The sequence below is a fragment of the Tachypleus tridentatus genome, chromosome 6, assembly GCF_004210375.1.
Source record: "Tachypleus tridentatus isolate NWPU-2018 chromosome 6, ASM421037v1, whole genome shotgun sequence".
Classification (NCBI taxonomy): Eukaryota; Metazoa; Arthropoda; class Merostomata; order Xiphosura; family Limulidae; genus Tachypleus; species Tachypleus tridentatus.
In genome coordinates, this window is record NC_134830.1 from 43,293,261 (window position 1) to 43,425,330 (window position 132,070).

At 35.0% G+C, this 132,070-nt stretch overlaps 1 protein-coding gene and 2 long non-coding RNA genes across 4 annotated transcripts; 1 reads left to right on the forward strand and 2 right to left on the reverse strand.

Moving 5' to 3' along the window:
- Positions 1-22,381: 22,381 nt before the first annotated feature.
- LOC143252347 (uncharacterized) lies at positions 22,382-72,542 on the reverse strand. Of its 2 annotated transcripts, none has more exons than XR_013028947.1 (3): positions 71,538-72,542; positions 24,143-25,268; positions 22,382-22,559 (listed from the first exon to the last, which is right to left on the reverse strand). It is a non-coding gene; the product is annotated as an uncharacterized LOC143252347 (long non-coding RNA). The 2 variants fall into 2 exon arrangements; XR_013028946.1 differs by having other exon boundaries at positions 24,143-25,271.
- On the forward strand, positions 33,809-77,448 carry LOC143252344 (homeobox protein six1-like). The gene is made up of 2 exons (XM_076504330.1): positions 33,809-37,642; positions 76,072-77,448. Exons 1-2 carry the CDS (start codon positions 36,966-36,968, stop codon positions 76,490-76,492), a joined length of 1,098 nt encoding a protein of 365 aa, XP_076360445.1. The 5' UTR covers positions 33,809-36,965; the 3' UTR covers positions 76,493-77,448.
- Positions 77,449-79,808: 2,360 nt separating this feature from the next.
- On the reverse strand, positions 79,809-92,557 carry LOC143252348 (uncharacterized). Its single transcript, XR_013028948.1, has 3 exons — positions 92,493-92,557; positions 90,794-90,877; positions 79,809-80,102 (listed from the first exon to the last, which is right to left on the reverse strand). It is a non-coding gene; the product is annotated as an uncharacterized LOC143252348 (long non-coding RNA).
- Between the last annotated feature and the right edge of the window lie 39,513 nt (positions 92,558-132,070).

The window sequence follows — 132,070 nt, forward strand, 5'->3', positions numbered from 1 at the left end:
CGATACCTATAATGAGTACAGCACAGATAGTTGTGCGTAACTACAAACAAAGATATTTGTTCTCTGAGAACGACAAACGATATTTTCTCGCAATACGTTACTCGGATATTAGACTATAATTACGCAACTCTCAGCATTTTGAACAGTGTGTATGTGACATATACATGTGCATTTGAAATTGTAATGTATCACTGCTTATTAAGTCTTGTTGAGATTGAACTGTAACCAATACATGTGATACAGATCTTAAGTGAACACACAGCTTTGTTCAGAAGGAAAACATTAGCTCTCTCTAATTTTGAAATGATAAACAAATGGGGATAGAGCTAGTTATATAATGCCTATCGCCAACTTGCGATCTATTCTAATCTAATAGTTGGGTTTTGACGGTCAATCTGATGACGCATGAACGGCTCCAGTGATCGGAGAGTGAATTTCCCTCTTGAACTATAGACCCTCGCATCCACAGTCCGGCACACTACAAATCGGGCCACGCTCGATTTCAAGAGAAAATGAAAGACTAGCTGAAATTTAAAGAATGGTTTGAAAACAGTAACATATCATTTAAGTTTAGGAAAAGGATACTAAAGCTAACCCTGTGTTAATTTCAACAGTAACATATTAAGTTGTATCATACATTTAAAGGACATTTCCATGCTGCATTTGTTGTGGGAATAGAGTAGACTAGTAACTTGTGCTTTGGACTTGTAGTTAAAAGGTTGCGAATTCAAGGTTTGCTAGCAAAATGTTGAGTCCTTCCTTGAACAATATACTTTGCTCCACTTGTTTAAGTCTACCCAGGTATATAGTGGGTACCAGAGAGTGGTTAGCGGTTATCCTGCGATGAACTGGCGTCACGTCCGGTAGGATATGTCACCATTAGTATTCACTTCGTGCCAGTGAAACCGAAACTCAGCTAATATAATATAATAATAATAATAAGGAAAACAATGATTTATAAAAATAATGAAGTGGTTTGTGTAATACGCATCTTACTTAATGATTCAACAGAAAGAGAAATGTTTTGGTACAAAGACGAATTTCCTTCAGTAAACAACATTATCTGAATGCCAAGAGGACGTCTAATTATTATAAAATTAAAAGCCAAAAAATCTTTATTGGACTTCAGAAGTAAAAATAAAAGCATTCTGCATTACTGTAAAATAACTGTTTCCTAAACGTAGCTTTCGCTTCTTAGGAAATGAAAACGTACGTACGTTGTTATGTATACTTATAAACATAAAAAAACAACAAAAAACTACAGTCCAAACTTCAAATCAGAACTTCTATAGAAACCTGTTTATATAAATTTATTAAGATGGTTGTGGTGTCTTTCAAGGGGTGAAAAGTGGATCCAGAATGGAAATATGATTAAACTGTTAAAGGTGGGTATATAGTAAGTTGTGCTTTTAATGACAAAGATTACGTAATTTCACATTAATCTGTTGTATTGTGTCTGGATAATTAATATTAAAAATAACTGGAGACTTAAATTAATTAGCATGTGGAACGACTAGAATGATATAAATCTTAATTGAATATCGGATGTAATAGACATGTAGTATTATAACAAGTGTGATTTCTTAAAACATTTATTGGAATATTTGTCTTTGTGTCTTGAGTTAACAAAACAAACATACAGATCAATACAAAGTATTGGTGAATTTTCTTTTATCTAAGTTTTCTGGATTAATTTCCGATGGTCATGCTGTGTTTAACTGGATTATATTATAACTGAATGTATATCAAGTGAATGCTCGCTTATGATTTCATAAACGTTAAAGAAATATGTCACACCGCCCTGAGTTCTTTCCAACGCAACAAAAGAGGGCGCAGCATAACAATAACAGGCAATTTCAGATATTGAAAAGAATAAACATATGTATCTATATATATTTATTATACTAAAAGTTTCTAAAATGAGTTAATCATATAAGAAATAATTTACAATTGAACCAGAAATTTAAAAAAATTATACTTGTATTTAAATAATTTGCATACTCACTTGTCATCACCGTTGGTAGTACAATAGACAAAATTTTCATTGTTTAGTTTTATACACAGTGAAGGATATTCATGCTTTATAAATTTCACATAGTTATCTGATTAGTTTCGTTCATTGCTCAGAACTTTCTGAATGTAATTCACATGTGTATTCGTACATAGTCTTTAAGAAAATGCTGTTGTTTCTCTAACCTCTTCCTTTATTGCATGGTCGAAAGAACTCGTAGGAATATAAGTATTTCAACTGTCCTATAATTTATTATTCTAGATAGAACAGAAGGAATGTGAATGAGAAACACCAGTCTTCACCACCATAAACCAGTCCTATGTACTGATTTGTTGGCAGCTCGTCACGGCGGTTACCCACCTGGCGCCTTGTCTCGTAACTAGACTGGTATCATGTCTCCAAGTTACATTTAAAAAGGTGGTACTTCACGTCTCAGTCAACAAGAAGTATTCAAACAATACAAGACACTCGACACCATTATTATAATTCCATGGAGATTTGTCTTTATATTTTTCAACTAGAGAAGAATTCAGAGGGCGCTTTTATAGATCCTGTCACGTTAAACACACATGTTCACAAGTATCAATTATTTAACAGCCAGAGATAGTAACACTTAAAATAAAATTGCATTATCTTTCAACGATACATTTTTTTTATCGGACCTGATATTATTTCTGAATTAATGTTATTTGAAACGTGTAATTTAGTTTTAAGAGTATTATCTTATATATATATATGTGTGTGTGTGTGCGTGCGTATACATAACTCAAGCGATAATAGTAGTCAAACAAACGTTTGAAAGTTGTTTTTTTTTCCAACGTTTTCTGATCAGTATTATAGAAACGTTTATCTTATCAACTCTTAGTTCAACATCAGTTGAGGTTGTTAGATGTAGTGTCGTATCATAAGAAATATATTAATCAAACTGTGAACCACTGATAATCTCTATTGGGCTTAACATAAATTATTTTTCTACTTTAAAAGTACGTTATTGTGCTGGTGCCAAAAAACCTCGAAGAGATGGTGCCTTTCGACTAGATGGAAAATAAGGAAAGAAATTCATATATTTTTCATGTGTATTTCTTTTGCTTCTAGAACAAAGACTGCTCATTTTACTTTAAATACTTAAGCCTAAGTAACTTTAATAATAATTTATTGCTCTTACTTGAAGCATTTCTATTAATTGTTGTTATTTAGAATATATGTCAAAATCTTTCCTTACACACGATTACTTGGTATCTTGTGTAAAGTTTTCTTTTTATTAAATCAGTATATAAAATAATGTGCATTTGGTGAGTTTTAAATTAACTAACCGCATCACTGAAAAAATCTCCGTCGCACCAAACATGCTTGCCCTTTCAGTCGTGTGGGCTTTATAATGTTACGGTCAATCCCACTATTCGGTAGTAAAAGAGTAGCCCAAGAGTTGGCGGTGGGTGGTGATGACTAGCTGCCTTCTCTCTAGTCTTACACTGCAAAATTAGGAAGGGCTAGCGCAGATAGTTCTCGTGTAGCTTTGCGCGAAATTCCAAAAACCAAACAAATAAACACTGAAAAAAAACCAAAGAAATTGTTCCAAGTAAAACCCGATACGTTGCGCCTCTCAGTGCTTGAATTGCAATTGAAATTTGTTAAGAAAAGTTAAATTGTGACTAGAATTATTCTATTTTATAGCACAGTTTATTCAGGAATCCAATTATCGTTATATTATAACACGTCTATCTGCGAATCAGTTTACGCTATTTTAAAACGCGTTTCAATTGCAAATTTGCTTACGCTACTTTAAAATGCAGTTTAACCATGAGTCAATTTACCACTTTCTTATAGATTAACTTTACATTACTGGATTTGTTTGATACACTTATTTAAAAAGTTAGTAGAACAGTAGAGAGTTTCTTGGTTACCGCATATTATAATTAAACTTGGAGCTTTCGGCCGAAAATATTGCTAACAGCGAGGGTGTCCAATTGATGAAGCGTTAGAAAGTATTTTTGACAAGCTATACTCATTACCGGGCTGCTCTGCAGTTCCGATCTAAGTAGGTAACGTAATACACTTCCGCAGAGGGCGGTGGAACCGTAAGGTAATTGGTCGATGTAAATAGTTTATTAAATGTGATTGCATAAGATATTTTAACTGTGAGTGTACTGATATGTTAATAAATAATCATAGCTCCAACGTAACTAGTTCAAGGATAGAAACTGCGTTGAATTTGAACATACAATTACTAACTTTCACACTGGTTTAGGAATAGAAACTAGTTTGTATTTGAACACACTAAGTTTTACTTAAGATAAGCAAGAAAAAAAAGGGGGTGGTGGGAAGTTATGTCATAAACTTATCCTCACGTTAAACGATGATTTATTTGTATTCCATTTCTCAAACCAAGTTCACAATTATTTCGTAGCATAAAACATCTCTGTTTTGTCTGTTGCCCATTCAGAACATGTAAGAAAACATGTACGATGTGTTGTCGATTAGTAGACACGTAAATTCCTAACAGTTCTTAAAACAAGAATTTTCTAAACAAAATATGAAATAAAATTTGTGAGTACAGGGTTTGTTGAAATCATTTTCTGTAGTTTGCCCAACTGTGCCAAGCCAATAGTAATTCACACGAACACAAAAACTGCACAGCTACAGCAATTGTTATAGTGTGAGCAAGGTTTACGGATCTGTTCGATGGATTATGTGATAGAATTGTAGAAGCTCGCGCCGCTTGTACACGTGCAATTTCAAGTGTTCGTTATAGAACCACAGATAACAAAACTATCCTTTGTAGTGTAGTTTTTTGTAAGCTTATTTCACAGAAATCTCTTAATGCTTCTTTGCCAAATTGAGAAATAGAAAAAAGCAAACATATGGATAGACAGTCAAGTATTGACAGACATATAATTTTTTTTTTTTAACTGACAGCCATGAACTTGGGCTGTATCCCACAACAGATTTAAAATATTAGTATATATTTTCAACCAATGTTTAAATTAATAAACAAACAATTCAATAATTTATCCAAGAAGGGCTTTAAAAAAGGACGAGACTTGTCAGTTAAACAACGTAAGAGTAAAGACTAAAACAAATCGTTGTTTAAAACAATATGGAAGTGAGGAGCTGCAGCTCTTACATTAATACTATATTTCCTTCAGTAATATCGGTAAAGTGGCTTAGATCACATATAACATTGATTTACATTTTGATCACACTGTAAAAGAACCGCAGTATTTACTCTCATTTAGCATAAAAAGTAAAATTATAATAATTCTGGAATTTGGAGACACTGAATATTGTTTTGTTGTGTTTCAAGACATAGCGACGTGATTCATAAACGATAGATAGACAAAAGTCTGAATTTTCAATGGACAATGTTATATTACATTAAACCTTTCAATTCACGATAAATACGCTCTAAAGGGTCCGTATAAATACAATGTTGAACAGAGATACCTATAAAGATACCAAACAAATCAAATCACTCATAATTCTAAGAATTTATTAGTAAAAGGAACGTTACCCTAATAACATCAAGGCCTTTCACCTAATATCAGGGTTCTTCAGTATGGCTGGAATTTAACAGACAGAGAAGTAGTCTGGGTGTTGTTTATATCGTGAACTTAGAAAAGGAGAGTTAATTATACTCTAACGCAATATCAAGTTATTAAAAATAAGTATAAAACATGTGACTGTATTTCATTGGTTTATTAATAAAAGCATAAGAAAATTATGTATATTCATTCAGAATTTCATAGAACCAACGGTCTGTAAATGCTATAATTTTAGTATTAATTTTAACATTTCTTTGTCATTAAAGCAGCCCACACTGAAGGCTAAGATTAAAAATTAAAAATAAGAATAAAACCAAAACTAAAACTATTTAGTGAAGAATGCCAACGAAGTAATTTTAGAATTTGTTTCGGTTTTAATGAAGTGTGTCACGTATTGTGATTTCAAAAACCCGGAAGTTTTAATTTGAATTTATAAGTTAATTGATTGTCGATGTGTCAAAGTTATGATGTGTTCCAACAAGATTGATACACACAATTTTCTTTCTTAACACAATTATATTTTAATATATACAAAAACAATACAATTTATAACAACTGTTATTACAAATAATGATTTATATACAAAGGTTCTACAAACACTATTGAATCTTCTATCTAGTATGGGGTTGAATATTTTATCGACGGTTAACGATTAGCAAATGAGTTCCGAGCTAATATCGGGTAGCTATCTAGCTCTCTATTTTTGACTGATCTCACGCCGTTTACAAGTTGACCTAACTCCGACGAAGATATCTAACACCCTCGTAGAAATACTAACATCCGGAGCTAATTTACTGAAGTTAAACGGTTTGTAATGTTCGAAATCTATAAACGTTCCTGGTCAAATTTTGTAGCTTCCTGATTAATAATCTTTAATTACAGTTATAGCTTCCGAGGTTTATATTATACTAACTGTGACAAACTAATATAATATATACATTGGCTTCTAGTGCGTCGATTTATAAACGTTAAGACGAGGCTCTAGATATTCTAGTTGGCAACAATACGCTAGTGCTTTCTTATACTCGAGAATCTTCTACAAATTTAGACAATAAACGGGAATTTTGCAATACATATTTAACACTATAAGTTACATGCATTTCGGAATATATATTCAACCAAAACTAGCATCGACATCAAAATAAATTCAAGTTAATAAATCCATTATACGTACAATTGGGATATCTACTATATTATACATTAAACTAAAACTGGTAGTTTAGGACTGTGAATAGGTATAACAGATTATTCCTGCAATCATAAGCCTGTTAAATATATACATTACAATTCGTCAACTATAAAACATCAGGTCATCCCATAAGTAATGTCCGAAAATTTAATGCAGAAAGTGCATTATCATTTCTGTCTTTGTAGAAGGCTTTAATGACTAAAATATGTAGTAGGACGCGCATAAAAATGTTTAGACAAATAAACGAAACTAACCCAACTTCACTTTTCCAGATCATTTATGAAATGAATCTTTATGAATATGGATGTGTCTGAGGACCACATTAGGTATATATTGCTTTATGAGTTTAAAAAAGGCAATAGTGCAACAGAAACTACACGAAACATTCAAAGTGTTTATGGTGCGGAGTTTCTCAATGAAAGAAAATGTCGAAGGTGGTTTCAGAAGTTCAGATCAGATGACTAGAGCTTAAGTGATGCGCCACGTTCAGGTCGTCCTGTTGAATTTAATGATGGTTTGTTGCTGGCTGCACTTGATGAAGATTGTGCTGTAACAGTTGAAGAACTAGCACAGGAGCTTAATTCAACCCATTCAACAGTTCAACGTCATCTGCAGCAGCTTGGAAAGGTGTCAAAATTTGAAAAATGGGTCCCCCATGATTTGACAGAAGCAAAGCTCAGAGCAAGAGTGGACATTTACATTTCTCTGCACTCTCGTGAACGTAACTCACCTTTTCTGGACACGTTAGTGACTAGAGATGAAAAATGGATATATTATAAAAAGGTTAAGCGTCGCAGACAATGGTTCAGTGCAGGTAAACTGGCTAAAGCACAGCCCAAAATAGACTACTACTCTAGGAAAGTATTGTTAAGCGTTTGGTGGGATATTGTTGATGTGATTCGCTTTGAGTTGCTGCCACTCAATGTAACGATGACATCAAACTTCTATTGTCAACAGATAGAGCGCTTCAATGTTGCACTGAAAAAAAGACGCTTGCTTTAATAAGTCGTAAAGGTGTTGTGTTACACTAGTCCACAGCCCCATACAGCAAGGATCACAGTTGCAAAGATTGAAGATCTGTACTGGGAAAACTTCCATATCCTCCTTATTCTTCAGACCTTACCCCATCTGATTATCATCTATTCTGAAGTGTGCAGAACTATCTTGATGGAAAAGAGTTTAGAACACATGAAGATGTCAAAACTACCCTCTCTACGTTCTTTTCGTCCAAACCCCAAGAATTTTGTAGAAGTGGCATTCAGAAGCTTGTAGATCGTTAGCAGAAAGAAATTAATAATAATGAACATACATTATTGATTAAATGACATTAAAAGGGTTTGAAATTATTCCTCTTCTTTCTGAACCTAAAATCGGACGTTACTTAAGGGATGACCTGATATATTTCCAAGTTTGAGTATGTTATTTTGTGGCGTCGTTAAGTTCTTATTTTCATTTAGATATGAATTGCTACAGTACATCAAGAAACAACAGGTAAATGTAAAAGTGGGCATATATTCTTTTCTTGCAGAATAGCTGATTAATAGCTACAAAAATGAAATATTAATAGACCGGAAAAAGTTTGAAATGAAAACAATAGTATCTGCGCATTTACAATGGAACTTTATAGTTTTGAAGCAAAACCTCGAGAAACTGGATGAGTTATGAGCCCGAAACACACATAACAAAAACCCAACAAAACATATCGGGGAAATTAAACATTAGTCATTAGTTTCCAATTTTTATGAGAGTACACAAAATATATATTCTTCAGTCAAACCTCTTACGAAAACAAATTTTTTAAAACTTAACTTTATAAGTTATATTTTTTATTTGTTTTGAATTTCGCGCAAGGTTACGCGAGGGATATTTGCGGCAGCTGTCCCTAATTTAGCAGTGTAAGACTAGAGGGAAGGTAGGTAGTCATGACCACCCACCGCCAGCTCTTGGGCTATTCTTTTAGTGGGATAGTGGGATTGACCATCACATTATAACGCCCCCTCGGCTGAAAGGGCGAGCATGTTTGGCGCGACGGGATGCGAACCTGCGACCCTAAGATTACGAGTCGCACGCCTTAACGCGCTTGGCCATGCAGGGCCTAGTTCCAGTGAAGGGAAATCTTAATGCTGCAGCAAGCACTGACATTCTAGAGAATTGTGTGCTTCCAACTTTGTGGCAACAATTTGGGGAGGCCCTTTTTTGTTTTCAGCATGACAATGCCGGCGTCAACAAAGCGAGGTCCATAAAGACATGGTTTGCTGAGGTTGGTGTGGAAGAACTTGACTGGCCTGCACAGAGTCCTGACCTCAACCCCATCGAACACTTTTGGGATGAATTGGAACGCCGACTGCGAGCCAGGCCTTCTCGACCAACTTCAGTGCCCGACCTCACTAATGCTCTTGTAGCTGAATAGGAGCGAATTTCCGCAGCCATGTTTCAAGATCTAGTGAAAAGCCTTCCCAGAAGAGTGGAGGCTGTTGTAACAACAAAGGGGGACCAATCTCGTATTAATGCCCATGGTTTTGGAATAAGATATTCAACAAGCACATATGGGTGTGATGATCAGGTGTTTTCATACTTTTGATCATGTAGTGTATGTATGTATACTAGCTGGAGTCCCCATTAGCTGGACGGAAGTTATGTAAATTTGTGATTAATGAAAAGTTATTTTAGAACAGGAAATGTTGCTTCCCTTATATGCAATTAAAGAAAAACACCCATAAAAACTGTGAAACCACAAGTTTGCATGTATCTACCAAAACTTCATGCAAAATGTGCTGAAGATCCATCAATAGGAGCGAATTAGTTGGTAAAAAAAACTCCCATAAAAAAAATCGCAAAATTGGAATTTTGTGTGTATTTCTCCATGGACCCAGTGGACCTTCATACCAACTTAGGTGAAGATTCATCCATACTTCGAAGTGGTTTCATGGACAGTTAACGGACAGTACTATTACACACACACACATATATATATATACTAGGTTTTTAATGTTTCATATTTGTGGACTGAAATTGTGTATCAATTTGAAAAAATAAAATATTTTGAAGTGAATAACTCATTTCATTTATTTTTGACTTCATTTGAATCGGGAATAACAACGAAACGTTGTTTAAACGTAAGAAAAACAAATTAATTAAACTGTAGTTGAAGATGGTAGAGTATAAGGAAATGTTAATCATTTCAAATAAACAAATCAGTCGTTTAGAAATTGGAGTAGAATTAGTTCGATTTATTTTCTAAAATGTTTTTTACTTCAATATAAACCTTGTCAATGTTAATTTAGTTCTATTCTGTAATAGAATGCCACCAATCTGAATTCGGGAACATCTTAAGAGTTCTAAAATAATTCAAACTTCTAGATGTACTGAATAAACATCTTAAGAAATGCGTGCATGAATTTAGTTTATATTAAATATGTTTAATGGTCCTTTCATATTAAAGTTAAGGGTTTTATATTTCTCTGCATTTAACTCTCTTTATTTTATTTTTAGTTTTTCATATGGACATAAAACGAAGAACTATAGATGCACACTGTTCCAGGAATCTGCCTCTAGAGGGCATGACCATTTGGATGCGTGCCAAGAAGCTGAGTTTGCACACGTGCCGCTGTTTAATGTCGTCACAGAAAATTCCTTTTTATATTTTTTCGGCACTGTAAAGGTTTTTTTTTTTAATTTCGCACAAAGCTACTCGAGGGCTATCTGTGCTAGCCGTCCCTAATTTAGCAGTGTAAGACTAGAGGGAAGGCAGCTAGTCATCACCACCCACCGCCAACTCTTGGGCCACTCAGCACTGTAAAAGACAGCTTTCAAATATCTTACTTCTGCGTAAAAGAAACTGCAGTTTTAGTAGATCATATGCAATTACGATGGTCTTTTCATGTTTTATAATTAAAATTTTTGGACCCCATTCACAGACATATGTAGTTAGCCGTTGTCGTGAAAATCAGTTGAACGTAAATTGTGAGGTATTTATTTACATTGCCTGAAGCTACGATTCATATAGAGCAGTGTTCTAACTTATTCTGAGAGACGGTGTGGAAGAAATTTCTGATCAGTTTCGGGTAGTATCGAAACGGCACAATTAAAATTTAAGTGATTTTTCTTCGTGTTTACAAATGTCTCTCTTTTGTCTGCCTGGCGTGGCCTAGCGCGTTAAGGCGTAATCTGAGGGGCGCGGGTTCGCGCCCGAGTCGCGCCAAACATGCTCGCCCTCCCAGCCGTGGGGGCGTTATAATGTTACGATCAATCCCACTTTTCGTTGGTAAAAGAGTAGCCCAAGAGTTGGCGGTGGGTGGTGATGACTAGCTGCCTTCCCTCTAGTCTTACACTGCTAAATTAGGGACGGCTAGCACAGATAGCCCTCGAGTAGCTTTGTGCGAAATTCCAAAACAAACTCTCTTTTGTTTTAACGACCCACGTCTCGTTACGTATTTTCGTCTACGTAAGCTTTTCTTCGTTGTCTCAAGTTCGAGATGGAAAAGAAACGAATGTCGAAATTGGGTGGGATATTGACGACATATGTTATGGTCGTTGTTCATAATCCTATACCCTTTGAAGTCGGAAATAGCGTGTATCTGTGTCTGATGAGGAAAAATTTTCTCTGTAATTATGTTATCATTAGTATACAAATATAATGATGTTTTGTGAAATTTGGAATAAGTTGGTTGGTAATTACGATAAAGCTTATGCATACCACATGTCGTCGTGTGGTGTGATAATCATTCACCTACTCAACTTTCCACTAAGTTACATAAACAGGTAAACAATACAAAGTTTTCAATCACGTTTCAAATTATTTAACATTTGCTTGACAACTGCATGGGAAAACCCTGGAACTAAATGTCCTACAAGTTATAAGATGTATAAAAATAATAATACGGTTTAATACTTTTTTTCGTAAGCTCCCGTACTTTCGTAAGCTTCTCTGACAATACTGCTTTAAAAAGATAATTAACGTGCTGACACGGTCTTTGTCCTGTACTATTGCTTCGCGGGCCCGGCATGGCTAGGTGGTTAAGACGCTTGACTCGTAATCTGAGGGTCTCAGGTTCGAATCTCCGTCACACGAAACATTCTCGCTCTTTCAGCCGTGGGGGCGTTATAATGTTATGGTCAATACCACCCTTCGTTGGTAAAATAGTAGCCCAAGAGTTGGCAGTGGGTGGTGATGACTAGCTGCCTTCCCTCTAGCCTTAAGTTGCTAAATTAGGGACGGCTAGCGCAGATAGCCCTAGTGTAGCATTGCGCGAAATTCAAAACAAACCAAACCGAACTATTGCTTCGCAAGTTTTAAAGTTTTATAAGATTAGAAAGAAACAGAACATAAGGAACTAGCTTCCCCGTTACCTTGGAGAAAGGGTTACGTATAGTTGAATATCACGTGTTTTAACTAGTAGTGTTTCAAACTCCTTTCTCAAGTTATTTTAACTCTTTCTCCTGAGCCAATACAGCCTCACCGATGTGATGATTTGTGAGCTCTCTTGAATTTTAATCTTTCAAAACTTAACACTGGCTAGCTGTTGTTAAATACAAAGCTGCATAATGGCATAATGGCTTATCTGTGGTCTACTCACTACGTATATCGAAACCCGATTTTTTAATGTCGTCAGCCTCCAGACTTACCGTAGAGCCATTCTGTTACAAAATCTTAAGATACTTCATTGTACTTACATCTTCATATATTCCTCTCTATTTTTTCACATTTTCTTATACACGTGATCGGTATAGTTTAAATACTTACACCATTATATATTTCTCTTACATTTTTAAGTTTTTTAACACATAAACGGTATACTTTTAAAAAATTATGCTATTATATGTTATAAGAAAATATAAAAATGCAAATGCAATTTTTCATTTATAATTGTTTTTGTCGTGTTAGTCTATGAATAACTGCTGTGGTTGTTGGAGTGTGGAGAGAATGTGACTTTTCTTAATGAAAACAGAAATATTTTTAAAATAACAATGTTAATTAGATCAAGGTCCTAGTGTGGTATCTCACAATCTAAATTTCTCAAACCGTTAATCTTTCTCGTTGTACTTTCAAGTGGAGGTTATTACCTAGCTCATACCAACCAGTACAAACGTTTGTACCACCCTTTCGCTTAGGTGTAATCTGTACCCCAGATGAATTTACCTAAGTGAGTGCAAGCTCTCATGAACGTTTGTCTGTCTAATTTTAGCACCAACCTACTCCACTGATCTTCCATAACGTAGAAGTTACAGACAAGAAAGAAGGTAGCTAGCTGGTTAATGTCAGTTGAAGGTAACTTTTCCGCTACTGTTTTCTAGCGAAAAGTGACTATCACGTTATAATGCACTAAAGGATGAGCATGTTTTATGACAGATTTCGATCCTGGGACTCGTAGAATACGAGTAGAGCCTCCTAATCACCAAGTCATGCTCTCATAAATGACTTCTGTGATATGTAACTTTGGACTCACACAATGTGATTGAAAATTCATAACTACCGACATGTTGTTTACAAGGAATTCAAGTGAAGATTTAAAAAAAAAATCTAAATATACCAGAGTAATAAAGATACACTTTTTACAGTTATTTTGGAAATATAAAGTAAAACAATTTTATGCTGCTAAGGTGGAAATTTTAAAGTATAGTAGGAGGGATATGTACAATAAAAAGATTTAAAGGATAATGTGGTGTCGTTCAAAGAATTTCAACATCAAGTTGTTTTAAACCATCTACAGAAGTACAGAAAACCAGTGGAATTACATTTAATCGAATGGTATATCTGTTCAAAGGCGTTTACAAGAAAAAGCAGTCTACATGCAAAAATATTAAGAAAAAATACAACCAAAAAGCTTACTATATAAACTTGGCAAACCATCAGGTAAAGAAATGAAAGGACAATGTGCTAATGGATTGACGATCTTAAAGCCTCAGTTTTTTTTTTGAAACTCTAGGAGACTTTTTTTGTGCTGACATGACCATGAAGAAGTGCATAACACTAAAGCATAGATATGAATCTACGATGTATAATGATGTGATGATATTTCTCTGCTGTAGGAGTAAGAAATAGCTTCAGTACTGATGGTGTTATGGAGATGGAACAGATAGCTTCAGTACTGATGGTGTTATGGAGATGGAACAGTATCACGTCATTTTGTGTGATCTTTAATTGGGTCCAGTTTTAGTTTAAGTAGAAAAATGTTCCAAAACTTAGTGATCTGCTGAATAGGGTATGTTTAAGAGAAAGGGAAATAGCTGTTGATGTAAAAATAATAATCAGTTTACTATCCTAATGCCAATCCAATTACATTTCGGTGAAACCAGTTGAAATATAATGTTGCGAATGATAGGAGATTCTAGATCAAAATTAGAGGAAACATAATTGTTGTACAAAAAAGAAAGAAAGAGAGAGAAACCAACCAAAATAAAACAAAACACAACAGTTAGTATCCACGCTAATAGATGTCGTTATATGTAGGAAAAGCCAGAGAATAGTTTTTTGAATTTCGCGCAAAGCTACTCGAGGACTATCTGCGCTAGCCGTCCCTAATTTAGCAGTGTAAGACTAGAGTGTAGGCAATTAGTCATCACCATCCACCCCCAACTCTTGGGCTACTCTTTTATCAACGAACAGTGGGATTGACCGTCACATTATAACGCCCCCTACGGCTGAAAGGGGCGAGCATGGTTGGTGCGAACGGGATTCGAATCTGCGACCCTCGGATTACGCGTCGAACGCCTTAACACACTTGGCCTTGCCGGGCCTTCCAGAGAATAGTATACTAAACATTTATTATTCAGTTTCTTATCTTATACAGTGTAATCATTACGTCTAACATCTTAACACATTTTGGTTGCATGTAAGTAAGCACAAAGCTACACAATGGGTAATCTGTGGTTTGTAAACCAGGGGTATCGAAACCTGGTTTCTGTCGTTGTAAGTTCGGAAACACACCGCTGTGCCATTATTATAATTGAAAATATAGCATGAAACATGTAGTGCACATATTAGCACTTCATGTCGTTTCAATAAAACAAAAAATCGGATTTAAAAATCTCTATTTATCTCTCTATCTGTCATGGATGGCTTATATGTAGAACGTGCATGCCTCGCTGACGGATGGAAGAGTCGAAGATATTTGTTGATTGGACAAACTTGTCCTTCCGGAGAAACTCTTCAGCGTTTCCATGTCAACGTGGGTTGTAGAAATGAACCATATGGTCTGAGTAAGTAATGCCGCTTATTCGAAATGACAGCAAACTTGGAACTTACCAACAGCGCCGCGCTCTTGTGAAGCCTATCTCTTGAACTATAATTATTATGTTGACGAAAGCGAGAAAGACTGAAAAAAGGGAGGCAAAACTACATCACGACGAAAGACTGAAAAAAAGAAGCAAAAACAGAAGTAATCGAGTTGGTCAAATTAGTTGTTTTCATAAATAACTTGCGACTAGATATGCCAGAGACAGATGAACGGCGAATTCGTGAAAAAAAAAAAAGCTGATTTAACGTACATTCTACATAAATGTCCCACACAAATGAGTAGGAAAGATGTAACTAAACCAGCTGGTCGTTTAAATAACATGTCTTGTAACAGAAAGGTTAGCAAAAACTATGACTTTATAGCAGTTAGTTTGATACATAGTTTGAAAACGCTAAAACATTTTTAAAATTTGGAGTACCATCGAAAGTATCACTTATGCATCAATCTGTTTTAGTCACCGTAAGTTTTTTTTTTTTTACGTTTTACTTCCTCCTAATTAAAACGGTATATTAAATTATCCACATTAATTACTTGGTTAAATTTTAGTTCTGATTTATGTAGGTAGCTTGTTTTGATCATAAGGTAATGATAATTTATCTAATCGAGAAATTTCTGAGATCTAAAATGCAGAGTGAGAGTTTTTATGAATGATCTATTCTGCTTCAGTGAAGGGGGGTTACTGTGATTTTTAATAGATCGTGACGTTGTTTAGTAATAAATGCGGTGCTGTTAAGGCAGCTTATATTTAGAAAAAAATATTCTAAAGATAATAACACGAATTTAATTTGGTGTATACAAGATAAAGGAATGACAACTGGGACGAGGCCTGTTAATATCTGTCTACTTTTAGCAGGACAAACACATTTTGACCTATCAGCTTATACTTGTTTTTGAATTTCGCAGAAAGTTACACGAGGGCTATCTGCGCTATCGGTTCCTGATTTAGCAGTGTAAGACTAGAGGGAAGATATATAGTCATCACCACACACCGCCAACTCTTCGGCTACTCTTTTACCATCGAAAAGTAGGATTGATCGTGACATACAACGCTCCCACGAGGGCTATCTGCGCTATCTGTTCCTAATTTAGCAGTGTAAGACTAGAGGAAAGATAGATAGTCATCACCACACACCGCCAACTCTTCGGCTACTCTTTTACCATCGAAGAGTAGGATTGACCGTGATTTACAACGTTACCACGGCTGAAAGGGCGAGCATGTTTGGGGTAATAGGGATTCGAATCCGCGGTCCTTAGATTATGAGTAGAGCGCCCTAACCGCTTGACCATGCCGAGCCTATTAAGTTATAAGTTAACAAACAAGAACTCGATTGTTTTGGTAATAGTTAAATAAATACTATTTCTGTGAGGGAAGTAATGTTAACTTTTTAGCTGCCAGTGACAATATATCATGTGCCCAGAGATTTTGCATTAGGTTATATCAAGGCTCTATTTTTACAGTTGCAGTCCGTTGTGTTAGAACAAATTATTTTATCGGCAAATTACACTCCTGTGACTTAGAACAATCACGAGTGATATAATATAAATATTGTTGACCATATGCATCTGTTTGTTTGACGTCTTGGTACCGGAAGGGTTAAGTTGTAAAGCTCTCACTCCAAAATATGTAAAGGCGAGTGTCGAATGATCATATTTGCACTCGTCTGGTTATTACGTGATTCTAATATCTATTCTACCTTTCTACATCATTAATTTTGTACTGTTGAAACTTGATTTGAAATTGCAGATGCCCTTATAAAAACTGTTACTGACCACTTCTGGGAAGCATCTTAACAGTATCGCGCATGGAAACTGAAATTATTAAGCCACCCACTCGGCATTCTCATGGAAATATGGTTGCTTAGAAATAAGTACAGAATGTACGTTTGTGTCTCATTTTTATTTTCCTTGTTAAATTTAATATTTCACAATTAATACCACTTCGTTCTTTTTCGTTTACCAATTTCTCGCTCACTTGCAGAAGTCAAGTTCGCTTCTTGGTGCTTGAGATTGGTTATGATGATGTAACTGTGCGCCTTCCTCCGCTGTCCACCAATATTAAAAACTCGATCCTTGTTGCGATTAAACAGAACACAACTGTAAATGGTGACCAGAAGTGAAGAATGCCGTGCAACGCACGTGACAGAGATTAAATTCGCGGCAAATTTCAAACTAAAAAGCGACTTTTAGGAATTCTGACAAGCGTCCTTTCATTGCGTAAAGAACTGTTTGTCTAATGTTAAGCGCAGTCCAATTTTTAATGTTATGAGATCTCATTCTTGCGAATCAGCCACAAGAGGGATTAAGTAAAAGACTTCTTATTTTACACCAAATGTAATCCAGAAATTTTGTTCGTGTTTTTATGTAACTCTTGTGAGTTTGTTTGGTCTATTTCAGCGAAAAGTTACCGCATAAAATAAATAGTGTAAGCAAATGGCGGAAGTATGAATGCAGTGTTTTTGTGACTGAAATACTGTAATTTATATAGTTGAATAACTTTAACTAAAGTAAATTATATATTTTTTCTGTATGCTTAGCGTATTTTAATTAATACAAGTCTTTTATGCTCTGAAGTTAAAAAAAAGGCTAACAATAAATGGTAAATCTCAAGATTCTATGTTTTTCGATCACTGTTTTATATAAATTCCTTAATAAGATATAAAGATATTACAAGCATATCTGCAGTTCTATCAAATTGAAGTAATATTTGTGTCTCCACAGACAGACAAACTGTTTTTCTACCGTTTCCTTCTGATTCTTTTTATTCTTTCAAACCCTTTTTAATTGGCCTCACGCCAATGTTTGGTCAATTACTCGGCCGTGTTTTGACCAGATTACATTGGATTTAAATACAAATATACTTTTACACAGTTCCCACACATTAATAAACAATAAATGTTGCAGATGCTTATTTCTCGTAATTATAGGGGTGAAAATACCAAGAAAGTTTAATTTTAGGGTATTTTGACAATCAATTCACATTATAATTATTATTTCGGCCAATTTACATGTGATGTAGTACAAATATTCTTGTTTACACATCTTAAACAGATACGTAGACAACTTTGGAATTTTTGCTTTTTGCTTATTTTTTCTGTGAGGAATCCCCCTGTTGTGAGTTTTCGTGAACTATTCACGTGAGGTCAACCAACGTATGTTGGGTTTGGTGCAAAAATGCTTTCTTGCCAGCCCGAAGCATTGATATAAACAGCAGATCCGCCATGGCCATGTGGTTAGGGCGCTCGCCTCGTAATCTGGGGGTCGAGGGTTCGAATCCCTGTCACACCAAAAATGCTCACCCTTTCAGCCATGGGGACGTTATTATGTAACGATCAATTCTACTATTCATTGATAAGAGAATTGTCCAAGAGTTGGCGGTGGGTGGTGATGACTAGTTGCTTTCCCTCTAGTCTTACACTGCTAAATTAGGGACGGCTAGCGTAGATATCTCTGGTATAGCTTTGCGCGAAATTCCAAGAAACAAGCAAATGAAATAGACAGTTTTAGATATACTCGGTATCAATATTGGACATGTTGAGATTACATGATGGAGACAGGTTGCATTCGTCCAAGAATGTTGGCCTTTTTAATTATATATATGTATATATTCTACTGTAATAGCTTATAAACCAAAAACTTTGAGTTGGCAAAATAGAATGAAATGAGGGCTATCACAAAAGCAATCAATGGTCATCTATCTGTTTAAGTTGTAATAGAAACAGAAACACATCTTTCTACTTGTGTGTTTGATTATTTGTAGTCTAAATGGCCAATGACCTTTTTAGTACTTTACATTGTTTACATGCATGTTAAGAAATATTTTAGTTCGTTTATTTCAAAATACTGCTTTATAAATAACATGCAGTATTATATACCCAGCAGTACGGTCAGGTGGTTACCGCGCATGACTTGCAACCTGAGTTGTGCAGGTTCAAATTTCTTCCCCACAAAACATGCATGTCTTTTTAGTTGTCGGGGTGAATCAGACTATTTATTGGTAAAAAGAAGCCCAAGAGTTGGTGATAGCTGGTTTCTTTTCCTCTAGTCTTCTATTGCCAAATTAGGGACGGCTACCGAGTACCTGTGGAGTAGATTTGTGCGAAATTCAAAAAAAATAAAGCAGTATGCCTGAAGAGGAATTTTACAAATAAAAATTAAGAAATTAAGACACGTTGGTTTTCTGTTGTTGTCAATAATCTGAGTTTCGATGTGTTATCTAGAAGTTGGCAAGTTTTAAGTAAAGAAACAGTGATGAGTTTTAAAGTTCACATGACAGGAAATATTTAATTAGAAATAAAACATGTTGAACTTAAGGTCGAAAGGATAAAACATTTCTTCTATATCTCTGTATCAATTTATATACGAGACAATTAAAAAACAGTGTATGCAGCTAGCATTTTATGATAAATGGGGGGACTTCTTTTCGAAAACAAACACCTTGCAGAAAGTATGTGAACTAGTTTTATAAGAAATATATGTTTGGTGTTTTGTCTAGAACGGGAACCAAACCCCAAATTTTAGTTTTGAAAGTTTGAAAAATTTATTACTGAAATGGTGTTGAAGTTTGTGTCTGAATTTCGCACAAAGCTACACGAGGGCTATCTGTGCTAGCCGTCCCTAATTTAGCAGTGTAAGACTAGAGGGAAGGCAGCTAGTCATCACCACTCACCGCCATCTCTTGGGCTACTCTTTTAACAACAAATAGGGGGATTGATAGTTACACAATAACGTCCTCTGCGGCTGAAAGGGCGAACATGTTTATTGTGACGTGGACTTGAATCCGCGACCCTCGGATTATGAATCGAGTGCCTTAACCACTTGGCTATGCCGGGCCTCCAGCGCGTGGAAGTTAACTCAAGAAACAAAAAGTGAGAGAAGACTTTATAATGGAGATGTATTAAAACTGAATCTTTTGTCGACTTAGATATAATAGAAGTGTCTTAAAAGTGGATCTCGTTTCTTATTTTTCTAAACCTGTTTTAACTTGTTGTTGCTTTTTTCCGCAAAATAGGATTGTTGTGCAAATATTTTATGCAAATAAAATTAGAATAATAAATATACCTTTTGCATATGCGAAAACAAATATTAGACATGCGATAGTTTAAAACATTAATGTTAAACCATAAAATTACACTTATAGCATGATTTAATAAATAAATGAGCCAAAATAGTGTTAAAAACAAGAACATTGAAAATATACGTGATTTTTACATGTATGTCCTCGATTGTGAAAGTTTGTAAAACATATCGCTTTGACCCTTCATCATATGATGGATATTCTTAGTTTGTTTAATATGCCTGCTACATCTTGAAATACCATCAGTGTAGTATATGGTATAACTTGTGGTAGTGGTATGTTATGACGCCTCTGATTGCGTTTGTGCTAGTACGGATCATCCAACGAGTGTGGTAGTTATTCTTGTACCTAAAAAAATAAAAAAAATAAAAAAAAAGTTGAATGGGTCAATTCAAGTGTAATTTGGACCCAGTGAATGTCAGTGTCTCAATCAGAAACTTGTGAACGTGTAACTCTTATTAAGTTATATGCGTTCGTGTAGTGTTGTATGAGGTTCAAAGATTAACCGCACTGGTATGAACTCGTTACCCGTATAGCTTTCGATATTTATGTTGCGTACAGTAACACCCAACGAAGTTTCTCCCGCGAGGCGACACTTTGCATGTGTATACACGTGTCGCCATTCGTCCTAATGAAACTCATCCTTCGCGTGCACGTACTTCAAGTAGTATGTGACAACTTTCGCAGACAAGAACGTGATATCCTCACGTTTTAAAAAATCAGGAACTCACTCCATTAATACCTTGTACAGCTTCACCAAATTATGTAACATACAGTTTATATAATATAAACATTTATATTTATATAATAATATCAAACCTCTGGCTTTTACCTCAAGACATCATCTACTCGTTTTAACTTCCATTGGTCTTTTCTAGAGTAAGATAGTATACGTGATGTCGTGGTTTGCAAAAAAAAACACAACAAAAAACAGTTTGAGGAAATGCGTGTGTGAACGTAGATGTAAAGTCCAAAGTCCTTTTTGAAATTTCAGTAAACACTTTAGAATATAATTTTTTTTCTAATATAATTAGATTTAGGAGCGAAATGTGAACACAACTGTTGTAGTTTAAATGAAGAAGCAAAACGTTCAGTCAGAACCAAAAGTAACAATATAATCACACTGATTTGTATCTGCCCTGACTGTTTGACAAGGCCTCACCTTTACTGTACTTCTTGTTAATGAGTGTGGCAGCCATAATTTCGAAGCGAACCGATTAAAAGTGAAGTTATGAAAGTTTTTCTTTGAGAGTAGCTTCAGACAGCGTGGTCGACATTTTGAAAAGGTTTCAGTGGACCCTTCCTCCTTGTACTTGTTGAACAAAGTTTAGATTTCCATGCTGGGCCTTTCTACAATCACGAAAGTTACTTCGGAACATAGCTCCTTAAGAGCTAGAATCATGCATTGAAAATAATTTTCCTATAGTTGTCGTTTAGACATGATACCATGAGAATATTTATGTATTTTCAATGAATATTATCGCTGTGCGAGTAAAGTGAACGTCAGCTTTTTGAACTTGCTGTGAGGTTGTTTTATCACTCGAGTACAATTGAGTCGTAATGTACTCTTTTTCGAACGGTTTAGATAACAATCTACTAACAGCTAACACTAGGGAATGCGAACAGTTAACTTACTTCGAATACAGAGAGGTTTTGTTAAAATTCAGAATTCCTGAGAAATCCCAGACTACTAACATTTTTAAGATATGAATATAGATATGTTAAATGTATTAAACCATGATGTTTACGGTTTGTACGACTCAACATTTTCGAAACAAAATATCAGTAGTGTAGTGGAACAGCTGAATTCTATCGAGTCAAGGGGCGTGGTTTTTTAAACAAACAACGAGGCCCAGCTGTTCTATTACTTATACATCTGTAATGCAGTACCTTGAATTTTTTCGTTTGTTAATTTTAATTTGTTCAAAACTATGAAAATATAAAATGTCGAAATATATCACGGAATGGTAATTGGCAAAACATACCGTTACTCTACGTATTAGCTCAACTATTAGAAGAGGCGGGAAGTTTTAGTGTAACTTATTTCGGACTAATGTAATCTTGCAGATCTTTCGAACTGTTATAATATTATAGCAAGCGTCCTAGTTAGTATAATAAGATAGTATAAAGCTCACGTTTCTCTTATTTTTAATTTCCGTAGTTTCCCTTATGTTATTCACGTACATGGTACTGTTCCATCTAGGATTTATCACGTGACATTATACTACTTTGTCCCAACGCAGTGATCTCTCCAAGAATTTACGTAAATACAGAGACTAACGAATGTGAAAACTAAATATTTGGAATGAGTAGACAAACATATAAAAATAAGATATGTTATATTTCTCACATGAAATATGTGTTATACAAGAAAATATCTTTTTAACTACTGTTTTAATAGTTCATCAGGTGGGTCAGCGGTAGGCTCACGGACTTAGAACGTTAGATATCCAAGTTCGGGTCCCGCAGTGGACAAATTGCAGACAGCTCGTTGTGTAGCTCTTTCCTGTAATAATAACAGTAATAATTTTGATACTAATGACCATGTGGATGGAAGACACACATGTGCAAAGTGCATACAGAAACGTATGCAAGTTTTATGTATAAAAAATGAAAAATTAATAATATTAATTTGTTTTTAATTTTGCGCAAAACTACACGAGGGCTATCTGCGCTAGCCGTCCCTAATTTAGCAGTGTAAGACTAGAGGGAAGGCAATTAGTCATCACCATCCACCGCCAACTCTTGGGCTACTCTTTTACCAGAGATTGGGATTTACCGCCACGTTATAACGCCTCCACGGCTGAAAGAGCGAGCATGTTTGGTGTGACGGGGATTCGAACCCACGGCCCTCGGATTACGAGTCGAGTGGCTTAACCATCTGGCCATGGCGAGCCTCTGTCGGTAAGACGCGTGATCAATACGTTTACAAAATGCTATTGTGACGATAGTAACCTATACAATTTATAACTTTTTCTACAATATTGTATACTTTTAGTAGATATTTGCCTGTTAAATATTAAGCGTTAAGATAAAGATTTGATAGATGACACGTTTACTTGTTTTTAATTCATGAACGTTACATGCTTAAAATATTATTATAGTATGCAGTGTTAAGAGTCAGAAAGGGCCTCATTATCTACGAACTAAATAATAGCAACATTGCCCGCTTCGAACGAGTTAACCCTTCGTGTACTTTGATTTCTCTGTGTGCTAGAACTGAAAGAAAGCACCGACGCTCAGCTGACATTATTGCTAAAGGCTATTTTCAGCCAATGCGTAAACCTTAGACGCGATATTGTTGAATATAATTTTTTATTAACATTATTTCTACTGTGCGTTGAAACTATTCGTTAACAATATAATTCATCCCTATTGTAGGGTTTAAAAGTTTTATTCTGAATGTATTTACTGGTGTGAAGTGTTAAGCGAATGTTCAAAACAAAAGGGGGTGGTGATTAATTACAAACTTTCACTCTTTCCAAAAGTAAACAGATTTTGATGCCGAACGATAAAGTGGGAGTGGTTGAAAATATAGGAGAATAAATAACAAATAAAAGTATTCGACATTTATACAGTTGTGGGAGAAAAGATGGTGGTAAAAAAAAAATCTTGCCCCAGGGGTCTTTCAGGCCCATGCTACGTCATTGACCACTAACTGACCGAGAAGTTTTCATTATATCAGTAATACTTAATATACTAGTTTTAACCCGAACATTATTTCATAGAATAGGTGAGATAAACGGCCAAGAACTCCAAAGGTTTCAAATTTTGAACTACTAGCCAGTATCGGGCATTGACTGAAAACTACCCGCCACTAATAAAAGCTTGTTTTCACTTTTCTGAAGCAAGAAAAGGACTGAGCACCACTTTTATAACGCACCTGTGCTACCGAAAGCATGGAGCGGATTCAGTGAAATTGTCTTGTGCCTTGGACTCTTGGATTTCAAATCCGGATACGATAATTACTACATAACGCCCCCTCATACCTGGATAGACCAACAGAACTTACTAATAAATCAATATTATTTACACACTTTCACTAAAATTTTTCTTAGAAATACACAGTTATAGAAACTAGAAATTTACTTGAACAACTACTGTTTATGTTTTGTGGCAACACAAACTGGATTGATATTATCATCGAAATGCGATTCCACGTTTCTCACTCGTGGTTGTCCTAGTGGCATGCGCATGGTTTGGTTTGTTTTGAATTTTGCGCAAAGTTACTCGAGGGCCATCTGCACTAGCCATCCATAATTTAGCAGTGTAAGACTATAGGTAAGGCAGCTAGTCATCACCACCCACCGCCAACTCTTGGGCTACTCTTTTACTAACGAATAGTGGAATTGATCGTCACCTTATAACGCCCCCACGGCTGAAAGGGCGAGCATGTTTGGTGTGACGGGGATTCGAACCCGCGACCCTCAGATTACGAGTCGAGTGCTTTATTCACCTGGCCATGCCGAGCCAGTTCAAAGGCCACAGGTTTTTTTGGGTATACTTATAATTTATATTACGATCACGCCTTTACTTTCTTTTTCTCGTATAAGTATAATACAGTTGATAGACAGGAAATTGTTTTAAAATTTTGAATTAAGCTCCAAGCTGCACAATGGGCTATCAATCATCTCCCCACCACGGGTATCGAAAGCCGGTTTCTAGTGGTGTGATTCCACAGACAGTGCAACTGGAGGATAGACAGGACAATAATAAGATTTTAGCCTATTTGTTTAATAAATAAGTTAATGCGAAAGGAACGTATGGATGGTGCGACTGAACTAAAAGTCAGAAAGAAAGAACGAAAAAACAACAACACACACACACTAAAATTCTACACCCCGTCCAGAAATCTGATACTCTCAGAGCTCAGAAGACAGCTGTCCAAGGGGGATGACAGAAGGTTATGATAGAGTAAGATGATGCCGTTAAGTCAGTAGTTTACGTGGGTTATGCATGAACGCTGGGAAAAGACATGGACGACAGACAGACGGAAATAGAGTGAAGCCTTATGGGCCCCGTCTTCCTTTTCTACCACACCCCCGCTTCTTTCTCAAATTTCTCCACAGTGATTGCACCGTTAGTGTACCCCGACTCAGCCTGGTACTAAATTCTTGAGAGAAAGTCAGTGACACGTAATCCCACGTCTCTCGTGCTTAGCTGTTCTACGTGTAGATGTCTCTCCTGGGGGGATACACGTGTTTACATCAATCATCTACTGAAAAATAAAAAAATAAAAAAATGAGTAAAATAATGTGTTTTTCTGTTTTCCATACCTTCAATTAGTTTACATGCACACTCAAACGTCTTCTTCACATACACGCACACACACACATGTATATATATATGTGTGAACTTTTAATCACTTTAAGCAGTTTTTATTATTAGATTTGCTTGGTTTGATTTGTTTTGAACTTCGCGCAAAGCTACTCGAGAGCTATTTGCACTAGCCGTCCCTAATTTAGCAGTGTAAGACTAGACGGAAGACGGCTAGTCATCACCACCCACCGCCAACTCTTGGGCTACTCTTTTACCAACGAATAGTGGGATTGACCGAAACATTATAACATCCCCACGACTGAAAAGGCGAGCATGTTTGGTGTGGCATGGATTCGAACCTGCGACCTTTGGACTACGAGTCGAGTGCCTTAACCACCTGGCCATGTCGGGCGACATTTGTTTGTTTAAACTATATTCATTGCGGGAATAGAGTCTCGCATTTTAGTGTTGTAAGCCCTCAATCTTACGGCCACCTCACCAATTTTTAAAAACCTTCTAGTCTATTTGTATTGTTAAAACTGTATTAAGTATTTGATGTGTGATGATGCTTCTGCTATTAATGAACACCTATAATTTTTCTCACTTTATATGTTTTCTTCCCTTGGCATTTAATTCTCACATCTCAAATCGAGTTTTACAATTCGATTACAATGTTTGCTTTATTATACACCATCAGAATGTAACAAGCACTGGAACACACTTTGAGTACAACATGGCCCACCAAACGAACCGTGCACCTTTATAATTATTGAGATGCATCACTAAATGGGAGGATTGGTTGTTTTTAAATAAACACAATTTTAATTGTTTGGAAAACGATTACTGGTTGGTGAGAACAAAGAAAACAAATTCATTAAACGGTCACAACACTTGATCGTACTAACTGAATTTCAAGTCAACCGTATCGGGTAGTTGTAAAGTATATAAAACAATTTCAGATAGCTGTGTTCCTGGAGCTTGAAAAAGTTAACTTATAAGCGTTGCTAAACAAATGGCAAAGGTCATTTCGGTAATACATCAGTTGGAGTTTTACTACACACAACGTGACTACAAGTGACTATATCCAATCAATGAAGTCTATTCAGTGTTCTCTTCATGATTGATGACATTTTGGAAGATCTGGGATATACAAATCATACATAATCCTTCAAGGTTGGGAAATAAGATGGAACGACAGACATCTACTACTATTAGCAATATTCATTCTTCAATGAAACTTTAATAATGCTGATTTATTAATTTGTTAATGCTCCCTGATGCTCGCTCCTGATGAAGTAGTTAAGTCTGATCTCTACAACGTTTTCTATATTACAGTCTTTAGCTATAGCATTATTTAGCTGAGTGGATGGGTTTTTTTTCTTTGTATGAGAACTTTGTTTCTTTTGTTTAACAAATTAATTTATCGTGCCTTTATTTTATTTATAATTTTCTTCATGTCAGGCTCTTGACATAAAACTGCCATTTGTAACAGCAGCATCATTTTGGTGTATATGAGAGATATCGTTAACCTCACAGTAGTCTTTTGTATCGTTAACCTCACAGTAGTCTTTTGTATCGTTAACCTCACAGTAGTCTTTGTATCGTTAACCTCACAGTCGTCTTTCCATCAGTGCAACTGGCAGACGTTTCACAAGATTTATGACTTCATCAATGAACTAACAGTGAAAGTATTCAGGCTCTCCAGTCACAGGAATGTTATACATTCAGTTAGCAAAAACTGGGTGGTTGTGTTCGGTGGATGCTGAACAAGCATCTGTAAGTGTTTAATTTAGTAGACTTCATAAGACCAGCATCTGAGACTCCAGTGCTTCAGATTGGATATATTTAAAATCCCAAGTGTGTCTCTTGCCTTATAGCTCCGAGGACTTCTATGCGTCATATACTGGCTACCACATGCTAATGATACAGTATACTATCCAGCACTTGTAACTGACTATTCAAGAACCAGGAGTTCGACACATCAGAAGAATATTTGTCCGTTTGTGTTGGTCATGTTTCACCTTGCTGTATGAAAAAAGAAAAGAATAAAAAGATCCAAACTACATAAAAATCCTACAGCTGCTCTTTCCTATGCCTTTTACTGGTGATTAGTAGTATCTACCCACAATCCGAGTTGCCATTATTTATATGGTTCATTTTAATTACATGTTCTCTTATCTAGAGATTAATTGGATAAAGATGCGCTTCCACCTGATAAAGTAATCTTTCAATGTTTCAGTGGTGTTGTCTTTGATAGTACAATGAAGTCCTACTCTTGTAGTCATTATACAATATACAATCATGTCATACATATTTCTGATACTTAGCAGCTACTTTAGTAATGTAAGACCTACATAAATGGTATATCATCGACACCTGAACCAGCTGGAACGCTTCTACTAAATGTGCCTCCTGAGTATCTTGAAGATCAAATGGTAGGAATATAGAACCAACCCCAGCGTTCTCGAAGAAGCCAAGATCAGCAGCATTGAAACCACCATTATCAAGAGCCGGCTCCGATGGACAGGCTACATGATCCGAATGGATGACAGCCGACTTCCAAAACAATGTATGGTCAACTGAAAAATGGAAATGAATGAGAAGAGGACAGAAGAAGCGGTTAAAGAATGCCTGCCACATTGATGTTAACAACTGGGAACCTCTCGCTCACGACCGAATCACCTGGAAATCCCTTATCCATCAGGGAGCAGAATTCTTTGAGTAATCAAGAAGACAACGTTTTGAAGAGAAGAGAAAGAAGATGAAACAACTCCAGCTACTACTGAAACCTCTCCTTTCTTCTGAACTGACCTGTCCTTACTGCCAGAAGACCTGTGCAACAAGGATTGGCTTCATTAGCCATCTCCAGACACATGCATGAACTTGGAGGACCATCATCATCGACCTCGAGGGATCGCCACGACGGCCACGACAGAAATGATAAACCCCACATCATACAATTAGTAAGAAGACCCGAAAAGCGTCAGTGCATACCACAGCGTTACCTAGTTGGAGTCCACAGACAATCTTATCGTTCTTTATTTATTTCTTAGAAACATCATTTGTGATAACGAAGTTATTTTGCAACAACGTCTTGATGTTTCTGATTATGACTACTGTCTGACCTCACAGTTTCCTAAGCAATTTATTGAGTAAAAGTCTTTCTTCTAAATTCAGATTGTTAGTAGAATCATTAACTAAACACTTCAAGTGCCTGAAAAGCAATATATTAATTTTAAATGGCTCTCACTTGGCTTGTTTGAATCTGTTTACGTCATCTTATTCAGCTCTCAGGTTGAATTGTTATAAAGCAACTTACAGACCAGCACAGCTATCACTTCATCAGGAAGATGTTTATGTAAATACAGTTTGTTTGTTTTTGAATTTTGCGCAAAACTACACAAGGGCTATCTGTGCTAGATGTCCCTAATTTAGCAGTGTAAAACTAGGGGGAAGGCAACTAGCCAACACCACCCACCGCCAACTCTTGAGCTACCCTTTTACCAACGAATAGTGGGATTGACATTACATTATAACGTCCCCACGGCTGCAAGAGCGAACATATTTGATGTGACGGGAATTCAAACCCTCGACTTTCAGGTTACTAGTCGGGCGCCTTTGCCACCTGGTCATGCTAGGCAGGCTTTACAGCAAAAGAAGGATGTGTATTTTGTTCCTTGATCCTATCTTATCAGCGGATGACAAAAATACACTTGGCTGTATCGATTGCACAATTGAATAAATCATTACCCCTTTCCCATTTAATGTGCAGAGAATTCACTTTTATCGGACCCAGTGAAGGTTTGCAATGGATAGTTTATCGATAAAACGTCATATAGTATAATTTCTTCAGTACATACCAAAAAGTTTGTACTAAGTAGTCACAATAGTAGGTTTACTATAGGTGCTTGATACACAAGCCAAGCTAGTTCCTAAATGTTCAATATTCACTAGAACATTAATCCTACGTCCATATATTAAAAGCACGTACCATCTGATACCATGTTAATGATTATTAAATCAACTACTATAACAGTGGGTGCAAGATGACTGCAGCATCCATTTCTGCTTGTGGTCATACTCTCTGCTTGTGGGAGAAGGATATACTCATTTAAGATTGGCAGAGTAGCTGTAGCTATAATTTGCTATTGACTCCTCTGAATCATCCAATTATTAGCAAAAGCACAGTTAAAGCGGAAAATTCTTCGTTCATGATAATTAAAATTATAGGAAGTCATGGTGACTGCGCCACTTGACACTCTTCAGCACTTTGCTAAAGAAGATAAGATGGTGAATGATTCAGTCAAGGAAACGTTAATGTTGGACCATGGAGGTTATCGTTATTTCAGAGCAGCGTTTGCATATGCAGTCACAACTGATGCAGGCTCCCTCTACTTTAGTGTATTGTTCAGTATGACCGTTTTGAGCTGCACTATCAGAGATGAAACTTTTCTGTGACCAATGTGGTGCTTTATGGGCTTACGTTTCAGGTAAAGATAAACGTCTTGATGAGTATATTTTAATGTGATTGGTGAAAATGTTTTCCTAAGCAATCTCCTTTTACAATCTCAAACGTTGTTGTGTTTTCATGGGGCTCTAATCTTCGAGATTTTATTTTGGCTCTATGAATCACTTGCTTTTCCATATGGCTCAGTATAAGGTGCAACCCCATGACATATATATCCAAGTCGTGAAGCTGCTTCTCAAACATTATAAGGTATCAGACGCAAGGTGTCAGACAGTATATCATCTATCAAGCACTAGATACCATACATTGTATCATATACTCCATTATTTCGAGGAGAAAACATGCTTAAGTATTCGAATTAAATGTCAAAGTCCTCCTATGCTTTTTTTAATTGGAAAAGGTTATTCCATCTCACCTCAACACCATTGTGAAACAGTGATACAGAGAGGTATCTGCTGTCAGAAAACTACTATTTTGTAATTGCCATCAATTTGAGGAAGATCCTCATCCTGATAAATGTGATGATCACCAGAAAAATCAGGAGCAGAATAGTAAGAAGCGTTATGATACATAATCTTATCTAGTTCTTCAGCAACGTCAACATTGATAAGGTATCAAAGCATTGTCATAGTGCCTTGCAAGGCTGGAAAGCTCCTGAATACTCTAAACATACTCAGAATGACAGAGAGACTATTTATTACTATGTACGATAGTATTACAGCTCTTTATGGTCGTTGGTGACTGATCCTCCTGCCTGGGCTGTTAACAAACACCCAGAAGTTCCATAGTGATAAAGACAATCCAAATTAAATTTGGATTATCTGATCTGATTTTAACTACCATATTCATCTTTACTGTCCTGTGCGCCTGAATTTGTAAGATAACTACAAGTGGTAAAGATGCAGTTGGTAAGATCTGTCATATACATTTGTCAATTATCAATTTATCTTTGCAGGTATAACTTACAAGAGGTCTTAGTCCTTATAACACTATTAAGTCATTTCCTCATCTCGTCCGTAGTTTTCAATCCCTGCTAACATAAGTTATATGTGTTCTCAAAATATGTACTTACATTTGATTAGAATCCACAAATATCTCAGTAGCAAGATAATTAAAATAAAACAAAGAATTATCATCAAAATAGACTCAATAAATCACTCTAGTATAAATTGCCAGACCCAAAAGAAGTGATTCACGGTTCTAATAACTTCCTCAAAACTGCATTTCTTGATTATAAACTTTATCCATCATGATATAAATTCAGCACACTATGTTCGATTTTCACCCATTCCTCAAATAATATTGTCTTTAAGATTTTGGGAACTGAAAGCAAATGAATTTCACGGATCCTCAAATAAGTTGAGATCTGAGGGTTGCGGTGGTCAAGAAGATGGTAAAATACCTTGTCATGTTCTTCAAATTAACCATAATCATAATGATGAATAATGCGATTATCATCTCAATACCTGTCATTTTAAGAATAAAATAGAACATCAAAGGTTGGACTTGGTCTGATAGAATGTCCAAACATTCTTGATATGTAGTTTGACAATTCCAAGTGGACTCAGCAGATAACCCGATGTGGCTTTGCTAACTTGGTTATTGGTTTGGTTATTGGAATTTCGCACAAAGCTACTCGAATGCTATCTGTGCTAGCCGTCCCTAATTTAGCAGTGTAAGACTAGAGGAAGGCAGCTAGTCATCACCACCCACCGCAAACTCTTGGGCTACTCTTTTACCAACAAATAGTGGGATTGACCGTTCCATTATGACACCCCCACGGCTGAAAGGGCGAGCATGTTTGATGTGACCGGGCCCTTAAAATCAAATATAACCAACTGTGTGTGTTTTCAGATAGCAAAGTGGGCCTGGCATGGCCTAGCGCGTTAAGGCGTGCGCTTCGTAATCTGAGGGTCGCGGGTTCGCGCCCGAGTCGCGCCAAACATGCTCTCCCTCCCAGCCGTGGGGGCGTTATAATGTGACGGTCAATCCCACTATTCGTTGGTAAAAGAGTAGCCCAAGAGTTGGCGGTGGGTGGTGATGACTAGCTGCCTTCCCTCTAGTCTTACACTGCTAAATTAGGGACGGCTAGCACAGATAGCCCTCGAGTAGCTTTGTGCGAAATTCAAAAACAAACAATTCCATTTGATCCAATTCATAACAGATAAACATACCCCATGTGATTCATCAACGTATAGCAAGTAGCTAGTACAGAGGAAACAACACACAAGAGTTTTTAAATACATCGACTCTTTTATCCGTGTAAAACCATGTGTATTGTAGTTCTTTTGAACGTATGGAACATTCCCTCTGATCATCACCCCAATCCCACTAGATCTTACATATCATAGGTGCACCATTCTATTGGTAGCTGAGAATGAGGGTTTGCGCATGGAATAATAGCTTCTTGTCCATTATTCTTCATGAAACGGATGGATCCTAGTCCAGGGTTGATGTAATCTGCCTTGATAAATCCCACCAACCCCTGTCTCAGAGCAGTTTCTTTCTAGTACAAGTTGTCTTGCTTGGATGTTATTGTTCATCCTTCTGCATGCTGCATATACTTCTGGGATGGTCTCCGTCCAATATTCGTTTATTTGTTTGTTTGAATTTCGCGCAAAGAGGGCTATCTGCGCTAGCTGTCCCTAATTTAGCAGTGTAAGACTAGAGGGAAGGCAACTAGTCATCACCACCCACTCTTGGGCTACTCTTTTACCAACGAATAGAGGGATTGACCGTCACATTATAACGCCCCCACAGCTGAAAGGGCGAGCATGTTTGGTGCGACGGGGATTCGAACCCGCTACCCTCAGATTACGAGTCGAACGCCTTAACCCACCTGGCCATGCCAGGCCTTCAATATTCGAGTCACCTACTTTGTTTTTTCTGTGCTATCACCTAATTAGTTCAAACAGTAATGTGGTTTTTCTAACTGGTTCAAACAACAATGTGGTATCACCATATTGATTGATATCTCCTTCGAAGCTGGTCGCCTCTTTAACTTTCTCCATCTTAATAAAGACGGAGAAAAACAGAAACCAACTTATTTTATGCATGCTGTGCAGTAGTCAAGTGTAACATGTTCCGTTTCCTGTTTGCCAATCAAATATTGTGAGGGTCCCTAAAAGCATTTAAATAATAGGCTTGCTAATTTCTTGGCTGGATTGTGTATATACGAATCACGCCTGTTTCATTGTAATGTAATAACCTAGTGGTTTCTATAACATTTATTTACACACTAGCGATGCTTGTTTCTACAATAACAAGTGTTTTAAAAAATGTGTTAAAAGTATTCCATAATAAGAACGTCAGAAAACGTTTCAGCTTCACTATTGTATTTCACATCGTAACAAATTAAGAATATTTTATGAATTATTTTGCTGTTTCCAGAAGACGCTTGAAATTGTAGGTGATAGCCTGGTTGTTTTACTTTTACAAATGCCAATAAAAAAGTTTATCTTGATTTTTTACCATATATTTACAAGAAGGTTTGTGTTTGAATATCCCTCATGAGATCATCAAGGTTTTTGTGTCGTTTTTCATTTTCTAATTGAATTAATCTCTTCCTATTATTCTGCTATATGGCCATTCATCAGTTCATCGTCTTGTATCCTTGTTCATACGCTACGTCTTTATATTCGTAACGTATTATTTCATATCGCATTGGGTAACGTTTTACTGCATATTGCAAAATTTTGTGATTTTTTTTTTCTAGGCTGGTTACAGTGTGTTTTGGATGGCTTATAAGGTATGGTTATATAACGTTTAGTAGGTTTAGGTTAACCCTATATACAGCCTTAAGTGAGTTATCGCTGTAAATTCTCTTTAATAATATATCTTTTTTTCATTTCTTACTTCACCATTATAGTTTCTATCAGATCATAGGCAGGGCGTAGTCTAGTGGTTAGTGTGCGATACAATGAACCTGAAACTCCACTACGCATGTTCTGTTACCGAAGGAACGTGCTCCACACTTTGGGGCCATTGCTATTTTATGAAAGTGACGGGCAGATCCCACAATTCGATTGGAGTAACTTTATCGTTAGAGTTTACGTTGTTCACTACTGCCATTCCCTCTAGTGTATCAGGTGAAAATTAATAACAGCTGGACCAAATAACTCGTGCAACTTTGCTCAAATTTCCAAAGCAAGCAAACCGCCAGATAATGTTATTTTACAGACTAAACTATTTAAAAAATTTTGCCCTACGCTCGACGATATTAACCGTTTTTTGAGTTTTACAACATGAATATTTCAGGTAACCATCCTAAGCTTTATTCAACGATTGTTTATAGTACATTTGAGTTTAACATAAATGTATTAACTTTGTGTTACTACATATCTATTTTGTCTTACTTGATTCATTAGGCTAACTTCAATACGCTATAAGTTACCCTATGACCTTTGAATATGAACTTAACGCCTTGATTCATTATCCTGTGTTGTATCGTTTTCAATTTTGACATTCTACTGCAGTTTCTTAAATGTGAGTTCCAACCTAAAAGACGTTATCTTGCACCTAAAATGCATTGCGTTTATTTTTTTTTTTTTTTTTATCGGTAGGTAATCTTTCTCTTGATGTGTATTGAAAACGTGTGTAACACCTGGTATATATTCACCCAGTTGCAACTAGTCATGCACCACTTGTACTAATTCCATAAAGCTTCTACCTGTAATACGGAAAGTGAACACTTGCTACATGCTACATTTGAAGCGAACACTTTAAGGTTTAAACGCCAGTCGATACCACTGTTGTGCATAAACAACCTCCAAAATTCACGTTTGAGTTTTTAAAACTGGTTAAACAAATTGAAATTTCGTTTTAAGTAAGAAACTAATTACGACTTTGATATTGTACTTCAAGTGGTCATAACGAAACGTATATTCAAGGAAGTTTTGCTTTTATTTACTTTAAAAATGATTTTACATGTTCTGGTAGTTTACGTCAATAAAAAACTTGTTTGTTTTTTAATTTCGCTCAAAGCTACTCGAGGGCTATCTGCGCTAGCCGCCCCCTCATTTAGCAGTGTGAGACTAGAGGGAAGGCGGCTAGTCATCACCTCCCACCGCCAATTCTTGGGCTACTCTTTTACCAAGGAATAGTGGGATTCATCGTCACATTATAACGCCCCCATGGCTGAAAAGTCGAGCATGTTTGGTGCAATGGGGATGCAAACCCGCAACCGTCAGATTAGGAGTCACACGCCTCAACCGACCTGGCCATGCCGGACCTTAAAAAAACTTCACAGAACTTCTTAGGAACTTATATGGATCACAGACAGACATATTTGCGTGACTTAAAAATTATATTTTCAATTCATTATGGTTTGTGTATAAATAAGTCTCGTGCTGTTTTTGTGAACAGTGTTTTCGAATGAAAATTTGTTCTTTGTTTCAGAACTGGCGATGATAGATAAAGTATTTTCACAAATCACACAGTATGAAACGTTTGCATCTTTCTTTACGACAACGAGGCCCGGCATGGCTAAGTGGTTTAGGAAATCGACTCGTAATCTGAGGGTCGCGGGTTTGCATCCCCGTCGCGCCAAACATGCTCGCCCTTATAGCTGTGGGGGCGTTATAATGTGATGGTCAATCCCACTATTCGTTGGTAAAAGAGTAGCCCAAGAGTTGGCGGTTGGTGGTGATGACTAGCTGCCTTCTCTCTAGTCTTACACTGCTAAATTAGGGATGGCTAGCGCAGATAGCCCTCGGAGTAGCTTTGCGCGAAATTCAAAACAAATATACGACAACGATGACGTTTCTTTATGAAACCAGTGTTAACTGGTTCTATTCTTTGTTAAAAGTGACATAAAGCTTTACTAAGTATTGTTGTCGTTCTGAAATAGGTATTATGCTAAAGAAAAGCGTTTAATTGTGGTAAGATTTAGTAAAGAATTTGGTTGGAATATATACCAACCACGTCTCTGCAAAACGCAGTCATTTTATAATAAGAAATTCTAAGATTAAGGTATAAGTTTTAGTTAGTACAAGAGTTAAAGATGTTACAACTTCTGTGTATATCGAGGCCGTATGAAAACCTGAAATGTGATATAATTTGAACTACAGATAAATTGTACCTCACGAAAGTTTTTCTTATATTCCTAATACTCCCTGGAGTCTCAGCGGTAAGTTTGAGAACTTATTACACTACGAATCTGCGACGAGCAGAGCATAGATAGGCCATTGTGTAAATTTGTACTTTAAACAAATATTTCGTTTTCGACTTTTAAAATAGAACTTTTTTTTCAAATCTTTTGTGCTTTACAAAGTGATATTGCACGTAGTATATCCTGAGTTGATATTGTGTGATTTTATTAAATAATTTACTCATGAAGTTTTCATCTATTAGGTATCTGATTTTTACTTATTGCACTCAGAGAAGTATCACCAAACGCCAAACTTCTTTTACACAGACTAAATTAAATCCGGACACTATTAATGAATGCGCAAGTAATTTAAACAGATACGTCAGCTTTAAAATAGACGCAACTTAACATGCCTTCGCAACACGTGTGTGCATATTTCAACTACACAATAATGATACCGCAAATACTTTTCCAATGACCTCACAAAATAATAAAGAATAGCCCAAAGATCTCATTATTTTTTATTTTATGCAATATGCAAATACAATAATTATTTACAATTTTCTCGCTCTCTCATCGCTGATGAACAATTTGTGAATTATAATCAACAAATTATAAAGCAGTCTCATGTGTGTATGTGTGTCGTGAGGAGTTAAAAGATTACCTAGATAACCCACTATGCGTCCAGCTTGAGCACGTTAAAAGGCGTGTTTATTGCTCTGATGTCATCATTAAGGCGGGATGTATCGGAAATGACTGACATGTTTAAGAATATAGTCGTTCCTGATTGGTTAGGATTCGACAGAACTTGAATACGAGCTCCAGTCCTCCGAGGTAGCGAGTATAGTCGGCCTACTTTGTATTATCATAGCCTACCTTGTAGTTCTGTGTGTGTGTGGGCTGATCATCCTCAGCGAGCTGGATAGTAAATGCGAGATAAAGAAATTCGTATAAAGAACGAGTGAGTTAAATAAGTTTAATTCTTAAGCCTTCACGTCTGTAACCAATTTAATGTTAAATCTTATCATCTGTCCATACTGATTACTTAAAAAATGAGTGTGGTCATGTGTTAGTGTGTGTTTGTGTGTGGTTAATCGATGATTCTGGGACTTATGAACGACGGGATATCTCCACTGCAGCCTGCTGCCCTCTCCATAAACGGCGGTGGGGTTTCACCTCACGCGAGCTGTCCCAATGCCAGTCCGGCGTCTCCAGCTCCCGTTATACCATCGTTTGGCTTCACACAGGAACAGGTTGCTTGTGTCTGTGAAGTCCTGCAGCAGTCGGGGAACATAGACCGTTTGGGTCGTTTCCTCTGGTCACTCCCTGCTTGTGAACATCTCCAGAAGAATGAGAGTGTATTGAAAGCAAGAGCTCTCGTGGCCTTTCATCGAAATAACTTCAAGGAATTGTATCGTATTTTAGAGAGCCATAACTTTACGCCAGCTTCCCACCCTAAGTTACAAGCTCTGTGGCTTAAGGCGCATTACATCGAAGCTGAGCGGATCCGCGGCCGGCCACTGGGAGCAGTCGGGAAATATCGCATTCGTAGGAAATTTCCCCTTCCGCGAACCATCTGGGATGGAGAAGAAACCAGTTACTGCTTTAAGGAGAAGTCCCGAAACATACTTCGAGAGTGGTACGCGCATAATCCTTACCCCTCCCCTCGAGAGAAACGGGAGCTCGCTGAAGCTACAGGACTTACAACCACGCAAGTCAGTAACTGGTTCAAAAACCGCCGACAGAGGGATAGGGCAGCGGAAGCAAAAGACAGGTTAGTACATTTATTTACCACTGTATAGAGAGCTAATAATATTCAAGGTTTTCGGTAAATAATTGTTTTTGTATCTCCTTTATCTAATTGTATCACTTATCCATCAAGTATTTCGAACACGATATTGTAGTTTCTTACGGAAGCTGGCTATTATCACAAGAGCAGAGGTTTTACAAATCTTGTACTATATACATGCTAATATAAGAAAATACTTTTATCTTTTATTCAGAATTACTCTTTGCATTCTATGGTATTATTTGAATAAAATACAACAGTGGTCCTTATGTTTATGTGTTTCAAAATCTATCATTCACAGAATCCAGTTTTACGTAACTTTGAAATTATTAGGTACCATATAAAGCGAGCTAACCTTTGTGATCACCTTAGATATTATGACGTTCTTAACTGACAGTGGCTCAGGTTATGACAGTTTTCCAAAACACTGTTGAAAATTGTAGTACTTGTCAGTTATCTCCATTAAAAAATAGTTCGAAATATCAGAGTGTATAGTTAATTTGATATATAGTTATTTATTACAAATTAATCAAGTGCCGGTACAGTGATCTCATACAATAAACGAAATCCCGATTGGATTCAGCGATTTGATTGCTTTTTGTAACGGAGGGTGGGGCATAACTTGCAAAACTAGTTTATCTTGATAATGCTATTTTTATAAATGTATAAAAAAATGAAAACTATATTGTTTTGTTTTATTGTGCTAGTTCAACTTTATCATCCAGTTAGTTATTGTCGTTGTCATTTTTTAAGCGCGTGTTTGAAGCCTAATTAGTATCTTCGTTAATGAGCAGACTTAATGACACTTCAGAGTTACCTAAACCGTTTTTTTTTTCTTTTGTTTTTGTCTTCGTTCTGGAACTTTACATTCCGCACGTTTCAACCAATTGCTTGCACACATTTGAGCGGTTTGCCGGTTTGATTTTTTCTACACTGAACGATAAATCAACCATAACAGTCTTGGTTGCATTTCGGCTCCGCATCTATACTGGCGTTTTCAACATGCAGAGGACAGTCAAGTTATGGGTTATGTTAATACCGAGAGAGGTACAATACGATACAGAAATATAAAATAGTGAATTTTGACTGGGAGAGTATTATGCATTTAAGTAAAGGCTTTGTTGGTGGCGTATCGTGCTGTAACTTCTGTATAATACCATGAAATGAGCAGAGAATGTCACAAAATATATTGTTTTAGTGAACACTTCTTCCAGAAGTCGAGGATTGGTAATCCTGTATACATGTCTCTGTGTGCTAAATAACTTGAATATGTGAAATTCCTAAAAAACAAACAATAGTAAAATTGGTAGCGCCAATAAACGAAACGTAACTTTACAATTTTACCTCGTAAATTTACCTATTAAATTGTTTTTAACCTGCATGTTAAAAAAACACGTTACATTGTTGTTCTTTTGAATTAAGTACAAAGCTACACGATGGGCTATCTGTGCTCTGCCCACCAGAGGTATCGAAACCCGATTTTTAGCATTGTAAGTCCGCAGACATACCGCTGAGCCTCAAAGCCACATCGAGCTATCTGCTGAACCCACCGACGGGAATCGAACCCCTGATTTTAGCGATGTAATTCAGTACACATACCGCTGTACTAGTGGGAGGTGAAACGTTACATATGTGTAAAAGAGATTGAAGATAGCACTTTTTCAAATAATTTTCCTTTCGTAGTTGAACTTACAGACTTTAGACTTTGTGGGCACAAAAACAAACAAACAAGAAACAAAAACCTCATAACCAAAACGGAATTCAGACCACTCGCAAAATGCATCAAATATTGAAATACGATAACAAACAGAAGTACTGGAAAGCAACGAAAAATAATTTAGGCTTTATGATTGACAAAACATTGCGGTCGAGAGTTACAAAAATTATCATTCTAAAACTAAACAGTGAAGGCGAAATTCAGCGACTGTAGTCGCTGTAACTTGAAAATGTAACGTTACGCAGATCGCCTACGTCCGTTGTATGCGTATAGTACAGAATTTCGTAAAAAAATATTTTAAATGCACAAGAAGTAAGACGTACACTACAAGACGGGATACTTGGTGGTATTTCAATTTTGTCTTGAAGCGTGGGATACTATAATGCATTTGTTTAAGAAAGAGTTCTTATAGAAATGTATCTTGGTTTAAAACTCGACAAAACTCACAAAGGCAACACGAAACTTTGTTATTTTAATTTGTATAGTCAAACACACTTTAAAGGTACGTCCAGCATTTAAGTCCAACTACAGCGCTTGATAAAGCAACTTTAGAGTAGAGAGCAACCACATAACCTATAATAATAATTCTGATAACATTCACCTCTGGCGGATTCACAAGGAAATGGTCGGTCCACGGGTTCTCTGCGGAGGACCCGGGGGAAGGCAAATGTGTGTTAACAGACATCTGTTGATAAAAAGGTTTTTACTGGGAAAACAAGCAAACTGTGGTGAGTTTAAATTAAATTATGTGTGGAATTATATGTGGAATTATATGTGTTCTTTCATGGAATACCAATAATTTCGGTCGCAATTTAACATTTTTGTTTGCCTATTTTTGTGAGACTGTGAAAGCCCTAGCTTTCAAAATTCTAAAACCTCCCCTTTGCGCATTTACAACATTAATGTCAAAAATGCCCACATTTAAGAAACCCTCTTACTGCTCAAAGTATTCAAATACGCTCAAAGAACAACATGCAAAAACAAACAGAAATTCGTGGTTCTAACTGGAGATGCTATTACTTACAGGTATATTTTTGAGAAAGAGACAGACAGGCAGAGGGTTTTTTTCTTATTTTATAATAAACTTTGGTTTGTTTTTTTTTTAAATTTCGCGCAAAGCTACACAAGTGCTGTCTGCACTAGCAGTCCATAATTTGGTAGTCATCACTACTCAACGTCAACTCTTGGGCTACTCTTTACCAACTAATAGTGGGATTGATCGTACATTATAACGCCCCCACGGCAGAATGGGCGGGATTGTTTGGTGGGACGAGAATTCGAACCCCGACCCAACCACCTCACCATATGAGGCCACGAACGAGTCAGGTGATTACAATAAAAACTGTAGTGGTCATCTCGTTTTGTGGGTACAATATGTGTAGAAATCTGACGTTCTCAAAATTGACTGTTTCCATCAGGTTTTTATAGATTTTAAACAGTTTAAGGTTTCTGTTGAATTAATTTTCACGTACCTATGAACGCTATTTAATAGTAATGTTTATTTAGATCTGTGTAGGGATCAAACCTCTGAAACGTCAGTGTCAAACTTATAATCAATTTATAGAGCCAGGCGTGACATAATCGAGGATTCATGACTTGTGTCCCGCCGTCACTAAGCTGCCCTGCGTTTTCTTGCCGCGAGTGCGATATAAGAGTAATCATCAAAACCCACTTTATTAAGGTAGCGTAAAAGCAAGATGGGTTTCGTTTGCAAGCTGCCTTCCATCCATAATATCAGTTGAATATTCCGGATGGATATGCGTAAATGGCCCTTGCGTAACTTTGGACTAGAATTTTAAATCAAACTTACGACCACTTTCTGAGTATGAGACCTAGCTAACTTGAAATGACAGCTTTAACCAAACAGATCATATATTGGTTTTATGCGTGTAGTGTAAAAGATTAATACAATACTTCATACATAAGAGGCGGTCTCATTGAATGAGCGGTTAAGATCATGTTACACCAGACGCCCTTCTTGTGTATACTGCTATAATACAAAGAAAATTGTTGACGTTTTGCCAGGAAGGTTTACACAGATGTTTGTACATGTAGTGTGCCTACAAGTATGCTGAACACGTGCGTTATATTCACAACTAATGCATAAAAGTTCTACAGTACAATAAAATAGAAATGTAGTATAGCTACGTAGTTTATTGTTAGATTAATAATAAATTTCGTGACTACTAACGTTCCTACAAAAGAACGACTATTATATGTCGTATAATTTCATGACTGCTGTGTGTCGTACACTTGCGAATTTGTATAGTGTCTAACACCAATAAATGCAGTTTTACAAATGTTAACATATTTAACTTTTTTTTTTTTTTGCTATCTGTTCGTTCGTATGACAAGAAATGTGCGCATGTGTGTCTTTTATTATAGCAAAGACACATCGTGGTATATGCTGTGTCCACAGAGAGGAATCGAACCCTTAATTTTTGCGTTGAAAATCTGAAGACTTACCCGCTATCCCAGGGGGGAACGACAAGAAATAACATATTTTACAAAACACGAATGATAATTTGCAAATAAACTTGTATGACTGATATAACAACCGTGAAACGTGAAGTCGTTTTATTGTATACTTAACTTTAAGGCTGATGTTAAACGGGAAAAATAATAATGGGTTATTAATCTTAGTTAATTGGGATAAATCGTTCGTAAACATTACATGCTTTTGTTTTTATCTCTATTGCTTCTACATTGTTATACCACAGAGACGATAAATAAATGTAAACACCTATTTCAAAACTATAAGTGTTTTGATCATATTATCTTGTGTTAATGTGAGTGTTGATTTGGTTACTTTAATGTGTGATTGCTTCTGTTATGGCATATTGTGGACATGTATTACTCCATTGAGTTTGAGTATTTATGTTTAAATTTGGTTCAGTAAAGAAACATCGGTATAATTTATTTGTAATAGATATTACTATACTGAGAATGATTATGTCGTTAGATATGTGAAATGATTTACCACGTGTTAGTTAATAATTAATGTAAACGACTGCCAAAGGGAATAACACAGGTATCGGCTGACCTTTTTAATTATATCGAATGGTACCATCATTTTCCATTGTGCTACTCTGGATCAGGCATATATGAATCCCAAAAAAATTCTCTTATTAAATCAAATCATTTGTTAAAAGTTTCCCAGTGGGGCAGTGGTAAGTTTACGGACTTCGTCGCTACAATTCAATGTTCGATTCCCTACAGTGAACACAAGAGATAGCTCCATATGGTTTTGCTGTATGACAAATCATTCGTTAATAATTAAGTTCTTCACTTGTTTCACTGATAGTGGCAGAAGGCTGTGGTAACGAATGTAACATTCAAGTTAATGCCAGGTATGTTTCAAATGATTTAGTTTCGGTAACTGTGTTAGTCAAGAAAAGCAACTGAAGTCACTCTCACGAACACACGGCAGGTATTCAAACGTGGTTTTACTCTAAAATAAATCAGCTTGAAATAATTTCGGATAATAGAAGAACGAAACTAACAGTGTTATCGTCTTGGGAAAGCTCTCATCCATGAGGATGGACATACAACTGTGTAGATAAATCATGACCAATGCCAAGGTTGAGGTGCATACAGCAGGTTGTTAGCTTTTTTTTTTTAAGCAGTTAAAAGACTATACCTACTGGCACGTTTCTCACATGATTGTACTATCTTTGACTGTTTGCTCTTTCGTAACAACATCGACTGGGTTAATTAATCCATATGATTTTATCCATAAGTTTATTCCATCAGTTAGTACAGAAAATGATGAAAACATTCACTGGTGAAACGCGAATCATCTGACCAGTTTGTCCTCTGAGAAATACTAAACCTAAACTTCCCAGCTTGTTTACTATATAAACAGTTTTCGGATGATTTTATATGAAAGAGTTGCCCACTGATGAAACAGTTTCACGTCTATTGCATTCCACACTTTATCCAATTGTCTTTTCCTCAGTCTGTTAGCAGCGAGGTGCGGTCATAATATTTCCAAGTGGCAGATGTATTATTACTTTTTGATTGTTACTTTTAATATACTTCGATGGTATAGTTTTGAAAAAGTCAAACTATCTTGTCAGACAGATGTTCATCCATTTTCATTACTCCTTGAAAGAGGAGAGAAACCCTTGCGTATACCAGTTTCATTGAAGATTTATGGCTATTTTACTACAGTTCGGAATTTTAGGTCACCTCCTACCACACCACGAAATCGGTTTAATTTTGTATGTAGAAATAAAGATGTTATTCTAGAAATGTTTGTGTGACTGCCTGAAGTTGAATAGGGGCCACTTTTAGTGCACATATTGATTTGTGACCTGTATTCTCAAACTTTCTTTGTGAACCTGAAGATGACCTAAGCAGGTCGAAACGTTGTTGTGTACTATATTTTAATTAAACTTTTAATATCCATACCAGCCTTCTTGAGGATGCATTTTTACTTCAAGTGGGTTTCTCGTCGTCACGAATGATTTGTAACTTTTAGCTTTTCCCTAAAACAGGTCACATTACTATGATTGATTATATTAACAATACAATTCAGAGATCTTATTTCTAAATATTGTATTGTTTAACAGGTCAATTGTCAATGTGAGTAAATATGAATAATCCTTAAACTGTTGACGACCTAACTCTACGAATAAACTCTAGGTCCTGTCTGTAATTCTATAGTAAAGTAATAAAAGGCAACAAGTAATGAAGTTTACGATATGTTTTGTTTTCCTATTAGTACTGGCCAAACTTAATGACCAGCTATTCAAATATATATCACACTTTAATAATTACAGCGTATAAAATGACAACGAGTTTAGGAAAGAAAACAACAACTGTCTTTAGCAAATAGCTATGAACACTAGCAGACGATGTGCATGTTGTTAAAATAATACAGAGACAAAAATATTCTTACTTAAGATTTATTTTCATATGAAATTTATATGGACCAGCAACTGGATTATTAAAGTTTAAAATACTGGAGTAATTTCTGGATAGTAGTCCATCTATTTCATCTCCTTTTAAATGGTGAAATATTATTGGGATTACAACCGTAGACAACACCAGTAGTGTGGTTACGTCATAAGCATTACGTACAAGTCAGAACAGTATATTAAATTAACTATATTAATTACAGAGTTTTTCTGCTTCTGTTCGATATCGGTTGCTTATTTTAATCAGAATATAATATTAACATGTTAAACAGCTTATAGCATGTTGCTGTTTGATATAATTTGTACTTAAATTGTAAACTTTATACCTTTTATATATAAAGCATAAAGTTATACCACGATGATTTATAATGGTAAGAAAACAGTCATTGGTCAAGTTTCCAGCCATATTCCTCCAAGCAGTTCATGACAATAGCAAAATCTGATTGTTATTGTTGGTTCTAAGCGCAGATCTCCACAATCGGCTATCTGCGTTCTGTCCACAGCGGAGAATCGAATCTCAGATTTCTGTATTGTAACTTGGGAAATTTATCTTGGTGATCTACCAGGGTTCGGTAGAATCGGTTCATAAATTATGTTTCTAAATAAATTTCTTCACATTAGTTACGGACAAAGTTGAAAAATAATTTCCAAATGATTGAGTAATGTGTTTTGAATGGTTTACCGTTTTCGAAATGTAATTCAAAGTAATTACTTTTAATCCGTCATTTTAAACTGCCATTTCACTGTTCTTCAAATGGAATGTCGTAGTGAAAAGGTCTGTCACACGCACAACAGAAATACTTTAAAGACAGAGACAAAAGCTTCTTATTTAAGATATATTTTTATATGAAGTATATGTGGAGTGACGTTGGATCAGTAACTGGACAAATAAAGTTTAAAATACGTGAGCACTTTCTAAATAGCAATCCACCCATTTCACTTCATTTTAACAGGGTGGAATTTGTTTGGGGTTGCTGCACAAACCATAATCATAGGCATTACGTGTAAGTAAGAACAATATATTAATTACATTCATTACTGCTTCTGAATACATTTTCAAAATTTATTAGAAAACTCTTGTCACGTCTTCACACCATCTTACCGATTCACATAAACATGAAACGTAATAATACATGTACATCTTCATGACGAACACATTGGTTTGTTTCGAATTTCGCGGTAAAAGAGTAGCCCAAGAAATGGCGGTGGGTGGTTTTGACTAGCTGCCTTTCCTCTAGTCTTACACTGCTAAATTATAGACGGCTGGCGCAGATAGCCCTTGTGTAGCATTACACGAAATTACAAAAAGTCAAAAGCCATTGGCATTTTCTACCTGAAAGGTACACTAAGCGACAGCTGTGCTGAACAGCAAATAAATCCCCTAAACAGTCAGTCTCTAATTTAGAAACGTTGACCATAAGGAATATAACAAGTCATCAGTATGCGATGCGTGTGTGGCTACTGGTAACCAAATAACGGGGTTACCTGTCACAGTTATAACGCCTCTGCAACTCAAAGCATAGTCGTGTTTGGTGCCGTGTCACAGCTGTGCTTTTGAAGTTCCTTCCAAGTCGAACCAGCCGCATTAATCACCTGTCTTTTCCGACTCTATCTGTTTTGGAGTAAATATTAGGAAGCAAAATTATAGCCCTATATTTCATATCGAAATACCGAAAAGAGTTATTTCGGGATCTCTTTCCTGTGCAAGGTATATGTATATATAGAAAAGTTTGTCTCTTGACTGCAGTTTAGAGAAAATAATACTACCTAAACACAAAAACTAGAGTTCTGTCACTGGAGTCACTATGAAGTTTTTTCGGTTATTTCTTGTTAAGCACGAAGCTACAGTTAGGCTACATGTGCTGTGCCCACAACGGGCATCAAATTCCAGTTATTTTTAGCGTTATAAGCCTTCAGACTTATCGTTGAACCACTGAGGGGGCCTCACTATAAGTAGTCAAATATAAGTTCTACAATAAAACACAAGGAACTAGAAATAAGCCCCGAAGATTGTTTTCACCTTTCTCCAAAACATGGGAATTTTATCTGTAGTCTTTGATGCGTGCTTATACGTTTGATAGCCTTACTTTTATGTAATCTCTTTGTTGTGACTAATGTTTCACAATTTAGTGTGTGTAAGTTTGTTTTCTATCAGCTAAAATCTTATGTCACGTGACTAGCCTTCCGGTGTGTAATCTTGTAAATTGCTTGTTTGTTTATTAGTGTGCTTGTTCATGACGTATGTCTTGATATTCTACAGGCTTATTCATTCGAGACGTTGTATATATTTTCTTGTAATGTAATATCTTTTTGTTTATTTAATATGGTAACTCCTTATCTCTTATAGACTTAAGTCTTACGATGTCAGTTACTGTGCGCCTGGCGAGAAAGCATTCATATAAATGTACACGTGTTGGTTGCTATGTCTAGTAAGAAATCATCACTATAATAGGCCCGGCATAGCTAGGTGGGTTAAGGCGTTCGACACGTAATCTGAGGGTTCGAATCCCGGTCGCAATAAATGCCCGCCCTTTCAGTCGTGGGGACGTTATAAAGTGACGGTCAATCCCACTATTCGTTGACAAAAGAGTAGTTCAAGAGTTGACGGTGGGTAGTGATGACTAGCTACCTTCCCTCTAGTCTTACACTGCTAAATGAGGGACGGCTAGCGCAGATAGCCCTCGAGTAGCTTTGTGCGAAATTTACAAACAAACATCAATATAAATATGCCTGTGTTGTTTGTTATGTCAAATATGTATGAATAAATTATCTTCAGTTATTTCATCAGCTATTATTTAAACTGTGCCGTTTGTATTTGGTCTTGATTTATTTTATAGCAAAATATACATAAGTTATGATGATATCCAAGTAGTTCACACTGTGTGATGTTTCTTTGTCTCATAGGCTTGGTTATACTATCAGCTATGTATTTTAGAGTCCTTTGTAAATAGAGTTCTGCATTTGTCATGTAACTTTTAATCCTGGTGATTGTTTTAGATACCGTAAATAGTTGGATGGTCGACATATCTGATTTATATATTGGGGATTACGTTGTGCGTTGGAGCGTGCCATTTATGGTACCTTAAGTGTCACTTATAACATTACTTGTGTCAGTTAGAATAAATATGTAAGCTTAGTTAGGGTTATTTATATGTTATGGGTCTAGTTTTTATGTCACTTGTTATGGCTTGTGGACGTAGGAGTGTTGTCCGTTATAGCAGTTGAGATGTTCTGTGGGATTGATTGCCTAATTGATTAAATCATTAGTGACATCTTTGTGGCTTAGTTATTATACGTTTGGTTGTAGGGTTTGAGATGTGTTTATATATGTTGTTATTTATTATGTTTGTGATGTGTTATGAGGTTGGACATGGGGTTGGATATGACATTTTGATGTTTTTTGTTATTTTTTAAAATTTAGCTGTTCTATTGTTTACGATATTTATGTTAGCTTTGTTTGTTAAGTTGCAATTCGGCTGTGATACTTATAACATTTTGTGAGTTTAGTTAGGTCTTTGATATCTTAGGGGTTTATTTATGTCACTTGTAATGTCTTCAGCTTGAATTTAGTCGTTTGGTAAGATTTGGTGTGGTTTTGAATTTTGTGCAAAGCTACACGAGGCTATCTGCGCTAGCCATCCCTAATTTAGCAGTGAAACACTAGAGAGAAGGCAGCTAATCATCACTACCCACCGTCAACTCTTGGTTCCTCCCCAATTCCCCCTCAATTAGGACACTGGCGAGGAACCTCTCTCCTCATCTTAACAGAGAGAGAGAAAACAGTATGAAATACCTGACTGTGAGAACGTGCATCTGTGAGTAGATTTAGGCGTTTTGAAATCAACAAAGTCTTAGATGAACAAACATAATTTAATTACTTCATAAAATCTTTCGTTTCAGTTAATAATTTGACATTAGTGACAATTAGTCAAGTGAAACATACAGAAACAACAAATTATATTGTTGACTGCTTTTTTATTCACTGTAATACCCCAGTGGGACTGCGGTACGTCTGTGGGATCCGATGGTATCAGGAAACACGCACTTATTTACTGCAACAAATGTGAGAAAATATCTTTGTTACAAGAACTTCTTAAAGAAACCTTTACAGAAAAAACAGTATACGGGCATTAATTCTTATATTTACTTAATGTGTATTCCTCTAATTTAACTACTAAAATATGTATGTACGATTCTTCACTGTAAGTTGTTCAGAAGAATAATATATTTCTAACCTCGACTGCATATGCTGACTGGTGTTGAAACTTCTGATTGTGTCAGACTTTAAAGGGCACAATTTTTTATTTATAGAATCAGAAGTTTAAATGTTCTTGGTGTAAACCTTAACTTCCGGTTCAAGTCTGTCTCGCTCGCTATTTGTTTTGTCAGCTTTTATTTATCTCACAACATTCGATGGCTGACAAAATATGTTTAAATATTTATAATTGTCACTTTAGTTAAGCACAGGGATTATCTGTTTATTTTTAAGGTTTAATGAAGAGTTTCGTATTAATTGATTTACAGAGTAAAGTATACATTATTTAAGTAAATGTGTTATTTAGACTTTTGGTCAATGATACATACAGTGAAGAACAACATGAAGTAACTGATTTTATGTTCCGTCTCTATACTTGGATAGCAATGTTTTTATGTTCCGTCTCTATGCTTCGATAGCAATGTTTTTATGTTCCGTCTCTATACTTGGATAGCAATGTTTTTATGTTCCGCCTCTATACTTGGATAGCAAAGGACACAAGTAGACAAATAACATATAATCTCAGCATTAATTACCAACTGACGTTTGGTTTTACGAAGTAGCGCTTTTTTAATTTGGGTTTTGAAACCTACTTTAACGGTTTCGTATAGAAAATCACAAGCAACATTTACTACAATGTAAAACCTGAAAGGTATCCGTCACTAAAGCAGACTTTGAAATAGACAGAGCCGTCAAAGATTAATGGGGTAAATATTAGTTGTTAAGCTTATTTAGTTCAACCTTTTTATCATATGTGTAATTTTATATTCTTTTGTTGTTGTTTTTTTCTTAGTGCTTAAGCTAGGCTATTTACACTCTGTCCACTGCGAGGAATCGAACCCAGGATTTTATGTCATATCTTGTTCGTAAACATACCGCTGACCCACAGGGGAACTACTTGGTATGTTTATTAATACAACGAAATAATTGAAAACTATGTTTTGAATAAAGTAAGTTTGTGTTTGTTTTTTCGGAAATTTTTATTCAAAGCTATGTAAAGTTTCTGCTCATATCCATTCTCAATATCCTCAAGTGGGATAGCGGTAAGTCTTCGGACTTACAAAGCTGAAAAAAGGGACTCAATTTCTCTCGGTGGACGCAACAGATAGCCAGATGTGGTTTTACTAAGAGAAGACAAACACTCACTATTATTAAAATTGAATTGCAAGACGCGAGGGCTAGCAGCTAGTCAAAGACACCTACCGCGAATTTGTGAGATACTCATGTCTGATCGAATATTGGGATTTGATATTCACTTTTATGGTGCACTCTCCGAATTCTGGTCAGTCATTCACGTGGTGCACTATCGGGTTATAAAGTGTGAAACACGTTTTGTGGCAACGGGACGCGAACCGTTCTGATTCTCACTCCATGCACTCTGACCAAAAGTTCACGGCTGGCTCTAAAAAACACCGGTGTATGAAATGATTTAGTAACTTATGAAATACAAGTTTCAAGGAACGCTCCCTATTTAATGGACCATTTTAAAAGGTAAGTAATTTAGTAACTTATGAAGGACCATACAAGTTCCAAGGAACACCCCTATTTCATTGACTATTTTAAAAGGTAAGTAATTTAGTAACTTATGAAGGACCATACAAGTTCCAAGGAACGCCCCTATTTCATGGACTATTTTCCAAAGGTGCGTAATTCTAGGAACTTATGAGTGACAATGAAGGGTACGTAATAATATATTAACGAAACTAAATCTGTAGTAACTGATAATTTCTGTTCTTTGTGTACAGATCAACAAGTTAAAATTAATCTCTGCCATTATTTTATCTGGTTAATAAAAGTGAAAAACATTGTACATGATATCAATGAAACTTGTGTATTTTGATAAAGTACTAAAGTAATTCGTTATTTAAGAGTGTGTGTATTTTATAGTAAAGCTACATCAAAATATCTGCTGTATCTACTAAGGGGAATCGACCTCCTGATTTTAGCGTTGTAAATTCAAAGAAATGCCACAGGGTGGGGTGGACCAACAACGTGATGGGCTCGTTCGCGTTGTTTAAGATTCAAAACATATAGAAAGAGACCAAATAATGTTATTTTTCAGCGTTTTGGTGAACTAAGTAATAGTTCACTGTTAATACCTGCCTTTATAATACAACTCCTTGATTTATTCTTAGGTTACAGTGAGAATTGTTATGTTTGTAAAGTGTTTGTGTTTAATTTGTCATTATTTTTCACATTGCACCATGTATGCTCGCCCTTTCAGCCGTGGGGCGTTATAATGTGACGTGACGATCAACCCCACTATTCGGTGGTAAAAGAGTAACCCAAGATTTGGCGGTGGGTGATGATGACTAGCTGCCTTCCATATAGTCTTACGCTGCTAAATTATGGATGGCTAGCGCAGATGGCCCTTGTATAGATTTGCGCGAAATTCAAAAAACAAACAAACGAATATTGAACGGGGACCATCCCAGAAGTATATGCAGCATGTAGAAGGGAGGAAGGAATATGTGTTGGATTGTATTCACAACACTTGTCCTTTAGTCGGTTTATTGATATACCATCCCTTTCCTGACCACCATGCTCTTCTATTTCCAAACACAAGAATCGTTTGTAATATATTCAGTTCTTAGATGGAGTTTTTATTTAGTGCCATTATGTATGCGTTTGTTGTTTATATGCGAACATCGGTACCTTGTAGTCTGTGTTTTGCATCTTTCATAAGAGTTTTTGTTATATTTAAATTCTCGTATCACATTACTTTAATCCAAGGTACAAAAATTATTTTCTGCAAACACAACTATGTTTTTTATCACGTCTAATGATATTTCATCTTTCCTTCTCGAAGACTAAAATGGCAATCACAGCATTTTGACCTTTATGAGATTACACCAAGAAGTTTATAAATCTATTTCAGCAAAATTTCCCATAAGCATGAAACTGTCAGTTCAGCAGTGCCAAAAGTAATAAGTACAAGCTTCCACAGTACACGGTTTCCATGATGTTATAGCGACGTTAGTTTTTGACCTTATTTGGAAGTTGTTATTAAACTGAAATGTAAGAGGGTCTAATCATCACCTCTAAGTTGCTGCATAACCACATATCTACTTTTGAATATTTTTAAGCGAGTTTTGGACACAGCTTATAGTTTTCTGAAGCTTGCTGGTAGAAATATCAATATTTTTATACCAATCATTTTTAACTTGTTCGAGTCTTTGTTCATGTTTTTTCTGCTAACCATAACGTACATAGATGTTATAATTCATGTCGTTTTATCTCCTTGTTTATGTGTTTCTTTAGTCTAAAAATAATTTTCTTAACACACTTTAGATTAAGTATTAGTTATTGGTACTGACATTGGAACATGATATCATTGGACAGCCTTATTTCTCAATGAACAACACAAACAACCTTGGCTTTTATGGACAAGCATCTAATGAATAGAGCTACATACAGAACATTGTTTTGTATGATACTGCACTTGTGAGAGTTATTCGAGCTTCAATCAGCAGTGTGCTAACTGGCTATAAAGAATAAAGTTTAGTGTTCTTGTAACTTTTGTAACACGGCTCAAAACTTTGGAAGACTTTCATATGTTTACAAAAATTTATAATTATTATCTTCAAAGAAATGTTGTTGCTGTTGTTAATTAAGCAAAAGCTACACACTGGGCTATCTGTGCTTTGCCCACCACGGGTATCGAAACCCGGTTTTTAGCGTTGTAAGTCCGCAGACATACCGCTGAGCCACTAGGCGGCAAGAAATGATGTAATTAACTTATAAACATTTTATGTAACTTACCAATACGAGAAATTCTTGACTGACGTATAAAATAAACATTGGACAGTATAAGATATTAAAAGCTGAAATCTTCGTCGTAGTTTAACACACAAGATCGTTTAATATTCTTTGATTTACTCATGTTTTTGATATAAATTGAAAACACTGACGTTTATAACACAAGAAGCAAACATTACCTTAGGACTATGTTCTAGAAATAAAAGGCTTTGTAATAATATATTATGTTGATAACGAAAAACTTCGCTCTTACGAATGTCCTGAAACAGGGTACTCATTACATTACTGGTATAAAAGCTTGCCAAAATAACGGGAAACGAAATCCTGCTAAATCTGAACCCAAATTTTGTCGCCCATAAATAGACGAAAGAAAACGGACCTTCCAGATTTAGGAAACCAAAACCAACCATGAGCAATATCTCATTTACCTAAAGAGTGTTTCTTCCCAGCATCAATATTTGTCTGAGCATTAATTGATTAGAGTTAATTAATTTTATTATCAATTATATTAGTACAATAGTTCTAAAATCATATTTCTCGATTATCGTTCGATAACACTATGTAACACAAATTTTGATCCTGGATAGTATGTGTTATTTCTTAATTGTTTGTGTTGTAAAAGTACAGAAAATGGCCATTATTCCCTTCAAACTTTACTTCTGTGACCTGAATAATGAAATTTATAAATTAATCTATTTTCTATGTAAAAACGGGCAAATTTGCACATTTTCATTTACGTAAGGTCTGAATAAAACAACATATGAATCAAGATTTACATGTATTTATACTAAAGTTATACAAAAATGTTTAGAAGTGAGTAGTTTTTCTATATTTGCGACTGCAATGTAAATCACTTTCACGTATCAGCCCCCAAATATAGTCTCCCATCATGTTTCGTTATACGCTCCCAGGTCACTAAAGCAAAGTTTGAAGAGAAAAATATATCTTTTCCATTTACTTTAGGCATAAGCAGTTGGTAAATAACACTTTCTGTCTAGGAACAAGAAAAAGTAAAAAATTTGTTACATAGTGTAATTTCTCTTCACAACAAACGACAAATTAATTCCAATCGATGTTAAATAAACCCTTGGTATAAAAACACAGCAGAAAACATTCCGACATTTAGGAGTTACTTAGGTCTATGTTTATGATTGAATTTAACTAAAATGGGAAGGGGCAATCAAAGGAAGAAGTATCGTAAGAGGTAAAGTGTAATTGGGTTCGTGTAACTACAACATTCGGACCAATCGAGCATGACCGACCAACCGATAGACAATTAGCTTTTATGGTTATAATATTCTTTAATTGCGTTTTGTAACCATGAAACAGTTAATTTTAAGTGAATTTGTTGACTACATGGCCATAATGTCGGTTTTGAACACACTTATCCTTAAAACAGCAATAGATGTCTTGAATGTTATTTTATTTCTGTATTTAAGTAACTTACAAAAATTAGGATATTTTAGCTTCCATGAAATAATCAATATAGTGATATATTTACAAATTATTGTTCAAATGAGGTAACTATATGAATCATATATATAAGAGTTCAAGTAATATGTAGTCAAACAATGGCATATAAAACTCAAGGCACTAAGTAACTTTCTCAGAGAAAATCACGTATAACAGTACTATTGTTTGTTTGTTAAAAAAGCTGTTATTATTGCGGAGAAAAAGTCGCACAGATGATTGTTTGTTTTGTTTGTTTTTTTTAATTTCGCGCAAAGCTACACAAGGGCTATTTGCGCTAGCCGTCCCAAATTTAGCAGTGTAAGACTAGAGGAAAGAAAGCTAGTTATCACCACCCACCGCCAACTCTTGGGCTACACTTTTACCAACAAATAGTGGGACTTACCGTCACATTATAATGCTCCGACGGCTGAAAGGGCAAGCTTGTGTGGTGCGACGGGGATTCGAACCCACGACCCACAGATTACGAGTCGAAAGCGCAAATGAAAATGTGATTTTATGTTATTGGCATATAAATAAGTATAACATACATAAAACAGTTAACATTCTTCTGTTCATGATATACAAATATGTTGTAACATACATACAACTGTTAACGTTCTTCTGTTGATAACATATATAAATATGTTATAATATACATAAGTCCCCCGCTAGTACAGCGGTAAGTCTACGGATTTGTAACGCTAAATTCAGGGGCTCGATTCCCCTTGCTGGACTCAATAGATAGCTTAATGTGGCTTTGTTAACACACTGTATTAACATTTTCCTTTTGTTTTACTGCTTCCTATTCTGTTATTTAATTGTACAGGCTTCCTTGATGTGTTATTTTAAACATTTCAGTACTTGTCCTATTTAAACAGTTATATCACATTTCGAATGAAGTTTTACAAAAGAATTATAACAATTTGTTTATAATGATAACTGGTTACTTGGGATACGATATTTTTTTTAAAGGTATGTGCAATTGTTCACTGAAACATAATGAATAACACACACACGTTGCACTATCACATACACTCAAATCCAAATCCAAAACATTAATTGACGATCTTAAGATTGTGTATTAGATACAGTCGTAGTCTGTATATTTAATAGACTCGTGTATTATGCAGGATTATAAGATGACGTTGTATACAGATAGGTGTCGATGGGACACGATGAATGATAGTATATTTATTATTGTGAATAATGAAATGTAGTAACCTGTGTATTTGCGTAATGTATCATAACACACTTAGAAAGAAACATAAACATTTAAAACCTATGTGAGAAAATGTTACTAATGCATATAGTAATTAATTATAAATATTCTTAAAAGTTCTAAACGTGATTGATCCAACAGTAAAGTTGCTATGTAATCGTAATCCTTCGAACTAGAAACATTGTTTTATACAGCAAGACGTGTTCTGATTTTGAGAGAGCTTTTCACACTACATCACATACAATAGATCACGTATGAAACATTTCTAAGGTCTAGGTATGAATATCTTGTAATGTGGGGAAAAAACAAAAACTTTATATTACTCTTTGGGCTACTTGGGCTACTCTTTTACCAACGTATAGTGGGATTGACCGTCACATTATAACGCCCCCACGGCTGAAAGGGCGAGCATGTTTGGGACAACGGAGATGCGAACCTGCGAACCTGCGACCCTCAGATTATGAGTCGCACGCCTTAACACGCTTGGCCATGCCGGGCCCAAAATAGTACAGTTTTGTATTACAGTAAATACAATCAAGGGGGCGCTCGGGATTGAACCGACAATCTCTCAATCTGTAGTCGAATGGTCTACCACTGAGCTATAGCCCCTTTACGTCCCTGTACAAAGACTTATTTAACATTGTTGTTAATCGTAACGTTGATTCTGATTTGCTTGTGACTCATGCAAAACTTATTAAATTAAACTACACGAGCTTATTCTAGTTCACACCATAATAGTTTTCGTTTGTACAGTTTTGATAATATTAATAGCATATCAACCACTACTGTTTTTGTTGTATCCAGCTAGTTTGAATGGTTCTGGTAGTGAGCGAAAGTCCTTGTAGGCGTTGGAAGTAGCAGTTGTGGTGTGATTGATGTATTCTTGAAAATTCTTTTTTTTTATTGCATTCTTAAGTTCTCAGAATTATCAAGCGCATAGATTTACAGGTAATATTTTATGTAAAGTATTTTATGTTCAAAATAAGTTAGATGTGTAAAGTTCAGTTGTGATGTAAAACAGATTTAAACGTTTTTTCCTCACAAGTATATATGCATATAAATTTGTGAATTGAATCTGAAAAACACCTGAAACTCTAGGAATATTTCTTACGTATGGAACTGTGATGCTTTAATTGATATTTGCTTCTATCCACCTTGGCCATAATACTTTACTGAGGTATTAATAATACCAGAATATTTCTGTGTTGCATTTCTACAATATCCAAACTGACAAACATAACATTATTTTCTTGAAGTGCACAATACTGTGTGTGTGTGTTTTTTATAGCAAAGCCATATTGGGAAATCTGCTGAGTCCACCGAGAGGAATCGAACCCCTGATTTTAGCGTTGTAAATCCGTACCCCTACCACTGTATCAGCGGGGGGCGTGCACAGTGTTAGAAAACATTATTGTGTAAAAGATGAAATGCATTCACTCTTCATGTCTTATAAAGTGAATAGCTAAAATTCAACCAATCAAGAAGTATCAAGGAAGAGTAAAGCATTTGAAGATACAAATGATTTTACTATGCTCAGCAGTAGTGGTGTGATTTCAGTTTAAAATTTCCTGAACCGAATTATCGAATGATAATGGTGTTGAAATCAAGATTCTGCAAAAGATACATGAAACTGGCAATGTAATTAGTAGAAGTGGTTGAGGTAGAAACTTAAAATTTCTAAAAGTGATGATTAGTACCCCAGGATAGGTTTTATGAGAAAGACGACGGTGGAGGACGTATCTTCCGAAAGATTTTGCTCTAAATACAGGTCGGAATGTTACCTCGATAAAAGAAGGACATGCGTCGGTGCAATTAGATGTGTAACTATTCGAAAGTTGTTGCTCAAAAGCAGAAATAAAATCTAAGGTTGAAATGGGAAAAGTACTACAAAGAGTAAAATTTACAAGGCCGGAGACATCTGGTTTTTATAGAAGAAAGTGTAAAATTGTCAATATTTAACATTTACAGTAAAACACAGTGAGGGATAAGTAAAACTTTGAGTCTACATGTATCTCAGCCAGTGGTGTTCAGCGTATTGTAAATCTGTATGCTATCCTATCTGCAACACAACTCATGAGTTGGGGTCTCACTTAGCAGCAAGACTAAGCATATAGAAAATATGGTGAAACAGTATTTTTGACACTATAAAGGCTGAATGAACGCTCACATTTATGACCACAAAAGGTTCCGATAGTGTGACATCTAATAACATACCAGAAGACATCTTATGCAATTGCAAGACATTCGTTGAGTAGATGATTTTTAATTAGTTTAAACATTTCATGTACAAATTGCGATGGGAACATTGCATTAACAGTCATCTCGAAGATTTTCAGGCAATTTCAGATCTGATGATTGTCTTGTTTGAGCAAGATAACTGACCTTACTGTAATGCACTTTGAATCTATTTTGGAAATACAAGAATGATGGATTGTTGCTAGTTGTCTTGAAGGGCAATTAAATGTTGAAGATGGTCATAAATGGTTACGACGTGCTTGTATAGGTTACATGTTATTCACCTTTCTCTAGGTATCAAAGAAGTGTACTCCTTCCACACGGACTTTGCTACACTATAACACGTTTTTCCACAGTTTGTTCTGTAAACAAATAAACAAACAAGGATGGTTGAGTGCCATACGTAGTGTTCTTCGTGTTTTTACTCTAGCATATATAAGTGGAAAAAAGGATAAAAAAATCTATCTTAACAGATCATTTCATTCACTTTAACTTTTCATTGTTTACCCTATGCATTGTTGAAGTCGTAGTTTTATATTTGAGATTAAAATCAGTAGTTTTCGGGTTGGGAGTTAACTGGTACACAATATGTGTAACGTCGTTTCAATAACGTAGTTGGACGTATCTTACATCTAATGAGCTAGTTTAATAATTTCCCCTCTGGTTTATCATCGTGGGTCAGGAGTCATAGGACTCTAGAAATAGATTAGAGGGATTTGTTTGGAATTTCGGGATTGACTGCTACTTTATATACACCCTCATGATTGAAGATAGACTAAATATGTAGCCTTTACGTATATTTCTTTTATTTTGTTATAAGTCCTGCACACTCCTATGTGTATGTGTACCTTTTAGTACCAGTATATATATATATATATAGTTTATATATTTTATAACTCTTTGGATGGACGATCCGACTTTATGAACAGTCGGCGTGGCAATACTGAGTTCACTGTAAAACAGCAGCATATTCGACAATTTATATTCTTGTATGTTCTAGCACATACCTAGAACATAGCACATAACTCTTGGGCTACTCTTTTACCAACGAATAGTGGGATTGACCGTAACGTTATGACGCCAACACGGCTGAAAGGGTGAGCATGTTTGCTGTGACGGGGATTCGAAACCGCAACCCTCAGATTACGATTCGAGCGCCTTAACCACTTCGTCATGCCAGACCAGCAACAACAAAATAATGGAGTATGAAGTTTTTACTAGAAACACTTTTAAATAAAAATATTTCAAATTCTTTAACATAAATAAGTATAAAAATAATCTTGTGAACATTAAAATTCTTATGTAAATCATAAGCACTTTAAATCATATTTAAAGAAATATAGAAGCTCATAAGAAGATGTTTATGAGGAGCTTATATATCGAAATAATGGATCATACCATAAATAATGGGTCATACCATAAATAATGGATCATACCAAAAATAATGGATCATACCATAAATAATGGATCATACCATAAATAATGGGTCATACCAAAAATAATGGATCATACCATAAATAATGGGTCATACCATAAATAATGGATCATTCCATAATGTCAAAAATTGTTAGTGGTTGTTGCCATTCAACTGAAAACGTTGTTGCTGGTTTAGTAAGAAAACAATTTAAAAAACATTTCGAAGAATCTGTCATCAAATAAACCTGAGAGTTATTATGAAACACCGATATAGATTGCTTTTTTTTTTCACATTTGAGGAGAATCTTTCTACAGAAAGACCGCCTGATGCTGTTTATGAATATACATGTCCTAATCGTGATGCTAGGTTTATAGAATTTATCACTAGAAGGCTTCCAACTCGAGTGCGATAACATACAAATTTACTGACTAATAATTTTACAACGCTAAAATCAGGGGTTCGATACTCCTCGGTTGACTCAATAGATTGCCCGATGTGGCGTTGCTGTAAGAAAAACACACACACTCTGAGTGACAGCAAGTCGAATCTAAAAGAACATGTCGCAAGAGCAACGTAGAACCAAGTAATGACTAGCTTGAAATTATAGCAAGAAATAACGATGTATGAAGTCTTACACATGAGAGAGACTTCACTGATTAAACTGATTCTACGTTTAGCTTAGCCGTTATTCTTTAAACTGATTCTACATTTAGCTTAGCAGTTATGCTTCAAACTGATTCTACATTTAGCTTAGCAGTTATGCTTCAAACTGATTCTACATTTAGCTTAGCCGCTATGCTTTAAACTGATTCTACATTTAGCTTAGCAGTTATGCTTCAAACTGATTCTACATTTAGCTTAGCAGTTATTCTTTAAACTATTCTACATTTAGCTTAGCCGCTATGCTTCAAACTGATTCTACATTTAGCTTAGCCGTTATGCTTTAAACTGATTCTACATTTAGCTTAGCCGCTATGCTTTAAACTGATTCTACATTTAGCTTAGCAGTTATGCTTCAAACTGATTCTACATTTAGCTTAGCAGTTATTCTTTAAACTATTCTACATTTAGCTTACCCGCTATGCTTCAAACTGATTCTACATTTAGCTTAGCCGTTATGCTTCAAACTGATTCTACATTTAGCTTAGCCGCTATGCTTTAAACTGATTCTACATTTAGCTTAGCCGTTATGCTTTAAACTGATTCTACATTTAGCTTAGCTGCTATGCTTTAAACTGATTCTACATTTAGCTTAGCCGCTATGCTTTAAACTGATTCTACATTTAGCTTAGCCGTTATGCTTTAAACTGATTCTACATTTAGCTTAGCCGCTATGCTTTAAACTGATTCTACATTTAGCTTAGCAGTTATTCTTTAAACTATTCTACATGTAGCTTAGCCGCTATGCTTCAAACTGATTCTACATTTAGCTTAGCCGTTATGCTTCAAAATGATTCTACATTTAGCTTAGCCGCTATGCTTTAAACTGATTCTACATTTAGCTTAGCCATTATGCTTTAAACTGATTCTACATTTTGCTTAGCTGCTATGCTTTAAACTGATTCTACATTTAGCTTAGCCGTTATGCTTTAAACTGATTCTACATTTAGCTTAGCTGCTATGCTTTAAACTGATTCTACATTTAGCTTAGCCGCTATGCTTTAAACTGATTCTACATTTAGCTTAGCCGCTATGCTTTAAACTGATTCTACATTTAGCGTAGCCGTTATGCTTTAAACTGATTCTACATTTAGCTTAGCCGTTATGCTTTAAACTGATTCTACATTTAGCTTAGCTGCTATGCTTTAAACTGATTCTACATTTAGCTTAGCCGCTATGCTTTAAACTGATTCTACATTTAGCTTAGCCGTTATGCTTTAAACTGATTCTACATTTAGCTTAGCCGTTATGCTTTAAACTGATTCTACATTTAGCTTAGCCGCTATGCTTCAAACTGATTCTACATTTAGCTTAGCCGTTATGCTTCAAACTGATTCTACATTTAGCTTAGCCGCTATGCTTTAAACTGATTCTACATTTAGCTTAGCTGTTATGCTTTAAACTGATTCTACATTTAGCTTAGCTGCTATGCTTTAAACTGATTCTACATTTAGCTTAACCGCTATGCTTTAAACTGATTCTACATTTAGCTTAGACGCTATGCTTTAAACTGATTCTACATTTAGCTTAGCCGTTATGCTTTAAACTGATTCTACATGTAGCTTAGCCGCTATGCTTCAAACTGATTCTACATTTAGCTTAGCCGTTATGCTTCAAACTGATTCTACATTTAGCTTAGCCGCTATGCTTTAAACTGATTCTACATTTAGCTTAGCCGTTATGCTTTAAACTGATTCTACATTTAGCTTAGCCGCTATGCTTTAAACTGATTCTACGTTTAGCTTAGCTGCTATGCTTTAAACTGATTCTACATTTAGCTTAGCCGCTATGCTTTAAACTGATTCTACATTTAGCTTAGCCGTTATGCTTTAAACTGATTCTACATTTAGCTTAGCCGTTATGCTTTAAACTGATTCTACATTTAGCTTAGCTGCTATGCTTTAAACTGATTCTACATTTAGCTTAGCCGCTATGCTTTAAACTGATTCTACATTTAGCTTAGCCGCTATGCTTTAAACTGATTCTACATTTAGCGTAGCCGTTATGCTTTAAACTGATTCTACATTTAGCTTAGCCGTTATGCTTTAAACTGATTCTACATTTAGCTTAGCTGCTATGCTTTAAACTGATTCTACATTTAGCTTAGCCGCTATGCTTTAAACTGATTCTACATTTAGCTTAGCCGTTATGCTTTAAACTGATTCTACATTTAGCTTAGCCGTTATGCTTTAAACTGATTCTACATTTAGCTTAGCCGTTATGCTTTAAACTGATTCTACATTTAGCTTAGCCGCTATGCTTTAAACTGATTCTACATTTAGCTTAGCCGTTATGCTTTAAACTGATTCTACATTTAGCTTAGCTGCTATGCTTTAAACTGATTCTACATTTAGCTTAACCGCTATGCTTTAAACTGATTCTACATTTAGCTTAGACGCTATGCTTTAAACTGATTCTACATTTAGCTTAGCCGTTATGCTTTAAACTGATTCTACATGTAGCTTAGCCGCTATGCTTGAAACTGATTCTACATTTAGCTTAGCCGTTATGCTTCAAACTGATTCTACATTTAGCTTAGCCGCTATGCTTTAAACTGATTCTACATTTAGCTTAGCCGTTATGCTTTAAACTGATTCTACATTTAGCTTAGCCGCTATGCTTTAAACTGATTCTACGTTTAGCTTAGCTGCTATGCTTTAAACTGATTCTACATTTAGCTTAGCCGCTATGCTTTAAACTGATTCTACATTTAGCTTAGCCGTTATGCTTTAAACTGATTCTACATTTAGCTTAGCCGTTATGCTTTAATTTCATTTTACTTTTTACATTATTTCAACACCATTGTGATAAATTTCTTACGTGTGTTTATATGTCGTGCTCCCCAGCAGCTCAGCGTAAGTCTGGAGACTTACGACGTTATAAAAACCGGATTTGACACTTGTGATTGGCACAGCACAGATAGCCTATTGTGTAGCTTTGGGCTTAACTACAATTAAACCACATTAATATTGTAATTTCAATCATGTTTGCGTGTGTATTACACTTTGTCTGGGAAGACTATTTTATATAAAGTCCTTTTTACGTGTATTCGTTATTTTGCCATATTTTGTGTTCTGAGTAATATTTAATACATATATTTCTTTTCTTGCTGTTGATTCATTTTTTGTTTATTTCTAGCTTATAACTGTAAGTGTAGTTTAAGGTCCCGACTTAACTTAGTTATAGCGACCAATGTGTCAAAGTTCAATTTACAGAATAAGTTTGACCTATGAGCGCTCAGCGCAAAGCAGAAAAAGAGGGAATTGTTTTTATATTTATTAACTCCGTTTTTATATAACTTTAATAAATAGATTTTAAATTTAATTTGTAACTCAAGACTTGAGTAATTTAGGATTCTAATATTTATAACTTGAATCCAATATTTTTGGAAATGCTCAGTTTCACTGGTGTTACCGTTGGTTCATTGGCTTATCATAAACATAAGTAAGCAGATTAGACAATGGGATATCTGTGCTGTGCCCACTGGGGGACTACGTGCTAACCTAAAACTTGTATTTATCTAATGTAACATATTAGATAACAGTAGTATCTATAGATTCTATTAAATGTAATTTTCGTTTTTATAAAACATGACTTGAAGAAACGAAGATGGAATGCTAGGTTATACAATTATAATTTATATGCTAGGTAAGTTTTTCGAAACTTCCGCTTTTCCATCATAAAACACTAAATAACAAAGTTTGATATTTGAAATTTCGCGAGCAATTCGTGACTAATAAATTTGTAGTTCACTTATATGTATGAAGAAAATATAAATGTTATTAGCTATTTTTATAAATTTAGATCAAGCCGCTTCAATTTAAAATTTGATATTTCCTGTAGCACTGAGAAAAATGTTAATGAAACATATATTTATACTTTAATTTAATATGACATACTTAATAGTTAGGGTTTTTTGTAGATGTAAAAAAAAGTAAATTACTTTACATGTTTGACTCATGTTAATGTATCTTGTAATCTATGTTAATCATATTTCTTAAAAGAAACATAAAAACGCATTAGGAATGTATGAAATCAAGACGATACACTATAGGAGGCTTTCCACTTCATAAACAGACAATGTACGAGTCTTAGAAGCCCAAGAAAACAGAATAAATAGACAGCGTATATCTATCAAAATACTATCCAGTAGAGGGCGGGCTATCCTCACATTTGAATGCATTTCATATTTGGTATGCAGAAGAGCGTCACCTTCTAAATACATCACTGCTATGTACTCATGCATATCAACTAGTCTTTTGTGTCACAAGCCCTGGCAGTTTAGGTTTCCATAAATATCTATGAGTGCTTAACGTTTAGAAACAAACAAACCTTTCATATTCGAAATTCAATGTTGTATATATATATAAATATATTACATAACTCTTTTAAGAGAGAAATATTTAATGTAAAACAGAACTATAACAAGCATCAATAAAACTTTCTTTCATGCTAAGTTCATAAATTAGCAATTGTAGTGAACAAGTCACTCAAAACATATGTGTAACAACTTTGTTTCTCCTGCTAATGAAATCCCTTTTCTTTACGGACTGTGTCACTTGAGCAACCTAATTAGTTAGTAATTAAAGCGAGAATAGCCTGAGATGTTTGTAAAGCTTGTCTTTCATACCTATTGAATCTATAGCTCGGAAAGCGTTTACTTTTGTATTTGTAGACATGTTGCTGTAACTTCTTGTACCTATAAATATAAGTCAACGTTCTTTAAAGAAGTGTAATATATATATCTTTCTGAGAACCACGGTTATTTTTCGTTCGTTCGTCAAACTAAGTCAGGAATATTACAGTTAAATAGATGATATTTGTGATAAAATTAGTTTATCTAATTAAATCACCAACACGTCTGCATGAGAGTTCAGAATCTTTCTTTATGATTTTCGCACAAGGTTATCTGCTTCAGTCGTCCCCAACTAATAGACCAGAGAGAACTCTAGCTAGTGAACAGTTCTTGCTGTCAACTTTTGGACTCCTGTATTGTCTGACAAGTGTAAGTTTAACAGAGCACTCTGGTCGAAAAATTTAGTTCACAGTTCGAGTATAATGACACACTACTAGTGTATGCCGGGCTCCTATACGTTTAATGAAGGATATGTAATAAATTTATAGTACTTTCTGTTGTATGTCCATGTAACTACTTCGAAGGGTATGACTGGATCTTCACCAAATTTGTTAAGGAAGTTTACTGGTTCATGGGGGGATAGATACAAATTTTCAGCTTTGCATTCTACACTAAATTATTACGAATTATTCATACCATCGTGTATAATTCAAAATGTGACGTATCGTAAAGAATAAAAATGTAGAGTTGCTACATGTTATTGTTGAGTGGCTCTTAGCAGGATTGAAATGCTCAACAATTACTTTTCCTGGTGGGCAGTACTTATTAAGTAGCTCTGTGCTTAGGCTTTGAGTGCAACCAAGAATAGAATACAATTAACCTTTTTAAAGTACATAAAGTAATTTAAGTTTAACAGATTAACTTTTCCTGTCACTGGGGACCCCGGCATGGCAATCTGAGGGTCGCCGGTTCGAATCTCCGTCCCACCAAACGTTCTTGCTCTTTAAGCCTTGGGGCCGTTATATATCTCGGTAAATCCCACTATTAGTTGATGAAAGAGTAGTCCAAGAGTTGGTTATGGGTGGTGATGAGTTGGTAAACGAGAAACGGTGGGTCTTTCATTGCTAAATTAGGGACGCCTAGCGCAGATAGCCTTCTTATAGTTTTGCGCAAAAATCATAACAATAAAACAGTTAAGAGTGTGGATATGGGGAAAGCTCAGGTTTTATAGCGGCATCGAAAGTAGGAGATTCAATATAAGTTATTCCAGTGAAAATGTTTTTAAAATATCTTTTAATCACATAAAATCACACTAGTCTTTGTATAATTCGGCGAATATGCAATGAACTCTTTTGATATAAAGAAGTTTCAAGTTTAAATATAGAAGGGAAGGTCAAATACACCTTAACCATTGTTCTGTTTGATTATTTCCACTTACATTCTGGGTGATATAAAAATATAAATTTTACGCACGGGAACTAATTATATTATACGATTAAAATATCAGTAGAAAATGTATACTGGTATAATGTAATGGTAAATGTCACACGAACAATAATGTCTTATAATTATACAAGAAACTACATCAATGAATTAGAAATAGGTTTTGAAATTTCTTTCAAATCACATTGTGCTACAACAATAACAGGAAATGACTACATTTTTCGGCACAAGAGAAATAACTTTTTTAATGTGCTTCATCCAACTGGTATGACTGAGTTGTTGAAATTAGGTGGCTGAAGTAACTAATAACAATTTTATCGTTCATTGATTTTATTACTCTTAGTATATGAAGTTGTATGTAGAACGAAACGACTTGTTATTGTGAATTACCCTTACCTAAATATTTTCACTATGCTATAATAACGGTATTTTCAGTTATTGTTGACTGTTTCCTATTGTAGGTTGCTTAAAACTGTTTTTTCCAAGAAATATTGTCAGACCGAATCTCGTGATTTAAATATAAGTTTGTCATGCCAGGTTTGTATAAGTAACGTGTAAACTCTCGAGTATCTAGTACCCAATATAACACGAGTAGTTGGCCCGGCATGGGTAGGTGGTTTAGGAAATCGACTCGTAATCTGAGGGTCGCGGGTTCGAATTCTCGTCACACCAAACATGCTCGCCCTTTCAGCCGTGAGGGCATTATAATGTTACGATCAATCCTACTATTCGTTGGTAAAAGAGTATCCCATGAATTGGTAGTGGGTGGTGATGACTAGTTGCTTTTCCTCTAGTCTTACACTGCTGAATTAGGGACGGCTATCGCAGATACGCCCTCGTGTAGCTTTGCGCGAAATTCAAAACAAACAAACAAATAACAGGAATATTTCCCTAATAATTTCTAGTAGAAACTAGTGCCATAAGTCAGGTTACATAAACTCGTAACTTTGACATACTGAGCAATATTTGTCTTTGTCTGACAAGGCAAAAAAATGTCGACCTTTTTTTTTTAGGAAGATCAACTTTCCTTTCCATTCGTAGCTTCCTTTAAACCCACATAAGGATTTGCACGGGACGTTTCACAACAAGAACAAAACAATAAAACACAACACTATAGTGCAGTCTCCCTTGACAACAGGAATTTTAATACTATATTTAACAAGGAGAGAACATTACACGGGGGCACATCCACACAAAGGTTTCAACTCTTTCTAACACCCACGTGACACGTTGCATATTCAGAGCTGTGAACAAAATGCTTCTTGTTAACAGGTAAAAGATACTACACATATACATGGGCAAATTTTCGTCATTAAAATAGTGTAAACATGCGTTACACAGCACTACCAGATAACTGGCTCTCTCTACATGGAACAGACACACGTTAACATTTAATCTACATTTGGACAACAAACGTTTATCTCACGACCTGAACTTCTTGTTTCCTCTTCACGGCTGTTTTTAACAGAGTGTTAAAGTGTACGTATTACGTAATACAGTGTTCTTAGAAATACGTATGTATTTTACTATGCCCTCCTATCTAGTTTCATACATCCAGCTATGATGCAATCTGTTACAAGTAAGATCAGTTTATTTGGTTTCACGTTTATTAACTTAGGTTTGTAGCGACGTGCAGTACTATGCAAAAGCGTTAGGATAAAGTCAAAAATTGGGTTTCAACTACTTTCAAAGAACAATGGAAGGTAAATCACAAGTGAAACATGAACATTTTGTTAATCTACATATTTAGTACAACAGAAACTCAGTGGAAGTGCTTGAGTTCAACAAACACTTAATATTTTGTGTGTCCTCCTTTCAGGCATTATTGCAACGTATTTAATCAAAGTGTCCTCTGAGGTTTTGCTCCAAATGTCTCTAATATACTGCGATAAAGTTTCTCTCTCTCTCTACGTGTTTGGGTATATATATTTGTATACCCAGGAGGGTCAGGTACACTAGACCTCTTCCTCCTTCCATTACTTTGTTGGAGTGGCTTTATTAATATATTTCGAGTAAGTACAGAATGGCTGAAGTAATATCATAACTTTAGTCTGGTCCTTTTCAGGACAATGTCCATTTATATTGTTCTTTCTTGTTTTTTAATAAGTCTAGAACGTAGGTGGCCTGTTTAATTTTAACTCTATTTTATTATTACTATTATTATTTTTATCTTAAATGATTTTATCTTAATGATCTGATGTACAAATTTAACGGGGAGAGGTGTTTAGGTCTCTCTTCATTATATATGCAATATCTGTCTAGTTCGCATAACAACTCATTTTTTTCACCAATTTTTATCAAAATATTTTATTGTACTATGTAGAAGTCTATCTGGTATTGTTTGTGTGTTTGAGTAATTATGCATGAATTTTGATGAAGTGGTTTTAGGTACTCTGTATGCTGATGTAATTAGTGTATTCTGTAATGTTTGGAGTTTGGTTTGTATTTGTTTTTCACTTACATTGATCCATGCAGTAGCTGCATAGTCTATTACAGGTCTAATGTATGTCTTGTATATTTTAATGATGGTTTTTGGTGTTGTTCTGTAGTTTTTACCAGTTAGACTCCTAGCATAGTTTATTCTTCGCCAAATTTTAGTTTTTATGTTACTTACATGTTTTATCCATGTAAGTTTCGAATCATATGTTAACCCTAAAAATTTTGCAGATGTAGCAGTTTGGAGAAGCTCTCCGTTCATGTAGATCTGGGGTTGAACTTTTTGATGTTTCATTGATTTTGAAAATATTACTAATTGTGTCTTCGCTGTATTTATTTTAATTCTATATTTTTCACAATATTCACCTAAGCTATTTAGTTGTGGTTGTAAGTTAAAGTTTCTTTGGAAGTAACTTTTCCTTGTAAAATGTTTGATCTACCAAATTCGAGATCTGCTTAATTCGGTTGAGATCGGGGGGTTCTGCGGGGGGACATTGCGTCATTTGAATTACTCCAGCAGTTTCTCTTTTAGATAAGTAACTTATACGTAGGTTGGATGAGTGTTTGGGTCATTATATTTTTGGTAGTAGAATTCTGGGTTCTTTTCCCCACGATGGACACAATTGATAGTTCATTGTGGCTTTGCTCTAAAGTAAACAAACAAACAAACTCACCAACACTTACCACAGACACTAGTCAGAAACACAGAGACGTAACTCAAAAGCGAGCAACACTTACTACAGATTCCAGTCGGAAAGATAAAGATGTAACTCAGAAAAAACAAACAAACAGTACGTCAAAATATTTGACAGCAAAACGGCATCAGTTGATGGTAAGCCGACAGTACGATATACTATACTGAGTGTTTTAAAGTTACATTTATACATTATTAAATGAAAGTTAAAATTACAAAGTATATTACTACATTAAACCCATTACAATACAAGTTTGAAATTTGACGATGTATTTACAATATATACAATAGTGGATAAATGTTGATACAACTAAGTGATTAAACTGCTTTTCCACAAATAAAACTTTGCATGAAGTGGGAAAAAAACGAATAACAATACACTCCTTCACAACATAGAACAATAAGTACAGGCTGTCTTTACCATAAAACATAAGGTAACAACAGCGGCTGTCCAAATACAACTTATATGAAAAGATAAACACATATAGCCTACTATAAACAAGAATGACATTAAATCGGTAACATTTTTCACTTCTATTATGCCATAGCAGACACAAAATGAACAAAACTAGGTCTTACAGTAAATATAAAATTAAAAACTTAAAAGTAATAGTACTCAGCTATTAAATAAATGGAATGTTACGTCAGACTAAGTGAAATTAGCGTCTGAATGAAACAGGGTAAACTAAAGCATTTAAAACATTATACGTGAAACAAAAGCGGTATCGTAAAAAGTGAAATTTTGTAAACCATGTATATAGGTTTTAACACAAGATTGGTAAGCCACGCTTCAATACCTGTTGTGCAGCTTTGCTCTTAATCAAACTCTAACAAAACAAAAACCGACCCAGAATATGGAAGTGGTTAGGGCGCTTGACTCGTAATCTGAAGGTCATGAGTTCAAATCTCCCATCACAGCCTACATGCTTGCTCTTTCACCCATGGGAGCGTTGTAATGTTACAAACAAACCCACTATTTGTTGGTAAAAGAGTAGCCCAAGAGTTGACGGTGGGTGGTGATGACTAACTAGCTGCCTTCCCTCTAGTCTTACGCTGCTAAATTAGAGACGGCTCGTGTATCTTTACGTGAAATTCAAAATCAAACAAACAAAGAAACTTAGGACACTCATAAGGATGATTTACAGACATACAAGCCATTTTTTTTTGAGAGAGTGTAACACAACGACAATTTAAACTTTAAAGGAATCATTAAATTTATCCGAGATAGCTTGCATGTGCGATCCCTTATCATGTATGACAGCATGTTATTGAAAACTTTAACCAGTGTAAACTAGATAATATTCTAGCCCGATAAGATCATAAATCTGTACTTTTAGCAGTTGCTATAGGTTATAAATGAACTTACTAGTAAGAACACCTTTAACCATTGTAAATTAGGCATTATTCTTGCCCAAGAGGATTATAAGTATGAAATCTCAGCGGTTTTCAACGGTTGAGTGAATTATTTAGTAATAACACCTTTAACCACTGTAAACTATACCTTATTCTGCCTAAGGGGAATCAAACTTTGATCTCTCATAAGTTAAGATTGAACTTATTATTAATAATACATAAACAGTCGAAAACTTTGATTTTCCGTCAGAAGTTTGTTCACTGTTACAGCTTATACACTTGATAAAGATAAGGTATAATGTGTTACTTAATATAAACTGAATGTACTGAAACGTATTGTACCTCGGATGTATCGGTAAACATTTCCAAAACAGGTACATGCAACGTTAAATGGAGCTTTATTTACAATGTACATACTTCACTGCATGATGTTCAAGAAATTTAGGTCATTTTACTATTACTTAAGCACACTTGGTGCTCAAGATGTCTTAGAATAGAGAATTGGAGCAGCGACAAATATGAGGGCTCATAACACTAAAAATTTGGTTTCGCACCAACGAAGAGCGGAACACAGATAGCCCGTTGTGTAATTGTGTACTTAACACTATGGGCATGGCATAGCCAGGTGGTTAAGACGTTCGACTCGTAATCTGAGGGTCGTGAGTTCGAATTCCCATTGCCAAAACATGCTCCCCCTTTCAGCTATGAGGGCGTTATAATGTGATGGTCAGTCCCACTATTCGTTGATAAAAGAGTAGGCAGTGGGTGGTGAAGACTTGCTTCCTTCCCTCTAGTCTTACACTTCTAAATTAGGGACGACTAGCACAGATAGTCCTCGTGTAGCTTTGCGCTAAATTAAAAACAAACAAACACACACACTTAACAATATCATGGTCAAACAAATAAATGTATAATAAAGAGCGATATCTCACTAATTAAACTATAAATGTAGCGCAGCACAAAAAAGTGTTACAACTTCATGTAAGTTACAGTTAGATTTTCATTATTTGTTGCGAAAATAAAGATTAGCAACGCGTATGTTGAAAATAAAAGATACGAAACAACATACAGTGAAACAATAAAATGTGTTTTCAGGTTTGTTAAATTCTGCTCTGCTCATTACAAATTGTTTGTTCACGAATGTTCATATAACTGGATATAATAAAATATTAATTACATATATTTATTAATTATTGGAGTAATTTTTTAGTGTTGTTATACGTGACTTACTTTGATCACATGTCAATAATCATAATATCTTCTGTGGATGAATTTTGTCTACTTTTTTAAGTGAACGTATATTCACATGTCTGTAACTACTGAAGAAGTATGTGATACTGTATCTCTTTCTTATAGATGGATTTTAAAAGATACACTTATTTCAGACAGTTTTGGTTTGTTTTGAATTTCGCGCAAAACTACTCGAGGGCTATCTGCGCTAGCCGTCTTTAATTTAGCAGTGTGAGACTAGAGGGAAGGGAGCTTGTCGTCACCACCCACCGCCAACTCTTGGGCTACTTTTTACCAACGAATAGTGGGATTGACCGTAACATTATAACGCTCTCACGGTTGAAAGGGTGAGCATGTTTGGTGTGACAGAGATTCGAACCCGCAACCCTCGGATTACGACTCCAGTGCCTTGACCACCTGGCCATACCGGGTCATTTCAGACAGTAAAACTTCAATTAAAGTTGTATTTGTTAGAGTTTCTGACACTAAAATAATATAAAATGTTCACATACCTCGTGTTTCTTTAGTTTGCTTTCCTCTTCGATGTGACATAATAAACCGTTAGTGACTTCAAAATGGTAACACTTTTTTCTTTTTTTGTGCACTATTTAGTCATTTCAGGTTCACGTCACATATTTCAGCTATCCAATCAGACTTAGCAACGCTACTGAAAATTTCCTTATTTTTTTAGTAGCATTTTGTCATAGCAGATTTAAACAGAGTCTTTTTCAGCTGTTGTTGATCGCCTACATAAGATGTCTTGCGCCATCATCTCCTTCTTTCAAATTTGAATGTTACTTCTTCAGCAGAGCATTGGACAGAAGAAGACAAATAAATAAACAAAACGGATTATAACCACTTACACTGACACCTCAAGGACGAGCAAAAGAAAGGTCATTACCTCATACTTGCAGTTTATCAATAGCCCAAACTTGATGACAGAGGTCTAATTTGTGATGTACTGGACTGGGGATCGAAAAGTCCAAGGTTTGAGTCGTAATATGCTCCTGAGCACGCTCTAAACTTTCTACATGGGTGCGCCATAGCAGTGACAGTCGATCACACTATTTGGTTAAGAGTAGCCAAGTAGCTGGCTGGAGCTGCTGGCTGATTGCCCTCCATCTGGTTAGCATTTCTAAATTTGGACTGGTTATGCCTGAGCCTTGGTATCTCTGATCTAGCTGTTTGGCCTATGATTACATAAAGTGCCACTTAGGTTGAAAACACCAAACAAGAAATGATCAATTGCTAACCATAATTTCAAAGTTTATTTATCTCAGTAACAAAGAAAAGAGAAAAGAAACATGAACTTTAACCTCTTACTCACTGAAGAAATGTCATTATGACATCAACAGGACTCATTTCTTTGCAGCTCAGATGTTCGTGTTTTATGTAAATAAACTGTTTTGGCGTTTTACTCAGTATGTTATTTTGAAAAATATTCTTTGCTTACATTTTGTTGTCGGTAATTATTTTTACAATTGTAATAAGAAGATTTTAATATCATACCAATCATTTACTTCAAATTTAGTCACCGTACTCTGAACCTCATTGTAATTCTTAAGTACTAACTAATAAATGATTATCACCTTGAACAAAGATGTCTTGTAATATAGTTTCATTCTTATGTCATATAGTGTTACTCTTAGTAGTAACTATTGCGTTACAAACTATTAATAACCTTTGTTAAAAAGTAGTACAGATCAGACCTATAAAGAGTGATTAGGAAAGCTGTTGTTAGGGAAATAATTCAGGAACAAATAGGTGTAGGAAAATAATTATTGGTGGTGTGGAGTGAGATATTGTGGGCTCATCCTGTGACAGTAACGTTGGGGTCGTCCAACGTTCATAATTTTCCAGAAACTATGATGATAATTATGGTATGTATTTTGCATTCATTTATGTGGCTTTTATTATTATTTACGTACGTGGCTCGGCATGGCCAAGCGTGTTAAAGCGTTCGACTCGTAATCCGAGGGTCGCGAGTTTGAATCCCGGTTGCACCAAACATGCTCGTCCTTTCAGCCGTGGGGGCGTTATAACGTGACGGTCAATTCCACTATTCGTTGATAAAAGAGTAGCTCAAGAGTTGGCGGTGGGTGGTGATGACTAGCTGCCTTCCCTCTAGTCTTACACTGCTAAATTAGGGACGGCTAGCGCAGATAGCCCTCAAGTAGCTTTGCGCGAAATTCAAAACAAACAAACAAAATATATTACGTACATGTGAATAATAACGTTTTAACAAGAAGATGTTTGAACCTCAATGCTGTTGTTACGACCTACGGGACTAATTTTGCTTCACGTATAGAAACATTCTAAATACACAGTCAAATACTGTACCGTTTGAAATTAAAGATCTCATTTATAAGCATTGATATAACGTATTAACATATGACACTTTCAAGGGACTGGAGGACAATGTTTTCTTTATGTTGCGAAGGTATACAGGAATGTTAAAACGCATCATTTCATTAACATTAAAATAATGCTTTAATTAATGGGATGTTACATAGATATGTATCACACTCCACAGCTGTGATATTATTTATGACGCATTCGAAAACACGTTGTAAATCATGCAATAAATTATTATACATCATCTATATTAACACAGACCTTGGACCTGGCATGACCTGGAACTTAGGACTATATATAATTGATAATGCTATTCGCTGGTATAAGAGTAGCCAAAGAGTTGGTGGTGGGTGGTGACGACTAACTAGCTGCCTTCCCTCTAGTCTTACGCTGCTAAATTAGGGGTGGCTAGCGCAAATTGCCCTCGTGTAGCTTTGCGCGAAATTCAAAAAACAAAATTTCCTTGGGCAATATAATTTTTTCACATTGCTTCAGTCCACCCAGCTGTATAACGTGTACCATTGGACAGCTGGGAGTTAACCTCTGATGGATTTGCACTCCATCCAGAGGGAAGTTGTGACCAAAAACATTCATAGGAAACAGAAGTTAAATACTGGCTTTATGTGCATTTCTGGCGCGAAAAGGATTCATGTACGTATTTGGTGTTAAAATAAGTAATTAGAATAATACAGTGATAAAAGTCTTTACCGTAATTTTGATGTGTAGCGACATAAAAATGCATTTAATTAAAGTTGCACTTGACCAGCTTAATTTAGTTCGGATTGTCTCAATTACTTTACAAGCGATTTGATAACATAAACAATATTTTAACCACTGCAATATCTGTGGCTCCCTCTGGCACTGGGCCTGGCATGGCCAAGCGCGTAAGGCGTGCGACTCGTAATCCGAGGGTCGCGGGTTCGCGCCCGCGTCGCGCTAAACATGCTCGCCCTCTCAGCCGTGGGGGTGTTATAATGTGACGGTCAATCCCACTATTCGTTGGTAAAAGAGTAGCCCAAGAGTTGGCGGTGGGTGGTGATGACTAGCTGCCTTCCCTCTAGTCTTACACTGCTAAATTAGGGACGGCTAGCACAGATAGCCCTCGAGTAGCTTTGTGCGAAATTCCAAAACAAACAAACCCTGTGGCACAGCCGAATGTCTGCAGACTTATAACGCTAAAATCCGTGTTTTGATGCCTGTGATGGGCAGATCACAGATAGCTCCTTATGTACTGGATATAGCTGATATGATGTGAGTTAGGTACTATTTAGTTTTTGTTACTTTCAGTTAGAACTTTGTCAGCTTTCCAGCTATATATAACATCTGGGGTTTATTGATCTTTGGTATTAAGATAAAAATCGGGAAACATACACTTCTGGGAAATTTTAAACAGTGCAACACAAAACAGCTGTTCTTCCTCAACATAAAAGCAGTGAGTAACAACACATTTAGTATTACGTACAAGAATCATGATTTTAGGGTTAAACAGTTAATTATTATTATTTATAAATAGGTAAATATATTAAATGTTTGTCTAAATCCGATCTTATTAAGAATCTCAGTGAGTGGTGTGTTCATTTAGGACTCGGGATTTGAGACGCGATTCCTCACTGTAAGGGCGATATAAAAACGATAATTAATCTTTCCAGTTCGTGTTACACATAAACACTGCTTTATTACAGTCGTGCTGCACTTGTATTTAGCTTTCCTTTTTCAGGTTCATCAATGTAATCTAGGTTGTACTTATTCCTAGCAGAAACTGACCAGCATAAATATAACAACTTGCTGTTTATCACTATAATCAATAAACCACATATTTTGAAATATTACGCTTTTTCCTTCGTCTTTTTTGGTTTGTTCGTTCTTTGTCACACCTGTAGATCTTCTTTTCTCTCTTCTTTGAATTCCACTATTTTATATTTATTTTAACCCACGACATTTTTGTGACCTCGACTCTATATATCGAAGTATAACATTTCATGTCCATAGGAGATCCTATAGTATCCATATCGCCGAAATAAGAAAGGTGATCATTCACTTCAAGATGTTCTGTTGACTTATTGCTTTTTTACGTTATCAGTCAACGGTTCAAAGATGTTGCCTATTGATTTACTTTCTTCTGGCCATTAGATTAAAATTAGGCTTAGCTCAGCCATAAGATTTTCTGACATGATCATTCAGCTCATGTGCTCGTAAGGTGTGTTGAAGACGAAAATTCTAATTATTGATCTCTCATCCAAGCCCTATACGTATTTTATTTTTTGCGTATTTTAACTTGCTGAAGACAAAACACCAGTTACAAGGAACCAACCTAAATGAAATGACAACTTATTACCATACATGTTTTAATATGGAACTTCCTTTTATATTTGAAGCTACTTCCAAGTGCTGCGTTCGATTATCAAGTGTAATATTGAGAAAACTGCCTTGAAATTAAATCTGATTTAAAATTGTGAGTAATAAATCATTCAGGCAAACATATGGTAAGTTTTAAGATTATTAAAACTTCACCAGAAAACAGAGGCGATGTCTGACACTTGTTTCACTGACATCAAATTTAAATACGTGTATCAGATTAGTTTGTTTTTATGTATTTAAATAAATTCAGACGTCTTCACCGATACAAATTCTAGTGTTTTTGTAAATGTACGTGTTTGTGCTACCACTAAAAATTGTATTTTTATTACACAGGGACGGTGTTGACAGGTCCAAGAACGCTGGTTCTGGTGTCGACACTGGACAAGACACAGAATCTGAGACGATAGACAAAAATGACCACAAGTCGACCAACGACCCTTTCTTGCAGACTTCCGATTCTGAACAAGCAAATAGTCGCGATGATATCTCTTTCTGCAACGATATTAAACCCGTTCTTCATCCGGTAACCACCACAGGCCCTGGGTTAGAGCTTCCGCCCGCGGCTACCATCACAGGCTTAGCTTCCGCTCTGTCACTGGTTCATGCTCACTCGTCGCCTAACGAAAACACTTCTACTGGCGCGTTTCGAGTGGACAGTGTCACCGACGGACAGTCAGGAGTTCCTGGCAACTTCTTGGCTACACAGTTGAGTGACCTAGGATTGGGCCTCGCAGCGGCCTATCACTCTTTATAACAGTCTTACGCTTGGACCTAACAATAAAAATATTTTAAGAAAATACCATTGCGGATCTTCATTCCTAAGAATGTGTCTGTATGTACTCACGAACAGAACTGAGTTCTTAACGATTATGGTCCCATTTGAGCAATATTTATAGTTTTTTGGTTTTAGGAGAGCCCGAAGCGTCCGTTGTTTAACAAACAGACGATCTGGCATACCCAAGTTTTGTGTTGTTTTTTTTTTTAACAGCTGTGCGATGGGGTGTTTGTGTGTATATATCACAGTACGATGGATGACAGCTACTCCCGCTGTCTACATGTCTTAAGGAAATCTAATTTGGAATAAAACACGCCAAAGTTCAACTTACAAGCACAGCCAGTTTTGGTAGAGGTTGGTGTATAACATGAAAAGGAGGATAAAAATAGAGCAAAGTTAGGCTTAAAGGAGACGTCTCACGGCTTCGTTCTTCACGGTTATGTTGGTGATTCTGTTGCACTGTGGGACCCATAAGCAATTCACAGTTTAGTCTAACTTCATGCCACACTTGTAAACAACTAGTTCTATACGGAATAAACAGAATTTTATGAAACGAACCTTAAAGTTAGCTTACATTATATATACTGTTATGGAACTAAGTAAACATTTTCAGTTTAAAAAGAAAATGGTGCCTTGTCAAACAGATTGTTTTTTAATTGCAACGTAAAGTTGTACTAAAGTATTGGTAAATAAGAAATTAATTTAAAGTTTCTTTACAAATTGTTATTTAACTTGTACATCCAGTCGCATATATATATACAGAGTGAAAATAATTTCACTTGTTTGCCATCTAATAAAATTTGGGTGATGCGGGATATTGTAGTTTTCTAAGTTCTAATGTGTGCAAATGTACTTATAAAAACTAAAACAATTGAACGTTGTCATGAAGTTGTATTCAATGGTAACATGCTGAAATAAACTTATTTTAAATAAAACCTATTATCGTACTGGGAGTTATGTAGAATGAATTTAGATTTGCTTTGAGAAATCTATATTAAATCAAAATATGATATAGTAATTTTGTCACGGTTGACATTTTTACGTTCGCTAGGAGTATTTTTACAGCACTCTACGAAACATAAACAAACAAAAATTATAATATGATTAACATCTTTGCACCAATAAAGATTATCTCCGAAGCACTTTGAAATTAGACTTTTAATGTTCGAATACTATGTTTATATTGAAATTCGGCAGTTAATGTTGTGTAATCTCTTTTAAAGTTTAAGTAAAAATGCAAATAAAATAGAACAAATGAACATTTTATGGTACAAGTAAATTTTGTTCTTAAACATAATGTACCATAAAATGTTACTATATATATTTACATTATAAGCGAAAGTATTATTTCCCAGTTCAAAGTTAAATTTTGTTAAAATATTTTGATATAATATATTTGATTATTAAGCAGTTTTAAGTAGGTCTGATGTAAACAACAGTGAAAACTAAACGTTTTTGAGAATACGACAACAAACGCTTGCGTATTTTGTAAAAAAAGGTAAAGAAAAAAGTTTTATAAGAACCGTATGAGTGAAAACTTATAAAATATTAAAAAAACACCTTTCGTTTTTCAGCTCTTAATGAGTCCATTCGCTTTAAGCCTTTATATGAATTTAAAGGTGCGCTGTTGAATAGGAGTTATAAGATCAACAGCTGTGTTGCAAATAGTCATATGGAATCAAGATGTTGTGAGGCAAAGTGTTCCAAGACCTTAGTTAGGAGCATTCACTCGAAGCGCTATTGGTAGCATGAACTTCCAGAACATTTCGATCTGTTAATTCATACTTAAGATCATTGTGGGTAATGTGCTGAACATGTGGAAAGTCGAAAATTAATCAGCCGTTGATCTACGAGAAGTGTTGAAATGTTGTGTGAAATAAACATGCACAGTCGGTATTAAATCCATCATACGGGATTTTTATGTGAGTTTATGACTGTGGGCTACATTTGTAAAATACCGGCTGCTGTTCATAAACCACTCCTCGCAACATAAACTTTTTAAATGTAATATTTTGTATCTAACCGTGTCTAATGTACCAAAATTGGAATGATAGGCAATGAAAACCCGTCATGTGGAGTGAAGTTGATTTACTGCCATTCACTGTTTGCTCTGGTTGAAGGAAATCACAATTTTTAGGCAATCTGAAGAACGTTTTAGATATGGGTGTGTGAACCCAATTATGAACAGTTGTGAGACAAGTATCAAGTCTGGACCTGTCTAAGTTGATTTGCATTTGATATATTGGTATTAGTGATTACAATGAGTTATAAGCGTGTTCTTGTAATGTAATATCTGTATTGCGAGTATTGAAAACATCAGACTACGAAAAACAATCACAGGGTAATTAGTGCAAGTGTATTATTATTAATTACTTTCAATGGTATTCTTAGTTAAGTTTAATTCTAAACAAATGCTAGGTTTCAATGTCCAAAAAATGCTTATTTTGTACCATACATTGAAGTAGGCATAAAATAAGTGAGTCAATTAGTTCATGGGATAATATGGCACGTTTCTTCATCAGAGGTTCTTGGAGGTAAATCATGTTTGCTGGGTCATCATTTAAATGACCAATCACATTTAAGTATGATGAGCCATATTGGCCATTCCATTGGCTTGATAACCTTTCCTTCCAGGATGCCGCTAAACAGTTGAAAAATTATTGTTTATCAGAGGGAAGTTCTAGTCGAATGCTTCTGCATATTGTGACATCAGCGATTTTGAGAATGCATTTTAATACAACATAGATTTCACAGTGCCATACTGCAGCATACAAAGGTCAGTGCAACTTTCAATGTTAATCCCTGCATTTGTTTTTTTTTTCCGTGATATTTGGGTTATATTACGTCCGGATCACTCTTTAAATGTGTGCAAATTTCGCGTCAGGCTGTATTATGAAGAAAGAAATATCTGTCAACAAGACATTCGCTGGTATGGTATTTGACCAACCTCCGTGTCGTTAACACTATAAAGGGCTAACAGTTTTGTGTCGATGAGTGCGTGAAAGCACACCATTGGATAGTTGTCCACAAGTTTATGAAGTCTTGTTGTCCAGTTACTACTCTAAACTGTTTATTTAATTGGGAAGTTAGAGATCCGCCAGTTGTTTCGATCCTATGTTTCTTAAGAATGGTATACTATGTTAAGGTACGAAAATGAACACACAATATGTAAAGTTGTGTTTTTCTGGACTCCTGACATATCTTCCATTATCAATTGTATCTCTTTACACATAATCCAATTTATCGAATTACTATCTGAGAACAACCTGTTTATTTCACTTTTACGTTCCACTGAGATATGTATGTCACGATACATGGCCTATCATATAATACTGGTATTGTATAAAAAACGAACTAGTGGATACCGTTAACATTATTTGATGACTGCAACTGTATTCGAAAAAGCTAGGAAACTGGGAAGCTCTATTATTTCTTAATTATTTGAACCAGTGTCCATGTAGGAGGGTTATATCTCTTTCGTCAGAATAATACACTTTGTTATTCCACATAACTGTCTAGCAATGACGTGACGTGACACAGATATTTTCAGAATTGGCATTGCTTTGACCAGAAAGCTTTTTAACGCCGCCTGAGGAGAAGAAAAAAATATATTAAAAATCTCATCCTACTTGAAGCTAAATTAAAGTGGGAGCTCTAGCGAGCTGTTTTCTCATAAGTAATTTATAAAGTTTATAAAAGAGGCAAAAAATATGATCAACTCTTTTGTTAAGTGTTCTAAAATAATATATTACGAATATAACGTATATGTGGTTTTAATATTAAGAAAACCTTGAAGTAAGCTATGTGATTACAGATTTCAACTTTTGTTTTAATGCTTTGAAATCTTAGTTTTGTGAGAATCCAGGCTGCGATTATCACAAACGTTAACCCTGATACATATTAAAAATTGGGCAATAATATCCAAACCACTTCCTCTCAAAGTATGTTGTCCTCACGATCTTATGGCAATGTAGTGTTTTAAATAGACTACTTCTCATGAACTATTCGATTTAAGTTATTAAAAAAAAACTCGGTAAGAAACACCCAGATCTATATTTGATGAAACCATCCTTCAAAGTAAGATAAAAACAAAGTTTTCTCGTGCTCACAGTAGATACCTTAAGTATATGTACGATGATATGAGCAAGAAATGCGTTTTTATACAGAATGTTAACTGAGAGCCTTTCATTTTATTTTCAATGACTCCGTGTTTCTCTGATTATCAAACATGTTCAGGTAAGCAACCAAGTCTGGTTTTTTTAGAAACATTCAAGTGAAAATGTTGCATAATCTAGTCGCTTTTTGCTCTCTTCTAATTTGCAGTTTTAATAATTAAAGACACACAAGTAATATTTTATTAATTGTTTGAGATCTGAAGGTTTTATTTTTCAAACACGGAATATTCCGTGGTTAACATCTGAATTAAAAATTAAAATATTTCATTTTAACTCTTCAGTAATACTGATTGGATGAACATTCATTTAATGTGTTCCTCTGCCTCTAGGCCTATCATTGTCAGGTGGGTTAAGGCGTTCGAATCGTAATCTGAGGGTCGTGGATTCGAATCCCCGTCGCACCAAACATACTCGTTCTTTTAGCCGTGGGGGCGTTATAATGTGACGGTCAATCCCACTATTCGTTGGTAAAAGAGTAGCCCAAGAGTTGGCGGTGAGTGGTGATGACTAGCTGCCTTCCCTTTAATCTTACATGGCTAAATTAGGCACGGCTAGCGCAGATAGCCCTTGAGTAGCTTTGCGCGAAATTCAAAACAAACACACAAACAATTCTTCTGCCTCCTAGCGATGAAAATTCATTTAATATGTTTTTTTGCCTCCCAGCAAAAGACTTTTTTACATTGGGGAAAATTATCAAGTTATAAAAATGTTTGATGAATATAATGGGTCTGCATTTATAAAGTCACTGTGAACTAATACAGTCGATAACTTCTACAATTTTAACGTGATCTATAATACTGATTGAGCTGTATATATCGTGTAAACCTTCCAGAATCCATGAAAAAATAGCCAATACTGCTAAAACCTCACTAACTTCTATAACTGAGGTAAAAACAAAAGAACAAATAATCCCAATTTTGTTTTTTGCTTTTCGATAGCTTTACAGAAATACAATTGTGTATATGGGCACAAAATAAAAGGACCAAAAAATGGGTTTACTTTTACATTATATCGTGGATCCGACTCAAAGTTTCCAAAGCCATCAGCTTTAACGAATTTGTATATTATGTTATTTCATGACTGGAAACTAGTGGTTTATCAGTCCTTCAATTTACTATTTTTTTCATATTTATTTTCTGCGAAGTATGATTGTATACTATTCTTAAATAAACAGAAGTTTTCAAACAACAAAAAAGCACAATTCTTTTTCTCAAGAACTAAAATCTAGGATTAAGCGGAAAAGTGTTTTTGTCTCATTTTTCTTACGTTAACAGAAACGACAAAAAAAAGTGTTCCGTACCAGTGTAACAACGAGATGCTTTCCAAAATTAGCCCAGAGGATCAGCAGCAGTACAATGCTAAAAGTCGAGTTTCGTTACTTGAGATATAGAAAGCACAGATAATCCATTTGTATCATTGTGCTAAACAACAACTTTAGAAATCAAATACTTACGTTTACGTAACATTTAAAATAATATCTTTTTGTATTTGTAACGCAAACTTTAGACTGTACTTAGACAATGATGACGCTGGTATTTCGGGCCTATTGTAGAATTTTCTGTCTTTTTTTTGTACATGTGTGCACAAACTTTAAACATGACATCTTACTGAGAGTAAATTAATTCTTGTGGGAATCTATCAGAAGGACTACACACGGGATAAAATGAGATAAGTACTAAAACTTATATACAGATCTCGTGCAAGAATGATTGCGTAGTTATAGTGTATGTGGAAACGGTAAGGTTTAGGAATAACTTGAATCACGGTACTTTAGACAGTTTAATAAACTGTGTTTCAGAATTGCGTCTATTGGCCAATCATTTCAAAAGTGTGCAGCACAATTACAAATAAAAATATATAATCATTATTTTTAGTAATTACTGAAATAATACGTTATTGTAAAACTACCGATACTATCTGTTTTCTTGTATAAATGTTTTCATAATTTAAAAAGGATGTAGAATTTGAACATTTGTTTGAGGTGGTGATACTATTGGCAAGTCTAGAAACACGTCCAATATATGTTATAATAATAAATCAGATATGAGTTTTCACTCTTCAAATCAAAGACAACGTTTAAAAATTATCAAATTAAGAATCGTATCTGTCGTTTCAACAAACAAACGTATTTATTGTTTCAGGTTATACACAAATCATTAGCTTATATTGTCTCACTTAGCACAGAGTATCTATAACAAACAAAAATGATTTTCACCACATTGTTCCTTCTTAAAACGACCCTGTATGATCAGGTGGGTTAAAGCACTCGACTCGTAATCCGAGAGTCGCAGGTTCGAATCCCCGTCACAACAAACATGCTCACCCTTTCAGCCCTGGGGGCGTTATAATGAAACAGTCAATCCCACTATTTGTTGGTAAAAGAGTAGCCCAAGAGTTAGCGGTGGATGGTGATGACTAACTGCCTTCCCTCTAGTCTTACACTGCTAAATGAAGGACGGCTAGCGCAGATAGCCCTTGTGTAGCTTTAGGCGAAATTCAAACCAAACCTTCTTGAAACAAGACAATATTAAACAATTTTAGCAATATATGCTGAATTAAAAATATTACTAGGGCTAGTGCTTTTATGTAAAACAAAGTGTTATATCAAAAGCAGTTATTTTTTAATTTAAGTAAGTTATTTTGAGTATAATTTTCCAATTTGCATAACATATTTCTTGAATAAGATTTAAAAATTAAGTTTCCGACAAATGTGTTAGTTATTATAATTTTACGCATAAGAAATTTTTTTCGAACAAGAGAGGCGTTTGATGCAATGAGAACACAGAAAAGATTAAACTAAAGATAAACAAAAATAACACAAGATTTAGTTGTAGAACCTGTTAAAAAAGCAGCAAAACACTAGTACAATGTAGTAATCTGTTCTATGCAGTTGAAACAACAGGGGCTCTGAATTTATTTACTCATATCGTAAAATACGTTATGCTAATCGCACGTAAGGCTACAAACCTCTTTTTTTTTTTTTTTTAGCATAAGACTCCAGTGTCATGTTCTAAAATGTTATGCAAAGAAACATATTAGCAAAATATTTCGTTGATATGGTTTTCCTTTCTTGTTTTTCTGCCAAAGCTACTAGAGCCATCTGTTGTCGACCCTAATTTTGAACCATAAACCAGATGACAGGAAACCAATCATCTACAGTTTATCATTCAGTTGAAGGGATTAACTGTCACTCTTATCACTCATCTACGGTTAATCCCACTTCTAGTTGATAAAAGAGTAGCTCAAGAGTTGGCGGTGGGTGGTGATGACAAGCTGCCTTCTCTGTAGTCTTACACTGCTAAATTAGAGACAGCTAGCGCAGATAACCCTCGAGTAGCTTTACGCGAAATTCAAACCAAAACAAACTCTTCTATGGATTAAACATTGGATCACATTTCTGTTGTGTCGTCATAATATTTTTAATATATATTTTGGCTTGTGATAAACCATGCTGTTCTGTTAAGAACCAAGTATAATAATACTCATCAAAAAATTAAATAATATATTTCTTAAAATAGACAGATAGGCAAGTGGAACGAACGAAAGGTTATCATTTTCATATCAGTCATCAATTTCAAATATATCTCACGCAGTACTTATTTTGACGGCCAGTTATCTTTCGGCACCACCAACAGATGATTGCTGATTGTAATCTTCGTAATTGCAATACTGAAGAATGAACGACATTTGATTGAATTCATTCGATTCAAGATGCTGTAACTTTAGAAAAAAAAAGTGATAGATATTCCCCCTTTTTTTTTAATTTCGCGCCAAACTACACGAGGGTTATCTGCTCTAGCAGTGTAAGACTAGAGGGAAGGCAGCTAGTTATCGCCACCCATCGCCAACTCTTGGGCTAGTCTTTTACCAACGAGTAGTGAGATTGACCGTCAAATTTTAACCTCCTCTTGGCTAAAAGGGAGAGCATGTTTGATGTGACAGGGATTCGAACCCTGGACCCTCAGATTACGAATCGATTGCTTCAACCACGTGGCTATGGCCTTTGTTTTTAATTAAACATATACGTATATATATGTTTGTGTGTGTGTGTGCGTTTTATGTGACATCCGTTTACTTCACTTTAATATTGGGAATAATATTCAGTAGAAGGCAATATGTTCGCAAGCCTTACAGTTCTTAGAAAGGTATTGAATGAAAATATTCAATAATTATGTAAATACATAAAGAATTAACATTAACAAGAATCTGTGTTGTGGGAAGAGTATACGAAATTAAAACATAATTGTACATAAAACACATTAATGTGAATGTAACCTAAATCTTGCGTAAAATATTTCAAGAAATCCTTAGTCAGCAGTAAGTTCACGGACTTACAAAGCTAAAACCTGGAATTCGATTTCCCGTGATGGACAGAATACAGTTAGCAAAGAGAAATCAAAACTAAAACGTTTATTCGAACTGAACCATAAAATAACTTAACTGTTTTTTTCTCTTGTTCCTTCTTTAACGAACTTGATTGTTGTTGTTGTTTTGAATTAAGCACAAAGCTACACAATGGGCTATTTGTGCTCTGCCCACCACGGGTATCGAAATCCCGTTGTTAGCGTTGTAAGTCCGCAGACATACCGCTGAGCCACTGGGGAGGGGGAGGGGCTTTTTGCATGTTGTACATTTGCAACTGTTTACGTGCTTTACAAAAATATATTGAGTACTTTCTTACGCGAGTAACAGCAGAGCCCTGAATTCTTTACCTACATAGTAATAAAAACGCGCATACAAAAATTTTTAATAAAAATAAAAATAATTTTAACACTGGACACTGAATAATCCAAAACACGAGACTCACGACTTCTCTTCCTGGTTGCTAATAACATAACTATTTTAAACCACGTTTTGTTTCTATAGTGGTTCGTTTTATTGTTTTTTGTCTTTAACAGTCACGGGGCGAACATCTGTTTTGACAAACAGTCAGATGGCTAACTAGCGCCTTTAAAAATAAACATAGCGTCAGTACAATAAAACAATTCAGATTTTAGCAGTAATTATTTTGTTTAAACAATTGATTTTCATTCTTTAGTGAAATGCTTATAAACTCCGTCTGCTCAGCGACTTACGTATTTAGAAGTACCTGAACATTTGAATAGAGAATGTGTAATAATCACATGACACTTGCAGAAATAGGATTAATATCACGTTGTATCTATTATAAGCACACGTTTCTTATCGAAAACGGTGTAACACACTGACATAAGCTAGGCATGAATATCTTAATAAATCATCATGTGATGAGGCTAACGATGAAATGTCAAGGCTAACTTTGCAGGTTTTCTCTAAACGTTTTCTTAGCTCTCAAATTTCCGACATTATTTGATTGATAACGACTGACATCGTTATTCTTTATCCTATTGTCTTATTTGATTAATAACGACTGACATCGTTATTCTTTATCCTATCGTCTTATTTGCTTAATAACGACTGACATCGTTATTCTTTATCCTTTTGTCTTATTTAATTAATAACGACTGACATCGTTATTCTTTATCCTTTTGTCGACTAAGACAGGTGAAAAAAAATCATCCGACTTTAATAAAAAAGCTGTTTGTTTACTTGCTTACGTTTTTTACTGACCTGTTCCACTGTATGCGCTCACCCCCTAGTGGCACAGCTATATGTCTTCGGACTTACAATGTTATAAGTCGGGTTTCGATACCCGTGATGAGAAGAGTATAGACAGTTCATTGGGTAAATTTGTACTTAATTGTAAATAAATAACTAATTTATTCTTGCAGTTAAAAAAAAGTGCTGATTTTTGCATCAGTGACATTGATGACTCATTTCGATAGTGATGCATGAAACATGTGATTTTAGTAATACTTCGTGGTCTTGCGTAGCATTTGATTGCTTGTTTGTTTCTGAGTTTCGCGCAAAGCTACAGAGGCCTATCTGTGCTCGCCGTCCCTAATTTAACAGTGTAAGACTAGAGAGAAGGCAGCTAGTCATCACCACCCACCAACAACTCTTGGGCTACTCTTTTACCAACGAATAGTGGGATTGACCGTCACTTTTAACTCCCCCACTGCTGAAAGGACGAGCATGTTTGGTGCGACCGGGATTCGAACCCGCCACTCCCGGATTACGAGTCGAACGCCTCAACACACTTGGCCATGCTGGGCCTGCGTAGCATTTGAAAACCAGATAAAAGATTTTAAGTGATTGACAAAACGTTGTTTATCAAATCAGATTGAGGTTAATTCTATTCTTTTCAATGAAACAAGTTAATAACTTTCATGTTTTGATTTGCAAGCACACTCTAGAAGCCCAGCAAGTGATTCAACTATTAAATTATCTTAATCTCTTATATTTTGTTATTAGAACCACAACATTTCTATTCATTTTATACAAAACCGACATGATGTTTTATAAAACACGTTTCTGATTAGAGGAAAATTACTAAAATAAAACGATCGTTTATTTGCTTATTTTAAAAATGTTTGTGCAGAGCTGCAAAAGAACTATCTGCGCATGGCTGTCCATAATTTTAAACTGACAGACTGGAGGAAAGATTGCTAATTCACATTGCCCACCGCCAACTCAAAAGCTACTTTTGTCTGATTTAATGGTGCAATTTAACCGTCATTTTTATAGCACAACCACAGCCCAAAATGTGTAACAAACAGGTCGCGAACCTAGAATACTCTAAATTGCAGCCCGATCACACTAATCTTTAGGCTAAGCTAGATCCGAAATATAACAACGCAAACACGTTTTGTTTGTTTTTCCTGCAAGCTAATTGAATGCACGAACTAATCAGCTTGTGTGCATTTGCTTAACTGTTTTATTCAAACATTTTTTGAGTTTGTGTTAATTAATCACAAACTCACCAAGTAGATTATTTGTGCTGTGCCTACCACAGGTATTGAAATACGATTTTTAGCGCTATAAGCCTTCATACTTACCACGGAGCAATAGAGAACATCGTGTGTAAACGGATTGTTATGCCATTTCTTTTGATAAAGTGTGCCATTAAAAATAGTTACTAAGTGTAAAAATACGCAGTAATATAGAAAAAGTAAACCAAAATAGTTGGAGGCAAACATTATTTTCTGTCTTTTATGTCGGTCATTATTCAAAATAAAATGTTATACTGACTGGTTCTGTCAAACATTCCAAAAATTACACCCATGATGACGACATATATGAGTATTCTAAATGTACTTACCGGCACGTCATTATTTTCTTTTTGAACAGAATTACCTACGACTACCTGATGTGTCCATTGCGGAGAATCGAGCCCTAGATTTTAGCGTTGTAAATCCGTAATCTTATCGCTGTTCCGGCTGGGAACTACACATCGACAATTGCTTTTATGTGTGCTATACTATTATGAACAAGAAACCAACATGAAATCCAGTAAAGATTAGGTAAACACGTGAATAGAAAGGTTAAAAATAGCTTAATTATTTTTATATTAAGAGTACAGTTTAATTAATCAATAGAGTTGAGGAGAGTGCGACCTCAATAACTATTATAACTATTTGAACACTAAATTCATTGTTACTAAGCCTATCTATCTGTACGTAAGTATAAGTGTGTTTTATTTGAAACTGATATTAAGTTAATCGGAAAACACAGACAGCCCTTGGTGTAGCTTAACAACATACAGGCTATCGTATGTCAGTCAGACTGTTTATTGAGAGTGAGCTAACATTCAGATATGTTTACCTGTTCATTACAAAATACTTGTCACATCAAAATTAACTGTATTTGGAAATAAAATATTGCACTTCTTATATGTGATATACTTCGCATACGCTACTATTTAATTATAGTTTCTTTCCTCCTTCGTTAAAATAATTTAAGGCTAATGAAGAAGAACTGAAACATATAACCGGGTGTTTGGTTTAACTTGGACTTTTTACGTCATTGTATCTTTCATCTAGTAGAAGGCGAGTGCCTAATCGTTAACTATAACTTTTTCTGTCAAGTGGTTAACATATTAAATGATAAACTATTTACTTCTCATGTAACTGGAAAATCTAAGCCCATTAGGCCTAGTCTTCATCCAATCACATTTTTAAGACTACTTCATAAAAATTTATAAATATATATATGTATATGCAGTTTTGATTCAGAAAGTTCGTCGAAGATATAAATATTCCGCACATAAGCCTTTTTATCTCACTACTAACCAAAGCAAAATGTCGTGAATGAGCATCATATTTCAAGTACTGTATTGAAGAAACACAATTTTCTTGTGACGACAGAAATCACTGAGTGAAACAGAACTACACAGGGTGCTCTGTTCAATTTTGACGATGACGTAACAACAACTGCACGTGTTCACCATGGCAACACATGTTAGATGTTTATATAATGACGCTATACGCTAGGCCTAATGTTTACGTAATGGGAACATTTCCTGTTTTTCTTTGTAATAGTTATGTTCTGATGTAATCTAATCCAGGCCTCCTAAGAATTTTAACGCTTTTTTATAGTATCATATTAAAATATATAATTTTTATAACTATTTCAACACCAAATTCATTACTCACGCCAATCTATCTATTTCTGTGTCTGTTTGTCTGTTTTATTTGCAACTGATAATAAGCTAATCGGAAAACATAGAAACACATATCTATGTGCATCAGACATCTAAGTGCGTATGCATTAAGGTCAAATATTACTTATAAGTTCTCCTATTCTCAATAATACATTCACGGAGGCTGCCGTCATCTAAAAACCGTTGATAGGGGCCGACTAGCAATGCAGTGATCTATTTTTGAGGCATCAGTTAGCGACAGAGTTGTGTACGTTTGGCAAGACGACAGAGAAACGTGACATGTAAATAGAAATACTGACTTTGATGACTGGATAGCCAGGCTACATTCTTGTTAGTGTAGGAGGTCAAATAACTAGAAATTTATTTACTTAGGAATTAACTTGTCCACAGTAAGGAAAAGTGTAATCTCGAGCCATCAAATATTTTCTCGTGACAACTGGCTATCTTCTTTTTATGGACTTTTCACGAGACTAAATTGTTTCTCAACAGTAGGTGGGATACACATGTGTGGATGAAATAGTTCACATACCGAGTTTATCACCACAGGGATGATTATTAAAAAAAAAGGAAACTACTTGGCCTTTACAGAAAAAAATTCAAACTAAACTTTCCATAATTTATTTTGTATGTATGACTTCAATATCATCGTCTATAGAAACGATGTTGTAACTTTTATTTTATTTTAAAGCTTTTCAGTAAAAATACAAATAAAAACGAAACTGCACTAATGTTTTAGTCATAGATTCGGTTCAGACGATATAGTTGTGTTTGGCCTAGGTTCTAAAACAAACTCGTGTTTAAAATGTCTACTGTTGTGGTCCGAGAAGAGCCGTGAATTCAGGGGGTGTTAGTCATTAGTTTAGGTTTATTGCTGTCAGAATATGTAATAAAAGTAGTGTTGCGTAGAAAAATGTTCACTATCTCCAAATATGATCATTTATATTTTGCATTATTGCATAACATAAAGCATTTAAATTTAGGCCTCACGCTTCGATGGACTGCTTCCTTTTCGCTGCACAAATAAAAGTGAGTAAGCTTTCATGAATTATGAATACAGAAGATCATTCGTTCTATACTAGTGAATAAACGGCCGATGACATTTTGGTAATGAATTATGCCTGTTTGCAGCTTTACGCTTCTCGCTAATCAAATGTTTTATAGGCTCGTAATGGCCAGGTGGTTACGGCGCTCGACTTGTAATCCGAGGGTCACGGGTTCTAATGCTCGCCCTTTCAGTCGTGGAGGCGTTATAATGTGATGGTCAGTCTAACTATTTGTCGGCAAAAGAGTAGCCCAAGAGTTGGCGGTGATAATAGTTGTCTTCCCTTTAATCTTACACTGCAAAATTAGGGAAGGCTAGCACAGATAGCCCTCATGTAGCTTTGCGCGAAATTTAAAAAAACAAAACAAACAGACAAGCTTGCTTAATAACTACATAAATGTGCTAAACTTATGTTATACAAACTTTATGAAATTAAACTCCTAAACTAAATTCCATCTGCAATTATTTTGAAGTGGAGCAACAAAAGAACTAAAACAATCACGTAACCAAATTCACAATAATTAATCAAAACATATTCTTACACCAACAGTTTGTCTTTAGCAGTTCAGGGAAGGTGTGTGTAATGAAATGTCTGACATAAAAGCGTGCTTCATATGGTTAGTGGCCTGAAATAAAATTTGGTACATAAGAATACAAGAAAGACAGTTTACCATGAAAAGAAACAAGTGTTAACTGAAGATGTTAAAGGCTAATAAAATCCGCTATCTAAAAACTAGGCGTGTAAAAGAATAAAAAAACTTTCGTTTCACGTAGTTTCATTTTTACTTAAACGTCTGTAGCCTTTAGTAATCAATATTCATTTGGAAAAAGCGTCATGTTACTAATTTACATATAGATAATATATATATAATCCTTTTTATAAATATTTTTGAAGCAACCTTGAGATATGGTCGTTTTCCAGCAGGGTCGCACACTTTACGGATGTTGGTTAAATTAAAACCTCGTGACCAGGCGGTGTTGCCACCGGATACGGTGTTGCACGTGACGGGTGATCAAATTACTGACTAATCCTGTATACTATTTCAACTGGTTTCGCGAGATCAAGTTTTATCAACATTTTTGTTTGTTTGTTTATTGATGTTCAAGTCCACGCGTTAATTTTTTTTTTGTAACACTAGGGGTATTTGGTGTAAGAATTAAAAGTCACTTTAGGTGCGAAGAGGAAAATGATGTATTAAAATTATAGCTTCTGCTTTCTAAACTTGACGCTAGGTTTGTTTTCGAATTTCGCGCAATACTACACGAGGGCTATCTGCGCTAGCCATCTCTAATTTAGCAGTCTAAAACTAGAGGTAAGGCAGCTAGTCATCACCACACACCGCCAACTCTTGGGCTACTCTTTTACTAACGAATAGTGGGATTGACCGTAACATTATAACGTCCCCACGGCTGAAAGGGCGAGCATGTTTGGCGCGACAGGGATTCGAACCCGCGACCCTCAGATTACGAGTCGAGTGTCTTAACCCACCTGGCCATGCCGGGCCCGTTAGATTTGTAAAACCACACGAAAGTAATTTGAGCTACTTAATGTGTTTCAATAGGGTTGTGCCTTGAATCATAGCTGGGGAAGCAATTTGACCTTAAATATGTGTATGTATCATATAATACTTTGAATTCGCTGTTTAAAACACTAATGGATTGAAATTGTAGAGTATTCTCACGTTTCTCTAAACATTTCAATTAATGTTTTGGTTACTATGGTGCTTCTTATGCAATGAAAATAATGAATGAAACATTACGGGTGATTAAGGCGCTTGTCTCTCAATCTGAGGGACGCGGATTTCAATCCATGTTGCATCAAACATGCTCGCCCTTTCAGCCGTAGGGACGTTATAATGTGACAGTCAATCCAACTGTTCATTGTTAAAAGAACAGCCCAAGAGTTGGCAGTGGGTGATGATGACTAGCCGCCTTCCATTTAGTTCGTCACTGCTAAATCAGGGACGGCTAGTACAGATAATCTTCGTGTAACTTGAAGTGAAAAAAATGCATTGAGCTTAACTATGCGCTGTGCAGTAGGAGTATCGAAACCCGATATTTTGCGTCGTAAGCCTCTGCGTAGCTTTGCGGGAAATTCCAACCAAACGATTATTACATAAATAATTTAGAAATATTGACTCCCTATCAATCATCATTGAAATAAGGTAACCAAAACGACTAAAATAATTAAATTATATTATAACTAATCAACAAGTATTCTTTCTTTATTTTAATACTTACGTCTCGTGAAGCACTTGCAGCATGTTCAACTCCGCGCATTGTAAAATGTTAACGCTGCCACCTAGTGTCATATATAGAAAAACATGCAAAATGAGCTATGTGTTTTCTTTTCACTCAGGATATGCCACTAAATGTTCGACATGCTACAACTAAAAACACCAATACGATGGACTGTGTGATAAAAATTTAAATAAACGTCATTGAAAATCCTTTGAAATAATTACTAGTCATTTCTAACTTATTAAGCGCAATGAATGTTATATTCATTGCAATCAAATTTTTATCATGAAATCATTTTAGTATTTTATACGGACTTATAACTAATGTAATTATAAAACACTTATTAGAAAAAATATTTTTAAACATGTGTATTTATAACTCCTTATAATCAGCCTAGCCTCGAATTGTCACAAGCTTTACTTTGTTTTGAATTTCGGATAAAGCTACACGAGGGCTATCTACGATAGCCGTCCCTAATTTAGCAGACTAGAGGAAAGGCAGCTAGTTATCACCACCCACCGCCAACTCTTGGGCTACTCTTTTACCAACGAATAGTGGGATTGACCGTCACTATATAATGCCCCCACAGTTGAAGGGCGACCATGTTTAATGTGATGGAAATTCGAACCCGCGACTCTCGGATTACGAGTCAAGTGCCTTCACCTCCTAGCTCATAAGCGTTACTTAATGACCTTCGAAATTTAGAAATATATGCGTGTACAACGTTTCTGACTTCTTAATAATTCATAATACAAAATTTTAACTTACAGTAAGATATAATTTTCATGGACCAAAACTGAAGACAGTAGCGTTGACATTAGCTTCAAGATTTATTCGTTTATAAAAAAATGCCTTCCAAACAAAAGTCTCATTTGTTGTATGAGAAAGGTTGAGTAAATGCTTATATAATTATCATACTATTCTGATTCATATGATGTATTTCAATTAGTTCAAATGCAACGCATATAAATGTTATGATAATTGTTTGAGCGTGTGAATTGAACGAGGAAACTTTAAGGGAACAAAAACAATAAAGCAGAGAATATGTTTGCTAATTATTGCCAGGAAGCTTTTTAGGCTGCTAAGGAAACTTAGAAACTTAAGGTCTTGAAAGATAATTTTGAAGCACATTTTAAAATTCTTTAAAAATAATGAAAAGAGACTCCATTAAGTCAGAATATCATGGATTCATCAGACATATGATGAGAGATTATGGAAAGTTTATTCTCACTCATTTGAGTTATTCTGGTACAGCATGTATACAAACATAAAAACCATGCCTGGTAGATAATTTTATTTCACGTGACAGTAGTTTGTTTGTGTAGAATTTTTGCGCAAAGCTACAAGAGCGCTATTTGTTTTATCCGTCTCATTTTAGCAGTGAAAGTCTAGAGGGAAGGGAGTTAGTCATCAACACCCATCGCCAACTCTTGGGCTTCTCTTTTACTAAGAAATAGTGAGATTAGTGAACAATTTATAATGCTCCCAGGGCTGAAAGGGCGAATATATTTGGTGAGACGGGGATTCGAACCTGCGACTCTCAGCTAGAGATTTGAGCTCCCTTACCACTTGGCCATGCCAGGTCAGAAACAGTAGAAACAAAGAAAATGAACTGTGAATTTTACTTGTCTGTGTTGATAATGCTTTATTTGTTTGTATTTACTATCTGCGGAGGGATAGTGTAAGTCTGCTGATTTACAACGCTAAACTCCAGAATTCAATACTCCACGATGAATACAGGAGTTAGTCCAATGTACTTTCCTCTAAAGGAAACAAACAAGACAAATTTACGCGGCAAATGGAAGGGCATTATTGGAAAATCATTCGTACTGAAAGAAAACATCTGTGCTAATAAACACTAATTGAACATCTCAAAATTCGATAATATGTATATATATAAAGATGCGGTATTTCACTCACTTCTTATTCGTACCTAGCCTCGGAAAATCGAATTCTTTGGCCAATAAGATGCGATCTTTCTAAACGTATCTTAAAAATTAAAACTACCTTCGGCAATGTTGAAACTACGAGCACTTACTGGATTTTAATTAGTTATCCCTGTTTATACCCTTGTTAAAAGTAGAATGAGTTTATAATATCCCAGTTTATACATTTATAAAACGTAGAACGACTTTATAACGTTTGTTCGAAAGATCACGTGATTCTTTCAATTTAAAAACAAATTTCGAAAAAAATATCGTACCCAGGGAAGAATGCATTGAGCCTGCGTCTCTTGATCCCCAATTCAGTACAATAATCACTGGGACACGGCAGACCATCCTAAATTGAAGAATAATTCATAAAAAATAAAACAGGAAGCAACAGGTCGTTTTCATAAGATAGTTGTGAATACATTTTGTGACTACTATGAGTTCGAGCTGAGAAAATAAAAAATATATAATTATTGTAGATCTAAACAGAGACTTACGACACTTAATTTCTTCATCTTTTTGAGCTTTATGTACATTATTTTAGGACATTATTAGATAAAAATAAAACATACATTTTTGTAAAGTGTCATGTGAAAATGGCCTGCACATGTATACACACACACATATAAATTTTACCTAAGAAATTATTATTTGAAGTTTGTTTTTTTAAGTAGGAAGACAAAATCATGGCGGAGTCAACAAAAGTAACGAACATTATTGAAACTTAAACGTCAATTTTTAAAATAGTTAATATTTTTTCTTCATGGTGTGTTTATGATTACAAAATAAACATTGCGATTTAAAAATGGTTTACGTAAAATAATTATTAAGCGCTGATATTTCATTGGAGACAATAATATAATATTAACAAAATCGATCAAACATCCAGTAACGTAAATTTGATTAGAGATTAAGAAATAGTTATTTGGCTAAGCGTGGAATTTTACGCTAAATAAATGAAAAAGACTTTTGTTAACTTTAAGAGGATCTGACTTTCCATTATTGTTTCCAATAAAAATCCACTAAAGATTATGATATATTAGCCTTTTTTCATAAATGTCAAAAACTTTATAAAATTATCTTGACTCGTATTGTTGATAAATAAGTTAGAAAGACAGTTTCATCATTTTAATTCTTTCGACGGATTTCCATTTCCTGTTCTTATTGACTAAACTAAGGGAGAGCAACTTCATGACCGCTGGCCACGTGTGACCAACTCGAGTTTAAGAATCAACTTTTTCCATCATTTGTTTCTTTATCGCACATTTGGTAATCAGCAACTGCACTGCCTCACGTCATCGCTAATGTCGCGCGCTTTATCACTGACTCAGACTCCGCCCATTTTATAACGTCACTCTGGTTTAGATGTTTGTTGTCTGGTGTGCGTTGTTTTGCATGCGCTTGCAAACATATTTTCATTGTGCAACTTTCAAGTGTTTAAATATATTTTGTTTTTAATCCCATAATATGGATAATTGAAAAACGAAAGAATCTAGATGATGGTGAACGCTCAGAAAATAAAGACAACTTAGTTGATTCTGTCATTACTGCCGAAAGAAGAATGGCGCGTGACTAGAAAAAACGTGAAACGAGAATTTAATGAAACTTGTTAGTTGAAAATTGCAGTAATTGAAGTAAATAATAAATTAGTGTGTCTTTTGTATAACAAAGTTTCTAGGAATAATAAAGTATACAACCTTAAGCAAAACTTTAACAATTTTTGCAACAAATTTGATGTAAAATTTTCAGTTGATAGCAAAAATCGTATCAATGAAATTAGCCTTCTGAAAGCACAATTTTATGAACAAAAGGGAGGCCTAGAAAGCTTTTTATCATCGATAGAACTAGTTACGTTAGCTAGCTATAAAGCAGCTTGGATTCTAGCTAAAAAAAATCATTTTCTGATGCTGAATTACTAAAAGAAATATTGATTGTGGTAATTGAAACTCTGTCGGAGAATTATAGTTTAAAAATAAAAGATGATATTTTTCAAAAGGTAAATAATTTGCCGTCAAGTCGAAGAACAATTGTCGGCAGGATGTTGGAGTTAGCGAAAGACATAGAAAATCAGTTGCTTAAACAACTAAAAGACTGTTTGTATTTTTTTAACACTAGATGAGTCAACAGATGTTAGTGACACTGCACGGTTGATACTTTGGGTTCGATATGTAACTTCAGATCTTCAAGTGAGGGAAGAAATGCTTGGCCTTTATGGGTTATGTGGAAAGAACATCTTTGGAAAATTCCTTGAAATGTCAAAAAAATTCAGTCTGGATTTTAAAATCATTGGTTTCTGTCACAACAGATGGTGCTCACGCCATGGCTTAGGCGAAATTAGTATTAGTTTCTCTTTTGAAGCAGCATTTAATTGAAAATAATGTGAAGTCCACGTTGCTATCTTTCCATTGCATTTTGCATCAGGAACATTTATGTGCTCAGGTGTCTGAAAGTGGTAAATTGAAAATTTTGATGGACATAATTGTAAAAATTGTGAATTATATTAGAAGTGGAAGCTCTCTCATCCATTGATAGTTTGTTAAGTTTTTGAAGAAAAGCAGTGATTGTACTTTTGATAATCTTACTGATTTTACAAATGTAAGATGGTTAAGTAGAGGAAAAGTCTCGGAACGATTTACTTCCTTATTTCCTCAAATTAAAGAGTATCTTGTTGAAAAATGTAAGATTAAAAATTTCCCTGAAATTGAAACTTTGTCATGGTAGAATGTGATTTGTATTTTCAATGCAACATAATGGCTTACTTGAATAATTTGAATACGAAGCTTCAAGGAACAGGCAAAATAATAAGCAAGCAATCACAGTCTATTCATGAATTTCGATTAAAGCTAAATCTCCTTGCAGAACAATTACAAAAGAATGATTTGACACATTTTGCAATATTGAATAGTTTTCTAGAAAATAATAAGGACTGTGATTTCTCTGATGCTAAAGATGATCTCTTTGTAAACTGGATTAAAAATATACCTCAAAAAGTTGAATCACATTTCTCCAAATTTAAAAAATTAGAAATTGATAGTTGAATTTTTGCAAGATCCATTTCAATTTGTCTTAGGAAATCTCAGTATGGAAATTACATCTTTTTTGTCTTTGGATAAGTGCGGATTTGAAGACGAGATGCTTACCCTGCAAAGAGTAAAACACATAAAAGGTAAACAAAATGTTCTATCAGAGAGATGTGGCTCACTATTCTGATAAATGAGAATCTTCCAAATTTAAAGATAGCAGTTTGAAAATTATTTTCCATGTTTGGATCCACATGGGTGTGTGAGTCAACATTTAGCTAGATTTTTCTCAAGTCTAGATACAAATCTCAGCTAACTGACATAAATTTAGAGGCAGAACTAAGTAGCTCATTGAGCATAAATATTAAGCCAAATTTAACAAAACTTGTTGATGAAAACCACCATAAATTTTCACATTGAAGGTTATTTGAAATGCAATTATTTTGATTAAACTAACATCTCTCAATTTTTTGTTTGAATAGTGTGACCAACGTTGTTTTCATTAGCCACAGTTGTAGCTACTATAAAAAATAAGTTTCCCACCCATGACTAGACTACACATGAGAAGTTTTGTTTTATGGTATTACGCTAATCAGCCTAGCTAATCAGACTGTTTAAAATTATTTGTAGAAACATATTGTGAAAATATATTATCTGGTGTATAAAGAATTATTTACGAGTTAATGTATTTAATTAAACCACTTAAGTCAAGCGTGGTTTGTTGGTTAACATGACGTGCTATGAATTCAAAGGTGCTATTAAACATGTTTCTCACGTTCCGTTGTGTATATGTTATAAATGATAACCAATGTTGTTGTTCTATTTAAAAACCCCTATAAAGGTCCTTTGACCCTACCTAAAAATAATTCAAAATCAAGGATGGCTTTACCCAAATCCTGGGAGTTTGCGACTTCAATGTTTTAGCCCATTATGTGAACACAAACTTTTAAACTTTCATGAGTTATATGACTTTCGCTAATTGTTTTGATGTTTTTGTACATTAATAGTTAACCATTAAGTGCACAAAGCCTGATCAACAATGGTGTAGTTAATGAAACAAAGGAAACCTACTTTAATACGTAAAGACATATTAGTAATAAGAGAACAAATTTAATAAAATATAAAAAATTGAGTCCACGTTATTTTATAAATAAACACATATGAAGATTATGATGTGATAAAGTAAAAGGCAAATAGTGAACAATACTCACCATCAGCTGTTGAAATACCTTGTACGAACAAATAGTGTGACTGACCGTCATCTCACAATGCCTCCACGAAGAAAAGGGCGAGCATGTTCGGTTACATGTCTACAGCCTGCAGATTGAGAGTAGAGCATTTCAACCACCAGGACACTCTAAAATGACCAGATGGTGAGACAAGGTGCAGTGATGAAGTCGTTTATAAGCATGGCTGAGTCAGTCATGTAGTGAATATTGTCATAATTTTAAAGATAACTCAAGGATGCAGACTTTCTAAGAACACTGTTAACCAAACAAAAAAAAAAAAAGGATATTGCCTACTAATTAGTATAAAGAATGACTACAGCACTTAGATTCATACAATATGGCGTTATTACCATTTAGAAACACGAGTGGTAAGGTTTACAGACGCTATGACTTACACAAGTGGTGATTCAGGTACCAATAGGAAATAGCGATTCCAACTACTCTTAGAATTAGCACTTCATTGATTGTTACAAGACAGTTTATTAGGCAACATCCTAATTTATAGCTAACGAATGCTCCTGATGCTTTAGATTATAATCATAGTGTGATATATATAGTGTATAGTGCAAGCACTGTACAGTGTATGCAACTCAGAGGAAGTCAGTCAAGGAAATAAAATAGCAAACTCTAAACAGACCATGGTAACAAACTAATATTTGTAATTATTCAGTTTTGAACTAAGTAGGCCGTAGCGTGATTGACGTTTGAAGGAATTGCTTAAAGAACAACAGTGGATTGTAAATGTTTTAGGAAATTAATGTAGTTCACGAACTAAGAGATCTGAAGACTCAGACAAGATCATGTCTATAGATCGATTGTTTTATGCAGGGACTTTACAGATGGTGAAGTACAATCCTACAAATCTTATTAGTCTGTTATTAGGACGACCACTTTCGATAGCTCCATAGTGTCCAATCTGTTTGCTATAATTGCTAGTGTTTAACCAAGAGGTAATGACATCAGTTTACACGACACGAGATTTTTCTGTCTAGCAACTTCCATCCACGAGAATATATAAAATCGTGAAAACTAACAATGGCTAATCTGCACTCATTTATACACCAATCCCCCCCCCCCCAAATATCTGTGTTGTGATATACAATAGACTATAACGAGATAGTCACTGAATTTTAGTTTAACTGTTAACAAGGAGTGTGGCTGTGACACCCATGTGTCATCCTGTTCTGGATGGTTGAGATCCTGTCAAGTAATCTGTTAATAATTAATGGATGTTACATTAGTAAAATAAGTCAGTATTGCTTGAGAAACCTCAGCTTGTGATGCATAAATCAGTTTCAATGTTCTTCTCTGTAAACTATGAAAATCGTTCCTTAAAACACCAAAGTTAGCAATATGTGGCTTTCTGGTCATTAATATTTAATTATATAGTTCTAAAAATATTAAAGATGAATTTTTGACTCCAAAAAATGTAAATTACAGTATATTAAAGTTGATTTTGCCTTAACTATTAATAAAGTTGCGTTATTTTCAACTTTCCATAATCTTTTGTCAAAAATATTCTATTTGGGCTTAGAATAAAGTGGCAAACAGTTTGAGATCTCACACCGACTTAATAAAGAAGAGTATACCAAAATATTAGTTTAGGAAAAAATTACCATGGAGTCAAACTTCGGGCACAGTGACCTGCACGAAATATTTAGTATTTACTCTTCATTAGTAGTCTACGTTAAATAACAAAGAAGACCTACTTAGATTTGTCCTAATATTCACTGAAATGACCTTTATTCTTGACCATGATGACGATATAGTGTTTTTGTTGTTTTTGAATTAAATACAAAGCTACACAGAAGGCTATCTATGCTAAGCCCACCAGAGGGACAATGAAATGATGTAGTGAATAATGTAACCAAAGTTTGGAAAGAACATGATCATATGCAAAATATAGCTTTAAGGATACTTAGAATTTTAGAATATTACGTTAGAATATTGAACAGACTTTCTTAAGAATGTGCCTCTTGACGTATGACTGATAATTTAGTTGGTATAAATTAATTGACAATATCTTAGTATTTTCTTATTTTTAGAAACATATTCAATATCAGGCAGAGCCAAGCACTTGAGATGCATTTGTACACGAAAGGGAACGTGTGTCTAAATTTGATTATTCTCTGGCATATTCGCCTTGACTTGTTTTCATATTAAATATCAAAATATTTAAAATCCACATGGTATAAGCCTAAATCAGATTAACTCCAATCAGTTAATTATCAACATATTTAAAATATACATTGGATAAGCTTAAATCATATTAGCTCCAAGCAGTTAATTATCAAAATATTTAAAATATACATTGGATAAGCTTAAATCATATTAGCTCCAAGCAGTTAATTATCAACATATTTAAAATATACAGTGGATAAGCCTAAATCAGATTAACTCCAAGCACTTTTCTTACATTATTCGTCATTTATATCACTCCATTAAGTGTTTTGTTTAATAATATGTGTTAGGGCCTTGTTCCCGTAATAAGTAAATAAGAATTTCTAAAACATTTAAACTATGCCAAGCCTATCACATTGTTAGCTGAGATAAATGGTTAATGAATGATTTCTAAGATATCAGTATTGAAGATTTTAAAAATTACCAAAGATGAACAATAGATAACATCTGATGTTATTTGGACCTTTTGATTTTGATGACATGTTACCATATTCAGGACAAAACCCTGTGCATAACAAAATACTATTTTAATTAAAAAAATATTCTTTTCTTAAATTCTCCCTATTTTCCTAACTAAAAATGGGGTTTCTGAATTGTATATATCGAACGAAATGAACAGAGGGGATGACATTTTTTGAAAAGTTTTTGCTTATTTCTTTAGTTTTGGTTATCCCACTGATGCTTTCACATTACATTATACACACATAAACAAAGAGTTTGTTTTTTAATTGTTTTGGAATTAAGCACAAAGATACACATTGGACTATCTGTGTTCTTCTCACCACTGGTATCGAAACCCGTTTTCTAGTGGTGGAAGTCCCCAGACATACTGCTGTGCCATTGGAGGAGTGAAAAAAATATAAAAACTCGATAAATATATATATTGAGGACATAGAATAATGTGCCAAGGAGAGAATTTTTAACATGCACTCTAGCTCTAAGGTGAAAATGTTAAAGATATATCCTTAAAAAAAAAAAATCATCCTCCCCTACTTGTTAACTGTACGTAGGTTTAATTATCTAAGAGACAAGTAAGCCATCCCCCTCTCCAGTTTCTTAACTTTATTAGCTTTCTGTAGCTTGTGTAATCAAAGTTTTACTTCTTTTGGAAATAAAATATATTATCCTAATCAGATGCATTATTATTGCCATTCGGGATATTTTTGGCGTACAAGAAAATCGAAAATGTAATTGCCATTGATTTGTTTGTTTTGAATTTCGCGCGAATCTACTCGAGGAGTAGCCGTCCCTAATTTAGCAGTGTAAGACTAGAGGGAAGGCAGCTAGTTACCACCACCCACCGCCAACTCTCGGGCTACTCTTTTACCAACGAATAGTGGGATTGACCGTTGCATTATAATGCCCCCACGGCTGAAAGGGCGAGCATGTTTGGTGCGACAGGGATTCGAACCCACGACCCTCGGACTACGAGTCGAGTACAATCAGGCCCACCTGGCCATGCTGGGCCTGATTGCCATTTGATAATATTTGATCCACAATGTAAAGTGGTGCAGATTATGAAATCATTTCTCTCAAGCAAGTAGCGAAGCACTTTTACAAACGTTTTAAACCCAACATCAAAATTAATAGACGGCAGCTTTATTCAATTAATCACTAGATCGACGTGCACGTATGCCCAGACACAGCAAGAACACACGTTTAACACAAATTTGTAAAGGCTGTTTTATTTCTCTTTCTCTCCTGACAATATATCATATTTTTCACGTGATCACGTGCATTTAAAGTCCTAATAACCCATAATTAAACGAAAGTCTTGTTTCCTTCACATTTTAATAATCATATTTCTCTTCTATGGGCCTCGCACGTTTCAAGTCTGATTAAACCTCGCCGAAGTGATTGAAGAGGTGTGAAAAATGTATTTGATTATTCACGAAGGATAATTTTTCTTTTTGAATTAATAGAATGCTATGCTATAGCGTTTTTAAATAATTGAAGTAAGATAACTATAAATACCAAGTTTCACTGTTTTTTAAGTGATGGATCTGTCAGTGGAGGAAAGTGTTCTCTTTGTATTCTGAAGTTCATAAAATGGTTTCACTAAATAAATTACTATGATAAGGAATAAACCTTTCCAGAAGTTAAAAGACATCGTCTGAAATCATACAACTTATTTACTTTATTCTAGACGTTGAAACTTACAGTCACGCACGTTTGTTTGTCTCTTTTTGAATTTCGCACAAAGCTACTCAAGGGCTATCTGTACTAGCCGTCCCTAATTTAGCAGTTTAAGACTAGAAGGAAGGCAGCTAGTCATCACCACCCACCGCCAACCCTTGAGCCCCTCTTTTACCAACGAATAGTGGGATTGACCGTCACATTATAACACCCCCACGGCTGAAAGAGCGAGCATGTTTGGTGCGACGGGGATTCGAACCTGCGATCCTCGGATTACGAGTCCAACTTCTTAACACGCTTGGCCATGCCGGGCCCCCGTGGCAAAAGTAACCACACAGTTGTTTGATTTAGGACAGTTTAATTTCTTACTATTATTGATATGTTACTGCAGTAGCCTATTGGAAGCCGTTCATATAATATATATATATTAATATATATATTTATATCAATAATAATCAAATAAATTAGTTATACTGATTTTTCTGAAGTTTAACCACTATTGATATCATTGTATTCTGAGCAATACTTTGAGAGCGGTATAAATAAAAAAAAATAGCAGGAAAATAGTGAACTTTCTTTATTTATATTTTGTCAAAAACATATATGTTGGATTCTTAGAGCTCGTTAATAATATTAAATAGCTTTAAAGTTTTAAGGAAAAGAAATATACATATCTGTAAGTGTAATATAAAGGTCATATGTTGATATATAGAAAACTGTTGTTGAATATATATCTCTAAACCAGGTTTTAATGAATTAACGAAATAAACAGACTTTTTCACATACTGTGATTTAGACTCTGTTACCATGGCCTACAAAGCAGGTACTGTGAACACTACGTTATCGTTACTGACGTAACGACCAACTTAACCCTACTTTTGGTACGAAGATAGATGTATAATGCATATTCGCTGAAAGTTCGTACACAGCGGTTTCCTCACACTCTTGTTTCGAGCTATATTGCTGTTCATTCTTCATTCTGTTGGTAGTTTAACTATCGTAACTGAGATAAACAGTGTTATTTGCAACGCTTCTGAATATATTGTCAAATTAATTTTAAAGAAATACTGAATTATGCGATATAGCAGCACAATTATAGGACAAAAGCAGTGCGATGTATAACAGTTTCATATAAAGAATCCAAATATTTCAAAGTTGACAAGTTTGACTGTAAGTTGGTTTAAACTAATCCTGTAAAACTACGAGAAAATAAAGATAACTTGTAAATCGTAGAAATAAAACGATACTGTTTTCAGTATCTAAATATGTAATATTAAACCTAACGAAATGTGAATAATGCACTTGTCTATACGTTTGCAAAGCTTTTTTTTTGCAGTGATCTACAATGTTTAGTTGTTGGTTATAACCAACAGCGCAAGTTTTGGGTAACGTTTCAGTTTTCTTCAATAAAAGTTTAATACTGACATTTTGTAAAGCGATAACTTTCCTTCTCATAGGAGTCACTTATATTGTTGCATTATTTTCAAGTTTGTGGATAAAGCTACTTCGTTTGAGAATGCCCCCACGTGGATCATTAGTGTATTTAAGGACTTTCAGCACTAAAATCCAAGGTTCGATTCCTTGCGGTAGACAAAACGCGCATAGTCTATTGAGTAGGTTTGCGCTTAAACACCAATGTTATTTCGTGATGACGAGAAAACTCACTTGCAGAGAAAAATATATATGTAAAAACGGCTTGTATGTGAAGAGAAAGCCATATGTAGAGGAGCGAACAACGTTTCGACCTTCTTTGGTCATCGTCAGGTTCACAAAGAAAGAAAGAGGTAATTGACCAATAGCTGACCACATGTTTGAAGGCGGTTTTGTAATTGAGTGCATACCATATATTCTGAACATCAGCAGCAAAATAACCAACATTTGGTAACAAAATATGACATTCCAGTTAATACCAAATTTATTCAAAAACCAGGCACGAAACTAGGGTCTATACTATGAAAAAACTACACACCAACATTATTTATAAAATACAATGTGATAACTGCCACGACTTCTATACTGGAGAAACAAGTAGGAAAATGGAAACCAAATTCACAGAACACAAAAAGTCACCTTCACATGTTTTCAAACACTGCAAATCAAATAAACACAACATAACTATAGAAAACACCCAAATACTAAATAAAAAAACAAATGCAAAATTAAAGAAGCCTTACTTATACATCTCAAGCCCAAAATAAACTAATAAAAGGAACACCTTTATACCTATATTAATAAATATTATCCAACATCTAAGCACGCCCTCTACATTCCTACACTCACTTACACAAGCACTCTACTGTTTCTACTTAACAACAATAACAACAGAGGCAAAGTTTAGTGTAGGTTTGTTTGTTTGAGAGCAGAACTAAATTTGGATATCTGCAGCACCAACCACGAAGAAGTTTTAGCATTATGAGTCCATATACTTACAACGATTCCGCTAAGAACATTATCTGAAAGATAGCTTGTAATAAAACGGGAACGCGGGTGCAGCAACTGGATAATTTATTGTATTTTTGTGTCATTTTAATAAAACGCTTTTTGTATTCACTGAACAATATTAGTGTCTCCTTACTTGATGCCCTCCAGTGGCACAGCGGTTTGACTGCAGACTCACACCGCTAAAAACCGGGTTTCGATACCCGTGGTGAGTATCACCAAACAAATCGTTGAGGTTTCAGTTATTACAGCTGTGGCCGTTATCTGTTTGAGTGCTGCTATACAGTATCACTTACAGTTGTGTCAGTCATCTGTTTGATTGCTACTATACAGTATCACGGCTGTGCTTGTCATCTGTTTAAGTGCTGCTATACAGTATCACTCATAGTTGTGCCTGTTATCTGTTTAAGTGCTACTATATAGTATTACAGTTGTGCTTACTATCTGTTTGAGTGCTGCTATACAGTATCAAATTAGTTGAAACAGGTTTAAAGAGAGGAAATAAGTAAGTAGACAGGGAGGAAGAAGAGAGAGGGGGGACTTAAAACCCCTTCGAATGGTGCAAAGTCCTTCTTTATATTGTAATTAAAGTGGTATGTGTGAGATAACTATTTCTCCTGCTGTGCCGTAGGCTAGGGGAATGTGGACAGCTACCAGCTGTTTATAAGTAATTCCCGCAGAGAGCCTCAACTTGGCCCTGGGTGAATGAACATATTTTTTGTACATTTACGTCCGATAAATATATAACATATAGCAGGAAGAGCAATGTCTATTTTAAAACATGATATTTATGTATGTGATAAACGTCTTAATTACAAAATGTGTTTTGTATAGGAGACATGAAAACATCTGATATCTTATTATAATTGAGCTTGCAATGCGTATACGTCGAAAATTCATACCAGTCATAACTGGGTGATATTTTTATAACTAGGCAATACTTTTTGCTGAGCAATAAATAAGACAATTGAAATTATCACAAAATTGATGTGTTCCAGACTTAAGCAATGAAAATTACAAACAAAAACGAGAGTAAGTTTCAGATGTAACCAATGAAAATTACAAAGTAAAAAGAGTAAGTTTTTAAATAATATAAAACAATAGAAACACTTAAAAAACAGCCGTTTATCTTCACCTAGCCTTACACGTTAAAACAAGAAATCGCACCTAACCATTATCAAGCCTAAATGAGGTTATGGCTGACAGAGTACTATCAGTTAGGTCAATGATGCTACCTCATCCTTTGCCTATATATCTGATGCAAAGTAATAAATCAGATACACAACAATTCGGTTTTCTTTCAAGAAAACCAATTTAGAGAACAATTCATTTGTTGAGATCGCACAAGACGATATTTAAATATGTGTCAATATTTTACACAGACTGAAATGAATACAGCACCTTGATCATTAAAACTGACTTCATAAAATATTTTTATACGTCAGACGTAGATCGTATTCATTAGCTGATTTTATTACCAGAAACTGGCACAAAATATATATTTTGTACATACATTTTGACAAATGTATATAGAAATTCTGATTAAAAACGTTTCTAGCACTGAGCTACGCAGCAAGGACTAATTTGGTTTTGTCTTTCATGAAACCACATAAAACTGATGAAATTTTGAATTAACGGATCGAAATGTCGTCTCCACACAACTTCAAACAATGGATAAGACCAGTCAACCAAACATACAGTGAGACCAAACAATCACACACACATAGACAATGAATGAGACCAGTGAATCACCGAGACAATGAATGAGACCAGTGAATCACAGAAACAATGAATGAGACCAGTGAATCACAGAAACAAAGAATGAGACCAGTGAATCACAGAAACAATGAATGAGACCAGTGAATCACAGAAACAATGAATGAGACCAGTGAATCACACAGACAATGAATGAGACCCGTGAATCACACAGACAATGAATGAGACCAGTGAATCACACGCACATAGACATGAACGACACCAATGCATCACATAAACAATGGATAAGATTGGTGAATCACTTAAACAATGGATGAGACCCGTGAATCACATAGACAATGGGTGAGGCCGGTGATTTACATGTATCCGCCTAATTTATTTTTAACAAAATTTTTTCATGATTTAATCTAATGCAGTTCAATGAGCGATAATTTCGGGTTGTTCTGTTTATTAGCTTTAACATTTTCAAGCAGTTCTACACAAAGATTTTTCAATAGTTATCCTTCTTTGATTTAGAATATGTAGACTAGAGAGAAGGATATTATTCAAAACCAATCACTCTCAACTTTTCTTATCTTGCCGCACGGTGAGGGAATTCATGATTTCACAGTCCAGCGATTCTGAGCCACGTCCAGCCGCATCATTCTCAAGCATGATAAGAAGTGCTGGACGTTTCTTAGATTACATGTTACTTGTGATTTACTCTAAATTATAATTATTACTTTCGACTTCATTTACAAGGCCCGTTTCTCGGCTTGTTATCTGCGGATCGCAGGTTCGGATCTCTTCACTGAATATATTCATCCTTCCAGTCGTGGGAGCGTTATAATGTGAAAGTAATTTGTGCTATTCGATTAAAATAGCCCAAACGTTGGAAGTGGGTCATGTTTACTAGCTGTCTTTATTTTTAAAACTCTAAGTTCTCTCTTAAAATTGAACGGCCAGCGCAGAAAGTTCTCAAGTAGTTATTACGTGAAATTCAACAAGTAAACAAGTAATCGTCTTAGTATTTTCAGTAGTTTAGTGAGAAGAAGAATCGAAAGTCTAATAAGAATTTAGATGATTTTCTAGTTACTTAAGAGAGAGTTATGTATGATCTTTTACAGATTCCACAAGGGATACGTCAGATTAGTTAAACATATATATGTATGTATATATGCAAATACATCAGCACTTTTACTAACTCGGGAATCGTTTGAACTGTTGATCTTTGAGTGCCTGAAAGGATGACATCCGGGTTAACTGTCGCGTAGTGATGCCTCTGGAAAACTTAGCTCTAAATAGACGTCACAAAATCTGAATGGCCTTTTGTGTGAAACAAAACTAACAAAACAAATAGCCCACCAACAAACAGATAAGTACCCACAATGATACCCTATGTACTTGGGCCGCCAGTGGTGTACGATTAATGAGTCTTCGCCCACACGATAAATTTCGTCATTAAACAGAGATATTGTAGCCGAATTCAAAAGGTTTTTATTGGGAGTGTATTTGATGGGAGTGAAAGAAGATGCTTTCTTTTTATAAAACAACGTACTTACAGAATAGAGAAATCTCTAACTATTCCGAGTGAACAATGACGAAAATTGTAAGAAACGATACAGAGATGTTTTTGTTTATGAGCGATAATCTTATAGAAAAAAATACCAGGGAACTGCGCTAATTTCAATGACAGTACTTTTATAGGAGAAATGGTGGCATTAAAAATATATCACAGAAACTGTGTGAATTTTAATGTTTGGAGAAAAAATGCATATCTATGTTTTAACGTTCTGGTATATGTAGAAGAGTTACAGTTACCAACATATTTGATAAAATCGTTTGTCATTTGTAACAACCATACACTCTGTAAACTACTGAAAAACTGACACTTCGCTTTCCGTACTTTAAAGTGAATTTCTTTGGCAAGTAAACGTACACACACACATATATATATATCGCTTTCGAATTTTCTTCTATGGACATTTCATCTTTGTGGTCTTATGTTTAGTTATTTATTTAATGTTATTCATTTCTTATTTCACACGATTCTTTGGTGTAACTTAGTTCCTATTTCACACTTTTTTATCAGTTTAAATTAGTTTTTATTATTCAGCTATTTGTTTTTGTTTGGTTTTGCTGTTGCGGGAAGTACGTTTTCTTTATCTTAGCCTTACGTCACATATGTATTTTATACACCACACAGATGTTTAAATACTTTTGTTTTTCCACAAATATGTTTCACGTAAATGTTTAGAGTGTATACTTTCACACTATTTAACTGATATTGTACTATGTTTGTTTGTTTTTGAATTTCGCCCAAAGCTACTCGAGGGCTATCTGCGCTAGCCGTCCCTAATCTAGCAGTGTACGATTAGAGGGAAGACAGCTAGTCATCATCACTTACCGCCAACTCTTGGGCTACTCTTTTACCAACAAATAGTGGGAGTGACCGTCACATTATAACGCCTCTACGGCTGGGAAGGCGAGCATGTTTGGTGCGACCGGGATTCGAACCCGCGACCCTCGGAGTCAAACGCCTTAACACGCTTAGCCATGCCGGGCCTGATGTTGCACTTTTCTTATCCTAACCACAGTACATATCCTTTGTATACTTTTGTTTAAAACAGAAAGTTTTGTATTTTTATCTCAATTATATCTGTTTGTTTATTTTTCTTAAACTTAAAAAGGTTTAATTAATTAACATGGTCATAGTTTTAAAGAACACACTTGCGTAATTTTGAATTTTTGTGTAATGTTTGTTTGTTTCTAATTGCGCACAAAGCTACACAATGAGCTATTTGTGCTCCTCCCGTCACGGGTATCGAAACCCGGTTTCTACTGCAGTGTCAATGGGGGTGGGACAGACATGTGATGAGGTATGTTTAAGTGATTAATTTAACAAAACAAGTGTTTAATTCCAGTTATCTGATGTGTTGTGAACAATCAGAATTGTTGAAATACATTATATCATATCTTTCAAAGAACACTATTTTAATATCTTCTGTTTTCCTGATCTACGTTTACTCTCGACAAGTATTTAACTTGCCTAGAGATTGTCATTTCATTACATGACAATAATCTCTTCTAAAAAACATATAACACTGAGTGAACTACTGGCCATATATATACACAAAAGAAACGAAAATATATAGTCTTGTTAGGGTTAGCTTGTTTCGTGAGATGTTTTAAACTATCTGTTCCCATGGTTTTTCCGCGCATACTTGATTAATTTCCTCTTTTGTAATTCATTTATATTTTTGTAATTCAATTTGTAAATGTCGAACGATTCTTATCATTATTTATCGTGCAAATTAGCCGATATGATGCTTAAAAGTGTTAGGTTACTGAGCAAAAACATTTACTTTGAAAACCTCGTGTCGCCAGGTGTTAAGCGAAGGGTGTTTCCATGCTAACTGCTAAGGTTTGTTTTTTTCTCTGAGGGCTGCTAAGTAATGATTAGGATTGTGTATGTTTAACAGAACCCTTTTACTGAGCAGGTGACTTTAGAATTTTCAGACCGCCCAATTTGCTTGGCTTCATCCAAGCATAAGTTATTAGCAATCTTTTCCAATCTTACTACAATTTACTAAATTAGTGGAAACAACAAAGTTTTCTTTATTTTAAAACTCCTGCATCATTTAAGAGGAGTTCACTGATTCTAAAGGACGTTTTTTTCGGATTATTTATTTTATGATATGCGTATTTTTATGTCTTAGTGTTATTTGTCTATTTGCTATATTAACATATCACATTTCTTACAATGATCCGTAAAGCTTGTTCTTCATAATGTAATAAAAGTCTGTTCACCAAAACAACCACCTTACTGAACATTAACTACGTGAATCTCTGACCAAGAAACATAGAACATGTCATTAAAGACGAAGATAAACACTCAATAAACGTGATATACAAATATAGAAGTGATACATACATATCTATACACAGTAAAATAATATCTTTTTAATAATATAAGGCCCAGCGAGCATGGCCTGATGGTTAGAGCATTCAACTTGTAATTTGCGGTGCGCGCATTTGAATTCCTGCTACGAAACATACTTGCCCTTTCAGCCGTGGAGGCATTATAATATGGCAGCCAATTCCACTATTCATTGGTAAAGAAGTAGCCCAAGAGTTGGCGGTGGCTGGTGTTGACTAAGTGCCTTCCTTCTAATCTATTACTGCTAAATTAGGGACGACTAGCGTAGTATTTAAGTAGCTTTGAACTAAATTCAAAATACACCCTATGGACACCTGATTTTATATATAAAGTAATTTATTTTTGATGTGTACTTAAATAAAGATTCTTAGTATTTGTTGGCCTGGCATGGCCAAGCGCGTAAGGCGTGCGACTCGTAATCCGAGGGTCGCGGGTTTGCGCCCGCGTCGCGCCAAACATGCTCGCCCTCCCAGACGTGGGGGCGTTATAATGTTACGTTCAATTCCACTATTCGTTGGTAAAAGAGTAGCCCAAGAGTTAGCGGTGGGTGGTGATGACTAGTTGCCTTCCGTCTAGTCTTACACTGCTAAATTAGGGACGGCTAGCACAGATAGCCCTCGAGTAGCTTTGTGCGAAATTCCAAAAACAACAATCTTAGTATTTGTTACTGGAACATAACATCGTAAGGACAAACATGAACAATTCACATTCACAGGCTCATATCATTGTGACTTTCACACCAAATTAGACGGTACGCCTCATCCTTGTAAGTTTGTCTTTACACGGTTCTTCAGACTTCAAACAACAAGCATACATGCCAAACACCTTAACACTTAACTAAAATACCATTGATTAAATTGCTCTTGTTAAGCCCCCCGCTAGTACAGCGGTATGTCTCCGGATTTACAACGCTAAAATCAGGGGTTCGATTCCCCTCGGTGGGCTGAGTAGATAACCATTTGTGGCTTTGCTATAAGAAACACACAAACACATTCTATTGTTAAGTTTAACTAGAACTTTGAAATAATTTGTTCTATTGTTAAACAAAAACTGCAGAATATGTTATTTGTGTCGTGCTCACCATGAATATCGAAACCCAATGTCTAGTGCTATCGGACATCGTGCTTACTGCTGAACTTTTGGGTGGCTTCAGATATAATAACAAGTTTTATAATTTAATAAATAGAGATGCAATGGAAACTCTCCAGTAAGATTTTTTTCCCTTCTTGTTACAAACTTAATCCCAACTAGTTTGTGGTCGACCGATACTTTTGCAAGCCAAGAAGTTTCACAGCCGGGTGTCTTCCAAGATGACTAAACATGATAATAGAGAAAGAGTATGAGGTTTTATTTTATATACCTTGAGATTTAGCCGTTAAAGTCGCTAAACTAACCACTGCACTGAACCGTTAAAGAATAATTGTGATTCTATTTATGCATTATCTTTTAAAATGCAAAACCATTGCTATAAGATTCTACTAATCAACTTTTTCGGTTCATTAATCTATCTTTCTGCTGTTGTTGTTGTTGTTTTTGAATTAACCACAAAGGTACACAATGAGCTATCTGTTCTCTGTCTACCACTGGTATCGAAACCCGGTTTTAGCGTTGTAAGTCCGCAGACATAACGTTGAACCACTGGGGAGCTATCTGTTTGCAAACCGGAGATCAGATAACGTCTCATGAGAGCAGAAACAAAAAATATTTGGTAATTTAATCTAAGTTTTTAAAGAAGCATTTCATAGAGATATTGTTTCATTTTACATTAATATGGAAAAAATAGTTATCTGCAGCAGTAAGGGTTTGTTTGTTTTGAATTTAATGCAAAGCTGCACGAGGGCATTCTATGCTAGCCATTCGTAATTTAGCAGCATAAGACTAAGGGGAAGGCAGCTAGTGGTCATCATCCACCGCCAACTCTTGGGCTACTCTTTTACCAACAAATAGTGGTATTGACCGTCACATTATAACACCTCCACGGCTGAGAGGGCTAGTATATTTGGTGTGACGGGGTTTCGAACCCGCGACCCTCAAATTTCGAGTCGAGCTCCTTAACCACCTGGCCATGCTGGGTCTAGCAGTAAGGGAAGCTTGGCAGCGATGTTCCACAGTTAAACGAAATGCTAGTGAGGTTCTAAGGTATACTGAACTACTTCTCGAAAAGACCAGTTGTCTAAGGTACCTCATATGTCTGCAATCGGTTGAGGGACTATGGTATGTCTTCTAGGATAGGATCTAAGTCTGTTCAGGGCAGAGACACTCTATAAGGTCACTCCATCTTTTGTTTAAGTTAATAATGGTAGAGATGAACTGGAATAATAAATTATTCATTAAGGCTGAACTTATAGTCAGTTGCACTGACACAAAAGGTTGCAGGATGTGGTTCCTGTTATTTGTGGCATGATTAAAATGTAGTGGTTTGTACCCTGCTGATGCTTATTTATTTTTATGTTTCATATATCCACTACTTCTAGACGTATTATATTAAAAAGTATTAAAAGAGATAAGAAAGGGTTTCGAATTCTTTCATATAGGACTGTGTCAGTTATCTGACTACAAGATGCCCATCATTCTTTCTGGCCGTTACGGTTGTAGCTGCGAACATATATCTAACTCGTGAAGTAGGTATCCCATGACTGCGGAAACCATATATTACATACAGTGACGTGCAGTTAGTTTGAATGCACTTATTGTTGTATTAAAGTCACTTTTAAATAGACGTAGCCAATTCAGTACAACCTGTTGCGATTTACTTGCTTTCGTTCTCCACATGAATGAAACATCCAGATGTCTTCTTTGAAACCACTACGTACAACATTAGCTGATGACTAATTACATGCATTTCAGATTGCATTGTTGACAATAAGGCATCTCATTTGCATAAATACACATATAAGGGGCAATTCACGTTATTTCACAACAGTAGTATTGACTTGTTATAGGTACAATATGATAAATTTAAGTTGTCTTTTTGACTGGTTTTCGCAGTATATTTAAAGCTTTCAAAATGACAAGAAAAACAACAACAATTTAAAATTAACGATTATCCATTTAGAAGTTGGTTTGTCCAGCAGTTTATGCAAAGGAGTTTTTGAAAAATATCCAGGTTTTTTCCAATGCGTGGAGTGAACAATTTTATCTTTGTGTAAACCTAAGAGGGTTCATTTGGCATCATTTAGAAGTTGGTGCTACCAGTAGTTCAGGAAAAGTTACGCGACACACAGACACTGAATTTTGTTATATAAATACTTTTCATTCTTACATTTAATTATTTGTTAATTTAACAGGATCATCAATATTTGGAACAGAATCGATATGCTAGACATCATAAGTTAGTCTTTCTATGTTCTGTGACATCAGAATTAACGTATAGCTAATACTTTAATATTTGGATAAAAAATGCAAGTGCCAAAATTAAAAATTATCGTAAGATCTAAACGTGTAAAAGCTTGTTTGTTTGTTTTTATGAATTTCGCTCAAAGCTACTCGAGGGCGATCTGTGATAGCCGTCCCTAATTTAGCAGTGTAAGACTAGAGGGGAGGCAGCTAGTCATCACCACCCACCGCCAACTTTTGGGCTACTCTTTTACCAACAAATAGTGGGATTGATCGTCACATTATAACACCCCCCACGGCTGAAATGGCGAGCATGTTTGGTGCGACCGGGATTCGAACCCGCGACCCTCGGATTACGAGTCGAACGCCTTAACACACTAGGCCATGTAAAAGCTACAGTAATGTAATGTTTTGGTACCTACTTCCACTTGAGCTTTAGTCCAGTATAATGAAAGAAAAAACAACGGAAGAGTGAAAAATAAAAATAAAGGGCTATGACAAATTATGATAAACAGATCTGGATAATGAATTTTTATAAAGTAATTGACAGGGAACTGACGGTATAAGAAAAAAAAGTAGATTAAAGTGACATCTAGGAAACTACAATACCAGGTAAATTGTTCACTGGCCGTCACGAGCTACATACAGCATAATAGGATCTCTTGTCATTGGTCTGGGCGCTGAGAAAACGGGACAAGATACTCAATTGCTTTGCAAAATAAAAAACAAAACAATTATTCCACCGATGGGAAGCATTTATACTAGATGGTTGAAAAGAAAGTTGAACGAGGTATTGTCTTTGTTTAACATATGACTTGTGCGAGCTCAGTAGCTAATTTTATTTGCCTTGAATTAATGGGCACAGCGACCACATGCTATGCCGCATATATCATGGCGTCAGTCTTGTCGCAAAATGATTTTAAAACTTCTAACAGTGTTTCACCAAGCACTGTTGCATTCTAGAATTAGTTTTTAAGTGATACTGCTATCTTGAATATAATTATAATTATTTTCACTTGAGTAACACAGTCCTGAGGCACCGACGAACACCCCCCCCCCGCTGAACGTACCGCTACATAACGACTTCCTTTAACGTCTAATTATCATCGTTTTCAAGTTTAAACGAAAGCCCTTTGTGAAACACCCCTACAATTACCAGGAACCTAACATAAACTTTAAACAAAGCTTTTGTTTATCATTTAAAACAATATGGTACTTTCAAGGATTTGAAATTTAGATTATTATTGGAATACATACACAAAAATACTAAATTGTTGTTAGAAGAACCTAATTAAGAATAATATTTTTCATAGCTTACCTATAAAAAAGAACAACAGATGATTGTGACCATCGGATTTCACAGACTTCTTTTGAAAAGAGTATTGAGAGAGAAGAGCTATAGAGCTACGAATTCTCTCAGTTTGGAAAATAATAAAAATGTAAGAATTATCTCTCAGAACAGAAAGCTTGTAAACGTAATTATGGACTTTAAGGAGAAGCGTATTTTTCAGAAAGATATATTCTGATAGTTGCAACTTTGGTTTGAAATACTTAGGTTATTTAGTTACATGGAACCGTTCTGTTTTCACTGCTTTGTTAATAACAGGTTACATACGTCTCATATGTTTAGTGTGTTGGGTAGTATACATAGTTTGATAGTCCGTGGTGAAAATGGATGTGTGTTTGTGTGTTTTCTTTTTAGTAAAGACACATAGGGCTATTTGCTGAGGTCACCGAGGAGAATCGAACCTCTGATTTTAGCGTTGTAAATCCGAAGACTTACCGCTGTACTAGCGGGGTGCAGGTGAAAATGGTGCTCAGAACATTAGATTACTAGTCCATAAACAATGTGATCACTCTAAAGCTTCTATTTAAACTAAACGTTTTGAAATTGGTGGATTTGGAGCTGCTACATTAAAAAGAGTTTATAGCTTGACTTTTGGAATTGAAGTTATTTACCTGGAGTGAATGCATGAACTTACTGGCTGAGTTTGGAAATTTTATATTAGGAAATTATTGCGATTTAATGGGTTGAAGTAGAGCGATTATATGACTACACAGAGTTTGATTATGACCCATGAAAACTACCTGATGGTTTGAGTGAATTAATTCAAGTTTGCTGTATAAACGGGCCCTGCATAGCCAGGCGGCTAATACTCGTGGGTTCGAACCCCAGTCACACCAAACATGCTCGCCCTTTCAGTTGTGGGGACGTTATAATTTGGCGGTCAATCCCAAGAGTAGCCCAAGAGTTGGTGGTGGGTGATGATGACTATCTGCCTTACCTCGTGTCTTACACTACTAAACTAGCATTATTTTATGGAACTGAAAAAAATAAAAAGTTATGATTTTAATGTATACAATGGCTTTGGTAGAGATGTAATTAAACTCTTTAGAACAAAGGCATGCCATAAATATCATATCTCTGATTAGAAATCCATAGTCAGAAAACAATGTACAGTCGTATATTCATCTTTTGTGGGTGAGCAATAAGTTTATGGACATGCAATGCTTAAATTTGGGGTTCGATTTCCCATGGTGGCAACAACATATAGCGTAATGACACATTTTGCTTCAAAACAAACAAACATTTTAATTTAATATACTTTTATTTTGATATTAAATATGTACTGCACAGCATGTGGTTTGCCGTCAATAAAGTTCAACCATTACCCAAATAATTTGTTGATATAACCCTTCTTACCATCCATAGCCATTTAGTTGGGCAGATATTATAAAGACAACCCAAAATCTTAATACTGTCCTCCACAATACATCACAATTAGCACAGCACAATAGTGGTTGAATTGTTTGAGAGCATTGTTCTAGTTCAAACATAATTTAAGAACAGGGTAAATACTTCCCATAAACAAACACAAGCTGCATTAATCATTAATAATCTAGTGCTAGCGTGCCTGGCAAAAAAAGAAAGAAAAGAAAAGACGATCCCTCTACCTGTAGCACTGTTTCATCCAATGAAAGCATTCTTTAAGTCACTTGAAAACTTCCGGTAAGTTTTGTCTGCCAGAGTAAGCGAATGTTATCTACGCTTCCAGGATTGTTTAAGGGCTTTATGTGTGTAATAGTTTACACGTGATCGAGCATCTTGAGTATTTTATCAGATTTTCACAATTTCAGCTGCGTTTCGTTTCTGTTCTCAGAAATGTATTTGATTTTCAGCGTTACGGAGTGTTCTAAACACTTAGACGCTATTAATATACCTATTGAGTCTTTGCTGTATTTGTACTTACAAAGTTCTCTTGCCAAGAGTGCCGATGAGCACGACATATTGAAGAATAGTTAAGATTATTCTGATTACGGTGTGTATTTAGTATAAAATACAGGCTCAGCATGGCCAGGTGGATAAGGTACTCGACTCGTGATCCGAAGGTCCCGGGTTCGAATCCCCGTCACATCAAACATGCTTGCCTTTTCAGCCGTGGGGACTTATAATGTGACGGTCAATACCGGTAAAAGAGTTGCCCAAGTGTTGACGGTAGGTGGTGATGACTAGCTGTCTTCCCTCTGGTCTTATACTGCTAAATTAGATGTGACAAGCGCAGACAGTCCTCGTATAGCTTTCCGCGAAATTCAAACAAAAAACATACACAGTGTAAAATAGGGGTTAATACATTAGGTGTCATTACTTTATCAGTTTCTAAGTAAACACGGAATCTCTTTGTATAGGGTATTTATTGTATAAAATACTTTAAAATCAGTATTCGAAAAAAAAAAAAAATTATCTCAGCTAGAATGAAACGCTCGAGCTTACCGGTGAGCTAGCAGGTGTACTGGAAGGGTAAGTAATTGGATATAAGCTTTTTTTCTTCTTCTTTAAACCACAAGCTATCATCCGGATTAACCGTCATGTCATAGGTATAACTTATTATAGTTAAAATAATTGCGATACGGTAAATCTGAGTAGACAACTTTTAAAGAATCCTTTATCTTCGAAGTGAAATCATGGATTTCGCAAAATAACATGTAATTTAGTTTCTAGAAAACATACATTATTGCTAAGGATAATTATCTACGTATTGATTTATACACAACCAATTTTTTTTGCTGTTTGTTACTCCTAGAATGTCGTGGTTATTTATCACGTTATACGGGAAGAATATTTATTTGATGTGTCGTAAGAGTCTTATAAAGTAGCACGTGTTTAAGGTTGATATATTTTAGATACTTTTCACTAGTAACATGTTGCGGATTTGTTCTGGAGTCTTTTTTTATTTCTATTTAAAGTTCTTTTAAACAGCTTTCACAATAAAGTTACAACATCGTTTCTTTGTTCGGTGAAATACGAGGGCAAGATTGCATAAAGAAGTACTATTTTCTAACTATTTTCTTAATAAGCAACAGAAATGGGGTAATGGATTAAAGGTAAGGCTTACTTTAATTACACTTCGAAAATTTATGCGTTTCAATTCACGTAATTAAATAATGACATCATGAGGTACTCCGCACTGTAAGTGTTGTGAGCGCAGGTTCCACATGGTCAACCAAAGGTAAATATCTGATCCGAAGAGATAAAAATTACGCGGCTATCGCCAACATGCATCTAATAATTGCTGTAAACCTTCACTTTAAGCTTAGTTTTGTCAAAGGAGTAGAATAATTAAAGTCATTTCTTTCGCAATTTTTGATATAATTATTGGACAGATAAAGTTGTGCACATGTTTCATAAGTAATTTTAGGGCATATTAAGTTGTAGAGAAATTATTTGGACGTAGGTTATCCTATGAAAAGTAGTACTATTACAAAAAAAAATTGTATCTCCAAAACATTATCTTATCTGAAGTTTGTGCAGGAATACACTAGTGTACAATTCGTGTAATGTTTAACCTTTAACTTTGATACATAACGAACTGCCTTTTATTTAGGATTACACAAATCAGAAGTCGATAGAATGAAAGAAGTTGAAGAAATCTTCAGTGCTACTGATTTCATGTGTGTGTTAAAATGTTGACTACATTACAGTGAAAAGTTCCACCTTCTCTGCACTTTAGTATACTCTATTCTTAAATTTCATAGCTGAAATAAATAAGATGTATGAAATCAGGATGGACCAGCAAAGAGGCAGAAAAGTGCTGTCGAAACAGTCAAACGTCGGTAAATTCCTTTGTGAGCCCAACAAAATTAAGATCATTTATGAAATGGATTCGTGTTATGTTTTTAGTATAATTGTCGTAAAAATCACTTAGATTAGCAAATTCTAGTTTATAGAAGAGCCAGTGCGTTTTGGTAAAATTATATTGCGACAATGGCTTTTATGTCATGTTGCAAAAGTATAAACTAATATAGTTGTTAGTCTATGTGCTGAAAGTATAAACTAGTATTGTTGTTAGTCTATCTACTGAAAGTATAAACTAAAATTGTTGTTAGTCTATCTACTGAAAGCATAAATTAATGTTGTTGTTAGTCTATCTACTGAAAATATAAACTAAAATTGTTGTTAGTCTATCTACTGAAAGTATAAACTAATGTTGTTGTTAGTCTATCTACTGAAAATATAAACTAAAATTGTTGTTAATCTATCTACTGAAAGTATAAACTAAAATTGTTGTTTGTCTATCTTCTGAAAGTATAAACTAATGTTGTTGTTAGTCTATCTACTGAAAGTATAAACTAACGTTGTTGTTAGTCTATCTACTGAAAGTATAAACTAAAATTGTTGTTAGTGTATCTACTGAAAGTATAAACTAAAATTGTTGTTAGTCTATCTACTGAAAGTATAAACTAAAATTGTTGTTAGTCTATCTACTGAAAATATAAACTAAAAGGTATATAAACAACAAAATTGGAAAAAGAATTGCTGACTTCTTAGCTTAGAGTCTCAATCGAATAAAGGGATCTGATTTTTATTGAAAATGCTGGCAAAATAATAGAAAATAGCCTAATTCAGAAACAATTTAAATTTAAAATTAAATCGATATTTTTCGTGATGACGAGAAACCCAATTGAAGTAAAAATGTATTCTACTAAAGACGGCTGGTAGGATATTAAAACTTTAATGAAAATGAAGTACAAACAGCGTTTCGACATTCTTCAGGTTAACAACAAACAATCGATATTTGTACTTATATGATAAATTTTACACAATTGGCTCCAGGCTAGATGATCCCAACATTCACAACACTTAGAAGGTTTCACATCTGTCTTGCATTCCCGTCACTAAAACTGTAATAGGCAGTTAGTAAGCGAATTATTCTATTTGGAAAAATACATTTCGGCTTTTATGGTTTCTCCTATTTCGTCAAATGAAGAAAAAAAAGTGAAGTGGATTTAATATAAGTTAATTTCTACATTATCTCAATATATGCCTTTAAATAGTATATAGCACTGTCACATATCATAATTTATTTCAGACGAGTCTCCGATTTATTATGTCACGTAGGTTACATATTACTATTTTAAATAACCAGAATTTTAATATTAATTGAGCAGTTAACTAAATGCTGATATATATTAAATTTATGATATTTGCCAACAAAATTGAAGCACACAAATTTGTTTTTTCAAAAATATATTTTAATATACAAACAACAATGCAATTTATAATAGCGATTATTACAAATAATGATTTATTTACAAAAGTTTCACCAGCTGACAAACAGTAACCAGTCTTCTGTTTGGTGTGGAATTGGAATTATAATATACAAATAACAATACAATTTATAATAACGATTATTACAAATAATGATTTATTTGCAAAAGTTTCACCAGCTCACAAACAGTAACCAGTCTTCTATTTGGTCTGGAGTTAGAATTTTAATATACAAACAACAATACAATTTATAATAGCGATTATTACAAATAATGATTTATATACAAAAGTTTCACCAACTCACAACAGGAACCAGTCTTCTATTTGGTCTGGAGTTAGAATTTTAATATACAAACAACAATACAATTTATAATAGCGATTATTACAAATAATGATTTATTTACAAAAGTTTCACCAGCTCAAAAACAGTAACCAGTCTTCTATTTGGTCTGGAGTTGGAATTTTAATATACAAACAACAATACAATTTATAATAGCGATTATTACAAATAATGATTTATATACAAAAGTTTCACCAACTCACAACAGGAACCAGTCTTCTATTTGGTCTGGAGTTAGAATTTTAATATACAAACAACAATACAATTTATAATAGCGATTATTACAAATAATGATTTATTTACAAAAGTTTCACCAGCTCACAAACAGTAACCAATCTTCTATGTGGTCTGGAATTGGAATTTTAATATACAAACAACAATGTAATTTATAATAGCGGTTATTACAAATAACGATTTATTTACAAGAGTTTCACCAGCTCACAAACAGTAACCAGTCTTTTATTTGGTCTGGATTTAACGTCCAAGATACAGATTAATCACATACTATACACTTCTCTAGCTAGCTCTGTTTTTCCCGACGACAATCTCCGATATTCTTGTAGAAATATCAACGTCCGAAGTTAATTCACTGAAGTTTGTAATGTTCGAAGTATACAAACGTTCCTGGTTAAATATCTGTAGTTTTCCGGTTGTTAAATTTATAGCTTCCGAGGTTTATAGAATATTGACTGTAGCCGAATAGCAATATTCTATCTCTGTCTCTTGGCACTTAGACTTACAAACTATTAAGCGAGATTCTAGAAAGTTCAATTAGCAACAATACTGGCAATCACATTATTGATTTCTACGCTCGAGAATCTTCTACATATTTAGAGAACAGGTGGGACTTGCCCAATACACATTTAACAATGTGCGTCACATGCATCAATCTGAAAGAAACGCAAATATTGAAATAAATGCACGATAGTAAACTCGATACAGCACACACAATCACAAAATAGGATACTAAGGTAATTTGTTTTTATAAGCACAAAGATACACCATAGACTGTCTGTGCCTTAATTACAGTAGCTATTAGAGCCCAATTTTGCACATTATAAGCCCTCAGACTTACCACTGATCCACCGGGGTAATTAAAGTAGAAAAAAACGAATTAAAGATCAGACTTATTTTGTCTTCTTCAGCTTCTACTTTGTGAGAGTATGAGTTATGTCTAAGTTCCAGGTGATAATAAATATGCAACACATAATTCAGCTGTATATTATCCTCGTCATATATCATTAAAATTAATCCAATAAGTTTCACTTAAGAAACAAAATCTATAAAGTACTGAATAAAAAAAAAACACCAGATAGGCACAATATAATGTAGCGTTACAAATCATCATTAGAAAATATAGCGTTAGAAATCGCCAGATAAGCATAAGAAAATGTAGTGTGATCGGACTGTGAACTCGAGAGTTCATGGTTCGCGATCCGTTGCCTCAGAAACATGTTCCTCCATGGCGATACAATCACTCTTTGACTACCATTAGGAATATTGCTATTTTTACTGCTTTTGTTTATTTGTTTCGGAATTTGCACATAAAGATACAAACATAGCATTCTACAATTTTGTTTATTAACTTCCCGCAAAGCTATACAAGGAGTTATCTGCGAACATGTTTGGTGCGAGAGGGATTCGAACTTGCGACCCTGAGATTACGAGCCAAGGGCCCTAACCGCCTGGCCATGCCGGGCGTGGCGCTGTACGAATAGTTACCCCTAACCCTGAACTGATAGACTAGAGAAAAGGCAGTTAGTCAGTAGCTTTCACCTACAACTCTTGAGCTATTTTCTTACCGAACTGAGGAACATGGCTATTGCTTTTAAAGACTATTCACTACCTAAATGTACGGAACATGTTTCTGAGGCAACGGATCGCGAACCATGAACTCTCGAGTTGACAGTCCGATCCCACTAGCTACTAGCCTCTGCTCGGCCTACTTACTTTAAAAATTATGTATACACAAAATTTATCGAATAATTATTCGTACAAGTATACCTTTTGCGTGATGTATTTAAGTCGTAACCCAATTAGTGTAAGTGTCCATGGTATCAGACATCCTGCAGGTGTGTTTTCTGTCGAATACAACTAATAACACACAGAATGTTTCAAAAATCACTGTTTTTTATATACAAGACCAAAAAGAGTGAATGTAATTAGATAAATGCTAAAAAAAGATGTTATTGAAATCTTTACTTATTGTGAATCCATTTCTAAGAACGTTCTCATAATTCTAGGTACAATGTGGATGAAATATTGTTCTAGGTACAATGTGGATGAAATATTGCTTGGCTTAAATATACTGCAAAAGTTTCGATGAAGGAACTACAAGTGAAGCACTTAAAGAAAGAACGTCAACATTTCATATTTTTTCTTTCATGTTTTGGGTTATCTTAGAAAGACAGCAATATTTCTAAAGATTTAGAAGAAAACTATGAACCAGGTATTATCACACTGCTTATATCCCGTCATTGTGTTATTCTATTTTCTATGCCTAGAACTGGAATTTACTAGATACTGAGTCACTATATACTATCGATTTACTAATACCGCCAGAAAATAAATAGGCTAAACGTTTACTTTAGAAAGAAAACGAATTTGTTTATGACGGAATGTTCATTTCAGAAACATTAAAAGTATAAAAGACAATGTGAAATTTTTTTAAGCAAAGAAGGTATAATAAAAAAAACACGTGTTTCTTTCTCATCTTTTACCGCTTATAATGTCAGGTCAAAACCAAAAAGAAACGCTAATATGATATGATGTTTAATCTGTAAGGAGAATCTTACAAGAAACTCATTGGTTCTTCAATGATTGTTTTAACAGTGTTAAGAAACTAACAAGCACTGATACTCACTATCAGCTTTCAACAAACGATTAAAACTATTCAAACATTTCTCTTTCAACTTACATCTCTCATGCTAAAGTTTTAACTAGCGAAATAAATGAAACGCCGAGAAAATAGAGATTTATGACACCAGATAAATAACCTGTTTGACATTTCTCATTTCCACCATTGCATACGATTAAACGTGATCTACAAAGGCCCATCCTCAACAGCTTCCAACAGTATTTCTAATTTAATTTTGTTTTTATTTATTTATTTTTGGCGGGAGAGAGAGGAAAGGAAGGGGCTAATTATACATCATTCTTATTCTTCATATTTAAGATATTGGCTGTAATTTCCGAAAGAAGTTTTATATGTTTTAGGATTTAAAATCCTAATTGCATTGATTGTTGTTTTTTTTTTTTATACGTACTAGTAGTTAACTAACCAACTAACGAGAATTTGCTAGAAAATCAAGCCAAAGTTATGTTTAGTACGCATAACAATAAGACCACACTCATTATCTGCCTGAAAAGTAACCTTAGACCTTTTATTTTTTTACATAGTCCATTTTAATGAGTTTAAAGCGTGAGAACCCATTAAGGATGTCGGCCTCTGGGATACTTCCACTTGTCTATTTGTAAAACTTGTTTTTCTTTTAAATATGCTTAAAGATAAGGTGTAAAAATTCGTAGCTAAATCCTAAATCACTACCTTTTTTATTTTTAATCTGAGTACTTAAGTAATAGTTATAAACTTTCCAGTAATATCTATACTTATTCGGTTTAAGATATTAATTTAAAACGGTTAAACTAAAATAAAAAAATCAATCTTTTTTTTTAACAGTAGTCGTTCAAAATCAGTTCAACATTTACGATACGATAAACTATGTACATGTAAAAAAGAAATCAAATGTTAAGTGTATCATATTGAAAGTTCATATTCGTGTCCGCCAGCTGTTATATTTTAGGGTTTTTTATGGATTATATTTCAACTAGGCACGAAAGCAGTGTGCGCAATCTTTTTATTACAGGAATGTTGAAGAATATGAAAACGGAGCCATTACATTTTTATCTTTTGAATCAAATATATCATATTCTGCGCTCGAGGGGTATTGTTATTACTACTGTTCGTGGGATACCCCTAATGAATGGTTTGAACTGATACCCGCAGCTGGAAAGTTTAATGGTATGAGTTATTTGGAGGCTAGGCTGTAATTGTTGTTTTTTATATATAAACTCAGGAGACTTTGTTGCACTGCTAAACGTACAACTGGAATGTGTTATAAACCAAATCCAATGGAAGAAAGCAGCGGATCTTCATATTGGTTTGTTTGTTTTTTTGATTTTCGTACAAAGCTACTCGAGGGCTATCTGCGCTAGCCGTCCCTAATTTAGCAGTGTAAGACTAGAGCGAAGGCAGCTAGTCATCACCACCCACTGCCAACTCTTGAGCTACTCTTTTACCAACGAATAGTGGGATTGACCATCACATTATAACGCCCCCACGGCTGAAAGGGCGAGCATGTTTGGCGCGACAGAAATGCGAACCCGTGACCCTCAGATTACGAGTCGCACGCCTTAACACGCTTGGCCATGCCGAGCCAATCTTCATATTACCAATAAGTTGGTTTGAAAAGTTTTTTGTTAATTATCAGCTTCATTCCTTTTCAGGACCGGCATGGCCAGATAGGTTAAGTCGTTCGACTCGTAATCTGAGGGTCGTGGGTTTGAATAACCGTCGCACGAAATATGCTCGCCCTTTCAGCCGTGTGTGTGTGGGGTATAATGTTACGGTCAATTCCACTATTCGGTGGTAAAAGAGTAGCCCACGAGTTGGCGGCGGGTGGTGGTGACTAGCTGCCTTACCTCTAGTCTTACACTGCTAAATTAGCAGATAGCTTTTGAGTAGCTTCGCACGAAATTAAAAAAACAACAACAACAAAAACATTTCTTTCATAAAACATAATTTCATTTAAAGGTTAAACACATTGTTAATGATATTCGTGAAACAATTTTTCTGAAATTTCAATGGTTAATTAAGGGTTTGATTTACAGCGGAGAAAAATTCAGACTAACAGAATAAATTTATAGCCCTAAAATTTATTACACAACTGCATGTATAAAATAAAGGTGTTATTAAATAAACCGAAGCGAACTTCTATTGTTATCGTGATTTGCACAATCCCCCCCTCTACCCCAGTGTCTATACTTCCCAGGATTCTTATAGCTGTTTCATAACTACATAATTACTCTGGTTTGTGTGTTACAGTTCTGTTTTTTTAATTAATATTCACAAATAGGAATTCTTTCATTGTTACAGATTCACTTGATTTTGTTACACGTGCCGTTATTCTTATCAAGGTTTTGGAACTCACATGATTCTCTTGTTACATATGTTTTGTGCCACAGTTATCATATGATTACAGGAGTATGATTCAGTTGTATTCGAGGATATCCTGAGATACCAACTGCTCTTTTCAATAAAGATTTCTAGCTATAAGCAAACTAAAATAAATACAATGGAAAAATATGAACCGCGAATGATTATACAATTAAAAACAATGTTTTGATTACGAGTCGTATTAAATTGCTTTAAATATAATTACTTTTTATCTCAGAGACTGTGGTCGAGTGATCCGTTTTTGTTTGATAATAAATCTCAGCTTCAGCAGTTCATTTATTATACCTATTGTTTGAAATACGTATGTCTGACCTGTGTTGGCTATTCCAACAATAGTAGGACGTTCTGTTTTTGAGGCTGCAGTATGCCTAAGGCGTATTTTTAAACATTATAAGTTGTGTACACTAAAGTATTATTAACATAATTAAGTCTTTTTATCTTCTACGTGTATGTTACTGATAAATAGATTTAAAAGTTTGTTTCTTTCACAACTAACTTTTTGACCAGGCTAGACTGTATTATGACTGAAATTGGAGGTATAACAACAAAAATATACAGGTTACAATAATAATATCGAGAGAGCATGCCTTTCCTAGTTTCAATAAAAACAACTAACCTACACGCATTAACACTCTTGTAAACAATATTTAAGTAGCTATAAACTTGCTTTCCTTCTCGCCTTAGGCTAGCATTACAAACCACAATGTTCATACAACAAAGTTTGTATTTGTTTTTCACGGAAAGAAAGATTAAAGTTTGTAATGGTAATATATACAACACCAAGTAAGGAACGTAGTTTCTTGTGGTGTGTGAAGGAACATCTCACGGTTGTCGCAAATGAAACATTAATAAATTTTGTGATTTTTCTCTTTATGAAATGAACTAACGATCACTGGTTTGTTCAGAGGGAAATGTTACGTATTATAATTTATTTCGGATGAGTCTTCGATTTATTTTTATTACGCACGTTACGTAATAATCAGAAATATGAATTTAGAAGTTAATTTGATGCTAACATGTATCACATTTATGATATTTCAATAAGACTGATACACAAAATATTAATTTTTAATAGGAATATATTTTTATATACAAACAAAAATTAATACAATTTATAATAACGGTTATTACTGATAGTTATTACAAATAATGATCTATATACAACACTTTTACAAACTTACAGACAACACTAGGTCTTACATCTGGTCTAAAACTAAGTACTTTATCGACTGTATAGTCTACGACGAGTAAATTAATTCTGAGTTGTTACTGTAACACCTCGCTTAAGCTAACTAGCTTGGTTGGTCTAACGCCGCTTGTGAGCTGACTTTTACCAATGAAGATATTTTGATGACCCCGTAGGAATACTAACGTCCGAAGTTAAATCACTGACGTTGAACGGTTTGGAATATTCGAAAGTTATAGACGTTCCTGATCCAAATCTAAAGTCAACCACAGGTATATGTTTCAAGGCCTATACCACGATGACTGTAGCTGTCCAGTAATACAATAATACTTGTCTCGCAGCTCGTCGGTTTTTATATACCAATCACGTGAAACTCTAGAACATTCACCACAGTTCGCTGGGCAACAATACTTTCAATCACTAGTATTACATGCATACTTAGGATATAGTTGATTCTTACGCTCAAGAACCTTCTACAAATTTCGAGAGCAGGCAGGACTTGTGCAATACATAGTCAAGAACATACGTCACAGGCAAAAAATAGAACTACAGAAACAAGAATAGGCGCTAAAATAAATGCACAACAGCAAATCTGTTATAGAAAAAAAACACGTTACGTATTCAGCATTTACTGGTAGTTTTGTTTTACAAACGAGTCAAGAGTTTTTAGATTAAAGTTTTATAAACTTTTCATATAATACTGTAACTTTTATCCTGGTGCATTTTCTGAACAGGAAATTTGTGTTAGCAGAACTTATGTAATGTACTTACGCTCACGTTTCTTATTTAGTTAGATTATATTTATAGTGTAAATTGTTTATAAAGGCAGTCTGCTGTTCTGAAAGAACAAATTTATAAAATCTTTAAGGTTTGAACCACTAGGCGCTGCTTCTGAAGTTGTAGAATTACTAATGGAGAGAAAGTTTGTTGTTTGCATCTAATTAGAACTAGAGTTCAACCCTTCGTCAGATGGAGAGTGGACGAATAATCTCGTATGTGTCTTTATGATGGCCGTACTTGCAAGCTTGTAAGGCCTCTAAGTGAGAAACGTGATCTGTTGACGTAGCTGCATATGCAGTGTATATTAGAAACTTAGTGTATTGCATACTTCCAACATATTTAAGCAACATATTCTTGCAACTGTGAGGTAAGTGCATTCAACAGTCTTATGATAAGAGGTAACACCCACGTTATCATCTGTTTTTTTATTATAAAAGGTCGGACTGTTAAATAATTGGCTGAAACATTTACTTCTGCATTGTAAATTAAGTTTGTGACCTATTAGAAGTTGAACCAATTTGGAATTTTCAGTCACGAATTTTGCTTTAGCTATGATTATGAACCACTGACTCTCTTAACGTTAGACCTCATTAGCTAATGAGAAGCCTGATTTTACCTTTACCATTAATGTCCCTCTGTCAGAATGTTTCCGTAATGTTTGATTACCAAATTGTATTAATTTTGGGTGCACCTTTAATTCTGTCTTCCAGTTAGGCAATAGCAAGTTTTCAAATTTACAGCGCTTAAGTCCGGGCTCTGTTCTGTCACGGACAGAGCGTAAACAGCCTCTCGTGTAACTTTGCGCTGAAACACAAAGACAAGTAACCTTTAATTGTGTAATAGTTTTTAATTGAAAATTTGATTTATTATAATATTGTAATCCTCTTCTGATCAACTATATCTTGGTTGATTCTGGTTGGAGGAAGCTTGGCCTTGTCATTAGTATGGCGAACTGCGAATTTAGGGGTCCTCTATTTGTAATCCAATGTCACAAAATCGCAGTCCACACTTGGAAGGCTTGGGTACTTTATATAGTAAAATGGTTAAATCCCACTATTTGATTAAGTTAGCTCAAAAGTTGTTGATTCTTTCCTCCTTTGTAATTTATCATTTCAAACCAGGACGGCCAGCGCAGGTTGTCCTAGTGTAATTTATCATTTCAAACTAGGACGACTAGCGCAGGTTGTCCTAGTGTAATTTAGCATTCGAAATTTCGAATATTCGAAACAAAAAACTTGTTACTGTTAGTTTTATTTTCATATTGCGTTTGATAAAATAAAAATAACAAAAAAGGAAAAGGGAAAGCTAATCAGCATCACCCACCGCCGATTTTAGTCTACTTTAATTGATAATTGGGAATTGGCTGTCACTATTATAACGCACCTACAGCCTCAAAATGAGAAGCACAATTTTATTTACGTTAACGAGGCGCGAATCACGAACCTCGGTAGTGAATGCGAACCACTGCTACACGATTGGCCCATATTTAAAGTTATAAATATACTTAATCTCTCATAATAATTTCTTGCACATCTACCAACGATATCGTAGTAGATTTAACTGTTGTTCCAGTTACACAGAATTAGTTGTGTATCGATATTTCAAACTTTATAACACACATTCTTGTTAAAAACGTACACAAAATATTTCAGATTAAGCGTAATGGATGAGTTTGTGAAATATTTCTTGTTTTACGACCATATCTATTGTTATTTAAACGCACTGATGAAGGTGGTAAGTATTTTATAAACATATTAAAACTAATTTTGTTAGTAAATAGTACTTCTATCTTTTCTTCGAGATAAGTCTTTTATATACCCGGATGTGTTATTGTTGTTTCTTGAATTTCGCGCAAAGCTACACGAGGAACTAGCACTAGCCGTCCCTAATTTAGCAGATGAGAGGGAAGGCAGCTAGTCATCACCGTCCGCCGCTAGTTCGTGGGCTACTCTTTTACCAACGAATAGTGGGATTGACCGTCACATTTTAATGCCCCTACGGCTCAAAGGGCGAGCATGTTTGGTGCGAGCGGGATTCGAACCCGCGATCCTCGGATTACGAGTCGAACGCCTTAACACACCTGGCCACGCTGTACCGGATGTGTTATTAGGCTCTGAATAACGCAATTAATAAACGAATGTAAAAAGTGGCTATTAGAAACGAAATGAATTACAATCGTAAAATTCGGGAATGTAGTTCCCTTGGTGAATAGAGCGTAGACGGTTCTGTGTAGCTTTACATACAAAACAAGCAAAGAGAACAAAGTAAACAAATTTCAAACGAAATGGTTTGATTATGAAACAATGCAGTTTTTATTTTTAATTACGATTTGTGCTTGATAATTAAATTCGCTCAGGTATGGGACGTGATATCTTCTTTGTAGATCGTTATCCATATTGTAAGACGGGTTTTATCTTTGATATGTTTCGTTTTTATGGTCGAAAAAAACAAAATCTAGAAGAACCCTTTGTTTTCTAAACGTAAAAGTAATAATGAGAAAAGATAAATGGATTTTAGTATAATCGTTGTCATGGTTAGTAGGCGAAAACATTATCAGCTTTTACAACAAGTCCTAGGACTAACTCTTGGTTTATGCTACTGCACACGTTATTTTTTTTAGGAATTCTCTGAATACAACAAGAAATTCACAACTGAAACGTAGAATAAAAACTAGACAGAAATTAGTATCTAGCAACAAAAATTTAACAAGTAATAACAGTTACAAACACCGTTTAACAAGTGTAATGATGATAAAAAAAACAGATATTAATATCTGGAACTTTTTCAGTAAACTTGTGGAAAATGTCACGAACCCACCATATAAATTCATGCGTTGTTTTTTGTTTGTTTCTTTTTATTTTGTAAGGCAAACTAACCCTGTTTGTAATTAATATCAACGTTGGTCAAATTTAGATAAAAAGGAAAATATATACTGAGCAATGAGCAAAAAAAAAAACTAAATATAATTCTCAAACATAGTCATTTGTAATGATTGAAATGCATTGTTTCATCAGTTGGGTAACAATAATTTTGGTTATAAATAAAGTAATATCTTATGAAGTTCAGCCATTCTATTAGCCTTAGGTTAGTCGTAAGCCCGTATACTAATATTGTTTGTTAGTAAGCATAAAGCAATAAAATGGGCTATTTGTGCTCTGCCTACCATGGATATCAAAGCCCGATTGTTAGTTTTTTACTCCCTATGACTTACCGCTGAACTACTGAATGTGTGTGTGAGTAAGGAAAACGTAAATTATAATAGTAAATGTTATATTTGGCTCAACCTGCTTAATAAATTTAGATTAGTCTTCAAACTATAAACTAAACTGACAATGGAATATAATATTTATTATAAAAGACAATAGAATTGAAATAATAGTGAGCTTTAAAACAGTTCTAACAAATACAATAATCAAACTAATAATAAAAGTTGCCTTGAAAGTTAAAGAAATGATAGGGTATCACAGGGTATACTTATTGGTGCTGGAAAATAAATAAAACTCACTTATAATAAAGTGTGCATAATTAAAGTGACCTTAAGAAACTGTCTATGAAACACAAGTTAATTTATCCACATTATTT

Excerpts from the sequence above, each read along its gene's own strand:
- LOC143252344 (XM_076504330.1), top strand. The coding sequence starts at position 36,966 with ATGATTCTGGGACTTATGAACGACGGGATATCTCCACTGCAGCCTGCT. Across the intron at positions 37,643-76,071 it reads GCAGCGGAAGCAAAAGACAG|GGACGGTGTTGACAGGTCCA; the intron begins GTTAGTACATTT and ends TTTATTACACAG.